This window comes from Chiloscyllium punctatum, chromosome 49 (genome assembly GCF_047496795.1).
Source record: "Chiloscyllium punctatum isolate Juve2018m chromosome 49, sChiPun1.3, whole genome shotgun sequence".
Lineage (NCBI taxonomy): Eukaryota > Metazoa > Chordata > Chondrichthyes > Orectolobiformes > Hemiscylliidae > Chiloscyllium > Chiloscyllium punctatum.
Window position 1 is genome coordinate 11044489 of NC_092787.1, and position 144179 is coordinate 11188667.

At 41.0% G+C, this 144179-nt stretch overlaps 1 long non-coding RNA gene across 5 annotated transcripts; it reads left to right on the forward strand.

Moving 5' to 3' along the window:
• Positions 1-18363: 18363 nt before the first annotated feature.
• LOC140469673 (uncharacterized) lies at positions 18364-111256 on the forward strand. Of its 5 annotated transcripts, XR_011956197.1 has the most exons (11): positions 26874-27124; positions 33272-33449; positions 36475-36567; positions 60036-60236; positions 62822-62979; positions 65260-65323; positions 74033-74223; positions 75023-75072; positions 107528-107585; positions 109163-109287; positions 110725-111256. It is a non-coding gene; the product is annotated as an uncharacterized lncRNA (long non-coding RNA). The 5 variants fall into 5 exon arrangements; XR_011956198.1 differs by lacking the exons at positions 26874-27124; positions 65260-65323 and adding an exon at positions 18364-18554; XR_011956196.1 differs by lacking the exon at positions 65260-65323.
• The last annotated feature ends 32923 nt before the right edge of the window (positions 111257-144179 follow it).

The window sequence follows — 144179 nt, forward strand, 5'->3', positions numbered from 1 at the left end:
GGCCTTCAGAGTCTGAGGTTTGCGCTGCCTCCCAATTGCAGATCTGCCTGTAGAGGATGGCACATGGAGGAGTTGGCATCCCTAGTCATGTGAAGACATTACCAGTGCTGTCTTTCACTCATTTTCAGTGACCTGCAATGCCTTCTGTTCATCCCCTATGAGTACATTGCTTGAAGACTCTGGTTCCCTTCTTCAGACACTGTATGTTCATCCACAGCTCCAACCCTCTGATCCTCATGTCTCTGGTTCTGCTGGCGCTAGCCATTACTTCTTCTTTTCCTCTTCCTCTGTCTTGGCCTCAGCAGTGCTAATGCAAACATCTGGCATGAAAATACTGATCTGTAAATAAATATCAGGACCAGTGGAGTGCCACAAGGATCGGCGCTGAGTCCACGACTTTTCATCCTTTATAGAAATGATTTGGATGTGAGCATAAGAGGTATAGTTAGTAAGTTTGCAGTTGACACCAAAATTGGAGGTGTAGTGGACAGCGAAGAAGGTTACCTCAGATTACAATGGGATCTTGATCAAATGGGCCAATGGGCTGAGAAGTGGCAGGTGGAGTTTAATTTAGATAAATGCAAGGTGCTGCATTTTGGCAAAGCAAATCTTAGCAGGACTTATGCACTTAATGGTAAGGTCCTAGGAAGTCTTGCTGAATAAGAGACCTTAGAGTGCAGGTTCCTAGAAAGTAGAGACACAAGTAGAGAGGATAGTGAAGGAGGCATTTGGTATGCTTTCCTTTATTGGTCAGAGTATTGAGTACAGAAGTTGGGAGGTCATATTGTAGCTGTACACGACATTAGTTAGGCCACTTTTGGAATATTGCAGGCAATTCTGGTCTCCTTCCTATCGGAAGGATGTTGTGAAACTTGAAAGCGTTCAGAAAAGTTTTACAAGGATGTTGCCAGGGTTAGAGGATTTGAACTATAAGGAGAAGTTGAATAGGCTGTGGCTGTTTTCCTTGGAGTGTCGGAGTCTGAGGGGTGATCTTATAGAGGTTTATAAAGTCATGAGGGGCATGGATAGGATAAATTCATTAGAGTTTAGAAGGTTGAGGGGAGATCTATTAGAAACTTACAAGATAATGCTTGGCTTAGAAAGGGTGGACGCTGGGAAGTTGTTTCCGCTAGGCAGGGAGACTAGGACCCGTGGACACAGCCTTAGAATTAGAGGGAGTCAATTTAGAACGGAAATGAGGAGATATTTCTTCAGCTAGAGAGGGGTGGGCCTGTGGAATTCATTCCCATGGAGCATAGTGGAGGCCGGGATGTTGGGTGTCTTCTCGCAAGGAACTAAGGGCCAAAGTGAGAGGGTGGGTAAGTGGAATTGAATTGCCCATCAGCCATGATTAAATGGTGGAGTGGACTTGATGGGCCAAATTGCCTTGCTTCCACTCCTATGTCTTATGGTCTTATGGTCTTAAATAGACAAAGTCTTTTCCCTGCAGTGGGGGAGACCAGAACTAGAGGGCATAAGTTTAGGGTGAGAGGGGAAACATATAAAAGAGGCCCAAGGGGCAACTTTTTCATGCAGAGGCCGGTATGTGTATGGAATGAGCTGCCAGAGGAAGTGGTGGAGGCTGGTACAATTGCAACATTTAAAAGACATTTGGATGGGTATATGAATAGGAAGGGTTTGGAGGGATATGGGCCGGGTGCTGGCAGGTGGGACTAGATTGGGTTGGAATTTCTGGTCGGCATGGATGAGTTGGACCGAAGGGTCTGTTTCCGTGCTGTACATCTCTATGCCTCTATGACTCTTGAATGAGATTTTGTTTCCATCTGAGACCTTGACACAATAAAGCTACCTTTTGTGCCATTTCAGACTGCTCATGTGGTGGGTTAAACCCTGTCCTACAGTCAACTATACCTAAAGATGTGTCATCCATGCCTTGCTTTCCTCTTCCTCAAGCTGCAGGATATTTGTCATCTTGATCTTTACATTACTTTCCATGCACATGACACTTTGCTCAATCTGACTCTTGGTAACCTTTATTATCCCCTGTGATACAACCCTTCTACAGTCTGCAAAAAGATTTCATCCCCATAGCCCTAACATTCAGATACATGGGCCTGTGAGTGCTCCTGTACAGCTGAATGTGAAACAGACCCCATCATAGCCACGAGTGGTATCCTCATAGTCAAATGTTAGTGAATGACAGGACATGGTTGGCTTGTTGGTATTTGGAGCTGCAGGAGCTTGTGCTTCTTAATTCTGCAGTGAGTCCTTCCCTTCAGTGGAAAGCCCTTAACCGAGTACTTGCACAACAGTGTTTTTCATTGTCTGTTCCAATTTCTTCAGCTGGGGTGTTTGCACTTTGAGGGGACATGCATAAACAGATCTAAGGCCTCTCCCAATTGCACTGTGCATTCTTTGTGGGGCCTTGTTTTGAAGACCAATTTGGAAGAAGATGATGGCTGTAAACTTTTCCAGTGAATTATTCACCCTCTATCCTCTCACTCTATTACCCCCGAGCCAGATGGCCTGGGTTCAAGTCCCACCTGCTCCAGGGGTGTGTTATAACATCTCCGAACAGGCTGATTAGGAATGTATCTGGAATACATTTCTCCCTCCGATGGCAAATGGCCTTCTCCTTTCCTCCAGCAATTCTCTATCCTTCTTCAATTTCTCCCTTTGACATAATTTCCCTTTCTCTTCCTGCTTTTTCCACTGATCCCATTCCCATCCAGATCCCCGTGCCCAGCTCGAGCTTCACACCTGCCCCTTATTCAATTCACCTGCTCTCTCTCCCTCACCACATCTCATGACTCCATTGTGTTCTCTAGCCTAAATAAGTAAATCCCACTCTTCCTTGATCCCCTCATCCTGATCAGTTATTCTTTCCTCTGCATCTCAGGCTCCTTCCGCTCTACCTTTCAATTGTCCCCAACACACCATGTCTTCTGAGTTCCATTCATTCCTGTTTCTTTCCATCCAGCCCACTTTTATGTGAACCTGTTCTATCGAGCCCCTTTTTGAGTTGAACCCCACTTACCTACATGGTTTGGATTGCTGGTCTCGACCAGTTTGGTTGCCTTAGTTGGACAGGATAGTTGAGGCTATCAGGTCTTCCTCCTTACACTGTAAACATTTAACTACAGAGAAAAGGACTGAGATGTCTCCTGAGCTGGTTGACCTCGAGAACCTTCACCTCTCTAGACTATAAGCACATACACAAAGAGAAAGCTTGGTTACAAACTGAGGTCCACATCCCGCACCTCCGCCCTCAGACCACCCCTCCAACCGTAACAAGGACAGAACGCCCCTGGTGCTCACCTTCCACCCTACCAACCTTCGCATAAACCAAATCATCCGCTGACATTTCCGCCACCTCCAAAAAGGCCCCACCGCCAGGGATATATTTCCCTCCCCATCCCTTTCCGCCTTCCACAAAGACCGTTCCCTCCGTGACTACCTGGTCATGTCCACGCCCCCCTACAACCCACCCTCCCATCCTGGCACTTTCCCCTGCCACGGCAGGAACTGTAAAACCTGTGCCCACACCTCCTCCCTCACCTCCATCCAAGGCCCTAAAGGAGCCTTCCACATCCATCAAAGTTTTACTTGCACATCCACTAATATCATTTATTGTATCCGTTGCTCCCGATGCAGTTTCCTCTACATTGGGGAGACTGAGCGCCTCCCAGCAGAGCGCTTTAGGGAACATCTCCGGGACACCCGCACCAATCAACCACACCGCCCCGTGGCCCAACATTTCAACTCCCCTTCCCAATCTGCCGAGGACATGGAGGTCCTGGGCCTCCTTCACCGCCACTCCCTCACCACCAGACGCCTGGAGGAAGAACGCCTCATCTTCTGCCTCGGAACACTTCAACCCCAGGGCATCAATGTGGACCTCAACAGTTTCATTTTCCCTTCCCCCACCTCACCCTAGTTCTAAACTTCTAGCTCAGCACTGTCCCCATGACTTGTCCAGACTTGTCCTACCTGCCTATCTCCTTTTCCACCTATCCACTCCACCCTCTCCTCCTTGACCTTCATCTCCTCCCCCACTCACCCATTGTACTCTATGCTACTTTCTCCCCACCCCCACCCTCCTCTAGCTTATCTCTCCATGCTTCAGGCTCTCTGCCTTTATTCCTGATGAAGGGCTTTTGCCCGAAACGTCGACTTTGCTGCTCCTCAGATGCTGCCTGAACCGCTGTGCTCTTCCAGCACCACTAATCCAGAATCTGGTTTCCAGCATCTGCAGTCCTTGTTTTTACCTGTTATAGATGGTCAGGTTTGGGAAACATATGTTTCTTGTTTTTGGCTAACCAGGTTGTGCCTGTGATATAATTCCAGGAGGCTGGTGTATTAATGAGAATTCAAACCATTCTAGTGAACCCGAAAGAGGTTCAGTCATGAAAGCTGGTCTGCTTGATAGGTTCTGAGGACATAATCATCAAATTTAAACCCTACGTCGGGAAACTTGAAGTTTTGCTGCCTGTCTACCCTTCTAAAAACTCTGGTGGGCCTGGCAGGTTCCATCTCATGGACTTTCCTGAATTTGTCCAGGAAATAGATTATACAATCTTTTGCAATATTGATGAACAGACCACCATGCAGCATATAGCACTTTTAGGGCTATCCTTCTGTCACTGGCAGAGGTCAAATGCCAATCATTGAACTGCTCATTGAAACTGCCATTTCAGCATCTAGCCAACTCTCACTTTTGGTTCCACAGATTTTGGGATTACATAACGAAATTCCTTACATTTTCATTGATATTATGCTATCGGATTTGCTGGCAAATAGTTGCTGGTGATGAGATAGAAGCAGGTATTGAAGATATGGGTGGAGTCCCCAGAGATTGGGGTAGGGGGAGCATATAACACATTTGAACTCTCAAAACAACTCCGTTTCAACGACTACACACTGCTCATTTTTTAAAAATAAGATTTGCATGCATTAATATTTATAGGAGCGACAAAAATAGGCAACTGTTGCAAGGCTGTAGTCAACTAGAAGCTGCTGGTCTGTGCCGAATGCTCTGAATTAAAGTTTCGTTCATAGTTTTCCACCCACCATTGGCAATGATCTGGTGCAGGGAATGTGCTCTTGAATCCCTCAGTATAGGTGGCATTGAATCCGATGGTATTTGACCGCTGCTATGAGAAACTTCCGTTGTCAGGCAGGTTTATGAAACTGAGAAGAAAAAGCAAAACCTTGAGAATTCATAAAGAAAAAATACTTTCTGTTTTAAGCTGTGGGTTTTGTTGAACTTTTTTCCCACATTCTGTACATATCTAGCTTTCCTCTATAGAGTAGTCAGTTTCATGACTTGGAAGGTAACTTGTAGCATTCTTAAAATGCTGGTTGATACATTAACAGTTTTGGCTAGGTTGGTTATGATGGGGAATATTTTAACTCCAAAGGTCAAGTGAGGATTGAAAGTGCTAATAATTGGAGTCCTGATCCAAACCCACCTGAAGTTTGTTCCTTCCAGGTTTAAGAGAGGTGTGCTGAAGGTAGACAGTCAACATGCTGCAAGGCAGTGTGGTGGCACTTTATATGTTAAGTGAGTGCCCCCTCACTCCAATTCCAGATGGATAAAGCCCTTTAGCATCTTCCCCCTCCATGTTTTACCCTGTTGGATCTTGCTTGGGACCATGGTTGAGTTTCCAGTCCTTTGTTTATCTGCTGAAGATGATGAGAGAGAGGCAGCTCAGTCAGATCCCTTCTCACTCTCCAATTCTGGAACTAAATGACTGCTCTCCAGATTTATTTTCTTCCTTCCCTCCCTTTAAATTCTGTATTTACATGTCATGGCATAAGCACTATTTAAAGTCTGATTAGATAAGAAAGGCTGAATTAAACTGTAAACAAAATGTGCAAGGCAATGATACACACAATGCAAGGGAAGTAGAACCCTCTCTCTTTCTGCAATGACCTTAGGACGGCTTTGATGGACAGGATACATCAATGGAATTGACAGGACTGGGAAAGTGTGTCTGAGTAAGATTGGTGATGAATGCTATCAGGTCCATAGACAAATCTGCTCCATTGTATAACTGGACTGAACCTTGCAACTGCTCAATATCAGAATGATTTCCAGTTCAAACATGTAGCCAGCAATAAAGGTGCTAAAATGTCTCTTGGGGCCTGGATTAGCTCTTGTCTAGATGGCAGAGTGCATGTCATCCATTTCAGTCGAGATGGCAAATTAAATAGATACCATTTGAGACTGATTTCTGAAAGTCTGCCAAATCTCTCCTTTTGACCATCCAGTGAATGGACGGCTAGCATACTGGGCTGGCTATTTAAAAGTAGCAATAATGAGGCATTTTCCTGATGCAAGGGTGCATGTGAATGCACGTGAATGTACGACAACAATATCTATTAGGCAAACTCTGACGTGCTGTATTTATCTGATTACCCTGTTTTGAGTTTTTGTGACATCCAAATACAGAAGTACTGCAGTATTTTGGAGACCAGATCCTGGCCAGGATACAGCAGAGAGAAAGACTTCTGATGCGCTGGACAGAAAAAAAAACACAAGTAATGTGTGTACTGTTCCTGATCTATTTGCTCCTGCACTATTCTTGGCCACTTCAATGGTTCAACAGCTCCACCATTCTCCTTGAAGTAATGTAATTCTGAACATTCAGATCTAGTTGGTTAGCCTTCGGGGGCGTACACATAAACAACAAGTGCTGCTCAATCCTGACATTGATCATTTTCATCGTTATTTTCTCTGATGTCCGCATGTTGGTGTTTGTTACATCAGTTCCTCCTGCTTTACAACCATTACTCCTTTGGCATCTGAGCCATTCTTCTTGTTAATTATCATAGGGGTGGGCATGTTGTCTGTGAGACCAGTAGTTGTCACCCATCCTTCATTGCCCTTGAGAAGACAATGGTGAGATGCCTGTAAACTGTGGATAGTGAACTCCCAGCCACATTACCTTGGATCTGGAGGCCACATTTCCTCCTGAACAGCATTAGTGAAACAGATGGGGGTTTAATCACAAAACAGTTAGTTTTAATGGGACTATCATTTTATTCGAGATATATTAATTCATTAATTGAAATTAAATTACCCCACCTTCTGTGGTGCTACTTGCTGCTTTGCCTCCAGAATACTGAGTTAGGGACCTGGATCAGAAACATTAACACCATGCCACCATCCCGTCTCTCCTTGTTTTGGAAGTGGTAGGACAGTGTTTACTCCATATTGTTTGTTCCCTGCATGATTTCAAGCTGAAAATCTCCCTCCTAATCATTATCATAGCTGCTGTTTAATCAGCCAGCTTGACTTCGTCTTGGTCTCAGTGCAGCTTCTTCCCCCTTGCTTAAAGTACTTTAGTTTTATAGCCTCGTTTGCACCTAATAAATAAATACACAATTGTATAATAGTGACCAGTGTGCACATGGTATTACCACAGCATTTACTCTCAGAGGAAAAGTCGGACATTCATACCATGGTGAGAACCAATAATTAGTGAGGAAGTGAAGATTCATCTAGGTGGACATTAATTTTATTTTGGTTTAATTAGAGTTCAAATCCTGAGGAAATCTCTTAAGGCAAATTTTCCTTTACATAATCCTTTCCTCCGTCAGATATAAAAAAGATCTCGAGAGAGCTCCCATTAATTAGTCATAATGGAATTAAATTATGTCCCATGCTTTCACACCTTCAATTATACAGCAGCTCTCTCAAGGCTGTGATTCGACAACATGTACTTTTAGTCTTTCATGAATTTGCACATCTTCCGCATGAGTTGAGATTGAAAGATAAGCAAAATCATCTGCGGCCAAGGTAAGTACATACCTCTGTGATTTTTTTCTTTTACAGCTGCAATCTCATTTCAACGCTTCATGTCCGGTGTGACCCCAGAATGAAAGCTGGTGGGGGGGGGGTAAAATTATTGTAAGGGTTTCATCCTGCAGGAATATAGGCACAAAAAAAACCAAGACACGTTTCATTTGTTGTTGATGCCAGAGTCATAAGGTTCATGTTTTGTGTTTTTTCTTAACTCAGTTGTGGTTTTTGATGTAACAAGTATTCTAAGATTTCTTGGACCAGCCTTTATTTAATCATGACCTGACTTCCTAGATCCCCATTTACTGAGCTGTTATACTGATTACCTCTTCTTGGGTTTGTGCTACTTTCACAAAAACAGATGACCTGGTCATTAACACATTGAAGTTTATGGGAGCTTGCTGTGCAAATTGGCTGCCATGTTTTCCATGTTATAAACTCAATTCATTGGCTGGAAAACTCTGAGCAATATCTAGTGGTCATGAAAGGCACTCTATAAACACACCTGTGGAAATAAATATTGCTTAAATGGAATGATTTATTAACCTATGAGTCTTTCGAGGCTGCATTAAACTGAAGTTCCTAGTCCTTGTATTTGGTCACCAAAAAGCATACAAAGGAATTACCCTACATCCAAATTACTGACAACTAAGTGGTGCAAGAGAGCAGTCTGGGGTGGTGTCACTTTGAGATGGTACTACCTCTGCCTCTGTGGGAGCAGAGCCTGATCTCTGCCAATTAAGGTTTCTCAGTGCCACTATCGGTATCAGACTCCCTACAATACAGAATATTAAGCTGCATTTCACTATTCCTTGGCACTACTGTTCAAATCAATAAGAACCCTTTCAACAGGTTAGCTCTAATCCAGTGGAAATCTGTGTCATTAAGCTAATAGCAATAGGGTGAATGCAAAGTCAAATAATGTTACAAGCTGCGTACTGCTTTAATGATATTGAAATTGACTTAATTATTGAAAATACTTTCATTGTTTAAAATAATTTCTTGAGAGGCATACCTGCAATTCATTTGGCCATTGAAGGAAATAAACTGGAGGGTTACAGAGATCATCTGGGAAATGGGACTGACCCTATTGCTCTCTGAAGAGGTAGCATAGATCCCATGGAGCAGATAACCTCCTTTTATGCCATGATGATGCTGCGAGATGGTATCCAGCATCCCAACTCAAAATTGCCAGGCTAGAATTTTGAATTTGTTCCTTTGGCTTGAGATGCTCCGCTGTCTTTGCATGCTGTCTGTACATCCAAAAGGAGATACTCAGCTGGATTCCTGTTGGAACGAACTGTAGTGAGCCACCTGCTTTTTGAGAAAGAAATCTCAGGTGTCTTCCTGAACTGGACGTGATTTTTCACAGAGCTTCTTTCACATTGGTTTGGAGCACATTGAAGAGCACAGTCCAGCTTGCATAGGAAAACCCTGCGGAAACACGTGGCAAGACTGAGTTGCTCAGCTCACCCTATCTCCCTGACGTACACCACGTGCAATGTAAATCCTACCTCTGTCCTCACATCATCCTGCCAATCCTTGCCCAAGTACAATGCAACAACCACTGGATTCAATGCCAAACACCTTTCTGTGCTCTGCTGGCAGTGAAGGGCTGCTGCTAACTCTCAGCCTACAAACCCCAACTTCAAACTGATGGCAAAATGCACTAGTGAGAAACAAATGAGAGACCCTACCATTGAATGAATTCTATGTTAGCTCCAGACCATGCCATACCCATTACCCATCCTGAGATTCCCTTGAGTGCATCAAACATATAAATTATCGAAGACGGGATAGTAAATTTCTCTATTTCTGTCTACCATTAGACAAAAATCAACCATTAAACAGCAGAAAATATTGGCAATTCATGCAAGGGAGGGAGAAAGGAACATGTGCAACTATCTTCAGGCTGAAATGTTGTGTGGGGTGATCCATCTCAACCTCCTTCTAAGAAACTGGTCTTCAGCATATTCGATGCACTCCACATGCTATTGAGAAATGACTGAGTGCATTGCTCACAACAAATGATCTGTATATTGGTAACACACCACTGTAGTGCTGAAGGCCTGAGCTTCAGAATCAGCCACACCCCTAATCAAACTGTTGCAGTGCAGCTACAATACTGGCACCTACCTGACAAATGCAGAACAATGCCCAGGCATGTTCTGCCCACAAAATACATTTAATTATTAGCGAACTGATGGAAGGTGTGGTCAAGTTACTCCCCAATAACCTGCTCACCATTTTGAAGAAGGATCACTGGACTCAAAACTGTTTCTCTCTCCACAGATGCTGCCCGACCTGCTGAGCTTTTCGAGCAATTTCTGTTCTTAGTTCTGCTCACTGACACTGAGTTTGTGTTCCTCCAGCGCCCTTGGCTCATTACAACCTCATTGTGGTGGAAGATCAAGACAATCCAGGACCAAGCAGCCCACTTGGCCATGACCCAATGACCAAGTTAAACATCCACTCTCTCCACCACAAGAGGCAGCAGCGTGCACCATTCACAAGATGCACTACAGCAATTCACCCAACTGCCTTTGAGAGCACCATCCAACCCATGACTTTTAACACTCAGAAGGAGAAGGTAGCGGATGTCCAGGAACTCGATGGCCTGTAAGGCCTCCTCCAAGTAACACACCATCCTGAACATGAAATACATCACCGTTCCTTTATTGTCACTGGATCAAACTTCTGCAACTGCCTACCTAACAGCACCACAGATTTGTCTTCACCACACTTTCTTAAGGGCTATTCCAAATAGGCTATTACAAAAACGCTGGTCATGCCAGGTATGGTACCTACCGTGAATGGATAAGAAATGAAAACTACTCTCTTCATCTGAGCTGTTTATAAGCAAATCCAATGATTGGATGTCAGGACCTAATGTGATATTTCCATGTTTGACAATGACTAGGTGGATTGTGTGTTGTGAGGATGACAAGGAGGCTTCAAGAAATTTTGGAACAAAGTAGACAAGAATATGGCAGATGGAATGTCATATTTTGATATGAGGAACAAAGGTGTAGAGTATTTCTTAAATGGTGAAATATTGGAAGCATTATGGTCCAGACGGATCAGATGTGCTGATTCATCAGTCACTGAGAGCTAATATGCAAGTATAGCAAGCAATTAGGAAGGGAACTGGTATTGGATGGGGATGGGTGTACAGGAGTAAAGATATCATGATTCATTTGATTAGACTCTTGGTGAGACTGCACCTGGAGTACTGTGCACAGTTTTGGACCAGCGACAAAAGGAATGATGTACTTGTCATAGAGGGAGTGGAAAAGAAGTTCATTAGACTAACTCTCGGATGGCACGATTAAGAAGCCTAATTGGATGTTATCCTTTATTACAACAGCAATTCAACATAAAAGTAAGCATGCCATGCTTCAGTTATACAAGGAAGGTGAGGCCATATCTTAATCTGGATGTATAATATTAATACGCTCGACAGCAGTGGAGTAGCAGTGCAGCATACAGGCTCCTGCCCACAGCTCATCTGCTGGTACTTTGTTTTTCTTCTTTCGCTGCTCTTTTTTTCTTAGTTTAACTTATTTACCTTCCGTGGAAGTGAGTTGGTACAGCGCAGAGGAGATTGAGCCAGCGTGGCAGTGAGAGAGGACAACCAGCATCTGCAGTGGTGAGAACAGGCAGCCCGAGGGGGCAGTGAAAGCAGGCAGCCCGAGGGGGGGGGGTGGTGAGAACAGGCAGCCCGAGGGAGCAGTGAGAACAGGCAGCCCGAGGGGGCAGTGAGAACAGGCGGTGAGAACAGGCAGACTGAGGGGGCAGTGAGAACAGGCAGCCCAAGGGGGAGGTGAGAACAAGCAGCCCAAGGGGGCGGTGAGAACAGGCAGCCTGAGGAGGGCAATGAAAACAGGCAGCCTGAGGGGGAAGTGAGAACAGGCAGCCTGAGGGGGGAGCAGTGAGAACAGGCTGCTCAAGGGTGGAGCAGTGAGCACAGGCAGCCCGAGGGGCGGTGAGAACAGGCAGTCTGAGGGGGCGGTGAGAACAGGCAGTCTGAAGGGGCAGTGAGAACAGGCGGCCTGAGGGGGCGGTGAGAACAGGCAGTCTGAAGGGGCAGTGAGAACAGGCGGCCTGAGGGGGCGGTGAGAACAAGCGGCCCAAGGGGGCGGTGAGAACAGGCAGCCTGAGGGGGCAGTGAGAACAGACAGCCCGAGGGGGGAGCGGTGAGAACAGACAGCTCGAGGGGGGAGCGGTGAGAACAGACAGCTCGAGGGGGACGGTGAGAACAGGCAGTCTGAGAGGGCAGTGAGAACAGGCAGCCCGAGGGGGGGCGGTGAGAACAGGCAGCTCGAGGGGGGGCGGTGAGAACAGGCAGCTCGAGGGGGCGGTGAGAACAGGCAGCTCGAGGGGGCGGTGAGAACAGGCAGCCTGAGGGGGGAGCAGTGAGAACACGCAGCCTGAGGGGGTGGTGAGAACAGGCAGCCCGAGGGGGTGGTGAGAACAGGCAGCCCGAGGGGGTGGTGAGAACAGGCAGCCCGAGGGGACAGCAAGAACAGGTGGCCCGAGGGGGCAGTGTGAACAGGCAGACTGAGAGGGGTCACAGTGAGAACAGGCAGCCCGAGGGGGCCGTGAGAACAGGCAGCCTGAGGGGGGAGCAGTGAGAACAGGCAGCCGGAGAGGGGAGGGGTGAGACAGGAAACCCAAGGGGGGAGCGGTGAGAACAGGCAGCCTGAGGGGGGTGTGGTGAGAACAGGCAGCCCGAGGGGGGTGCGGTGAGAACAGGCAACTCAAGGGGGTGGTGAGAACAGGCTGCCCGAGGAGGTGGTGAGAACAAGCAGCCCAAGGTGTACCAGTGGGGGAGATCAAGCCAATGCAGAGAGAGGTAGCCCATTGCAGTAGAGGAGGCCAGTGCAGGGGAGATCGAATCCTTGTGTGGATTGAGAGGTCAACGTGGCTGAGCACATAAGAAGGACTGTAATGTTGATCTTTTAACTTTTTTTCTACTTTGTCCCTCAGATTTTGTTCCCAGTACCTTTATACCTAAGATGGCCAGGGATTGGTGACTTTGTACATTTTTGCTGTACCCCTGTACTTGATTACATCTGACAAAAAAACTTAGTTCTAACTTGAATTAGCATTGTGTACAGTTTTTGTCTCTTGGTTTAGGGAGGATTGTAAATTTATTGGAGGTGGTTCAGAGGATATTTACTAGATTAATAGATGGAATAAGCTGGTTGTTTTATGAGGAAAGATCAGACAGCCTGACCTTGTCTTCACTGGAGCTTTGAGTGAGGAGTGGCTGTATTGAACTATTAATGATCCTGAGTGGTTTTAATGGGGTGAATGTGTAAACTATTGGCAGAATGACACAGGCCATGGTGAGAAATGTGGGAGAATCACACAGGAAGTCTAGCGAGGCCTATCTCAACATTGGGAACAATTTGCTGCATCTTTTAACTGAGTTCTGTGTGAAGTAAGATTTTTGCCAGGCAGCAGAATGTCCAGTATTAAGGAGGATTAGTTCATATTTATGACATCATTGATTGTACATCTCGTCTCATTAATATGCAGCATTCCCTAGTACCATCCACCATGGAAACTAAATGCTGCGAATTCTTGGAGTAGGTACCTGTTGACTCCATCTTGTCACTTGCTCCAAAGGACTTCCAGGTTAGATATGGTGCACCAAGATCTCAGGACATGTTCCATGAGCCTATGCAGCCTATGTCCATGGACATTGGCATTTGACATGTGCCAGCTCTAAGAACCCTCATGGCACGTCTCCAAATTATTTGCAGTATGCTTCTGAACACTAATGCTGCATCTCAGGGTGCAATAGCAACTCTCATTGCAATGTTGCAGCAAGGACCCTGTGAGGTTATGATGGACAGGCATCCAGCTCCATGACTGGACCAGGTTACACCTCAGAGCTCTTTGCCTGTTCTCTTATGCTTCACTCATTTTGAATCTGCCTGCAGGCTTACTAAATCCGTGACATTCCTTGCTTTTCCTTTTTGCACCTTTCACCTCAGCCAGACAAATGGGACTCAAAGTACGGCTGTGTTGCCTTGCTTTTTAGTACAGTCACAAAACTAGGAAGTATGTCATGGCTGTAAGCAGTCCTCAGTCAAGTCGAGGGAGATTGCCTTTGGTCAGGGACTTGCAGTACAGTAAGTCAGGGGCAGTCTCCGGTAACAGGCCAGGGGCTTGGACACAATCAGGCAGCTCAGGGAGGTCAGAGTCAAGGCCTTCTATTCATTAGGGTTGAAAAGCCAAATGTCAGGAGGCCCGCCATCCGTCTTGACTCTACCTGCCATTTTGGGGGCTGATTTCCTTCTGTAATGAAGCAGAGGTAGTTGTGAAGGGAAATGAAAATGGGTGACGTTGCTGTTACTGTTGGTTTAGATGAGAGGTGTCCTGAGTAAGTGAATAGGCATGGCAGAGGACCCACAGGGTTTGTCGTGCCAGGGGTTGGGGTGCATGACAGCAAGTGAGGGAAGTCATGTCAGTGATAGAGCATGGACTTGGTGGGAGGTGGATGCAGCACCAGAGATGAAGTAAATGTGTTGTATCACAGAGAAGATGCTGGCACTTACACTGGCAGAGTGGAGATGGTGATTGACCTTTCTCCTATGATGTTGAGTGTCCCTCCAGACAGCTGAGACTGCACAGACCCAGATGGCAGACTCAGAGCAGGCTGGTGTGGTCTCGTGTCATGGCCTCCTCTGGTGGATCTGGGCGGAAAGAGGATGTCCAACTTCTGTAATATCCCCAATCTCCACACAGGACCACCAGGTTCCTGTCTGCAACACAAAGCACCAACTTGCCCCATCTGCCACGTCGGGGGCAAATGTGCAGAACGTTGCAGGGTAGGCCTGGACTGACAGCTTTTGTCCAATTGCACAATAACCTTTTAAATACGGTTCCAACCGCAGGGATACCAGTCAATTGCAGAACATCCCAGCAGTGCTGTGTTTTTCTGGTATGGTGAGTGCTAGAATGGGACTAGAATTAGGCAAAATGGGTGCTGTAGGGATGGGGTAAATAGTTACTGAGGTGGATTAGAGTGGTGCTGGAAAAGCACTGCAGGTCAGGCAGCATCCGAGGAGCAGGAAACGTCAATTTTCCTGCTCCTCGGATGCTGCCTGACCTGCTGTATTTTTCCAGCACCACTCTAATCTTGATTCTGATTTCCAGCATCTGTAGTCCTCATTTTTGCCCAGTTACTGAGATGGGTTTGATAAGATACAGTGCGAGGTCTTGCGAGATCTCATGAAGAGAAATCTTCCATGAAACTCAATGAAACTAACAATTAGTTAAAAGAAAGCTTAAGATTCAGCCCTCTGTTTCCAGGAATGAACAACTAGGGAGAACAGTTTTAAATTAGGAATCACCCTTTTAGGTTGGAGCTGAGATTAATTTATTTCTCTCTGAGGCTTGTGTGACTTTGGAACTCTGCCTCAGAACACAGTGAAAGTGCAGTCATTGAATACTCTTAAGGCAGTGACAAATAGATTTTTATTAAGCAAAGATAAGCAAGGTAATGTGGAATTCTGAGGACAATCAGATCAGCCATAATCTTATTGAATGGTGGAGCAGGTTGGAGTGGTTTGGTAGCTTCCTCCGATTCGTAATTTCTATGTTCTGGAGATTCTGGAGACTGAGCCTGTAGTCTCTGGGATTCAGAGAATGAAAAGTTATCGCATTGAAACTTACAAAATTCTTAAACAGCATGACAGCCTAGATGCAGAAAGGATGTTTCTATTGGCTGGGGCCTAGATCAGGAGACATTGTCTAAGAATGAGGGCAAGTCATTTAGTATGAGGTGAGTGGGATTGGTGACTCTTTGGGATTCTCTATTACAGAAGGATGAACAGTAGGACCCTCAGGAGCACTGAGAATCAGCAGGACCTTTGTGTACATGCACACTAGTGCCTTAAGGCATCAGGATAGGTGGATAAAGTGGTTAAGAAGGCATATGGGATACTTGCCTTTATTAGCCAAGGTATAGACTGTAAGAATAGGAACTGTTTAAAATGTTTTAGCCGATTGCTAAAATATATTGTGCAGTTCTGGAATCCACACTATAGGAGGGATGTGATAGCATCACTAGAGAGGACACAAAGGAGATTTACCAGGATGTAGGCTGGCCTGGAGAGTTTCAGTTATGAACAGAGATTGGACAGACTGTGCTTGTTTCTCTTAGATGAGAGGAGGTTGAGATGGGGCATGACTTTTTTTCTAATTCACTTGTGGGATGTGGGCACCGCTGGTTGGCCAGTATTTATTGCCCATCCCTAGTTGCCCTTGAGAAGGTAGTAGTGAGATGTACAAAATTATGAGGGGCATAGGCAGGGCAGACAGGAAAACACTTTTCCCCTTGATAGAGGGATCACTGGCCAGGGGCAGCGTTTTAAGGTAAGGGGCAGAAGATTTAGAGGAGAGGTAAGGAAAAGCTTTTTCACTTAAAGGGTTGTGGGAATCTGGACTCACTGCTGTAAGGGTGGGAAAAGCAGAAACCCTCATGACAAAGAAGAAGTATTTAGATATACACTTGCAATGCTACAACATACAAGGCTATGGGTCAAGTGTTGGAAGATGGGATCAGCATAGTTAGGTGGTTGTTTTTGACCAGTGTTGATATGATGAACCAAAAGGCTTTTCTCTACGCTGTATATGTCTATGACTCCAGGGCTGTGGTAACTCAATCATTGATTCAGTACAAAACAGAGATTGATAGATTCCTGGACATTAATCACATCAAAGGATATGGGAATAGAATAGGAAAATAAATTTGAGATGGATGATCACTAGGATCTATAATAACAGCAGGTTCAAGGGGCTGAAAGGCTTATTTTTGCTCCTGTGTTTCCCCAATTTCAGAAAGAGTGGCCAATTAAAGCAGCATGCAAGTTATAATGTAACTCAAGTAAGCAAACTATTTTACATTAAATGTATTCTTAGAATTTAGTTATAAAATATTGTTAGTTATTGAAGATAGAACAAAATTAATTCTAATCAGCCATTCAGTACTACAGAACATAAGCTGAACAAATACATATTTTGTCGAAGTTTTTTTTATTTTGCACTCATCAGGACATCCACAAGAATACCAATGTCAAGGGAAAAACCAACATTTATACTGCATTAGAAACAAGTGCTGATTGATTGGCAAGTGGACTTTGATTGGTGGAGGGATAGCACTGGAGAAAGTATCTATAAATGCTGACTGACAGTTAACTGCCAGACTTTGTTAAATTTTAAATCAGGCGGTTGAGTCTGATTGGTTAGGCCATTACCCTGCAAAATAAATTAGCAAATGGCTGTTACCAATTGTTTTGAGTTGTAGTGGGTGCAGTATTTGAATGTGTTTTTTCTATCTGCAAATAACAGGGCCCTATTTATAATATGTGTAGATTCCAGTATGTGCAAGTATACCTCATTGTGAGTCTGACTGACAATGCAACATTGGTTGTTTCTCACACATTTCAGATTATCCAGCAAAGGTAATGTAATTTTCATTTTCTGTCGTCTATTGCTGGGAACAGCTTACTCAGGCTGAGTCATGGATACCTTGGATTATTTCAGAATTCAGCGGCAGGGGTACATGTAGTCAAACAGTCTGGCTCTATTAAAATGAAAGGAATGAAAGTTTTATTATTCATAGTTGAGAAGATACTACAGTTACTACAATCCCAAACTAATATAACCTGCAAATTTAATGGTGGCAAGTCTGATTTCCCCACAGGGCAAAAAGCTAAGATTCATATTGTGGAATGCAATCAATGGCCAAAATTTGGGAGTGGGGGGGGGGGGGGGGCGGCGGTGAATGTTGAGAAGAAATTCACTTCCATGTTACCCACTTAGAAGCTAAGTCACCCTCGGCTACTCCAGTGCACCTTCCAGTGACAAGTTACAGATGAATGCCAGCAGTTTCCTGGGAGCTGGAGGCCCTGTTTATAATTGGAAAGATGGGAATGGGGAAAACCTATGCAATGGGAGAAGGGAGATAATAGAACAATGTAAGAACAAATGATGGTCAGAGTTTTCTGATAATTCATACTTTCTGGCTTCAAACATCCCAAGGCTGGCATAACACAAAAGAAATCAGAACAAAGCTGCCTAAATTCGGCTTTATTGTTCACCTGATCTTCAGCTTTAGTCTCTTGTGCATTCTTTCTCTCAGATTTGTTATACTATTAGAATATTGAAGGGACTACAATTTTTAAAATGTTACATTTCACGTTGCTTAAAGCATGGCAGATCTGATAACAATGCAGATAACAGCAATTCAGATCATTGGCATTTGCAACAGATGCTTCAGAATTTGTACTATATTCTGTAAACACAAATACGCTGGCTTCCAATAAGTGAGCTGCTTCCAATTATTTGTCCGATAAGATGAGCCCTTGGGTGCAGCACAAATCCATTATGCCTCACTGCAAGCTGCAGAAAATAAATTCAGGGGACCCGAATGGTTAAACAAGCCATAGGTTTTTAATAACATTGATCAGATGAAATGAAAAAAGCCACAACACTAGGAGACAACAGCAGCTCACAGATGCTGACATTCTATCACGGCAGACACATATTGACTTGAGGTCTGAACAAGTCACTCGCTCATCAGTGGCTGGCCTGATTGAGTTGCCTGCAGCCAGTAAATGAGTCGTCTGCTGCGGGTGGAAATGAACTGCAATCTTTTCAGACCTTGTTGTTGGCCAAAAACAGAGATTTAAAACCCTGGAGGACTACAAATGAATTTACTCAGCAAGCCACAGTAACTAGCTAACCTATCATACATCAGAGTCTGTTGGTACAGTATGTTTAAATTGCTGTTCCTTTCTCTTGCTCAGATTTTTTGTCATTGAATAATCATTGCTGTATTAGGCATGTTTCGATGCACGGAATTATTGTGGCGTTGGTTGTAGAGGGGGGAGGTGGGTTGGTGGATGTTAGAGAAATCTAATCACTTGACCTTTTGCCCTCAAAATGAGGGGAAAATGTGTTCAAGTATCGTTTTAGTTAGATGTGAAGCTATTTGGTGGCGTGCAAGCAATGCTCAAGTTTGACCGGGGCTCAGCGAAGAAAATAAAAATGTGATTTAATTTTGTTGTGTTTGCCAGAAATCAATAACACTTTGCATTTACGTGCCTTTGTGCGAAAAAGAAACACAAAACAGATGCAAGATTGCTCTGACTGAATAGAAATGATCAATAAGTTCAACTCCTTTCCCCCACCAACACCTCCACTCAGGTCTCTGCAGCTGTATCAAGGGACCAGAGTCAAGGCTCCAGAATAACCACAAGTGGTTGGTGGTAAAACCTGTTCTACTCTTCTTTTACTCATTGTACCTTAAACAGAAGATGCGCCCATAGTTAGCTACGGGCAAGTGGAGTTGAGGCAACACTCAGATCAGCTTAATCTCACTGAATGATGGGGCAGGCTCGAGGTACCAAATTCTCCTATCAGTTTTATCACATGGATGTGACTTTCTTTCCTATTTAAAAATGGAAACTTGACTAAAAATTCAGCACAATCAAACTTTGTTGGGAAGGCAGAAATTTCACAAGTAGTAACCAGGTCTGAGTAGATTGTGGGCAATGCTCAGTTTCAGCCAGGTCCTGGTGGGTGAGTGAATGAGCTAGTGAGGGAGGGAGAGAGTGAGTAAGTGAAAGAATGCATGAACACACGGGAAAGCCAAGCATCTTATTTTCAACTGAGTGCCTTCAAACTGAAAATTTGAATACGTGCAACGTTTACACATCTACAGTATTTTGCTTTTGCAACTATCAATGGAACTGGCTTTTAAAAACCATTAGCTTTTTGGAGATTTTTTTCAAAGCTTGCTTTGCGGGTTATAAAGTATATTTAAATGGTATATATTTTGCGCTGACAGAAAGATAGCAGCGAGGATGAGCACTCAGATTTGGATTTCCCCCAATATTCCAATTATCTAAATCTAAAACCAGAGAGAAAAAATATTACTGGTGAGCTTTCAACTCATTTACAGGTAATTATTTCATACAATAGGCACTCTCATCATAGACTGTGAAGCTGATGGATTATGGCATGATGCAGAACAAAGGGTTTAAGATTTATTTGTGACGTTAGATCTGAAAGTTAAAAGCGATTCTAAATTTAGCATTTTACAGCCTCATATATGACTTAATGTGGCTGGCACTGTGATCAGATATAATGTTTCTTTATGAATATACATGCCTGTATGGGTGACTTCAGCGATCTTAGTGAACAAATGTTCAATGACTTATCTCAGATCCATCTGTGTTAATCTCTTCATGTCTTTGCTTCAGCTGTAAATACACTAATATATTACTATTCACGAAATATATTGGTCCAGAATTTACTGGGATAGGGCATTGTCATCCTGCTCCAAATACTTTTATGCAACAAATTATCAGAAGCATGAGCTAAGGAAGGTATGGGACAAGGGGGCAACCTGATGAACGAGTCGACCAACAGCTTATTTCTTTAATCATCTGAATCTAATAGAGAAAGAAACAGAGGAAGAATGGAGAAGGACTCATGGTGAATTTCGGTTGTATTAAATACAGAAGGTGAAAGAATCAAGGTTGAATTGAGAAAGTTAAATAAAAAGAATCAGAAAGGCAATTTAAAATATAATGAACTTCCACTCATAATTTATAGCTTGTGCACATGAGACTTGACAGACTCAACTATTCCTTTTCTGGGACTCCAACGTTTCGTGAATTGTTCAGAGCATTAATCACCCCCATTGACTGATCCTTACGCTGTGAAATAGCAGACATAACTTTTTGCCCCTAATTCAGTTTGTGTTCACAGAAGAATTAAGCAATGTTTTGACAGTCTTTCATTGTCAATGCCATTGCCCAGTGGCGCAGTGACCATGACTATACAGAAACATAGCCTTGCAGCTAAACACCTGAATGCTGGCTCGCCGAAATCAACGGACATTATAATACACTTGTCAGTGTGTGCTTTTATGAAACTTGCAGCATTGCATTTCTAAGGCATCCATGAAAGAGGTACCTCTCAAATCAATTAAAAAACCATTGATTGAGAGGTGCGGTCAGAAAGAGGTCCCAGAGCCTCACTCGCCACCCACTGCCTGGGTGAAGTGATGAGCCATGCAGTGAGGTATATAGCCAGCAGCGAGGTGTGGGTGATAGTGGTTTGAGGTGAGTGCCCAATGAGCCCTGGGGGTTCTGTTGCAAATTGAACAATCAACTTCCGCAAATCTCAGTCATGGCACTGTGATGTCATTGCTGCCATGCATGCATGTGCAGCCAGCCTGTGGCTGCCATTGTCAGCCATGATAACATTGACAGCTCATACTCTGCCTCTTGACACTCATGGGGTGTGTGACAATGAGCATCAGATTCTGCTAACCTGAGAGGCGGAGTTTTGCAAATTGCCAAGGAAGTTCTATGATTTGTAACTTGCACTGTACAGGTGGAAAGAGGCCATTTGGCCCATCAAGTTTGCATTGGCCCTCTGAAGAGCATCCTACCCAGACCGAGCATCAGCCATTCGCCCTAACCCCATATTTGACATGGGTAATAGGCTGGTACAATTGCAACATTTAAGAGGCATTTGGATGGGTATATGAATAGGAAGGGTTTGGAGGGATATGGTCCAGGTGCTGGCAGATGGGACTAGATTGGATTGGGATATCTGGTCGGCATGGACAGGTTGGACCGAAGGGTCTGTTTCCATGCTGTACATCTCTATAACTCTATGTCTCTAGTCTGCACATCCCTGGACACTACGTGACAATTTAGCACGGCCAATCTGCCTAACGAGCACACCTTTGGACTGTGGGAGGAACCTGGAGCACCCAGAGCAAACCCACTCAGACACGAGTATGTGCAAACTCCACAGAGACAGTCACCCAAGGGTGGAATCAATCCCAGGTCCCTGGCACTGTGAGGCAGCAGTGCTAACCACTGAGTCACCTTGCCATCTTAGTTTGTCAAAACTGCTGTTCATTTTGCACGTTAATAATAACAAATTTCACCGACTTATCCTTATTTTTGAAGCAAATGCTCAGCCATAATATCAGTGGTTAGCACTGCTACCTCGCAGAGACCTGGGTTCGATTCCAGCCTCGGGTGACTGTCTGCATGGATTTTGCACACTCCCCTCGTGTCTGCGTGGGTTTCCTCCGGGTGCTCTGGTTTCCTCCCACAGTCCAAAGATACGCAGGTCAGGTGAATTGGCCATGCTAAATTGCCCATAGTGATAGGTGCATTAGTAGGAGAATGGGTCTGGGTGGGTTACTCTTCGGAGGGTCAGTGTGGATTTGTTGGGCCGAAGAGCCTGTTTCCACACTGTAGGGAATCTAATCTAACCTAATCTAATCTAATCTAATCCCACTAGCAAAGTTTGATTTGTTTTGTCATGTGAGAGAGATGGACAAAGTGGGACTGGAATTATAATTTACCCAGGTCTTAACTACATCACGTGTCTTAACTGCACTGCACTTGCGAATCATCAGCCAGAGTTTTGGGTGGATGGTTAGTCCTTCAGAGTTAAACCAGTGATGCTAGTTTAGATTATTTGAAACAGAAAACTGAAGCTTGTCTTTCGATGCAAGCTTCACATTAAAATAATAAGGGAAATGCCAGCATCAGAGAAAGGTCAAAACCTAAAGGATTAAACATAGTAATGATCTGCTGAAAGCAGTCAGACACCAGTGAAGTGGAAGAGGACATTGTTCACAACAACTGGAGGAAATTTTGAGAAGCAGACAATAACTGCTTCATTCTATCTGATCTATCACTGTGCATTTCTGACATGCCACAATGAAACATGCAGGCGATAGCAGCAACAGAATGTTCAACTGCATTACAGGCCATGACTATACAAAGTCAGTTTCAATTTTCCCACATTGATGGTTTCTTGGGGTTATGTGCACATGCAGACCAAAGATGTGTGGCCGTGTTGCATTATAAATTACAACCGTTGGAAAACAAGCTTTTATTTGTAATGTCATTCTGCATTTTCAAATGAAATCCTCGCCCTTAATCATGAGTTCCTGTTGTCTTGTTCCAGGAGCATCCATTGGTTGTCTCATTGTACCAGACCATACCATTAGATACTAAATTCCCTTATCTGCCCAGCACTGGAGGATGAATATTGTAAGTTCAAAAGTACCATTGTATGGCTTTCTGCTGACAGAAATCATCAAAGGAAATAAGGGAATGCAAGACAGGAGAAAGGTCAGGATTTGACAGTTATTCAACAAGTAGGCTGAATAGTGCAAATACTGCACAAGATTCGATGACAACTAGCCTGCCTGTTGGATAAATGTCATATGCAATGAAAGCTCGATGTGGGTCCTTTCAGGGCAGAGAAATAACTAGCAAGCTGTGCTGTAAAAAAGTACAGATTTTCTGAAGTATAATTTAACCATTATTGTGCTGCTTCCTCTAAAGAATCAGAGTCTTATAAAGTCAGCTATGCTTCTTTCAATCCATTTCACCTCAAAACCTTTGTGAGAATCAAAAATGAGACTAAGCTGTTAGTGGTAGCTTACTAATGCAATGATAATACATACCCTAAGTTCCTAGATTGAAAATATTTGGAATAATGACCATAATTCCACCTAAATATGAATTTTCTACTTCGATTATAGTTTTTTAAAATTCATTTGTAGGATGTGAGTGTCGCTGGCTGGCTCGCATTTATTACCTGTCGAGAAAAAAAAGCAGAAGTTGCTGGAAAAGCTCAGCAAGTCTGGCAGCATCTGTGAAGAGAAATTAGAGTTAATGTTTCGGGTCCGGTGACCCTTCCATTTATTGCCCGTCCGAAGTTGCCCTTGAGAAGGTGATGGTGAGCTGCCTTCTTGAACCGCTGCAGTCCATGTGCTGTGGGTTGAACCCAATGTCATTAGGGAGGGAATATATTTCCCATATCTTTGTTTGTAATTTATTTTATATTCATTTAGGCATTCTATCTGCTGAGTGTGAAGGATCCCATTATTTTTCTACTGCCATTGACTTAATGTTAGCTGAGTTGTACTAAATCTCTGTGCCTGATTGGTTGAAAAATTAATTCACCAGTCAATTTCTCATGGCCAATGTCCCTTATTTAAGTTAAACTTAATCATGTCAGATATGCAACAGATTTTTGAGGGAACCAATGAGGAATTAGAATCCCTCAGTAAAATGTCATTATTAGAGTCTTTGGAGCATGCCTTTTGTAAAATAGGATAACCTTTTGGTACTCTGAGGGTTAAGTAACAAAGTGATGAATTTGCTGCTCATTGCCAGCAATAATAAATTCTAAATAATCCAATGAAAATGACATCTGATGAATTGGACATTTAAAAAAATAGGGATGTTTGTTGTATACCAACTCCAATAAAACTGTGTTTTGGGAATCAGAAAAAAAAATCCTTGCAATAAGGGTTGTCCATGCAGTGCCTGCTTTTTTCTCAGCCTATCTAATAGTGAGAAAACCACAAATAAAATGTGTTATATCAGAGACAGCGTTATTAACAGGTAGGGAAGGATTGCTATGCAGAAACAAGAAATGAAGGATGAACTGCAGTCAATAAAATTCACTGGAATATCTACAGTGAAGCAGAAGGGAAAATGACAGCCTGCATCCTGCAATATTCATGGAATGAGCAAAACTCCAGATGTTCAGTTTTATGGCCGAGTTTTGTTAAATGTTTAAAAGGTTAATTTTAATGCAAACTAACCTTGGGTAGATTGTTCCATTGAATGTGTGACAGCATTTTCAAGAATATTAAGCTAGCAAGCTTTAAGGAGTTGGGTTTATTTGCCTTACCACTGCCAATGGGATCTTTCTACAATATGATTATGCTATCAGTGCAGAACTGTACTACTTTTAAAGTGTTTTGTGCATTTCTTTTTTCCAACCTGTCAAAATGACTTTTATTTGGTCTTTCTCACTTTTGGAGTTTCATGTTAACTGCGGGAGTGTTCCTCCATTATTTTTAACTGCTTCAGTAGATGGGAAGATTCTGTACTGCGATTGGATCACTGTTGCTGTGTTTTCAAAAGCCCATGAATAGCAGAATGTCAGTTCATATCCACAATCTTGTCTCAATATGCATCCATCAAGTGCTGCCTATGAAGGCATAAAGAAAATAATTGGTGATGGGAGTTGTCCCAATTCTTCTCCAGAATATTCTGCCACTTGGAAACAGTGGGACAATGAATGTGGTTGGGGAACAGGTTCCATAGATTTGGGAAATGATGCGTGACGCAGCCTGAAGAAATATGGTTTATTCGGAAACTTGAAATAACACCATCTGTTGGCAGTGTTGCTGTGATCATTGTACAATCCAGTGATCACAGATGTATGATTTGCACTTGACTCTGATGATCTCCGTGATGTGGGCCTTTGAAGTTCCTTGGCGGTTTTTTAAATAGAGGGCAGCAATATGTTGCATCTTGATTCTGCAGCCATAGTGGGTAGCACAGAGAACAGCAAATGTCTCAAAGGAAGTGTTGGCCTGGTTGTAATGTGTATACTCCATTTACTGTGGCCAACCTGAAATATTCATGAATATATAGAAGCCCAAGCCTGTTGTATATGTAGAAAACTGAATTAGTGTGGTCATAAAGGCAGCAGTAGCACTTTGCAGAATATGTTTCTTCCCTTTATGATTTGCCTTTTGGTCTTTCTGAGTGACATAATAAGTTAACCACAGATGGAGTGGAGCCAATGGACACTGGCTATTGCTATTGATTCAGGTCTACCTGAAGATAAACCCATTTTAAGTAAAATTCTCTTCAGGGTCATCTGACCAGGAATCTATATACACTTTGCTGACTCGGTCCTAATTTAGGTTTTTTGAGTTGACGGGTCAGAAATAGGGAGCTCTGTATGACCATTTAGCAAAGTGTGTGGATTTGACAATCCAAAAATCCACGGGCAGTTAAATAGACCCCACTAACTTTTGGCAGCGTTCCTTGCCTTTTATGTGGCTTCAGACACAGACGGGTCCAGTTTGGGGAAAACAAAAGAACTGCAGATGCTGAAAGTCAGAAACAAAACCAGAAGTTGCTGGAAAATCTCAGGAGGGTCTGATAGCATCTGTGGAGAGAAATCCGAATTAACGTTTAGGGTCCAGTGATCCATCTTCAGAACTGGAGTACATTTTGGGGACATTTTGACTCGGGTCTGACCTTTTACGCATTCAGCTTTTAAAAATGATATGCATTTGTTTTTATTAAAGCGTGTCAAGTTAAGTTAGTGTATGCGAGTTTATCTTTCATCATTGTTTTACTTCTGCTGTATTGATGATGCTCATGGAGGTTATCAAAGTCAATGATGTATCAGGGGTCACAGCTTATTTTGGGGGATCTAACTGGTGTGGGTACAGTGCAACGAGCTCGCTTCATCCCCATCCCAAAATGTTTTATTTGTCGATGTGCTTTTTTTTCCATTTAAACTGGTGAACCGGCCTCATTTTAATCAAATCTGGTCTGGTTCTCTTCAGACTCATAATTAGGACTCCAGTCCCTCTTTGTGAGGACTCTTTATGTTCTGCCTCTCCGTTGTTGCTCACTTCAAGCCGAGGTCCGTTTAAGGAACTCGTCAATAAATTCGGGGCAATTTGCGAACATGTTAATTATCACATCTTGCCTCCTCTTGAAACCCCTGTAAAATGTGTATGAGGATCTATAGGATCGTTATGGCATCAACGGTACACTGAGGTAGCGAGTGACAAATACTAATTAAAGCTGTAAAATAACCGGGTTGTTTCTTGTAAATTAGCCCTGTACTTATTACTCTGGGTTGCCTGACAGCCTCTTCTTCAGCGAACTTAGGCAGGACTCTGAAGCCATTTCTGAAAAATAACTTGTTATTTTTGCAGTTTCCCACCCCAACATTAAAATTCGCTTTAATCTCCCTCAGCGGTTTTGCTTTCTTGTCATGTTGTAATCAAGCCGCGTGTTTTTTAAAAAATAATTAACTATTATCTGACCCCCCTCCCTCCCCATACCAGATAGAATTCTCTACTGGATTTTAAAAATGTGGTGGAGATTGAATATGGGGGTTTCAAGCGCATGGCTTCAGCCTTCCACTGTGATAGTCTCATTGCGGTCATTCACAGGTTATTGTGAAAACGTGCGAATCCTTGGGAAAGGGGCGACTGGAGAGCGGTCAGCTCGCAGCGGGGAAACAGGGTCGCTTCAAGAATTCCCCGCACCTCACATTCCCAACACACACACACACACACACACACACACAGAGTCACTGACAAGACGACAAGAGGCTAGCTGACTTTTTCTTTGAGACCTGGAGTCACCTCTGCCGAGGAGCCCTCCTCACAGAAGAGAGAAAGCACACAGTGTGACCCGCAGTGCACTCCTGCTGGGGTCAGGCTGATGATATTGGCAGGTACTGTACATACTTGTGATGTTTGTCGTCTGCACTAGATTCGGACAGGTCGCGGCTTGGATTAAGGGAAGGGAACGTGTGTTTTTTTTTGTTTGTTGTATGTTTTGCTACTGAATTGTTTGGTGGTGTGGTGGGGGGGGGGGGGGGGGGGGGCGGAGGCGGTGGACGGAGATGGTTAGGGTGGTGTCCACCTCAGACTGCATTACACCGCCCCCGGCTGGCTGGACACAGAGCGGCATTAGCAGGTTTACCGGGGAGGGGGGACTTACCTTGGTAGTGCCTCATCTGCTCACTCGGCTGCACTCCAGGAGTCAACAAAGAGAAGGAACCCGCAATAAGAATACGTGTTGACGTTTCCCTTTATTTTGAAAAATTGCATCTTTCACTGTTGCGATCACCTCCTTTGATTGAATTAGAAAGGGATCCTGCGAAATAATCCTGCCTCTGACACTAAATGAACACAGATGATAAAACAAAATCAACTTTGGAGCGCATCTGTCATCAACATTTGGCACTGCATCCGCCGCTGGGTCTGTGGTATTTTGTGTAGGTAGACTTTAGCAGGTTTTTTTATATTAAAAAAATGTATATAACTTTTAATTCATCTTGGCATCTTCATCTGTTGGTGTCACGATTACACTGCCCAGCAGCAATGGCTTTCTCAGGTATCCTGTCTCTGTCATTAAACAACTCATATTTCTTGGAAGATGTGGAGTTTACTCTACCTCAGAGTATCCAAGGGTTAAATAGAATGGAAATATGTCAACTGGTATACTGAGGAATAAAATAACACACAAACACATATACATAGACATTTGTATCTGTAGAAATATATATTGGTATAAGCACATTAATAACTGCACTCCACAAACTTTGAACAAATGCCCACATTCCAGTAATGTCATCTGCAATGACGCAAAGCAAGACATGCTAGTGTGGAATGAAACTTGATGGAAAAGACAAAATTTGTCTTGGAAGCGCCGAGTTAGCCGACTTACCCAGAATAGATTTACCTGGTCCAGAACGTGGCAACAAAAAAAAATGAAACCCACCAAGCTCCTGTTCTCTGAAAGCTGGTGGGGTTACAGCCGAGTTTGCGCACCGGCCCACTGTACACTGTGCATCTTGGTAATTTTAAACGTGGTATCAGAGGGGTTGCTATGGAATTCCTTAGCCTGAATAAATATTTTATGCAAATTAAAATTTAATTCTTTGCTTAGTTTAAGCAATTTTCCCGTAAGTGGTGTGTATGAGAGAGATTACAACATTTGCCTGTTTGTTTATAATTTAATTTTTTATGTTGTGGCTGGCAGTAGAAAGACTGAACACCTGTGAGTATTTATAATGTCCCGTCTCCCTCACAGCTGCTCCTTTTCAAAACACCTCACTGGCGTAATAATTTCATAAAATTTCATGATTTACCATCTGCTAGACTGTGCTATAAGCACATGCAATAAGCGGCTGTGTGGCGCCAGTCCCAGAAAGGTACAATAACTGTATATTTTAACTTAATGGGTTTTTGGGGCCATGCAAATTTCTCAGCACAGCTTTTCGATGCTGTTTAAGACAAGTAGACTTGGATTTCATATCAAGCATTTCCTGTATCCCCCACCCCCCAATTTCACCTCAGCTTTCAAAAGGTTGACAGTGTCAGAATCTAGATACCAACATTGAGTATGAAAGACAAGGTAGGAGGCACAAAAGGATTATTTTCCTTTTAGCATTTGATGTCTGTGCATTTGGGTAATTAAAATGATTACTACAACAATTAAAGCAAGTAATTAGAAACTAATTACACCAGAATTTTTTGTGATTACAGGAGCAGATGAAAATAGTGTTCAAAATTAAATTCATTGCATATTCATGGGAATGAAATTAAATACTGCTGTGTGAATGAGATAATAGGAGCGGGGAAGGGGAAAAAATGGCAATTGGGGGATTCAGAGTACAGGCTGTTCCTAATGCACAAAACAGACATTTGGTTAAATCAGTGATAATCTTTTAATGGCTTTAAGAGGAGTAATATTTGGAAAGAAGTCAAAAACTACCAGGGTATGTGGTTTTTACACTCTGTGTGATAATGCATACCAGCTGTAGTACAATAGAAAACAGTTAATCATTATCCACTCAAATGGATGCACAGAAGAGAGATATTTTATGCCTTTTTTGTTGCTCTTCATGCAAGAGGATAAATTAAATTAAGGAATATTCTAAAGCCCTCTTTTTACTATTGAGTTCTTTCAAGCCTCTCTTATGCCATAATCATTTAATGAGATTCGGTAGATTAAATAGATTTTCTGTTAAGCCGAGCACCAGAGAGATAGCATGTCTGGAATGAATGGTTATTAACATTTAAATATTTCACAGAACAAAAGTCAGAATATGAATTTTTCATTGTTGCAGAGCTGGGATGGATTTTGCTCGACCTAATGAAACTAAAAGTAATTAGAATGAGACAAGAGGAGCACTTTCACAAGAGTGCAATTAAATTGAGCGCAGAGTAGTTATTTATATAGGTTGGTCAATCTACAGCTCTGGTGCTATTTTCTCAGTCTGCTCAAGCTGTAGATTATTACAAGAGATTAATAATGTAAATTTCACTGACTCCGCTGCTCCTGAAGGTTCGGCCTTCAGAAATTGATGTGACCGTAATCCATCAACTTGTTCCATACAGCCCTGTCCCTTTCCATTTCTCATCAACTTCCTCTTTTTTAAAAAAAAACACTCCTTCCCCCCCTCCCCCTTTCTTAAAGCGGTCTGTGTCAAACGCTGATCCCATTTGGCGCAAACGTCCAATGCGAGCTGACTGGCGTGAAGAGCTGCTCGGCTTTGTATTTCCAGTCACTTGTCAATTTCAGTGCTGGCGCTGATCAGTGATGGCTGCAAATCAATTCACAGCGATTCGACATTGAAAAGAAAGAGTTTCACCTGCACAGCGGCCGCAGCCGAATGAAATCAGACTAAATAAACAAGTCTGCTGGAACTAAAGGAGGTTGTGTGCGAAACAATTAGCACAAACATCTGCCTGAGTGCCCATGGTGTTTTTAATATAATTAAAAAGAGTTCTCCTTGATCCCACTGGATACACTGTAATCCATTGATAATCTGGTGCACACTGGCAGTGACGGTAAGGGTGAGAAGATTTAGAACAGTCTTGCTTCACTTACATGCCTCAAGCAGGAAATATTTGCTGTAGCCATGTTGTTCAAAATATGGTGCACGAAGATCGGGTACAAATTGAAATACACGGCTATATCGTGGGGTTGTTGCTGTAGAATGGAATCGTTTCCTGTGGTTAAATGTTCACTGTGCAGAATAGTCCTGAGCCAGATGTGATGCAGGCCAGATGTTGCACTAGAATGCAACATTGGCCCAAAAATCACTAAACTCCCTTCCCCCCGCTCCTCATCTTCAAGTCAGATTCTTAAGGTTTCTGATAGGATTATACGGACAGTGGGTAACTCTGACATTTTTTTATCACCATCCTCACCTCCTACCAGGATTTTAGCTCCTGTTTCACAGAATGTGGTTACCACTTCTTGAAAAGGCGCATATTGTTAAGACAATGTGGTTCCACACTGCCATGTTTCAGGCCAATGATTAGTCAATAAATATGTCTGACTTAAGTTAACCTCCTGTTCTGATAATAATCACTCATATTAGCATAATCCTCATCTTTATTTTTCTGCTCATCAAATGAATCACACTAAATGTTGTTGATAATAGGTCTTGCAAAGGCAAGTCCATTCTCAAAAAAAAAGTGTCAGAATGCATTAACTATGGTTGTTCAGAGTTAATGTTTGTATCAAGTTCAAAGGTGGGATTGGACTGATGGGGATCTGTAACTGGCTGTAAATAATTTGAAGCTGGTTATATGTAAGGCATTAGTTTCATTAGAAATTTCATTGGAAGTTTGATTTTACTGACCTTGTTTTAATAAATAATTGATAATGCAGGTTATGAAGGCAATGTGAAATATGCCAGTATAGACATCACTGCTTTTCTTATTTTTTATTATTTTAATAAGTTCACATTGAAAGTCAGCACTTTCAGCAGAGAAATCAAGACTCACGCTTCAATGCAGTACTGAGAGTGTGCTGCAGTGCAGGAGGTACCATCTTTCAGATGAGATGTTAGATCAAGCCGCAGCTGCTTGTTCCAGTGGACATAAAAAAATTCCCACTGTGGTATTTCAAAGCCGGACAGTGGTATTATCTCCACTGTATGACCAAGGTTTGTCTGCCAATCAACATTATAAAAACAGATTATTTTGTCATTTGCACATTACTGTTTGGGGGAATTTGCTGTGTGAAATAAGCTGCTGCATATTGTACGCTATGATGGTGAATACATTTCATAAGTATTTCAGTAACTGTAAAATACTTTGAAATATTGGGTGGTCATGAAAAACGCAATATAAATCCAAGTTTTTTTTAAAATTGAGTCATTAGGGAAGAGTGTAATTGCTTGGTGAATGTTAACATTTGTTTTCCACAAAAGGAATTTGCATGGCTATTTCTGTGGCAACTTCAAAAGGTGAGATTAAATAAACTACGAAGCAAAGTGGCAAGGTGTGTTGTGTTCATGCTAGTTTGTCTAAATTGGTATGTCAGCACATGCAGGTATTCTTCTTACACCTGGAAAAATATCAAGAAATTTTGGTGGAAGCCTTAAATTGATTGGCACATTTCAATCTTCATTGTTTCCTGACTAAACAATTAAATTCTCCGTGCCATAGCCCACGATTCATTTCAGAGCAATTAGACTTTGTCCCTTAAATGAATATATCTCAACCTTCATGCAATGCATGATACTAAATGTGTCATTCAACTTGCTGTGAACATTGATACCGGAAGTCTCAATATTACAAAAATACAAAACGTGCCATTTAAACAGTATTACACACTTCTCCTTATCTTCCATTTGGAATATCTGATGACGTCTAATTGGTTAGAACAGTAGCAAAAGTGTACTAATGTTGAAAGTGCCATGTCAACTAAGCATACATTCTTGCAAAACATTTTGAATTTATCACTATGGTGTTGTTGTAAAACAGTAGAAAACATGATTGCATTATGGAGTCACTCAAGGAATTAAAATAAGTTTGTTTTCAGAGATTTTTGGGATGATGACAGCTGCAGACTATTGTACTATCACAGGTAAGGTCATCACATTAGCTGACTCAACTTGCTGTGGAATTCACAACACTGCAGATATTTACCATGAGCTGATCTTGCTTCACATTTCCCACTAAAAAGAGATGCAAATATTCAGAAATTATAAAGAACTATCACAGTTTTGGTCAACTTTTAACATGTATGCAGAAAGTCATAGAGATGTACATCATGGAAACAGACCCTTCGGTCCAACCTGTCCATGCCGACCAGATATCCCAACCCAATCTAGTCCCACCTTCCAGCACCCGGCCCATATCCCTCCAAACCCTCCCTATTCATATTCCCATCCAAATGCCTCTTGAATGTTGCAATTGGACCAGCCTCCACCACATCCTCTGGCAGCTCATTCCATACACGTACCACCCTCTCTGTGAAAAAGTTGCCCCATAGGTCTCTTTTATATCTTTCCCCTCTCACCCTAAACCTATGCCCTCTAGTTCTGGACTCCCCAACCCCAGGGAAAAGACTTTGTCTATTTATCCTATCCATGCCCCTCATAATTTTGTAAACCTCTATAAGGTCACCCCTTAGCCTCCAACGCTCCAGGGAAAACAGCCCCAGCCTGTGCAGCCTCTCCCTATAGCTCAAATCTTCCAACCCTGGCAACATCTTTTCTGAACCCTTTCAAATTTCACAACATCTTTTCGATAGGTCATTCAATAATTAATTAATTTGTATTTTGGAATGAACACTTTACAGGTGATCATAGCTACAGTTTAGTGCTTGTCTAAATATAATTTCAAGCATCAAGGAAAAATCCAGTATTCATAAACATTTTCTTTTAAGCACACAAAACTCAAATAAGGACATCACAAAATTAGAATTGGTAAACCACAGAAGGAGGTCATTCATATCTGTAGCTTGTCTTTTATTAATGTGTCAGAAATAAAATACCAATTTATTGCTGCAATGCCAAGAAGTAGAGTATTACAATCTTCCAACTACTTTATGTCTGACTCTTTTCTCAAAGGTTGAACCCACAGAGTTTGATGAACAGACCTTTGATTTTCCAGGATTTGAGGTACAGCCAAATGGAGACATGTTGAGCAACAGTTGTGGAAATCCTGCTCCCGTGGTCAGTGCTAAGAAGTTTGCTAGATGTTACCATTCTGGTGTAGTTACTTAGGTGAACAGCAGCAAGGTAAAAGGTGAGATCTATGACAGTACCATAGGGCACACACCATCTTCAGAGAAGACTTTTGTGCTTTGATGCATTCTTTCACTTCAGCTTTGCCATGAGGAAAGCATCACAGTGGTCCGGGGTGACATGACTTGGGTAATCACAATTTTGAATATATTGGCAATCTTAACCCTTTATAATACCTTATTACAGTAACTGGCAAATTGCCTCCTTGCACCAAACACACTGTAGTGGCTTTTATTTTCATCAATGTCAATAATGACAGTAATTGCTAATTATCTCTCACATCTTCCAGTAGAATGCATACATTTCCTCACTAATCATGAAACATAATTTTCAACAAGGGAGATAGTCTTAGTGTCCCAGCCAATATATATCTCCCAGCCAACACCCAAAGTCAGGCCATCCAGGCATTATTCCATTGCTGTTTGAGTGACCTTGCTGGGTGTGGATTGAATGCTGTGTTTTCTGTATTGCAAAGTGACCAAACTTCAAAAGCACTTAAAAAGAATTAAGTGTTTTTGGGAATCTCAAGGATGAATAAATCTCTATAAAGGTGCAAGTCTTTTTAACACTATACCTATTTGGTTCCCAATGTCAGTGTTGTTTAGGGAACCCTTTGTCCTTTGCATCCTAATTTCATTGAGCAGTGAAATAGTTGATCACTGGAAGTATATAATAACTGAATCTTTTAAAGTTCCAATTGAAGAAATGTTTCACAACTAAAACATCCTGAACGCCAAAGCATACAATTAAAAATACTGTGTATACTGTGTGTTTACAGGGAATGATGCCCAGAGCTTGTCCATCATACTTGAATATATTAGATTTGATATGTCTCTGCAGATTCATTCGGATTGGCATAAATAAGTGCTGTCTATTCAGTTAGCCACGCTGATTTGCTCACATACTTGATTGTCAACTGACAGGTTGGAAAAACAATGACCACAGATAAATAAAAGCATCCATGACAAAATTAACCCAAAACATTGCTCAACTATTTTAAGCTGTCAATCAATAACCAGTAATTATTAAAAATATTAACTTAACAAAACAAATTTTGCTAAGTCCTTCTAAATGTTAATGTTGGTTCTCAAAGCACTCAGTTTGAAGAGGAACATTTATTTTGAGTAAATGCATCATAACTTGCATTCTGAAGCAAATGCTAACGATAGTTTTAAAGTCAACAATTATACATTACAAATGCATCCAAATAATTCCCATTATATAGGTCACTTTGAATGCTATTGACCGCTTGAGTTCTGCTACATTGTGTAACTCGCATAATGCACCTGTGGCTTATTTGAATGCAGAAGCTAAATAAAGTAGCAGGGTGCTTGTGAATGGTGGTAGTGTCACTACATTTGAGCTAGGAAGCCTGGGTACAAGTCCTGTCTGCTCCAAAGATGTGTAATAACCTCTCTATAAAGACTGATGAGAAACTATTTTCAGTCAAGTAACAGGGAGTAATATTTAATTAGTGTCACTCTGTGTATGCTCCTCTGAAGTTCCAAAGCTTTCCTGCTGCTTATACCTTGTGTTACTGATCCTTCTGTCAATCATGGAACAGGTCCTGAAGCTTTATGGGCATACACTGATTGGATAAACATTTGTTTTCTCCTGAAATGACCGACTGACATTTTCCTCACAATAACTGCCATCATAGATCTTCAGGTCCATGTTATTTGATCAGGTAAATTCATACTTTTCTCAGGATGCCAAAATTTCAATTTTAATTCTTTTATTACTTTCCTCAATGGGAGCCATTTTCTGCAAATGTCCCTCCAGTCCTTGTGCTGTTCATTGGTTTTCCTATTTAATTCCATTTTCCTATTGAAAATTGAACTACGTAAAACGTAATAACAAAATTCAGGCTTTGTCTGAAACATACCACAGGACACTTCTTTCTCTGTCTAGTGGCAGACAAAGCAGATGCTTGTGTCTGCTTCCATAACTATTTTCTTCTGGAGTTCTGAAAAAGATTCAAACAGGACTTAACATTAATTCAAATTTTCTCTCTGCACAGAACTTGCTGAGGAGACTGCAGCATTTTCCACTTTTATTTCAGATCTCCAGCACCAGTCCAATCTTGACTCTAATCTCCAGCATCTGCAATACCCACCTCTGCCTACCTGCATAGGCAAGGCACTTGTGTGGGAAGGTTATACAAATTGATAATCAACTTGTTTTCCACATTATGATTTTTTCTTTTGTGGCCATCAAGTCCTGCAGTTGGATTTGAACCCAGAACTCTGGCTCAGGGGTATAGATGATATCCACTATGGCACCAGACCACCTAAGAGTTTGACTCATTGAAAATTTGCTTTGATCAGTAATGTTATAATTAGGCAAGTGCAGGATGTTTAATGTTAAAACTGAAAATGCTGGAAATACTCAGCATCTGTGGACAGAAACAGAGTTGCTACTTTTTTGTGACCTTTCATCAGAACTGGTAAAATAAGAGAATTTTGAACAAGGGGTGGCAAAGCAAGGAGATATTGAATGGCACAAGGATTAGTCTGCCAGAGCCAGAGGGAATGGAAGTGGGTCAAGAAAAGAAATAAAAGCTGTTCCTGGAGGAGGTGAGTTATCAGCTGAATAAATAAAAAGAATAAACGCAAAGTAGAGGAAAAAGCAACCAGGGTTTATAGCCTCAAATTGTTGAACTCAATGTTGAGTCTAGAAGACTATTAAGTGTTTGGTTGACAGATGAAGTGCTGTGCTTAGCACTGGCATTGAGTTTCACTGGAAACATGTAGTAGCTGAGGATAGAAATGTCAGCATAAGACAAGGTGCAGAATTAATGTGACAAGCCACCAACAGCTTGGGGTCATGCTTGCAGTCTGACCCTTGACATTTTTTTGAGAGGATGCTCTTTTTGTTAATATATAACCAAGCAAAGTAGCTTTTAAAGGAAAGTTATATTGATGATGACAAGTACATCATGGAGCTAGAGTGCCTGTTTATTCACAATGACGAACCCACTTGGCTCATTCCCCTAAAAAGTTGTGTTTTTATATTGTCACATGTAGGTCACACTGAGCTTGCAACAGGTGCCAGCCATGCAGCCTTTCTAAAAGGAGACTGATAATTGGAAACAACGTATGGTTAAAAGCGAACAACTGGTGAGAGAAGGCTTCAAACTATGGATCTTACATTCACGTTTTTGTTTGTCATAATGAAAATTTCTGTTCTCCTTCTGGCTGGGATATATTCAGAAAGATGCATTGTGTCAATATAGTCCAGCCTTTTAGAAATATGTGTACATCCACTTTAATTTTGCAAAGCAAAACCTTTGGGTGCACAGGGCAGCGATAATTTGGTCAACGCTACTGCCGCTGATCATTTGCCAAGAGTCTGCGTGGATAGGGAAGATTTACCACAAACAGATTTGGTTGGTGCTTATGAATAAGTATGGTGTTTTATAATGTGCTTGCTTTAATGAACTGAATACATTTATTTAGACTGAAATAAAAGTCTCTGTAAAATAAAATTAAACTTGATGCTGCATTGCCCAGCCCAGTTGGCACATTTGTTCCTCTGATATCGACACTTTAAAGGTGCTGAAAGGCTCTCGACACAATAGCCTTAATTGTAATTCAAGTACTTGTGATATTTTGGTAACAATTACTATTGATTTTACAATTTGTTTACAGAGATGTTGTTTTATTACTAATATATTTAATGTACAAATCAATAGGAACACTTGTTTGGCTCACTCCCTAGAAGGTAATAAAATCAAATATCTCAAGAGTAAAATGTTATCTGATCCATAAATGGCAGCAGCAGATGCTTAATGTAATAGTTAAAGACTATGAAGCATTCTTGGCAGGAGACTATATTCACACCAGTAATGACAAAACTTACAGAATATACAGGCAGGAAAAATTTAAACTGCAATTTACAGCCTAAATTACTAAAGATTTATTTATTTGAAATGACTGCAAGCTATGAACACTACACTCCATTTAAAAGCTCTTTATTTTGCTCAGCCCCGGGGCATTCAGCGCATCTAATCTCGCCCGCAACTATAATTCTCAGCCAAACAGCCCTCACTTTCCACTGATTTCATTTTTGCACACGGTAATTTCACTACTTTATATTTCCCTGGATAAAACAACTGCTTGGGTTAGTAGAAAAAGTTGTAAGTGAGCAAACTTTTTTACTGGTTGGAAATGCCTTTTCATTTGCTGGATCCTTGGCACACATTCATGTGATGAAGGCTCCCAGCATTTGTTTGCTTTGGTTTTAGCCTCCATCTGTTTGCTGATGTTGTTTGAAGAATAATCAGACATCTATGTGGAACCTTTAAAGTGATGGCATTTGCCAGATTTTGCAGAGGAGAAAGAAATCAGATGAGATATTTTGCATCACTTCATATTTGTGAGCCAAGACTTTAACCTTTTCCAGACTGAAGTTTGCATTATGCCTCCAATATCAGAGCCCCCTGAAGCATCCTTTACTGGGTGTTCAGTGAACTCAGTCACATCACTTGTTTAATATGAGTGAACATGCTCCCTACTTGGACACAACTGGCTCCAATGGATTGCTGCGACCCTCAGACAGTGAAGTTGGAGGCAGGAAATACGCTAAATTAGTGTGATGAAGTTAAAAATCACACAACACCAGATTTTTTACTTTGTCCACCCCAGTCCAACACTGGCACCTCCAAGTCCTAGTGTGATGAGGTGCTCTAGTTTAGGTATTACAATGATGACCATAACATATAGGAGCTGAATTAGGCCATTCAGTCCATTGAGTCCATTCAATCATGGCTGATAATGTTTCTCAAGCTCATTATCTCTTCTTCTCTTCATAATCCTTAATCTCCTTATCAATCAAGAACCTACCCATCTCTGTCTTAAAAACTTAATGACTTTGCCTCCACAGATGATTTCCATAGATTCACCACCCTCTGGCTAAAGAAATTCCTCCACATCTCATTTGTGAAGGGTCATCCCTTCACTCTAAGGGTATGCCCTGGGGTTCTAGTCTCTCCTATTAGTGGAAAGATCTTCTCTACATCTGCTCCGTCTAGGCCTGACAGTACCCTGTAAGTTTTAATCAGATTCCACCCCCCCACACCCTCACCCTCCCCTTTCTGAACTCCATCAAGTACAGATCCAGAGTCCTCAACTGCTCCTCATACAGCAAGCCTTTTATTGCCAAATCATTCTTGTAAACCTCCTCTGGACCTCCTCCGGTTCCTGCACATCCTTCCTTAGATATGGGGCCCAAAACTGCTCTCAATATTCCAAATGCAGTCTCACCAGAGCCATGTATAACCTCAGCTGTGCATCTCTGCTTTTGTATTCTAGCCCTCTTGAAATTAATGCTAGCATTGCATTTACCTTCCTAACTGCCAACTGAACCTACATGTTAACCTGAAGAGAATCCTGAACAAAGACCCTAAACCTCTTTGTGCTTCAGATTTCCAAAGCCTTTCCCCATTTAGAAAATAGTCTACACCTCTAGTCTTCCTACCAATGTGCATAACCTTACATTTTTCCACACTGTATTTTATCTGGCACACTTTGCCCAATCTCTTAGCCTGTCCAAGTCCTTTTGCAGCCTCCCACTTCCTCAAAACTACCTGTCCTTCAAATTGACAGGCATCCTCTTGCAGCAAGTTTTGTGATATCCACAATATCATACCTGCCGAGTTTGGTCTACGCTAGAAGCTCATTTCCCTTGTTTCTTGAACAATATGCATTCAAGGGCAACACCCTCAATCCTGTATTGACTGCCTCCCGTCTCATAGTTGTCCCCATATCTGCTTGGCGTCGTACCTCTTTAACCTTGTTGATCTTGTGCCAATTTGTTCATCCCGACTGAATGCTAATTTGTATCTTGCTTCTGGAAATAAATTTTCGCTGCTGTTCCTTTTCATGAGATAAACATAACAATTGAAAATCCCAAAGCAACATGCCCTCATGTGAAATAAACAGACAAGATGTTTTTAAGGAAAGGCCACACTTTCTGTAAAATTGAATGATTCGGAGATGCCAGTGTTGGACAAGGGTGTACAAAGTTAAAAATCACCCAACACCAGGTTGTAGTCCAACAGGTTTAATTGGAAGCACTAGCTTTTGGAGTGTCGCTCCTCCATCAGGTGTAGTGCTCCGAAAGCTAGTGCTTCCAAATAAACCTGTTGAACTATAACTTCATGTTGTGGGATTTTTAACTTTGTAAAATTGAAAGTTGCAATTTTTACAAGATTATATTAACATACAGTGGATTGGAACTTTGAGGTTCAGAAAAAGACAAAGCCATGTGCACTTTGAAACCTGTGTCTAACCGTTGGGTCCAGGTCTTTGAATAGTGCAGTCACCCATCAAATAGCTTCCTGTGTAGAGCGGAATCCTATAATTAAAGACTATTCTGAGAAGACCAAATCTCTGTGTGTGCAAAATGTTTTTGACTCATTGCAATGTAAAACTTTTAGCCCTAAAATGAAATCTGTGGAAAGATATCCCAATTAAACCTTTTTGTTTGCCACAGTGCATGGCAATTTAAGGCAAAGTTTGTCACCTAATTATCCTATCACAAATTGCAGTGTCAATAGGTGCCCTGTGGAAAATCAAAGGTTTCTTTTTCCCATTGACGAACAGCAGTACATTTTCTGTGGGCCTCGGGCAAAGAATATAGCATTGGTAATTTCTCCTACTTTCACTGATGCATCTGAGCCACTTCAATTAAATAATATTTATGTTAATAGGAACTGTGACAAGTGCAGGAATTGTTAAGGATTCTGCAAGAACTAACAGCCAGCCCAAACAGCCACTCTCTCAACTATCCATATAAATCACCCTTAATTTATTCCCTTGCTATTACACTCTGGCTACCTGTCTGAGCAGTCATACCTTCAGCAGGCCTGGTGTAAGGTGGTGTCATGGAACATACAGTTCAAACTGGCAAGTCCATCACATGACCTCTCCTATTTCATTCACTTCGTTCTCTAAATGCAGTGATACTACCCACCTCAGCCATCTCTATGTCTAATGTTCTGGTCTTCCCTGGATTTAAAGAAACACTTCTGAATTTCCTGTTTGATCTCTTGATAACTATATCTGTGTTACTGATAACTATGGAATTCTTTATCATAGGGGACTGTCATGGCTGGGTTGTTATGTGTGTTGAAGTCTCCAGTACACTGATTGTTAATCAGTAAATGAATCAAGAGTTACAGGGAAAAGGCATCAAAGTGGAGTTCAGGATTATCAGATCAGTGATATCATTAAGTGCAGAGCAAAGTTGATGGGCTGAGTAGCCTACATCCACTGCTATGTCTTGTGATTAGTGTTATGTCTAATCTCTTGTTTTGCTCTTGTATACGTTATATATTTTTATATATCATGATAATCTCTGGTTTTACTTTCACCTACTGCGGAAACATTCCCTTTGTGTCTATTCTTTTCCCAAATTTTACAAAATCCTCCATAATTTTAAAGACTACTATAAGGTCATTCCCACCTGCAGTCTGCTCTTTTTGAGGAGAGATAACTTGTGTTCGTCCCTTTTTTTCCGTAAAAATTATGTTATTCAAAAAATTTAAACAGGTAAGTGATGTAGTAGTTCAAATTTGACAGTACACTGTGAAATATATGTTCAATAATTTTCATTATGTGGTACTCTACAAGTGTAGTTGGGTACCTCAATTGTACCTGATATTTACAAGATAGTGTTACATGTCAAACATACAGCTGGAGGGATTTCACAAATCCCAACCCATTGGTGGAGGGAGCTTAGTAAATGGGCTTTCCCCATTGAGCTTTTGCTGTGTTTGGCTCAAGTTTTAGTGCATCCCTTAGCATGGCATCTTGGACTTTGCTGTGTGCCATCTGCCGCTGTGGACATCTCCTGGTCCTGGAAGACCAATGTATTTTGTGGAGAGCAGAGAATCTTTCACAGAGTTGGTCACCCTCCAGCAGTTGACTGTATGTTTGCCCTTGGTTGATATGTCTAGTCACATCCTTGTACTCCCAGATTTCTTCACATCTTCTCCCCATTTGGATTCTGAATTGTTAAAAGGAATACAATAAATGTAATAGCCCGTACTTTTCTCTGTTGATATTCATTATTTTAGGTCCATTCTGCACATTTTTCCTATCATCTTGTAATTTGTCGAGAGAGTGCTTTTTTTGGTGTGATGAACCAATGTATTTCTTTCTATTTCTGATGTGTACTGCAATTATAATTTATATTGCAGTCTAGGAGACATCCTTTTTATAGAGTTATATGGCTGATTTTCAGTTTTTTGGCTTGAGTGTCAGTTGTGTCAAGTTTTTCAGAGGGCTTTTTGCTGCAAGGCATAGCGAGTTTTTTGTGCTGTATCGTATCGAGTTTGCGCGTTTAACTACTCCCTCAAACTTCTTGATTGATTCTATCCAGTTTTAACACGTGCCATTCCCAGAACAATTCACGCTGTCTGGATATCCTCAAATTGACAGTCATCCCTCACATGGGCGCCATCTTTAAAAGCCTGTTGAACACTGTCAGTCAGGACCTGCCCTGCACAGCTCCTGATATTTGCCCTGACAGCAGTCAGGAGGAAGTTGGTGCCCTTACTGTTGGCAGGGATCTGGAGGCCTGTTAGATGGAGCCCTGTGGAGGTGAGATGTCTTCATTTCCCCCTCCACATCTAGCAAAGGAGACCTCAATACCAGACAACATCCAGCCTGGATTCAAGTAGCCTCAGCCATCTGAAGGAATATCCAGCATTGTAGGAGAAAGGTCAATGACCTTCTCCACTGGCCTGTATAAGCCACCACCTTGTCTCTAGCACCACACTGCTGCTATATCCATGTCGCACTAAAGCTCATGCTCTAAGAACTCTCACTACTGTTGACAACATCTTCCCTGACTCACTGTAGCCCACCCCAACTCCCAACACAACTAACCCTGCATGTCCTGACTCTGCTACCTCACTCATTGGAGAAAGTGAGGACTGCAGATGCTGGAGATCAGAGTCAAAGAGTGTGTTGCTGGAAAAGCACAGCAGGTCAGGCAGCATCCGAGGAGCAGGAGAATCGACGTTTCAGGCATAAGCCCTTCATCAAGAACTTCACTCTTTGGGACAGCTCTTCACCTGCATAAACTCTAACAGCAGTGCCACCCACTTCCATCTTCCTGGATACCTGCCTTTGTCTCATTCCTGGAAGAAAAAAAGCCAGAACAGAGCAGAAAGAATCAAGAGGGGTTGTGGGCCATCTGACATTTGGCTCCTCAAGCCTTGTGTGCAGAGCATCCTGACCCTGATTCCTCCCACATCTGACTGACTGTGTCCAATCCCTGAACTTGTATTTGAGACTGTCCTGGACCAACTGAGTCAGGGTCCCCTGAGCAAAGGCAATCACCCCTTGAGGGGAGACTGAAGATGTAAAAAGACAAGACAAGACAAGTTGATGTCAGGCAAGTTGATGTAAGTTGATGTTTGTTATAAAGCACCTGTGAGCATCCAGATAGTGCTCTCATACTCTAGACCTATAATAATGAGTGAAGAGCCTGGTCCAGTCCATGGGCTGTATACAAGTCCCTGAGCACACAATGTCCTTATTGCAGCATTACAGTGATCTAGCATTGATGCACATTTGCATACTGATAGTGGATCAGGGCTATGCAATGTTCCCACTAATTTTCGTTTCAGCTGCACCAAAAATAAAAACATGCTTGGTGTATTGACACCGATCACCATGCATGGAGGCTCAGAGAAGCTGGGCAGCTTAGGGGCAACATTGCTTACCAGCCTGACTATATTGTTCTGTAATCGAAGGCTTCCTTACTCACTATTTAGCACTTCAGCAATTTTCCGGAGAAGCGTTGGTCATATCCCCCATGTTTATGCCTGGGTCATTAATGACACTGCAAACAGCAGGGAACCCAGCACGGAGCCCTCTGGCGCACCACTGAACATGGGGGCTTCCAGTCACAAAACCAAGCTTCATCGGTTAACCTCTGCCCCTTGGCATGAAGCAAATATTGGGATCCAGTGGACAGAGGGAGCATTTGTCCTGCTTTGAGGAAGAGCATAGCTAGATAGTCACCAGGAAATCAAATAGGGCATTAAAAGAAACTTCTTTATACATAGAGAATTCCACATTGTCACCACTATCAGAGATAATGGTTGCAGCAGATGAGTGATGGGGATGAAACTGGACAGGTGTTTGAGGGCAAAGGAAGTTAGATGGGTGCAATGGAGGATTTAGATTGGAGGAGGCTTGAGAGAAGCATTAATACTAACATGGTTCAGTTGAGCCAAATGGCCTGTTTCTGTGCCAAGTATCCTATGTAATGCTAAATTTAATAGCTTAAGACTTGATTTCATTTTTATATGTCATCAATTCAAGTACAAAGATGGGTAGTTTGTTATAAAGCATCTGCAACATGCTTTTTACCCTCAACTATACTCAAGGCCACTGTTTACTGTTTTCAGGAAACTTGACAGAATTGTGAATGGATTCCATAAAACATTGTTTTTAAAAAAATCCCAGAACTTCAAGTAATAAAAATAGGGCTTGATTTATTCTCTGTGATTCAACCTGTGGCCTTGATGATAGAAGGAAATACAGAATTCATTCCCCAAAGCCACTGATAAAATTCCATGGATTTCAACTTACTCAGTCACACAAAACATGAGGCGTTGTTTATTGCCGTTTCTGCATTGTGCTGCCTCCATCAGAAAATGGCAGCCGCGGCACAGCTCAGTGATGGTTGAGTGGTGCTGATGGAGAGAAAATTCCTGTGGCAAAGAATCAAACTGAAACCTTACTACAAATTAAGCATTTCCCTGAATAACTGCAATTTACAAAATTATTTATTTTGTTTTGAGTTCAGAAGAAGCCTGTGACAAACACACACCAAGTGAACATTAATGAAGTGGTCAGGGATATTGACAATAAAAAGGACTACAAACTGGATAAAGTCATATTAATCATATTAAATGGTAAAGTCACCATAATCTTACCAGACCATAGGGCTGCTCTCTCATTAGACAACGTGAAGGAGAGAGAGATATCTAAAGGTGTTTTAACCTGAGGGTGACCAGTTGAGGGGCAGAGGTTGAGAAGGAGAGTCTTTCATGGTCACCCCAGCCAATGCAGGAATTAAACCCACATTGTTGGCATCACAAATCAGCCATCCAGCCAACTGAGCTAACCATGTTCTGCTTTGACAGTTGGATTCTACAATTCTCCTTTTTAAGTTTAGAAATTCTCCAGTAGAGACAGAGAACTTTGTTTCAATATTTTTGATCTCTGTTCACAACAGTCAGACTGACATAATGGTAAATCTATTTGCTGTTTTTAGATTTTCTGAAATCTCTCTGATGTAAGCCGTAAAATTTTACTTATTTTTATAACAAACATCATGATCAAATTTTGGTTTAATTGGAAAACAACCCAATACAAAGATAAACGATTTTTATAAAAACATGAGTGTGTCCAAGATTATTGGTCATTTACAACTGCCTGTGTGTCCAAATGAATGGTAGATAACGGGACTTTTTGGATTAAAAGCATTTAATAGATATGGCAGCATGATTGCCTAAAAAAAGTTTGAATTGATTTTGGTATGTATTTCAGGGTTTTAATATTCCCTTAGCTGTTGTTTCACAGTATTCAACAGCAATGCAAAAAATGTAAATACAAATTAGAAGCAAAAACTGCATTGTAAACCACAGCAACACTAACTGTTTTTTATTCGCTGTCACAGTCTGAAAGCCATTGAACCTGATGCTAGGTTAATTGGACGAATTTTCTTTCACAAGTGCATTCAGATTTCAGAATTATTCCTTTTAAAGCCTCCTGCTAAAGATGTTTGCATTTCAAAAGGTACTAATACCATTGTCCTGTATATGATAGGATACAGCTACATTTCAAAAGCAGCCATAGTTTTCTAATGTGATCTACATTTTATTTATTATTTAAATCTGCAAAAAAGAAAGGAAGCTGTAATTGTTAGTAACCTTTGTTTATTTGGTGTTTTTAACCCTCTGAGTCCCAGTCAAATGAAACTGTTTCAAACAAAGCCCAGAAATGCAGGAACTATGCATAGGAGAGACACTGACTGTTAAGTGTTATAAATGCATTGAATTTTTATTCAGCAGATCAATTTTGTAATCATGCCATTTTGGTGCTCCTTTTCCATTTACTCTTTCGTTGAATGGAATAGATTGAAACCAGACATTCACTTCTTGTTATTATTATCTTTCAATGACCATGAATGGGTTACAACAGACTGATTATTTACACACTCCTCCATTTCGTTAGATCAAGCTGCACTGTACCTTTTTATTATGGAGCAGAAAGAGTGCTCTTGCACATTTTACAGGGTGTTGGTTTTGCTTCTTGTCTTTTTAATCCAGCTTTATAATAACAGCTTTACAACATATTGCAGAGTTGTTTGGTGATAAAACTCCCTTGAGTGCTGCAAAGTGGTCATTACGAAGCAACCAGTATCCAGTTTGCAACCCTGAGTTAGCTTCATTTCATTACGATCAGATATCAGCATTTTCTTAGAGCTTATGCTTTTTGATATTTTCCAATGCACTTTAATCAAAGAACTTCCCTATGTCCATTACGTTATTGTTAATAGGTTCTCCCAGAATATTCAATACCAGCTGGTTAACGCTTTGAGGACTGCAATAACACTATATTCATGCAAAAATGATATTTTTGCAATCATCAATATATTTGTAAATAATTAGACAGAAGAGATCTTAGTATATTTCTCAATAAAAAACTGAAAGAATTGCAGGTGCTGTAAATCAGAAACAAAAACAGGAATTTCTGGAAAAGTTCAGCAGGTCTGGCAGCATCTGTGAAGCAAAATCAGAGTTAATGTTTCAGGTCAAGTGACCCTTCCTGGTATATTTCTCATTGTCTTATCATTCAAATGCATACACTGGGAGTGATTTGTGAGATAGATTTATAGTGGAAAACGTGTATGATTTTTAAGCTACAGATGGTGACATTAAATGCATTCCATTAAAGTTGGACAACATGAACGATAATTTGGGAAGTATTTAGCACTAATTACTAAACTATTATCCTGCAGGTAAGTGAAAAATACTTCCTTATCCACATGAGAGCTGAGCAGACCCGTTAAGAAAATGCAAAAGGTTACATCATGTCATGCCTTAAAAAAAATCTAATACTGAATGTAAAAGCTTTCAGAGAGCTAGGAAGCAGAATTTAATTCTTATAATGAATTATCATTGTAATCTTTGGAATTTTAGAAGTTTTGATTTTAAAAATATTACCTTGATTCTCAATAGGTTAGAGTTAATTTTGTGTTGGCATGTTATTCATACTTGAACAGGAAGTGAATAGCTGTAACAAGAATGATATTCCTTAGGGCGGGTGTCTCCAATACAGGGGTATGCAGAGAACTAACATTACCACTCAATTAATGCCCCAAGGCAGGTCCCCATTAGTATTCCCATTTGTGAGTTCAGTTCATAAGACTAATGGAGTTGCTACCTGGGGACATTAATTGTGAGTGACACTATTGCTGGCTCCTTGTAAACTCTCACTAATATTGCTGTGTGGTAAAGACAGAAAAGCCTATGAAGATTATAAAGAAAACTGCAAAGCTGCCAATATCTTGCCTTTATTTGACAGCAATCTGCACGTTTAGTTCGAAAGCTCACAATAAAGCAGAAGCCTTAAACTCACAGGAGTGGTATGTTTCTCAGAGTGCAATGCTTCACAAGTCTTTTAAAAAGCTCAAAATTACCTTTGGAATCCATTTAAGCTTTTTAGTTACTTGAAATCTGTCATACTTATCAGTTGTGTTTAGAAATTTGAATAAAATACGTATTGTACTCTATCAAGTTATGTGCTTCTGTGAAAAAACTGGGGGTGGGGTGGGGGCTATGTAGTGACTTACCTGTATGTACGTTTAGCAGGCTTACAGTCCATCTATAAATGGACACATCATTTGGCTGACAAGTTGAATTGCTTAAATACACAACTTAGCAGAAGGTAATGTGGTGCCTGAAATTCTGGGACATTCTTTAATTTTACCAGTCATTGCTTTAGTTGCCAGGTGGCACCCACCTTCTTCAGCAAGGTGAATTATGGGGTGTTTTATCTCAACAAGGTGATGAAAACAGATTAAATTATCAACAGAGTGACACTGAAAAGCCAGTTGCCAAGTGCATACTTCACAGGAAGATCCAGTATAGACTTCTATTTCTGATTTAGGCTTTATATCAAATCCCAGATGAATGCTGTTTCACTGTAATAGAAACTAAATGAAACCATGAATAGGATATATGAATGTGTTCTTAACAAATCAGAGCAAACAGTCCACGTTTGACAGACTGAGAGCCACTTGCAACATTTTTTTTAATCACTTTACATTTATATTACAGGCCCCTGTGTGAACATGAAAGGATGGGTAGCCGTGACAGTACAATCAGATAATTACACCACCTTATCAGTAACTATCACGGCAACAACAATAACAACAGAATAATGATGTATATTAGCCATGATCTGTGGGAAGAAGTGATATAAATAACAGATATTACTATTACATATCATCTTAAAAAAAAATCATCACTCTGTATTGCGAATGATGGGCCATTTCATTTCAACGCATAAGACATGCCAGGCAGGAAAGTCTAACCATCTAAACTATTTGATAAATAGAGGATTTTATTTCATTCTAGGAAAAAGGAGAAAGAAAATATTGCACGCTATAAATTTTTATGGCCTAAATTTTCTGATGCTTGCTGAGTAAAACTACAGTGATATATGGTCAGTGAAATTTTTTTGGTCTTCAGGGCTACTGGTATGGACTTAAGGGCAAACAGTAAACGGTCTAATGGACTCTCACATCAGCACATTAAAACCAAACAGCAGCTCTCCAATGCCATAGCTCTTGTGTCAAATACAGCTGAAATTAAACAAAATAAAAAAAACGTATTAAAAAATTATTAGCTTCTACAAGCCATTAGTCTACATCGTGCCTGTCATATCGTGATGGATTTCTCATTTAGTTAAATGAGAGGTTCTAACGACAGTGATAGAAACCTATAGAATAAAAAAAATTTGGAAAAGATTTAACCCCCTAGAAACTCCACACTCTCTCTGAGACACTCTGCAGTGGCTGAAGTTGGTAGCACTCTATGTTGGATGTTTTATTTACATTTTTATCAAATATTCAAGATCAAAAGCAATATATTTTGCACATTTCATAGGATTTCAACATTTGCAAGGAAATTGCAACAGTAGCAACAAATTTACATTATTGTTTGATTGCTATGTGCATGATATCCACTTGATAGTAACCTCTTTTCTGCAAAGGCATTTCAGCAGAGTACAACCAGTAATTTGGTTGTGGCAAAAGTGATAACTCTTTAGGGGCCAATTACAAATGTAGTTTCGGATACAGCTGAAGTCCGTATCAGCCAATACCAAACAATAAAGCTGAACTCAAGTACTTTAAAACTATAGTTTGGATTTATTTTTAGGTTATATAATATTGATAGCTGTATGGTTAAAAAAGTCTTTAAAATACTGTAAATTATGATGGGCAGATACAAAATATGCTATGTGGCACATGATCAAGGGCACAAATTGAATATGCTGTGTTTGTTTTCAGTGTTAAAGACTTTCATTGTGTGTGTGGACTAGCTAGAAGGGTATCTGTAGTTTTACCATGTCTGAATTCATTTTACTCCTCCACAATCTATAACAAATCTAAATGGCCTGGATGATGAGGCTTATAAAACAGACACTAAAACCAGAGGCAGAGAAGGAAAGGGTAGCAGATAGTCATCTTTATTAACTGTGCAAGAGCAGTGCAGAATCAGCTACTACTAACTGAAGGTTGCATTTATACTGGAAGTTCCATTTAGCTCGGAATACTGTAATTGTAATGACTTGAGTCCAGACATGTTTCCTGACCTGATGCTGCAAGTATAGCTCAAGATGACTCTGGACTTAATTCAGCCTCATTTTTGAGTGAGTGTACTCCTTAGGACACAAAGACTTCTGTTTGAGTGAATGGGGCACTAAGAATATCTACATCCGTCCCCTCTGACACAATGCCAATCAAACCAATTAATGCAAACCACCCCCCTCTCTCCTAATGACAGCGTGCTGTGACAATTTTATCTATGTGCTGTGCATAAACAAACTCATCCATGACTTTACTGCCCGTATCCTAACTTTAATACCAACCATTACCTTATTTATTTATTTTTCAACTTATGCTATGAAGTAATGCTGAATGTTTTAACACTGTTACAACTTTGTACCCAGGCTTTTTGTACCGAGCTAGCTTGTTACCTGAGATGGTACCCTTTATACACTTTTCACTGTACTCCTATACTTCTGTACTTGACAATAAAATCCAAATCTAAACCTAACACTCACCAAGCCCATTTCTGAGGAATGGTGTGATCATATGATAAACTGAGTTGTGCAGAACAGCCACTGGTCTTGAAACATTAACTCTGTTTTCTCTCCGTGGATGCTACCAGAGCTGATGAGTTTTTCTAACAATTTCTGTTTTTATTCAGATTACCAGTGTCTGCAGTTCTCTGTATTATGTAAGTCCTATTCACTCATCGCTACCACGTGTTTTCATTAAGGGTGATTTTTTCTTAATAAAGAGGAAGGGAGAGCCTTTCAAAAAGAAGAGATTGCTGTGGAATGGTCTGACAGCTGGTATCCCATCACCAGGTTGCCCTCTATTGACACTTGAAGAGTCCTTGCCACTGATCCAGCTGCCTCAGAGCCAACTCGCCAGATTAACAGTCCAGTCAGGGAACTTATCTTCTATGAGATTCACTTGGCTGACCTCATTACAATCTCTACATCCCTCCGCTGACTCTGGGCACATAGATCAGCTCTTTGTTTTTGTAGCACTCTTGGGACATTCCAACTCTGCCTCGGATATGGGCAGGGTGTAATGTACAATAGTTCACCTCTTACATCCGGAGCATCTTGGAGGAAATTTATACTCTTCTTCAGGTGGCAAAGGCAGTGACATCAGCTGTTTCCTTCTCAGATTCTGAGATCTGTTGAATGCTTGGCAGAGAGAGAGAACCTGCAGGTTCTGCCAGCTTTTCCAACTGTTCTAAAGAGCGACACATTTTGCTCCCATTTGCAAGTTTGCAGCTTTCATATGATCCTTGTGTTTGTTCTGGGCCCATCGCACTGAGCCGAGTTTTATACATCTTTAGACCTGACCTCGTGTCAACCATGCCACTTTCCCATCCAGGGCCAATCCTATGGTTCCTACACTAAACCTCATCCCCTGAAGTAAAGTGTCTCTCTCACTTAGCAGAGTCTTGTGTCTGGCATTAGCGTTGCTGATGCAGTTTCACCTCTGCCCTCGATTTACCCTGTACAGCATCTCCTCCTGCTTAGCGACCCTGCTGGAGCTATCACTGTACTCGTATGAGGGGTGGGCCTGTAATTAAATAGGAAATGGGTCAGTCTGGTATCTAGTGAAGCTGTTTCTTTAAGCATCCCATCAAAGCTTGGACTGCTCTTTCTGCCAGATCATTGGATGATACATGATATGGAGCTGTCCTTACATGTCTGATGCCACTTGACTTTAGGAAATGCTCAAATTCCCTGCTGGTAAACAATGGCTCATTATCTTTGATCAACACTTCTGGGACACTGTGTATTGGAAAAGATGTGTGCGGTTCTCCTATTGTTGGCCCCATGATTGACAAATGAACTCTGTGCAAATCCAGCCACTTTGAATGGGTGTCCACAATGACTAAGAACATTGAGTCCATGAAAGGACCTGCACAGTCAAAGTGTAACCAAGTCTAGGGTTGATCCAGCCATTCCCACAAATGAGGGGGAGCACTCTGGGTACTGCTCCACTCAGGTGGCTATGTCTGCAACCAATCCTGCTACAAGACATAACTTCTCGTCAACACTTTCAGTTTGGAAACCCCTGGGTGACCCTGGTGGAGTTCAGCCAATATTTGCTCGGGGCAGTTACTCTCGCTCCCTCTAATAATACGCCGTGGTCTACTGTGATCTGGTCTCTTCACATTCTAAAAGGTTTCAATTCTGGTTGTGATGTCCTTTTGCTTTCTTCCATCAGCACCAGCTGTTTCAGTTTTGCCAGGACTGTATCTTTCTGCGTCCAAAGTCTGATATCGTCAGCTGTGACTGGAAGTGTGTCCAGAAAATTTAAAACCATTATGGACTCTTCCAGTGGTGCTACCAGCAGTAGTGCATCTGCCAGCGGGAGATGACTCAATGCATCTGCTACTTAGCCTCCTGATGATGTTCCAATTTCGAATTATACATACAAAGTATTAGAGCCCACTGCTGAATTCAGCCTGAAGCTATGGCTGGCACTAGCTTGACTTCATTAAGCACACCTAGGATGGGGTTTTGGTCCATTATTATCACAAATTTGCATTTGTAGCTATATTGGTAGAATTCCTTGACTCCAAATATGACTGTAAATCTTCCTTCTCTTTCTGGGTGTATTTACACTCTACATTAACCAAAGTCCTGGATGTGTATACTTTTGATGTTCCTCTCCATTGGACCACCTTAGAACTAATGCTACCCTGATGCCATACAGGGAGGTATCACACCTGAATACCAGGTCTCACTTGGGATCATGGTGTGCTAACACCTTAGAAGGTGCGAACTGTTTCTTCACTTCCCTGAAAGCTTTGGCTTGGCTCTGCAACCATTTCCAAGGCTGACCCTTTTCGTAAAAGTTGATAAAGTGGTGCCAGGCTGGAGGCCAGCTTATATATGAACTTTTCATAATAATTTACCATTTCCAAGGAAAAACCTATGCTCTGGTACAGACGAGGAGCTGAGGTACTTTTGATCACCCTCATCTTATATTCGGACGGTGTAACCTGGTCTTGTCAAATCTGTCGCCCAAGTAAATCATTTGGGGTGCCTGGAACATTCATTTTTCCCTTCTAAGGTGTACGCCCTCCTGGGAGAACCATCTAAAGACTGTGTCCAAGGTCTCTAAGTGCTCCTTATCGGTTTTCCCTATTACTAGCACATCATCGAGATAAATGGCGACTTGGGGTAGACCTTGTAAAATGTTCTCCATTGTCTACTGAAAAATTACACAGGTTGATGATACCCCAAATGGCAGTCTCATATATTGGTAAAAACCCTTATGGATATTAATTGTAGCATACTTCTGAGAATCCTCATCTAACTGCAGTTGCAAGTACGCATGACTCATAACCCAACTTTGTGAAAGACAGGCCCCCTGTCAGCTTTGTGTATGAATCCACCAAGCGAGCGATTGTGTATTTATCCAGCTGAGAAAGGTGGTTTACTGATTGTTTGAGATCCCCACAAATGCAAACTGCCTGTTGGGTTCAAAATCGGTATGACCGTGATGCCCATTCCACAAACTGGACTGGTTTGATGATTCCTTCACTTTCCAGCCTTCTAATCTCTGCTTCTACTTTTGTAGTAGATGTCAATGTTTCAGGTGTAACCCTTTTCCACCTCCTGTTGCTGCCTGGCTTGCTGTGTTCTTCCAGCCTCTTGCTTGTCTACTTTGGATTCCAGCAAATGCAGTTACTTTTGTCTCTACTTTTGTAGTGCCTGTTTGAAGTCCATTTGGGCTTCAGCTATTCGGCGCTTTTGCGTGGTTACCATCATTAATCTTGCATTCCAAATGATCTCTCAGCATCTCATTAAGGGCTAAACTAAAGTCACATACCCTGGTCAGTCATCTTAACCTAGCCAAAAATCCCAATACAGATTTCCCTGTTCTCGAATTGGCGAGTAAAAGTGATAGCATCTCAGAATTAGAGGAGACGTAGGGTTATGATATTCCTTAACTAAATCTATCACCTCTTGAAAGATTTTAGTATCTGGTGCCTCAGGGAAAGTCAAGCTCCTAATAACTGAAGAAGCTGTGGGTCCACAAGCAATCAGGAGAATTACTCATTGCTTTACAGCTGCCCCAATGTCTCTGGTCCAGAAAAAAACAGAATATTCTTTACATATACTGGGCCAGTCTTTGGCCTGATTGAACAAGTCAAGCTTCCCAAATAATGGCATGATGCCAGAAATGCTTACCCCAACTCAAAAAATGACAGTTGCGAGCAAGTTTCTTTAGGAACATGCTTTATTCTTGTCACCACTGAAATGCCTCCACAGAGGCCGGTATCCCATCACCAACATGCCCTTTATTTAGACATGGAATGTCCTTGACAATGGTCCATCTCCTGTAGAGCTAGCTCTGAGTGTCAGGATGTCTGACACTCCTTATCTGTCAGCCAGGGCCCCCTGATTGGGACCGTTAGTCTGGTCCGATCAGGGAGCTCATATTCTGTGAGGTCCACCAAGCTGACCTTGTTACAATCACTACATGCTCATTGAGCACAGACAGAATCTAAAAATTACAATACTGACATTTAGAGGACAGGAAAGCCAGGAAAAATATAGGTAGCCGACGGAACCGAATACAATTAACAAAGCTAAGTTTTGGATCTCAAGCCCAAAGTTGTCCATCATCAAGAACAAAGTAATCAGCACTTATTGCACAACATAACCATTAGTCAAGTACTCCAAATTGCCCATTGTTTTATGTCATTATGGCCTTTGAATTTCAAAATGCTTGAATAGTTAAGGTATGAGCAGGCACCAATCCCAAATTCTTTGGAGTGTATAAACACTGCATATTTTTAACTAGTTGCATAAATTCAGTTATACCCAGACCAACTCTCAAGTATAATCATCCTGTACCCACCTCACATCACCTGGAATGTAAATATACAGGAGTGCCAGCTCTGGTTTTCGATACTTTACAAATATATCTCAGCATGTTATAAATGTTCAAAGCATCTGTGCTTCCTGCCCCAGTGCCTGAGATTTTACTTGGTGAGAGAAACCGCAACTCTCACAGTTCTTTCACAAGGAAGTCAGTGTGAGCTCCAGCCAGGTATGAGTCAAGTAATGTGAGTGTGGTTCTGCTTGGCTGGAACCCCACCTACAGCCATCAGTCTCACACCAGTAGCTGCACTGCAAATGGCCTCTTAGGAAAGCAACCAAATGCCTGAAGTCATTTGTCATTGGGTAAATTTACAACAAAGGTTCGGTCTTATTTTCAGACAGGAAGTAATTCTTTATACATTGTTAATCTATTTCACCATCGAAAGTGTGCAGCTGCTTCTCCTCCAATTGAGTGTTACACTACAGAAAATGGAACTCTCCCATTGTTATACCAATCAGCAAAAATCACTGGGGTTTTGTACCTAACCGGGAAGTCAAGGCTTCCCTCTCTGGAGGCAAAATTAACAATAGAATGCAAAGGAAAGACTGATTTCTTACTATTGTTTCACCAATGCACTTTTATTAAAATAGCTAAGTTTTGGTCTTCTATCACCACTTCAGTAAGAAAGAGACCAATCTCACATTTTCATGGCGATTTGTGGGGTTTGCCGTATTACTAATTGTGAGTTTTGTCATTCAGTTTGAGCTATTTTCTAGCACTGAATCTGATGTTGTCTGCATTTAACCAACTGAACCTGCTGAAGAATGTTAATGCTAAACTCATGACTTTAATTTCAGTAAAAAGAATAGCTTTGTTTCATCAAAGTGAGCTAATAACATTTGTCAAAGATATGCCAGCAGCCTAACTGTTTAAGTAAATACTTCTGTTGCTTAGCCATATCTTTGTTATCTCCTGAAATTATGACTCCACCATTCCCTTTGTCAGACTCTGACAATTTGAACTTTTCAAACTGCAACTTGTCCAGAATTTTACCTGTTTCCAGTTCTGCCTTGATCTTATTCTCCTTTCACCCTCTGTCTTCGGTAACTTTGACTTCATATTTGTTTATGTTTTAACTTCAAAGCCATTGTCCTTCACTTCAACTCTCTCTGTGAGTCCTCACCTCTGCAAAACTTATGTTCTTGTTTATACACCAACGGATTAGACTCTCGTTTAGTATAAATATTAATTTTCCTTTGAATTGGAATTTCCTGCAAGTTGTCCTGATGAGTGAAAGATAAAAAGATAGGATGTCTTTTTTCAGCAATACTCAAATTCTGACCTTCTTTATGTTATTCATGGAATATTTAGCTGCAGAACTTTCAGCGATGTTCAAACTATCTTTTGCAACCTCCTTCCTTAGCCATTACTTTTCTGATTGGCCATTACACCTCCAAAACCTTCTCATCCATCTAGTTTGCAGTCATCAATTCAAACCTCTTCCCCTCTTCCTCAGTGCCCAGTTATTTCCACTTTCTTTGAATATTTTATGGTATTACGTTGTCTTAATTTGTTCACATAAAGTGAAATATCTTTTTTAAAAAAATGTTTTTAACTGTAACCTTTTTGAGATGTTTTCAGATTATTTATTACAAACAATTTGTGACGCAGGAGAGGTATCCAGAACTAAAAAGATATTTTTGTCCAATGTTCCTCTTCTCCCTTCCTGCCCCATGTTTACTTTAACTTTGCATAGAGTATTGTTCAAGTGTCTTCATACTTCCAAAAGTAGAGTTACATCTTCAGTCTTTAACTTTATAAACCAAACCTTTAGCTTGTGATTCATTTGAATATAGTTTCAGTCTAACGTTTTTCTGAAAGAAATATTTTCTTTCAAACGTCAATGTATGGTAGAGGGTGCTGTAGAGGCCTGTGGCTGAGACTGAGACAAGACCATAAGATGTAACCATGGAAGTAGGCCAACCAGCCCATCAAATCATAAAGTTTTTACAGCATAGCAGTAGGCCTTTCAACCCATTGTGTCCTTACTGGTCAGTAAACAACCATCACGACTTGCAGCCTTGTGTGCGTGGGTGTTTCAAGTGTTCACCTAAAATGTTCTTAAATATCTCCACAGCTCCTGCCTTGAGGTGGTGAGTTCCAGATATCTACAAACTATTAGGTGACTTTCTTTTCCTCTCAAATCCCATCTAAACCTACTGGCCCTTACCTTGAAACTGTGTCTCCTGGTTATTGACTGCTGTACTAAAGGGAAACATTGCCCTCTACTTCCCCTGTCTATTCCTCTCCAAACGTTGTACACCTCAGTCAGACCCTCCCTCAGTCTGGTGTGTGGAAAACTACCCCAGTCTATCTAGTCTCTCTTGATAGCTGAAACACTCCAGCCCAGCCAACACCCTGATGATACAAAAACAGAAATTGATGGAAAGTTCAGCAGGTCTGGCAAAGAAGTCAAGAGTTAAAATTTCAGAACTGAGGAAGGGTCACTGGACCTGAATTATTAACTCTGATTTTTCTTCACAGATGCTGCCAGACCTGCTGAGCTTTCCCAGAAATGTCTGTTTTTGTTTATGATTTGCACCATCCACAGTTCCTTCCGTTTTTAACACCCTGATGATTTTCCTCTATACTCTCTCAAGTCAAAGGCATCAGTAATCACTTGCTAACAAGTATGATTGTCAACTCTCTTGTGTAATCACCTACAGCCTCTGCCATTCAATGAGATCGTGGTTCATCTTCAACTCCACTTTTATGCCTCATTCCTAAAACCCTCAATTCCTTCCTGATTAAATATCTATTCATCTCAGCCTTGAATAAACATAATGAACCAATCTCTGCAGCCCTGCTGCAGTAAAGCATTCCACAGATTGAGAGAAAAAATATCCTTCAAATCTTTGTTTTAAATAAGTGACACCACAACCTGAGATAATGCCCTCTGATTCTGAATTCTCTCACAAGGGGAAACAACTTTTCCACATCCTCCTTGTCAAGTCCCCTAAGTCATCACATCTGTTTCAATAAGGTCATTTCTCATTCTTCTAAGCTCCAATCTACCCAATCTCTTCCCATCTCCCCTGGGATCAGCGTTGTGAACTTTCTCTGGACTGCCTCCAATGACAATATACCCTTCCTTGGATAAGGGATGCAAAACTGCTCACAGTATTCCAGCTGTGATCTGACTAGTGCCTTACATAGTTTCCACTCAGCCTCCTCTCTTTTTATTCTATTCACGTTGAAATGAAGACCAACATTCCATTTGTCTTGTTTTACTCACTGAACTTGGTTGCTAGCGTTTTGCACTGGGACCCCCAAACGTCTGCAGTTTCGGAGGTCTCTCTCCATTTAAATAATATGCAGACTTCTGTTCTTCCTGGAAAAGTGCACAACCTCACATTGTCCCGCGTTGTATTCACTCTGCTAAGTTTTTGGCCGTTCAAAATTATCGACACTTTGTGTCATCAATTATGTCGACACCTGGGGCCATCCTCATTTTTTTGGCTTCCCATCTACTCCCCCCTCATCCATGGACATGCTGATATCTGAATCCTTTTCCCACAAACCGAACAGACAAAGCCTTTTCCTTTAATGGACAAAGTCGAAAAGTATGGCGCTGGAAAAGCTTCTAAGGAGCAGGAGAGTCGATGTTTGGGGCATAAGCCCTTCATCATTCACATTCCTGAAACGTCGACTCTCCTGCTCCTCAGAAGCCGTCTGACCCTCTGTGCTTTTCCCGCGCCACACTCTCCAATCCTGACTCTCCAGCATCTGCAGTCCTCACTTTCTCTCAGTCGCTTTCATGGTCAAAAGCCCTGTGATGTTCCGATGTGTTAAAGTCGACGTGGAGAGAGCAGGTTTAGAAGCTGATGGTTTCTTGCTGTGATTTGGTGAGTTGGCCTTTCAATGGTACTTCTTAATCCAGCTCCCGGGTAGTGTCAGAAACAGTCATTCCATGAGGAAGGTCAGTACATCCCCCTCCTACCCCAAGGAGCTTGCCACATCAAAAAGAAATCTCAACAGATTTAGGACGAGATAAAGGACGTCCAAGTTCAATAAAAACAGAACATGCTGAAACTACTCAGCCAGTCAGGCAGCATCTGTGGGGAGAGAGAGAGAGAGAGACAAAGGGAACAGTCCTTTCACCAGCCCTGGAACATTGACTCTGCAAATTCTCTCTCCTCAGATGCAACTTTTCCACAAATGTTCTTTTTTTAAATTTCTATCCGATTTCCCGTAGAATCCTGCAAGGGCAGTACCGGTGGTTTGCTTTGTAAAAAGGCATCTTATAGAGGGGGAGCGAGTCTGGTCTTTTCCGCTGTTGTGATGGCCAGCTTCAGAGTTGACCAGCCGAGGGGAAGCGAGTTCAGCTCCTGAGCTGGGTGAAAGCCCTCATTCCTCGAGCTGAAACCCGCAATAACAACAGCAAAATGTCCTTGTGATGTGGAATTATTTCAAGCAGCTTTTTTTTTTACCCGAGGGGAAAGCTTTCTGAAAGACATGCATCCTAATCTTCAAATTAGTTGGAAAATAAATACTCCAGCTGTAGACTGTAAATCAGTTGGACTTAACGCTGCATATTTTCTACCATAAACGCATTTATCGATTGGTGTGACCGTTGATTGAAGTTTGGCCTGGCAAGTTGATATTTAAATTACCCCACTTGCTTATTCAGTTTTACACGGGGGCTGTAATGATTTCTTTATAATTAAATTACGCAATTACAGACAGCCATTGCCCCAAGTATGTGGTAAGGAACTGGTTAACGCACTGCAGTAACAGCTATGCATTATTTACACATAGCCTAATGAATAAAACATTTAAGTAGTTGGCTAATAAATTTTCGAACACAAAGCAAACCCAGGTATGATTTAAATATATGTCTGTGATGAATATTACTTGAATTATAGCTGAGGCACGGTGGGAGACCTGCCTTTTGCTAAGACGCCATCTCAAACAAAGAGGTATCTGTTGACTTGCAGAAGAAAACATAGAGTAAAAAGAAAAAAAAGGGGAGAAATGTGAGGCTGTCAATTTTCTAACATCGCTATCAGAAAAATTACATTTCAGGCAGACGAGTGACTAATCAACGCAACAGAAACGTTCCTGCAATAAATTACTCTGCAGTGAAATAAACCACACAAACAGACTGATGATAATAAATGTAAATTATTTCTCTGAAGAAATTTTCTTGGTACATGAGTAATAAGAACCATCAGGAAGGAGTCTTCCTTAACATTAATTACAGAAAATGACAAGTGAGCTGACAACTGCAAAGTCTCATTATCTGGAAACATATTCACAACTTCGCAATTTGCGTGAGATGGACTTGAGCTAAATTAATCTCCGCTCTTTGCATGAGGCTGTTCTAATTTTCATGTTATTAACAGGTTTGCAGTATCACTCAGTGCTGTCACTCTAATCAGGTTTCAGCGTGTTCTCAAACCTTGTGTCATTTAAAAGGATAAGCCCTCATAATGTGCTCTCTTTCATGTAAGGAATTCTACATCGTATCTGTAATAAGGTTCTTTAATCATCTTCCAGCGCTCAACTTTGGCACTGCTGGTGTGTGTGTGTGTGTGTTTTTGAACAATCATGAAAGGACTTTGAACTTTATGAAAGTATATTTATATATTTTTAAAAGTCCCGTTTTCTGCAGACCGTGAGCAAAATAATTGTAATGGAAATAATTGGTTTTAAATTTATGTTTTAAGTTTAACAAACATTGTATTTCTCAGTTTTTAATATTATTGTTTAGTAATCATCTAAAGTTTGTTAGATCTGCTATTTATTTTACTCAAAACAAGCAAGTTGTGGGAGCTTTTATTGCCGTGTTAACATATTCTGTTTGGTTTAATTGTAATGAATCTACTTTTTCACCCAGGCAAGCAGAACTCCACTCTATTGTACGGCAGCTGGAGACTTCCTGATTGTCATCTGGAAAGCACGCCGAGACTGCAGTTGATACCTTTCTGTCTCATGTCTGTTAGTACAAGTGTACACAACATCACACTCCAAGTCACCATCTGATTACAAACACAAAGCAGTTGTGTTGCAGCAACTCCACTTGGATGTAGTGCAAAAGGTAATAAACTGGTCAATGTGAGTGTGACAAGTAGATCTTGATGTTTCATTGGCGATGAATGCAAGCTCAAAATACTGATTTCACAATATTGCCCCGCATGAGAGATCTCATTCTGAAGGAAGTCAGATGCCCAGGCATTCCTACACACTCTGAACAAGCAGTTAAAAGAGAAAGGGGCAGGTCAGGAGGTAGTTTCTTCTCACAATTAACCCTTATCCTGGAATGCTATGTGGGACCCCCAAAGAGAAAATCTAGTTTTTTAACAAAAACGTTCCTGTAAATTACAAGAGAAGTTTTTATAACTTGGGGGTGCCCTGCCCTATTTGGGAAAGTCCCTGTTATTAAGGGGGTGTGAAATATAAGCAAAATTCTCAAGATACTCAGATGGTCAGGCAGATTTGTGGAGAGAAAATTAACGTTAATGTTTCAAGCCTGTGACTTTCCAAAAACATTCAAAATTATTTTGCCATTGTGTTCCTTTGAGGATGTATCCACAAAGAGGTGTCGCTGGTTATCTGGTGATGTTAGTGAGTACAGAGGATTAAATTGTTCTTTGCTCTTCTCCTTGAGAAATAAATTTGCCCACAACAACATCATCTCATTGATTTTAGATGTTTTCTTTGCTGCAAATGGATGGAAGTTTCACTTCTGACTAGAGTTGAAACCGAGTGTATTCATTATCCAATTTTCTCGTTACTGTCTCTAATTCGCTTCTTCTGAGAGAGCACTAATTCTTTCCACAATTTCAGTGTCAATAGTATTGTGTCCCAGCAAATAGGAGTACTTCTTTTTGCAGGATAAACTTCAGCGTGGCACTTTGTCAACACACATTTTTGAAAGCATGTAAGTTTTCCATTCAAAAGCTAACAACACACTTTTCAACACATCTGTCCCTTTCAGTTTTGAGAAACCAAACCATAAGTGCAAGTTTGTAAAGTGAGCATGATATCTGTTGCACTCTCACGTTATCAAAGTTGCACAGTGTTGCCAGGCCACAATACTGACCGACTGATATTAGCAGCTATTATTGACAAATTGTTGCCTCCCCAGCAAGTACTTTGATTGATTTATTCAATATGTCCACTGTGACAAGTTTTGGAAGATTTCTCCATTTTACTAAATACTAGCTTGTTCTATATTTTTGTTTTGAAGGTGGTAGGAGTTTCTTTCTTTGAACGTAATGGACTAATGACTGATGATGAAGAGTTCCGGAAAATCACACTGGACTCAAAATGTTGTTAATTCTGTCCACAGAACCCAGATCTACTGGGTGTTTCTTGCCTTCTCTGTTTTCATTTCAGATTTTCAGCATCTGCACTATTTTCCTTTTAGTATATTGATGATGAAAAGTTCCTTGGTTACAAGATTTAATAGAGAAATCTCTTGTCAATTTAAAATATGTACAAAATTTCTAAATTGTTAACCTATAATGTGCTGCATTGTGCTGGATTCTTTTTCCATTCATTCATGAGATGTGGGTGTCGCTAATCAGGCCAGCAGTTATTGTTCATCCTGAGTTGCCCTTGAGAAGGTAGTGGTGAGCTGTCTTCTTGAACTCCATTTGGTGGAGGTAGACCCATAATGCCACGAGGGAGGGGATTCCATTGTTTTGACCCAATGACACCAAAAGAATGGTATTGAGTGGCTTGGAGGGGAGCTTGCATATATCTGTGGCCCTTGCCCTTCTAGATGGAAGAGTTTTGTGCTTGGAAGGTACTGTCGAAGGAACCTTGGTGAATATTTGCAGTACATCTTGCAGATTGTACACACTGCTGCTGAGTGTCAGTGGCGAGGGGAGTGTATGTTTACAGATGTGGTGCCAATCAAGTGAGCTGCTTTGACCAGGATGGTATCCAGCTTGTTGAGTGTTGTTGGGGCTGCACCCATTATGCAAGTGGGGAGTATTCCATCTCCCTCAGAGCAGCAGCCACACAAGATTTGCCAATCTGAACATGGACTGAACCCACTTGTAAGCACGGTTGAGGCAGGATTCCAGGTGGCTCATGGTTCAGTGACAACTCTTGAATAGGTAACATGAAAGCAACAAGAAAATGTTGATGCTCAAGAAATAGAAGTAAGAAAAAATAATTGTGGTTTTTCAAGTTAAACAAGTCCATATCTTGACAAGTAAAAACATAAAAGATACTTGGGCTCTGCTCCATATTCTCAGGGAGTAAAAGACTATTCACCAGTGCACTTGTGGGCAAGGAACACCAGTATGAATCGGGTTGTGAGATCTCCAGTTTTTGCTATATCCTGCACCAGGATATAAGTTCAGTCACTTACTGGTTATACTGGAAATTACTTAAAACATTGTATTTTTATATTAGTTACATATTGGCAGTATTCTAAGTTATAGAAGGAGAAGCAGGAAGTAAGTCAAATAGAATTTGGGTTAAGCACTGAGAAATTACATTGCCGAATTGTGTGTTTGTGGGATTGTGCAGAACTGCGCATGGATTAGAATTTAAAATTGAATTCAAAATTAGCAGGAATTGTTCACAGTGTGCTGGTTGTCCTGATGTATATCTGTAGATGTCTATGAATATTTATGTGCTGACAAATGTTGCACAATTTCTTTCCAGTGCAATTTGCTCAGAATCAGTCAAACCACGTGAAAGTTTACTGAAGATCGAACACAGATGACATTAAATGCAAATCAATTGTCTGCAATCTTTTGGGCTAGATTCAACAATATTGAATGTGAAACCAATACAACCTACAAAGTTGGCTAAACCCTGAGGTAGGACATGTAATTTTCCATTTGCAAGCTTTTGAGGATGCTTCTAAAATTAAGCTTTTTTAAGATTGAATGCACTTGCATTTTAAAGTCATTTATTTAAAAGAAAATTAACGCTCTGACTTCTCTGCACCAGTGTAACTTGTGAATTGTTCTGTGCACTTTTCAAAGGAGTCTTTCTCAATTATTTAACATCAGGTGTTTCACAAGTAGTGGGCCAGACATTGATTAACATAGTTAGTTGTTGTGATAAATTTGCTTTCAGCTGTATTAATAAAATTGAGGCAGGTTGTCATTCCTCAATATATCGAATAATGCCTTTGTTGCAAAATTTATTAAAAGATGTCCTAAAAGGCTGCTCAACTGTACTAGTTCAAAGGAGATTTTATATTTGCTGATTTGCAAATGTGTGTGCGAGCTAACTTGAGCGAAGTGATCTTACCTGAGGAACTATTGAATAGGCTGGAATTCTTTCAGTTGGAAGGAAGGGAAGACACCATTTGAACAGAAAGAGCCCATTCCTCCTGGTTATAGGTTTATAATGGATAATGGGAAAATTTAGTTTCATCCAGAGTGTAGTGGGAATCTGGAACTCACTGCCTGAAAAGGTGGCAGAGGCAGAAACCTGTATAATGATAAATAAGTTACCCATTTTTGGTAGTTACTAAGTTACCAATCTTACCAATTTTTATAGATGCCCCAATCTGTCCGGATGCATCACAGTTAGATTTGGCAACTGCTCATCTCAAGACCACAAGAAGCTACAGAGAGTTGTGTACACAGCCCAGTCCATCACACAAACCAGCCTTCCACCCACTGACTCCATCTATACTTCCCAATGCCTCGGGAAAACATAATCAAAGACCCCTCTCACCCCAATTACCATCTCTTCCAAGAAGATTTAAAAGTCTGAATACTCGTGTAAATAGTTTCAAGAATAGCTTTCCCCCTCTGTTATCGGACTTTTGATCAGACCTCTCAAATACTAGTCCTGATCTCTCCCTCTCTCTCTCTCTCTCTGTCTGCACATTCTCTGCAGCTGTAACATTGTATTCTGCACACTGTTCAGCTACTCTGATGCATTTTCTACGGTATAGCATGCAAAACAACACTTTTCACTGAATCTCAGTACATGTGAAACAATAAATCAAGAAATCAATCAATCAAAGTGCTTGGTTGTACACTTGAAGCATTAGAATCTGCAGGGCTGTGGTGTAAGAGCGGGAAAGTAGGACTAGGCTGAATGGCCACCTGTTGGTCAATGCAAGCCTGATGGGCTGAATGGCCTCCTCTGTACTGTACATTTCTATTATTATGCAAACTATGATTCTACACCTGAACTTTTAATTGCACTAAAAAGGTAGATTCATGACTTCTTTTTAGAACGCAAACAATATCCTATTTAATTTATCTCCAGCATTATCTCTCTGCTCTCTTTCTTGTGTTCTACCCTGTGTGTTTTTTCCTGGCAATCGTAAGATCCCCAATAAAATATAACTCTTCAGACCATGTGTTTTTTCCATTACTTGTGTTGCCTTGCTGTGACAAGCAGAATGAAATGTAATTTAAGTGATGGAAACCGAGTGAGTGGTCTTTTTGATTCCACATCCTTCCCCGGCTTAGCTTGCTAGCACACAGTGTTCAACTTCTTCACATGGAATATTTTATAATCACATTGTCCTAACCATGTACTGAGGAGCTTTGCTGACATTTTGATGTAACAGTCATATACCTGGGGAGAACTACTCTGCAGTTTTGCCACCACTTTGCCACCCACCTGGGTGCGTGTGTGTGTGTATGTGTTTGTGTGTGTACACATATTTGTGTGTGTATGTGAGTGAGTGTGTGTGTACGTGTGTAAGTGTGTGTGCTCGTGTGTGTCTGTGAGTGAATGTGTGAGTGTGTGCATGTGTGTGTGTTTGAGTGAGTGTGCGTGTGTGGATGGTCATTGCACCTTTTCTGTTACACTTTGGGTTCTTATGTGACTTTTATCAAGTGGCAGTATCCCTTTAAGAATGTGTATGAACCTTTTTATATCACATTGGATTACATTGTAGTTCAGCTTCACATGAGTGATGTGACAAGACTCGGGGGCTGAAATGTAATTGTGCAGTCCCAGACAGATATCCTCATCTTCGATTAAGATGTTATTCCCACATACAGTGTAAAACTTATGTGAAGCCAAGAAATCAGTGGAGAAAACCTATTACAGTTTAAATAACACATTGAATTAGTAATTGTACCTATTATAAGTCTGATTTATGATGCATTGGATTATTACAGCACACTGGAGCAAATTTACATAAAAACAGGGAGGAATGGCAGCTGTCAGTAATTCCTCAATAAGGTATGTGCTTGAATCACTATGGAGAATGAATACTTGCTGCCTAGACAGGTGTTTTGAGATGACAAGAAAAGCACAAAACACTCGTTTAACCTGTTTGTTCCTTAGGTTCGACAACAAGATCAATATCTAATTTTTTTTAAGGGTGGGCAATTACTTTTTGTTGGATTTTAAATCTTGTTTGGTTTTGGGTAAGGTTAAATGGAAACACAAAGTAAGCTTTCGCTCTGTAAGTGTGTGTGCGTGCACCAAATTGGGTGGTAATTTGAGAGATGGCTTCCATTAAATACACACAAATGTTGCCATGAATCAACAATTATCTATTTTTCACTTTATAAGAGATATCATTTCCCTGAAAGTGTTCAGTTCATTTGGGCCAAGTTCTGATGGCATTGAAAGGCTAAGCTAATGCAATAATAATGACTTGTGCTTTGGCTAGCATCTAAGCAATCAGCCTGAGAAACTGCTTACTGAGAGAGCCAAAGAAATAATCTGGGACAAAAAAAAAGCTTCCCTTTCAGTAAATCACAATCTCTTTTTTGGATTTGATTTTTTTTCTTTTTCAGTGGCCTCGATGTATAAAGACAAAACACTATGGAAGTGTGTCATCTCCTGCCTGAACTTCTATAATTATTACATCTTTGTCTTACTTTCTTTAAATTTTAAAAAAATTGTATTGCAGTCAACAGCTGAGTGATGAAGCTCACCTCTGATTCAACCCCAGCACACAGCAGAATGGTTGGTTGATTTAAAATTTATGAAATTGACCTAAAACAAGAAACCGAGGCTTTTTGCTGTCAGACTGCACTAGTGGAGAATGCGTGGCAATATGTCAAGAGTGGCTTTAAAAAAACTTTCAGGATTATATTTGTGTAAAACACACAGAGACAGTATGAAATTTTTCATTTTAAGCTGGACTGTAAAACAGAGGACAGCCAGGCACAACCCCGTGTTACATCTCGCTGATTTCAGTCTGCAGTTGGCTGTGACACCAAAGTCCTCCTGACACACGCTGCATTTCGTTCACTCCGTCTGCAGCTCCCACAGCCAATGCGCAATTAAGTGGGTCTTCTATGGGATGCACTGCCAGGTTTTAATTCTGTTAGACTGTTTAAACAAGGTGCAATCTTTTGCCAACCTGTAGGGGTGAAGGAAACCTCCATGGCTTCAGATGAGGCGTTAAACTACAAACCAAGCAGTCTGTGCAGGAGGGCGTGAAGGCACTGTTTGAGAATGAGCAGGGAGTTCCCTCACTGACTTGGAACAACATTCCTCCCTAAATTAATGCCACCAACTCCTGATCCATTCATCTCCTTTATTCTTTGTGAAATCGTGTTGTGCACGGATTGGCTCCTGTGTTTGCCTACCTCACAAAGGTACTTCAAAAACAATTGCAAAATTCTGATGTCCGCGAAAAGATGCCGAGTCTACGGAAATTCTTTTTTTCTCTAGCGATAAGACGATACTGAAACAATCTCGATTTATTTGCAGATATTCATTTAATGTCAAACCTATGATACATTAATGATGGTGTTTTATTTTGAGGGCAGTAATTTAATCGTTCCAGGCTTAATACTGTTCACCTGCCTAAAAGAAAATTGGACATTAACACTTTGTTCAAGATCAAGTTGCCCCCATGGCAAGTCATTGCTTGCTCAAGTGCTCCCGTCACACCTTCCCGAACCTGAGCTGCCACTTATACAATCGACCTTCTGTTGCTGAGCTGTCCAGCACTTATACACCAGAGAAACCTGCCACACAAGCTTTCCGTGTTTAAAAAGAGCTGTATTGTACGGTGATAAATGGCTCGGTGACAAATACCTCCTACGTGTTGGGGAATGAGCCGTGTATGTTCTGATAGGGAAAGGAGACCGTGAGGACTGCAGATGCTGGAGTCGAGAGCGCGGCGCTGGAAAAGCACAGCAGGTCAGGCAGCTTCCGAGGAGCAGGAGAATCGACGTTTCAGGCATCAGCCCTTCATCAGGAATTATTCAACTTCTCATGAAATGTAGATCTATTGCCAGAATTAAATCTTGGTGGTCAGAACTATGATTTCTACCCTATGGTCTCTTTTAATGTTACAATCTTCTCCAAGTGAATAAGCCAATTGGATTTTTGGCAAATCTGGTCAACTTTTAGTAGAATGACAGAATTGCAAGAGACCTCAGCAATGGCCAACACAGGTGACAGTGAGTTACAACATTATCTTTTACAAATAAGAAAGGTCCATATTCCATTGATGTCTCTGGTGAACATAACTTACAGGGGTCATTAATGCAACCAAAGGTACATGGCCAAAGGTACATTCCCCCCCTTAAGGGCCACTGAATTTTCCTACTTTTCTTTGAGTCCATATGACTCAATGCAACATTCCCGATGAAAGGTTTATGCCTGAAACATCGATTCTCCTGCTCCTCGGATGTTGCCTGACCTGCTGGGCTTTTCCGGCTATGTTCTGATGAAAGGCTATCAATCTGACACATAAATTCTGTTTCTCCCTCCAGAGATGCTGGCTGCTCTGTTGAGCATCTTCAGCGTTTTCTGGGTTTTTTCCCCCCTGAGTTTAAGTCAGGCTGTGCTTAATTAGCTGATCTTAATGGGAGCAGATTGATTTCTGTCTAATTAGCTTCTGCGTTCCTGAGCTAGTGAGGAGAACATTTTGATCAGGACCCTGTTCCTGGTTTGCACTGCTGGACAGCAGTCATGTGAATCTTTGATAAAGAGAAGATCAGATTTGGCTGTCATTTCCTGCCCTCTCCTGTATTGAATCAACTTGTTTACACTTGGCTAGGGTCCCACATGATGTGCAGCCAATTGTGGAAGTGCAATTGAATTTCCAAAAAGGAGCAATTAGAAAAGAGGGCAATAAGAGAACTGCTTAATATTGCATTGGGTGAAAAAGGGCTCCAAGAGAAGTAGGAAAATTCAGTGGCGAGTTCAGGGGACAATGGATGGGAATGTACCTTTGGTTATGTATCTTTGCTTGCATTAATGACCCCTGTAAGTTATGTTCACCAGACACCTCAATGGAATAGGGATCTTTCTTATTTGTAAAAGAAAATGTTGTAACTCACTGTCACCTGTGTTGGCCATTGCTGAGGTCTCTTGCAATTCTGTAATTCTACAAAACTAAGGTGGTAAACTGGGAGGTGTGTTGGGGAAGAGTGGTGATGGCTCAATACAGCAGCAATCCCCCCTTTTAATGGAGTCTGGGGAGGGCTCTTGTTCACTCTGACTCAGAGATATGGGGATCATCTTTGGCAGGCTCCTTTTTTAGCTTGGCTTCAATGGACAATGCACACGTTGCCACAACTTAAAATGGAGCTTAGATTCCCATCTATTCTAAGAAGCATCTATCATCTACACAGGCCAGTACTCAAGCCAGCAGCTTTCTAGCTAGGGGCAGATATTTGACCAACTGGAATGGAGCAAGTTTCCTCCTGATTTGAATTCAAGGCATCAGTACAATTTCTGCTGGGTGGGTTATGTCATAATTCAAAAATTGTTTATATGAATCTCTGAACACAGTTTTGGAAAGTAAATAAGTAAATGAAAGAGGGACAGACAGGATAACTTGGCCCACATAGAACATGAATGCTGCTGGAGACCAGTTGAACCACAGACCTATTTTTGTGCCATAATTACAGTTAGCTTCATTCTTTTTTATGTTCTGCCATGTTCAGTATCTTGCTTTAAATGGTCATGTCTGTATATTATTAGCTTTTAATAAATCAGACCTTGTAGCTTTAACATGTACACCCTGATCAGAAGTGGATATCATGTCCCATTGTCAGATTCCAAATGGTGGGCATCCCACACATTCTACTGCAGTTATTAGCTAATGGTTAAATATTTGTACAAAAACACAAGGTGGTGGTCACTCAGAGTCCAGGTTTCTGTGGCTACATATGGGTTTACATGCATGTTGTCGTCTGGAGCTATGGTTAGTGATGATAGAGGCTCCAGTTTTCTTTCTGTAACATATCAACCCAGAAATTTCTCTCACTTTCTGTTGCCATGAGTTGGAAGGTTGGAATGATTGGAGGGTGATATTCAACCAGCATGATGAACACACATTCCTTGGCTATCAAAAAATGGGATGGGATGGGTACCCCAAGTTTTTGACTCAGAGCCAGGGATGCTGTGCACTGTGCTGTAAGACTTCTTATATTCTGTGTAAAGCTGGGTGTATGATGATGGAGGCTTGTTCACTGGAGACACTTGTTAATTGTATTATCCCTGAGGTTAGTTATATTTAAGCTGGGCATTAATTGTAAACCCACCTGAGCTTATATACATACTCAAAGACTGAATTAGGTTGGAAGTGCATGATATATAAATAGAAGATTGGAAGTGTATAAAGACTCAGCACCTAACTATTGCACTACCTGGGCCTATTTGAATTTTAATGACACATATTGAAGCTTCTACCTGGTAGTGTAAACAAAAGTATCAAGGAAAATCCTAACTTGTGATATTGTTTAGTACTTAGAACAATGATGTTAGAATGGGAGATGGTATAATGAGTTATGAATAACACATAGGGTGGTGCAAGGTTATTTAGAAGCAGCTACATTGCTGTAGGCTAAATGATGGTATACATTGAGCTTTCCATTGTGAGGTTTACTTGAATGTAGATTTTTTCTAAGCAAATTCCTCTTTAAAATCTCTACTTCACTGAAATGCAATAATGAATCAGTAGAAGTTCATTTAATACTCCAGGACCACCTGGAAGTGGTAAATTGCAGGTGTACAACAGCTACAGTTTAAATCTCTTTTCATTCAGAATTCACTGGAATATGACTTCAATAGGGTCCCTATGCAACATCTATGCCAGCACGTTCAATGCACAGTGTCTTAATACAGAGTGTTGCAAACGCCTTACTGCTGTGTGGTTACTCAGCACTGAACTTGGTCATCTCATAAGGCAGTAACAAATACATTGGTCAGAAAAAACCCTACTGAATAGCTTTTATTTCTAACCCCACATTGCTCACAAAGGCCGTTCCTATGATGCAAGTGGAATTTGTTTCCAGGAATTGATACAAGCGAACTGGAAGGCAGGCACTTCAAATACACTTATATCTGCATACTATTAATCTATTTCATTAATAATGCATCATTTGTTTGAAATACAAAAAAAAAGTTGCATACAAATGTCTCTTAAGGAACTATGTGGGTTTCTTAAGTAAGATTTCAGGAAATTGAAGTGTAAATTTAGGAAGCAAAATTATGTGAACTTAAATAACCAATATATTTTTGTTTATGTTACAGTGGGGCATGTTCATATATTGAAGGTGATGAATGATATTTTTACATTTTTGAGGAAATTACAATTCTACACTTTATGGTTAAACTCAACATGTTCTAACAAAGCCACCGATGTCACGAATGTATCTTATAAGAAATACCTGTGCTAAACTTAAATAAGGCTAATTGTATAAGGATATGGGCTGAGTTGACTGAAGTGGATTTAAAAGGAGGTTGGTAGAAAAGATGTTTGAGGAACAATGGCAGATGTTTAAGAAAATAGTTCATTATCCACAGCAATGATATACCCCAATGAGGAAGGAGTCTGTGGAAGGGATAAACTGAATACAACAACCAAGAAAGTTAATGATAGTATCAAATTATAAGGAAAAAACATATAATGTGGCAAAGATGAGTTGTGAGCCAGAGGATTGGGAAAGTCTTAAAAACTAACAAAAGAGGAGCAAAATAAGAAAAGTAGGAGAAAATAAACTATATGGGCAACTTAACAAGTAATATTAAAAACAGGCAGTAAGATCTTCTTTAAATATACACAAAAAGTGCCAAAGTGAACATAGGTCTTTTAAAGAACCAGGTTAGGGAAATAATAATGGGGAACCAAGAAATGGCAAAGAATCCAATAAATACATTACATCAGTCTTTGTAATACATAACATCAATAGTATTCCCAAAATACTAAACAATAAAGGGGTTAAATGCAGCAGCGGAAATAAACAAAACAACTGCCACTTGAGAAAAACTACTGGGGAAACTGATGGGGCTAAACACCTTGGACCTCATGGGTTGCATTCTAGGATTTTAAAATAAGCAGCTATAGAGATGGTAGATGCACTGGTGGTAGTCTTACATGTATCCCTAGATTCTGGAAAAGTCTCAGAGGATTGGAAAACTCCAATGGAACACACTTCCTCAAAATATGAGGGAATCAAAAATCAGATGATTATAGGCCAGTCAGTTTAACATCTGCCATTTGGAAAATGTTAGAGTCTGTAGTAGAGGATATAATAACAGAGTATTGAGAAATGCGTAACATAATTGAGTGGAGTCAGCATGGCTTACCAAAGAGGAAATCATGCTTAACAGATGTAATACAGTTCTTTGAGGAGGTAACATAAGGAAATAAAAAATAAGAGTAGGCCCATCGAGCCTCTTCAGCCATTCAATAAGATCATGGCTGACCTTTCTGTGGACTCAGCACCACTTACCTGCCCACAGAGCATGACCCTTATTTCCTTTACTATTCAAAAATCTGTCTATCTTTGCCTTAAAAACATTCAATGAGGTAGCCTCAACTGCTTCACTGGGTGGGGAATTTGCAGCTTTGTAACCCTCTGGGTGAAGAACTTCCTCCTCAATTCAGTCCTAAACCTGCTCCCCCTTATTTTGAGGCTGTGCCCCCTAGTTCTAGTTTCACCCACCAATGGAAAAAACCTCCCCGCTCTTATCCTAGCTATTCCCTCCATAATTTTATATGTTTCTGTAAGATCCCCCTCATTCTTCTAAATTACAATGAGTACAATCCCAGTCTGCTTAATCTCTCCTCATATGGCAACCTCCTCCATTCTGGAATCAACCTAGTGAACCTCCTTCAATGCCAGCAATACTTTCTCAAGTAAGGAGACCAAAACTGTACACAGTACTCCAGGTGTGGCCTCACCAGCACCCTATACAGCTGCACCATAACTGCCCTATATTTAAACTCCATCCCTCCAGCCAAGAAGGACAATATGCCACTTGCCTTCTTAATTACCTGCTGCACCTGCAGAGCAAATTTTTGTGATTCATGCACAAGGCCACCCAGGTCCCTTGGCACAACAGCATGCTGCAATTTTTCACCATTTAAATAATAGTACATTTTGCTGTTACTCCTACCAAAATGGATGATCTCATATTTTTCAACTTTGTACTCCATCTACCAGACCCTTACCCACTCACTTAACCTATCTATATCCCTCTGCAGACTTTCAGAGTCCTCTGCATATTTGCTCTATCACTCATTTCAGTGTCATCTGCAAACCTTGACACATTGCACTTGGTCCCCAACTCTAAATCATCTTTGTAAATTGTGAACAATTGTGGTTCCAACCCTGATCCCTGAGGCACACCACTAGTTACTGATTGCCAAACAGAAAAACAACCATTCTTTGCTTGCTGTTAGTTAACCAATCTTCTATCCATGATGATGCATTACCCATAACATCATGCATCTTTATTTTATGCAGCAGCCTTTTGTGTGATACTTTGTCAAATGCCTTCTGGAAATCTATATACACCACATCCACTGGTTCCCTGTTGTTCACCATGCTCATAATGTCCTCAAAGAATTCCAGTAAATTAGTTAAATATGACCTGCCTTTCATGAACCAGTGGATGTAATGTATTTGAGGGGTGTCCTCATGCATGAATCACAAAAATCTATTGTTGCAGTTCTACTGGTAATGGGGAATTCAAATGTACTGTTGGCCTTTACTTAGAGTTATAGAGTCATAGAGGTGTACTGCATGGAAACAGACCCTTCGATCCAACCCGTCCATGCCAACCAGATAACCCAATCCAATCTAGTCCCACCTTCCAGCACCCGGCCCATATCCCTCCAAAGCCTTCCTATTCATATACCCATCCAGATGCCTTTTAAATGTTGCACTTGTACCAGCCTCCACCACTTCCTCTGGCGGCCCATTCCATACACGTACTACCCTCTGCATGGAAAAGTTGCTCCTTAGGTCTCTTTGATGTCTTTCCCCTCTCACCCTAAACCTATGCCCTCTAGTTCTGAATGTCCCCATCCCAGGGAAGGGGATTAAGTATAAAATGAGTGAGGTCTTGCTAAACTTATACAAGGTGCTAGTCAGATCACAGCTGGAATACTGTGAATAGTTTTGGTCACGTTATCGAAGAAAAGATCTCCGAGCATCGCAGGCAGTCCAGAGAAGTTTCATTAGATTGCTTTACAGGCATGTAGGGATATTCTTGTGAAGAGAGCTTGAGTAGGTTGGGCTTGTTTTCGCTGGAATTTAAAATAATGAGAAGAGAACTGATTAAAACACATGAAATATTTCGGGGGTTTGACATGATACAAGCAGAGAGATTGTTTCCCTTTCTGAGAAAGTCTCAGACCAGAGGGCATTATTTGAGTTCGGGAGTCACCCAGAGATGAGGTGGACAATTTTCTTTTTGAATGTAGTCAGTCTGTGTAACTCTTTTCCGCTGAGGGCCATTTTGTTAAGCTTATTCAAGGCTGAGATAGACAGATTTCTTAATCAGTAAGTGAATCAAGGATTATGTGGATAAGGGATAAAAGTGGAGTTGAGAGTTACAGACCAATCACGGTCTCATTGAATGATAGACCAGACTCAATCTTATTGTCTTATCAGAGCTCGGTTAGAGGATCCCAACTGGCTAACATCATATTTCTGTTATTGTTCTCTTTTCTGTTGATAGGTTATCATAAGAAAGATCCAGCAGTTTCATCAGACAGTCTGTTATCCACAAATTCTTGGTCTGTGTATGGTTCCAATGTGATGCAGATGAGGCAGCCCGAGCTCCCACCTGATTGAACCTACAGGAATAACCAGAATCTGCCTAATCTCAATAAATGTATTGTTTGGACCTCAAACAGAAAAGTGGCCAAGGTACGGGCATATTCACAGGAGACAACCACTTAGAAAATCAATTCAATTTTCACTCTCTGACATCATGTTACTTACTGGTCTGAAAATAGTGAATAAGCTAGAACAATGTGGTCCAATACATAACCAACTAGCCAGATGTGGCTAATTGCATTTCTGATTTATAAATATAAGATGATCAATTAACACTCTTATTAAATTTGTTATATATTCATACAGAATATAGTTTTAACCGTTTTTATTTATTTGATTTTAAGATGCACAGTAAAATATCAAACTTCTTTTTTTATAATGTGAGCCATTTAATTCCCTGCTAGATCAACAATGGCAGATAAAGGGCAGCACTGTGGCTCAGTGGTTAGCACTGCTGCCTCAGAGTGCCAGAGACCCAGGTTCGATTCTACCCTTGGGTGACTGCAAACTCCACGCACACATTCTTCCCATGTCTGTGTGGATTTCCTCGGGGTCCTCTGGTTTCCTCCCACAGTCCAAATATGTGGATTGACCAAGCAAAATGCAGGTTTACAGGGATAAGGTAGGGGGTGGGTCTGGATGGGATGCACTTTGGAGGGATAGTGTGGACTTGATTGGCTGAATGGCCTGCTTGTACACTGGTGGGACTGTATGATTTGTTCGGCAAATCCAACAGCTCAGTTGGCTGGTTTGCAATGCAGAGTGACACTAACAGTGTGGGTTCTGTTCAACATGCCTTCTCGACCCTCACGTTAAACTGCCAACAGTTGTCTTTTTTTCTCTCTCTCTCTCTCTCTCTCTCTCTCTCTCTCTCTCTCTCTCTGATCAGTAAAGTCGTCATGGTGCTACTGGACTCTGTAATGGACAAGAGTAAATCTGGTAAGGCTATGGCAACTTTACTTTTTTTTGACATGTATCATGTACTTGTGCATTCATGACTGAAATTATGTGGCTCAAACACTGTGCCCAGTTTCATACCTGTGGCTAGTCAGCAATTTCTTTTTAACCAGTCCTAATAACAGAAATGTGCTGCTCCCTGCATGTGAAAGCTTTCATCGGTTGACCAATATTTAGCAACTAGATAATACAGTAACATTCTCATTCTAAATCCTAGAACCGTGTTTGAGCTTAGAAATGCATAAAGTGTGATTCTGTTGAATATAAATGTTATGTAATGGAAATAAATGGTAAGAAATTGAGAACATTCGAATTTAGTAGAGAGCAATGAATATCAATGGTGTTTAATACTGGATCAATAAAATTTGGAATTGAATTATACAATCAATTTTTTTATTCATCAAACTGAGCCTCCATTCCAAATTTCTTCCATACCTCAACAGTGATAGTAAAGCTGTCATACTGGAGTCGGGTGAAATGAAACTTTTCTAATTTGCATATTTGTTTTTCCAATCGATATATAGCTTTAATTTATGGTTTCCATTTGTTGAATATTTAAGATTGCAGGAGTTCCTCTTTTGAGCAAAGATCTGTTTGGTATTTGCTGTAACATTCATCATAGAATATTTGACTACGGAAGGCAAAATAGGAGCAGTTTTAAACAGAGAGCAGGTCTCTGAGGGCATTGTTAACATGTAGTTTGGGTAATGATGTTTAGCTTCTAGTCTTGGCTGTGCCTCTATACTGCTCTAAATAGACTAAGTCAGGCAATTATTAGCTATTTATAAATTCCTATGATTAATCAGAGGATAGTTGCAATAAATTCAGATTTCAGACTGAAAGTTCTGTCTCTTTATTTGTTGGATTTGGTGCAACCTATATCTGGAGTATCATGACTACACAGTAATTGCAAGATTTTAACGAGTGTGTCTCTTTGTTGAGATAGACATATGTATCTTATGCATCATTTCTCTCAGTATTTTTTACAATAAGTCAGATGATATATTGTTTTCAAAGGACAGAGCATCATACGTAAAAGAAAATATATTGTTTTTACAAAATCAAGCCGCGGTCCTATTAGGGCCATAAATTTTAACTATTGTTTAATTAACACCTGCTTGGGTAAAGCAGGGTTTATTGTTATTTGACACTCAATAGAATCATGGAAATTTCCATCAAAGATGTAAGTTGTTTGGCCCATCATATCTGTGCTAGATATAAAAGTTTATCCAGTCTAATCTCACTTTCTGCTTCTTAATCAATAACTTTCTAAATTATAGCATGTTTTTTAAATGAGATGAGTGTTTCTGTTGTTATCACCTGAATCAGACACTGAATTCCAGATCCCTACTATCCTCTGGGTGAAAATATTTCTCCACAGTTCACCTTTAATCCTTCAACCAATTACTTTATATCCATTTCATCTCTTTATTAGACTTTGCTATCCATTCTAACGAAGACCGCCATACACTTGAATGAAAGCAAAACATTGTGAATGTTGGAAATCTGAAACAAAATAGAGAATTCTGGAGAAACACACCAGCAGGTCTAGGAGAGAAATCTGTGGAGAGAGAAACATGGTAAACATTTTGAGTTTAACATGACTCTTTTTCAGAACTTTTACAGCCTTTTCCTTTCCAACTTTTCCAACCTAATCTTTCTGCATAACCTAAATTCTCTAGTCCTGATCACTTCCTCAGAAATTTCTGCATTATCCTTTTTTGTGCAATTTATAGCTTTCCTACAACGTGGTGACCAGATCTGTGTGCAGTACTATAGCTGTGGCCTGCCTAGGATTTTACACAGTTGTAGAACAACCGTTGATATTCTATGGCTTGGCTAATAAGTATCCCTTCTGCCTTTTCAACCATCACATTTACTTGACTTATTACCTTCAGTGATCTGTTGAAATACAATCCATGATCACTCGTTTCTTCCACAATTTCAACATCCTGCCATTTATTGTATATTCCTTTGCCTTGTTTACTCATTTGACTATTTTTGCAGCTCAAAATGTCAGTTTAGGGCTGTGATAGCTATGATGAGGCAGAGGACGTTTTGGTTTTAGAACTTAGATATCAGGATAGAAATATAAGAAAAATGTGGATCTATAAGTCAACAGATCTGGAAAAGGCATTCTAATCTGTCTATGATAAAAGTAAAGTACTATGGATGCTGGAGACCTAAAATTTAAAAAAAAAATGATGCCAGACAAACACAGCAGGTCCTGCAGCATTTGAAGAAGAAAAGTCATGCTGGACTCAAATTGTTAACTGTTTCTCTTTCCACACAAGATGCCAGCATTTTCCGTCTCTCGGGCATCTACCTTGAAATGGTGAAGTAAGTCCTCTCTAGTACCTGAAGAATTATCATTTCCCTTTCTTACTGAAGCTACATACATCAGTTAGGATTTAAATACAGATTGTTTTTGAATTCTCATTATAAACATATTGAAACTCAGGCACGGCAACCATTTCCTGCAGCCTATCTGCCTGCTTCCTTCTCTTTCTCAAGGGACAGGTAATCATTTTCTTGAAAAAGTTTAACTTAAACATATTCTAAAATTCAACTTTTTGTTTTCTTTATCAAATCATTTTGGGGGAAACGTATGATATTATGGATGATGACTACATTATTTTCATGAAAAAAACTGCATTTTCATATAAACACATTAAAAATGAAAAGCTAGCCTTGCCTATGTTTCTCATGGTGTTAATCTCTCTGAGGTTAGAAATTAAGTGCTGCTAATGGTTTTCCTGCTCAATTTGACTTGTTGAGGCCGAGAGGGTCTTGAAATGTCATTTTGAGTGATTTGTTCTGTTCCCTTTCTGCTTCTATTATTGGTAAATGTTCTCAGTGCTCATTGTCATTGAGTTCTCATTTGTCACTGTTGTATAAGTATAAAATCTGAATGAAACAATTGAGGACGTAACCACAGATCCTTCCATACTTTAATGCCTGAGGTACAATGAGCAAAGTGGGTGCTAAATGTACCATTTTATAACAGCATTTCTTCATCTCTCTGAGTAGAGCTGACATTTGAAGTGCCACGGAAAAGTATTATCTCTAATATGTGAAAAAAATGTTCTGTCTTTATGCATTTCTCCTGTAAATTCTACTACCCATGGTGATAAGGGAAATTGCTAATGGAAATCTGTACTCCTGAAGTTTCACCTTTCTGCCAGTGATGGTGCTGTACATCATCACTCAGCTCTACATCTGCTGGGTCCTCAGCCAGTCACGAAAGAACCTCCCATGCTGCTGCTTCTCAACATCCCATCAACGTTGCCATTTAGCTATGGAGAATAAAGTAAAATTAATACACTTTTAGTTGAGGTAAAATATGTGAATTTACAATGGAGCATGTTTTGACCCACCAACGTGGCGTGCCTTAAATCGAGCCTCACTACTTCTGAAATCGTACCAAATGTTAAAGTTTTTTTAAGGTATGCACAGTTCCCCAATTTACTTGACTTTCAGATCAAGGTAGATAGGAAGCACAGACCAGATTTTTGTACTAAACAGGGATGATTTTTGTTATAGGTGATTAATATAACTACAGACAAACAGATATATACCACTGGCATGTAGCACTACTAATTATAAGTCTAGTCCTCTTACAAGCTCTCCCTTACACAAACTAACACAGACAAACAAATAAGGAAATAGATTATTGATGGGCATAGAAGAAAAACTGGAAAATCAGTTCAGTGGTCTTTGCCTCCTGATTCTTATGTTGAAATATCCTTCTTTGCCTAGCCTGGCCTTTAGTGTTCCATTGTTTTTCTCTGAAAATTTACGTTAGTTTCCAAGAAGTTCAGAGTGGCTGATTCATTTGGAAAATATCTCTGATTTATCAATTCAAAAGTCAAAATCACAGCAATTGCTGCAGAGAAGGTATATGGTTTTCTTCAACTTTAACTGATCCTTTTTACTGCAGAGAACAGGCAGCTTCTCTTGGGGACAACCGCAGTACACAGTTCTGTGTCTGTCTCTATATCTGTCTGAGTCTTTGTGCCTTATTTCCAGTTCCAACTTGCTCAGCTAACTGAGCATCAATCAGCTTCACTCATAAAGATTTCCTCAGCTCCTGATCGTCTGGATATTGTAGTAACATACAGCATCAAAAGCAGTTCCCAATAAGTATCAAATTCCTTGCTGTGAAAGTATGTATCTGACTGGTAAGTTCATGCTTTCAAAAGCAGTCCTTTCTTATTGTAGTCCATAGTTTTGGAAGGCACCAAAACAAAAGAAGATAGTCTTTACAAATTAGATAAAATTAATAAGCTTCGAGTCAATTTGCCTAATCATTGTAGAGGCCATAACCCACTACCTGCAACCACTAAGCCAATACTCTATCTTTGATATTAGCTTCTCCACACCCCTCTGAGTTTCGTATTGCATCAATGTCAACAAATGTTGCACAATGTCGATTTGCAATTGCCTCTGAGCTCTAGAGTATCCAAAGCCATTATATTTTCATTTGTTTCTTATTTGCCCTAAAGTTCAGGTCATGTTGTGCAGAATAAGGTTTTTGAAACTTAACTGAGTTGAGTTGTGTCAACCCTTTTCTAAATGTAATCTGCAGACCAAGTGCTCAGCAAATCTGAGCAGAACTGCTGTGTGTCTACTGTTAGATTATGATATACAATTCTAACAATAGGAATGCAATTCTTCTTCTCTATGTGATAATAAAATTCTTTGAAATAATACAGTTACTATGTTGCCAAAGATGCCAACCTCCCTAGATCTCTTTACTCTTTGGGCATACCTTCAGCAACTGAGGATCTGGGACAGGGCTTCCCAAAGTGGTTGTTGTGACCCCAAGAGTGCTCGTGAGCTGTATGGCTGCAGCAATGCTAGCCATGGAACTCCTTCTGAGTTGTTATAGCCGTGCCTCCACTTCAACGGTCCCGAAAGACCCCACTCTCTGTTCTCACTGAGAAGTGGTCACATTAATTTTCAAGCCTCAAGATTGGGATTGCAGTGGGAAGCACTGTGCTAGGAATTCCTTTCCTCATCTTCTTTGTATCGCCACCTTTTGCTCTACTTTTAAGACTCTTGTAAAACCCTCTGATCAAGTTTTGTTCTCCTGTGCCAATAGCTCCGAATGCAGCTTCCTTTCAGATATTCTGTGATGGTGCTCCTCTGATGTGCCTTAATTGGGACACTTCACAATGTTAAAGGTGCATGTGTACAGTAGCATGGTGGCACAGTGATTGGCACTGCCACCACACCGCACCAGGGACCTGGGCTTGATTCCAGGTTTGGGTGACTGTCTGCATTGAGTTTGCATTTTCTCCCTGTGTCTAGGTAGGTTTTCACTGGGTGCTCCAGTTTCCTCCCACAGTCCAAATATGTGTAAGTTAAGTGGATTGGCTGTGGTAAATTATCCCAGAGATGTGCAGGCTAGGTAGGTTAGCCATGTGAAATGCAGGATGATGGGGTTGGTCTGGATCGGGGTGCTGGTCGGAGAATTGGTGCAGCTCTGATGGACTGAATGCCCTCTATCTACACTGTAGGGATTATATAATTCTAAATTGGTTTTTAAACTTCAATAAGCTGTTCTGAAGATGGCACATATCCCTTTCAGGTTTTAAACATGTACATTCCCCTGAGGTTTCAAGGTTAACGGCATTGCTTAGGGCAGAGTTTTCAAGTCCTATGCCACCATTGTGCTAGTGCTAAAGGAACCAGATAGAGCCAGTAGTTGTGGTTTATTTGGTCTTTCAGAAGGACTTCGACAAATTCCCATGTAAGAGGTTAACATGTAAAATTAAATGCATGGATTGAGGGTAATGTATTGAAATGTTTAAAAATCAATGAGCAGACAGGAAGCAAAGAGTAGAAATAGTTGTGATAATTGTGTCCTTTTCTGAATGGCAGGCAACTGACTAGTGCGATACAAAGAACAAAGAACATTACAGCACAGGAACAGGCCCTTCGGCCCTCCAAGCCTGTGCTGATCCAGATCCTCTATCTAAACCTGTCGCTTATTTTCCAAGGATCTGTATCCCTCTGCTCCCTGCCCATTCATGTATCTGTCTAGATACATATTGAATGGATCATGCCCGCTTCTACCCCTTCCGCTGGCAACACATTCCAGGCACCCATCATCCTCTGCATAAAGAACTTTGCACACATATTTCCCTTAAACATTTCCCATCTCACCTTGAACTCGTGACCCCTAGTAATTGAGTCCCCCACTCTGGGAACAAGCTTCTTGCTATCCACCTGTCTCTAACTCTCATGATTTTGTGGACCTTAATCAGGTTCCCCCCCCCTCCCCCCCCGCTTAACCGTCATGTTTCTAATGAAATTAATCCTAACCTACTCACATCTCTTCATACCTAGTGCCCTCCATACCAGGCAACATCCTGGTGAATCTCCTCTGTACCCTCTCCAAAGCATCCTTCTGGTGATGTGGCGACCAGAACTGTACACAGTATTCCAAATGTGGCCGAACCAAAGTCTGATACAACTGTAACATAACCTGCCAATTCTTGTACTCAATATCCTACAGTCTGATGAAGGAAAGCATGCCGTATGCCTTCTTGACCACTCTAACAACCCGCATTGCCACCTTCAGAGTACAATGGACCTGAAGATCCTGATCTCTCCATACTCAATTTTCCCCAGGGCCTTTCTATTTATGTTATAGTTCGCTCTAGAATTGGATCTTCCAAAATGCATCAGCTCACATTTACCCAGTTTGAACTCCATCTGCCATTTCTCTGCCCGACTCTCCAATCCATCTATTTTCAGTTGCATTCTCTGACAGTCCCCTTCGCTATCTGCTACTCCACCAATCTTAGTGTCACCTGAAAACTTGCTAATCACACCACTAATACCTTCCTCCAGATCATTTATGTATATTACAAACAAAAGTGGTCCCACCACTGATCCCTGTGGAATACTACTGGTCACAGGTCTTCATTTTGAGAAACTCCCTTCCACTACTACTCTCTGTCTCCTATTGCTCAGCCATTTCTTTATCATCTAGCTAGTACACCCTGGGCCCCATACAACTTCACTTTCTCCATTAGCCTACCATTGGGAACCTTATCAAATGCCTTACTGAAGACCATGAATATGTCATCTACAGCTCTTCCCTCATGAATCAACTTTGTCACTTCCTCAAAGAATTCTACAAAGTTAGTAAGACATGACCTTCCCTGCACAAAACCATGCTGCCATCACTGATAAGCCCATTTTCTTCCAAATATAAAGAGATCCTATCCCTCAGTATCTTCTCCAGCAGCTTCTCTACCACTGATGCCAGGCTTACCAACCTATAACTACCTAGATTATCCTTACTACCCTTCTTAAACAAGGGGACAACATTAGCAATTCTCCAGTCGTCCGGGACCTCACCCATGTTCAAGGATGCTGAAAAGATATCTGTTAACACCCAGCTATTTCCTCTCTCACTTCCTTCATTAACATGGGATATATCCCATGCGGACCTGGGGACTTGTCCACCTTAATGCCTTTTAGAATATCCAACACTTCCTCCCTCCTTATGCCCGACTTGACCTAGAGTAATGAAACATCCATCCCTAACCTCAACATACGCCATGTCCCTCTCCTCGGTGAATACCGATGCGAAGTACTCATTAAGAATCTCATCCATTTTCTCTGACTCCATGCATAACTTTCCTCTGTTCTTGAGTGTGCCAACCCTCTCTCTAGTTAACTCTTGCTCCTTATATACGAATAATAGGCTTTGGGATTTTCCTTAACCCTATTTGCTAAAGATATTTCTTGGCCTGGTTTTGCCCTCTTAATTCCTCATTTCAGATTGGTCCTACTTTCCTGGTATTCTTCCAAAGGTTCACCTGTTTTCAGTCACCGAGCCCTTATGTATGCTTCCTTTTTCCTCTTAGCTGGTCTCACAATTTCACTTGTCATCCATGGTTCCCTAACTTCGCCATTTTCACATGGACATGTCTGTTCTGCACGCTTGGAGAAAGTGAGGACTGCAGATGCTGGAGATCAGAGCTGGAAAAGCGCAACAGGTCCTGAAGAAGGGCTTATGCCCGAAATGTCGATTCTCCTGCTCCTTGGATGCTGCCGGACCTGCTGCACTTTTCCAGCAACACATTTTTCTGTTCTACACTCTAATCAACCTCTCTTTAAAAGCCTTCCACATATCAAATGTGGATTTACCCTCAAACAGCTGCTCCTAACCCATATTCCCCAGCTCCTGCCGAATTTTGATATAGTTGGCCTTCCCCCAATTTAGCACTCTCCTTTCAGGACCACTCTCATCTTTATCCACATGTATTCTAAAACTCACAGAATTGTGATCACTATTCCAAAAGTAATCCCCTACTGAAACTTCAACCACCTGGCATGGCTCATTCCCCAACACCAGGTCCAGTATGGCCCCTTCCTGAGTTGAACTATTTACATGCTGCTCTCTAAAACCCTCCTGGATGCTCCTTACAAATTCCATTCCATCTAAACCTCTGACATTAAGCGAATCCCAGTCAACGTTGGAAAAATTAAACTCTCCCATCACCACCACCCTGTTGCTCCTACATCTTTCCATAACCTGTTTACATATTTGTACTTCTATCTCATGCTCGATGTTGGGAAGCCTGTAGTACAGCTCCAACATTGTTACGACACCCTTCCTATTTCTGAGCTCTGCCGATATTGCCTCACTGCTCGAGTCCTCCATAGTGGCCTCCTTCAGCACAGCTGTGATATCCTCTCTGATGAGAAATGCAACTTCTCCACCCCTTTTACCTCCCTCTCTATCCCACCTGAAGCATCGATATCCTGGAATATTTAGTTGCCAAACTTGCCCTTCCCTCAACCAAGTCTCAGTAATAGCGATAACATCATATTCCCAGGTACTAATCCAAGCCCTAAGTTCATCTGCCTTTCCTACCACACTTCTCGCACTAAAACAAATACACCTCAGGGCACCTGTCCCTATTCGTACATCATCTGCTCTCTGCCTACTCTTCCCCTTAGTCACGCTGACTTCATTATCTAGTTCCTTACAGGCTTTAGTTACTGCTTCTTTACTGTCCACTAACCCCTCATTTGGTTCCCTTCCCCTGTCACATTAGTTTAAACCCTCCCCAACAGCGTTAGCAAAAGCACCCCCTCGGACATTGGTTCCAGTCCTGCCCAGGTGTAGACCGTCCGATTTGTAATAGTCTCACTTCCCCCCAGAACATGAATCAATGTTCCAAAAATCTGAACCCCTCCATCCTGCACCATCTCTCAAGCCACTCATTCATCCTGCCAGTTCTTTAATTTCTATTCTGACTAGCATGTGGCACTGGTAGCAATCCTGAGATTACTATCTCTGAGGTCCTACTTTTTAACTTGACTCCCAACTCTCTAAATTCTGCTTGTAGGACTTCATCCCATTTTTTAACCTATATCATTGGTGCCAATATGCACCATGACAGCTGGCTGGGTAGCCACTGCCCAAATATTATCAGTTCACTCACCTTCCCAGAGCTTAATTCGACCACTCCCCCTCAGCTCCTCGCTCTCACCACACCCACTGCTGCTGCAAAATGGAGCAGGGGTTGGTATTAGGACCCCAGCTATTTACAATATATATTAATGATTTAGATGCGAAAATCAATACTAAATTATTCTCAAAACTTGCAGATAACAACAAAGCTACAGGGAAGGCTGAGCTGTGAAGGGGATGCAGAGATCTTGCAGTGTCTTTCAGATAGGTTGAGTGAATCGGCACATTTTTATAGTTGCATTAAAATATGGATAAAATGACATTATCCACTTTGATAACAAAAATAGGAAGGCAGGTTTTTGAAGGGAAGGTCGTTATAAGGTACTGCAGTGGGCAGTAAGGAAGGCAAACTGTATGATGGCCCTCATGACGAGAGGATTCGAGTACAGGATCAGAGATGTCTTGCTGCAATTATACAGGGTATTAGTGAGGCCTCAGTTGGAATATTGTGCAGTTTTGGTCTGTTTATTAGAGGAAAGATGTTCTTGCTGAGGAGGGAATGCAGCAAAGGTTTACCAAATTTATTCCTTGGATGGCACGACTGATGGCCTTGTTAACATCAGGAGTGATTGAGTCGGTTAGGATCATATTCACTGGAGTTTAGAAGAATTGTGGAGAATTTCATAGAATCCTACAAAATTCTAACAGGACTAGTCAGGGTTGATGCAGGTAGGATGTTCCCAATGGAACCAAGGGTGATAGTTTAAGGATAAGGGATAAACCTTTTAAGACTGACAGGAGGAGCAATTTCTTCATCCAGGGGGTGGTGAGCCTGTGGAATTGACTATCACAGGAAGTGTTTTAAAGAAGGAGGTAGATATAGCTGTTGTGGCTAAAGGGATCAAGGGATATGGAGGGAGGGGGAGATTAGGGTACTGAGCTCAATGATCAACTGTGATTATATTGAATGGTAGAGCAAACCCAAGGGCATCGAGGGACCTACTCCTGCTGCTATCTGCCATGTTTCTATGTAATTTCTGGTTTCAAAAGAGCAAGCTTTCTCTGAGCAAACACTGGAAGTGTCTGTCTATTTCTTCTTATAAATGTAATGTGTAGCAGGGTTTGGTAGCATTTTAAGCCTTCACATTTTGTTACGCACATCTCTACATAAGATCAGGCAAATATGAAATAATAAGGTTTATTACCAGGAAGGACATAATGCCTTGTTAACATCATTGTACAGGTGGGAGACAAATGGGAGTGCTATGCTTACCTTCAGCATATCTGCTTTAGAATTGGACCGATCAGCCAGGATACTCTGATCATGACCCAGTGATTGACTGTGTTTGCACATGTCTGTTCACTGAGGACAGGTATGGTGACCCTGCAGTTGAACAACCAATTGAGATTTATTACTAAGACTCACATCTGAATGATAACCATTGGGAGACATGCTGGAAGGCCGTCAGGATGCACTAAAAGGAAAACAGGAGCCAGCCATTAGGTTCCTTCTGCACCATCTTTCAATTAGATCGGGACATCTACATCCAATCCATTTATGAGGCCTTACTCCATATATTCCATGCTAAGACTCAAAGCAAATTGATCAATCTCAGTCTTGATAGCTCTGAAGGTCCCAGCATCTACTGCCTTCTGGATAAATGTGAGGTAATGCATTTTGCAAGAAGGAGCAAGGTAAGGAAGCACTCAACAAATAGCAAGATATTAGGTAGCGTACAGGGATCTTGGGGTGCTTGTCCACAGATCCCCAAAGGATGGTAGGACACATTCTTAGGGTAGTTAAGACATATTGAATGTTTGCCTTTACCAGTTGTGGCACAGATTATAAGAGCAGGAAGGACAAGTTGGAGCTGCATAGAACATTGGTTAGACCACAGTTGGAGGATTGTCTGCAGATGTGGGCACCACACTATAGGAAGGATGTGAATCACTGGAGGCAATGCAAAAGAGATTCAGCAGGAAGTTGCCTTTCCAGGAGTATTTCAGCGATGAAGACAGGCTGAATAAGCTGGGGCTGTTTACTTTAGACTAGAGAAGGTTGAAGGGGAATCTGATTGAGGTGTTATGAGATTATGAGAGGCCGTGGACAGGATGAATAGAAAGCAGCAATTCCCTGAAGGTTCAATGACAAGGGGGGCATAGTTTTAAAGTGAAAGGAAGGAAGTTTAGGGGAGTATTGAGGAAATATGTTTTTACCCAGAGGATGCTAGGAGTCTAGAATACAGTGCCTGGGAGGGTAGTTGAGGCAGAAATCCTCACAATCTTTAAAAACGCTTAAGCACTTGAAATGGCATAACACTCAAGGTTATGTGGATAGTATGGGGAAGTGGGACTGGTAGATAGTGGTTTATATTTGGTAATGCATACTTGATGGGCAGAAGGGCCTCCTCTGTTCTGTATGATTCTAACAGAGTTCCAACTTTCGATATCCTATTGTGTGGGAAAGGTGTTTACAGAATATTGTCCAAAATGGCCAGATTGTAATTTTTCAATTGCATCACTTCCTTCTTGGTCTCCTTCACCATCAAACTCTTTTAACATTTTAAAACTTTCAATCAGATCACCCTTCAATTTTCTGTACAGACTGGCCATTAGTCACATGAAATATTGTAACGGCGTCCTGCTATCAGAGTTACTTCTCTGACAAAACACAAAATGATCATAGGCCGTGTAATGCATTCTTAAAACAAATAAAGAGCAAGTTTTATAATTTGGAGGTACACTATTGCTCTTGCACCCTCCCAAAACAGCTATTATACTTGTAAATTTGATTGCTAGAGGATTAATTCCCTGTCAATGATAACCTTGAAAATATGTTCCTATTTCAGCCCTTTCAATGACCTGTTCTCGTCAAAGAATTGATGCTATTTGTGATCTACTGGTTTACCATAGTGAACAGAAGAGCAATTCAACTTCTGTCATGACTAAGTGGTAATAAAATTTTAATGCACAAGTTTCAATGATGGAAGACCAGAAATAATATTTTATTTGTGCTGACTTTGTGGTCAAGATGAACATATAGTAGGTTGCCGAGTAATTGGAAGGACACCCCTAATGTGAGGCCTTGTTAGCCTGTGGGTTCCAAATACACTTAATGTAAATCAACAGAAATGAACTAAGTCTCTGAATCATCCTGGGCAATCAATTTCAACCAGGGTTTTACATCGTAATTTTAAAGAACTGAATTGAAAATTGAACCAATTTCTCTGGTATCTGTTCCATTAAGACATCTTGTCTGTTGAATTTCTGAGGAGCTCTGCTTAAGTAGAAACTTTGCCTCAAAATTCAAGGTGCATTCTCACTTTCAAGCCCCAAAAACAGCACTTCAGCATCCAGTACAGCAGGTGGGGGATGTGGGGAAGGGGGTTGGGGGTTGTTGAGGGGGTTCATACACATGTTAATCACCAGAATTGGGCCACCCTCCATATTGGAAGTCTCTATAGGTGCAAAAACTACATGCCAGTACTCTTCAAATTGAACGGTTGTAGCACAGAAGGAGGCCACTAGGCCTGTCAGTTCCATGCCATCTCTCTGCAAGGGCAGTTCAGTTAATTCCATTCTCCCCAAACTTACTATTGAAGTGCTTATTCAATTCCCTTTGGCAAACCACCATTTTATACGTCACACTGTCTGGCAGTATATTCCGATTCACCAAATGTGTGGAATTGTTCATTAAGTAGTGTAAGACAGTGCTTCCTCAAAATGCTATTGGGTCTTTTGACACTCCTCTTTATAACCCTGTCCTCTGGTTCTTGACCTTTCCACCGATGAGGACAGTTTCCCTCTATTTACACTTTCTAAGCCCTTAGGATTTTGAACACGCCTACCAAATCTCTTCTTTAAGGATAACAATCACAACTTCTCCAAACTAGTTCTCATTCCTGGAACCACTCTTTGCCCGGTCTCATAAGAATCCCAAAAATAAGGTGCCTGGTAAATGTTTTAAGTAAGAGTTCTTTGGTTATTGTGGAACATCTCCATGGTACTGGGCTCCAATGACTTGCCACCTGATTAACTTTCTCGGCCTCATGTGGCACTGATCTGTTGCTGGATTGTTTCAATGGCATTCACATCCTTCTACAGGATGTGATCAGGATGTTAAATGTGATCAGGTGGACCTGGAAGATGGCAAGGTGACCAGGAGAAAGCAGGTACAGTGGGAAGGAGAAGGAGGAGAAGCAGAAGAACACTGCACAGCCCCATGTCCTCACCAGTTCTTCAGAGCATACTTCCCCTACTTCATCTTCACTGAGGAATACAGCCCAGAGTGCCAGGTGCTCACAGAAAACTCTTACTAAGCTACATCATCTGCTACAGCCATAACTGGAACATTGCATTAGAGCTTGAGGAACATTGCATGTAGCTGTGAGAATGACGGTGGGCCCTTAACCTTCATGTGACAGATTAGTTCCATCTTTAGCAGGAAGTATTGCATAGTTTTCAATCCACCCCTGTATCGGAGAAGTTACTGAGACACTCTCTACACCAAGCCGAGGACTTCCATTGTACTTCCCCAATCACAGTGTGAAACAGAACGAGAGAACACAAGCATTGACCAATTCATTCATGCCCTTTAGGGAAAGAAGCTGCTGTCCTAACCTGGTCCGGCCTACTTGTGACTCCAGACCCACATGAATATGGTTGACTCTTAACAGCCCTCTGGGCAATTAGGGATGGGCAATAAATGTTGCCTGGCCAGTGATGCCCTCATCCAGTGAACAAAGGAAGAAAAAGAAATTTGTAATTTCCCCAACCCAGGGCACCAGAGGTTGCACCTGCATCTTCTTGCATGCTCCCCATCAGAATCAGGTTCACTCAGTGGTCAGCTGGTTTCAGAAAACATGAAATGCAACAGCAGATCTATTGGCTGGAAACAGTCAAGACTGTTTCATCCTCAGCCAATTGTTTACATTATCGTTATTCCAACCAGGCTAGCTGCTTGTAACCTGACCACTAAACCAAGTTCTAACCCCTTTAGGTTTGTGTGTTCAGCAGGTGCCCCTACTGTGTGGGTGACGAAAGTTAGCATAATTGCTGCAGTTGTGGTTAGCTTGCTTCTCAATTTCTGTCCACGCCACTTGCCTGCAGTAATGTGTGGAAGAGAGTTAAATGTTTAAGCCTCTTGTCAGAACAGTCTGTCCATTGGCAATCCATCTTCTATGCTCTTTCATGGCAACACACAGAAGTTTGCCTGGGACCCTGGCTAATGCTTCAGGGGAACCCAGGGGTGGCCCTAAACAGGCAGCTTATACTGTCACTGGAATGTGGACATCCCCAGGCACTCACCAATCAAACAGGAGGAACAGTTCCATTGCTTTGTTGATGCCACTGGAGATTTGAAGGGCAAGGGAGTAAACCCTAACTAAATACCTGGAATGGAATCCAAAGGCCCACTGTTGCTAAATATATTATCTGTCAGACAACTTGCTGTAACAATATAGAACACTCTATTTCTGTGGACTTAACCAGGGTCTTCAAAAGGGGTACCCTGATATCTGGCCGTCCAGGGTCTTTAAACATGTGCACCAGAGGGACCATTCCAGTTTCACATAAAACAGGAGACAGCAGTTGCAAGTGACATCCAACTCCATTAGTGTAAAGAATGAGTGCCACATGCTGTCTCTGGTGTGGATAATTGGTCAGCCATTACCCAACTCAAGTCAAGCAGCTTTTGACTAGTAAGGTGCTGACATGCTGTGATACATCTACTCAATGGATGCTTCAAATGACACTTGATTTGCAGCTAATCAGTTTAGATAGATTACTTACAGTGTGTAAACAGGCCCTTTGGCCCAACAAGTCCACACCGACCCGCTGAAGCGCAACCCACCCAGACCCATTCCCCTACATTTACCCTGCTCCTAACACTACGGGCAATTTAGCATGGTCAGTTCACCTAACCTGCACATTTTTGGACTGTGGGAGGAAACCGGAGCACCCAAAGGAAACCCACAGACACGGGGAGAATATGCAAACTCCACACAGTCAGTCACCTGAGTGGGAAATGAACCCAGGTCTCTGGTGCTGTGAGGCAGCAGTGCTAACCACTGTGCCACCGTGCCGCCCAGTTATGTGCGAAAGATAGCTGTAATTTACATGGAAATTGCCAGATTGAGCATCTATAGAACATTCCTTCAAAAGACCCAGCTCAGTGGATCACTGAAATAAAAAAAATATTACACATTCATCTGTCAGGAGAAGACTTCTAAAGAAACCATGAAAACTGTGCAAACTTTACTATAAGGAACTCACTACTCTCATTGATAGAAACCCTCACATGGTTCAGAGCGTGTTCTCTCCATTTACCTCTCAACTTCAGCAAAGCCAGTTAATCTCCATTGCGTAGGTGAAAGATCAATTCTGTGAAGAGATTGACTTTGATATCAGCAGAATACCCAAATTATCTTGAACCTACTGAGTGACCTCAACAGAGGAGTGGATGTGGACCTTGAGTTCTGGCCCTCCTATTCTTAGAAAAGCTGGCTTTGGAAAGAAAATGAGTGTGGACAGAGACTGTGAACTTTACGGCTTCCATGAGCTGTGTAGACAAGCAGAAGGGCTGAAGAGGTCACGGCGCTGTGGCAGTGAGAGAGGGACCCCTGCTTGTCTACCTTGGATTCCAGCATCTGCTGGGGTTTATTTGTCTCTCTCCATTAGCTGTGTAACAAGTACCCTGTTTCAGAACAAACATACAATAAGGAGACATACTGGAGCTGCTCAGGATTCAGGCATTGGTGTCTCCTGAATCTGATCATCGTCAGTTGTTACTCATTGAACAGTATTTTCAATGCATGAAATTGCCACAGTACTGATGATGATGATGAAGATCACTAGTGTGCACTAGGGTGAAGGAACAACGCTTAAAGTTCTTTCATTGAAAGCAGAGAAGCTACTTTAGTATCAATGTCCATTTTACTGGTTACCCAATAAATCCAATTGTTTGTCACTTGATTGAATTGGCATTGTAGAGCATTCTATATGGAGTGCAGAAGCAAAATATGAAACATATGAGACATAATCCAGAATACCATATTCTCAATGAATGGAAAGAAAAAGGGCAAAATTGTTGATTGGTTCAAGGTTAACACCATTGTAATAAAACTTGTCAATGAAGCAATGTGATTTGTTTTCATGAATTACAAGAGAAGTCTGAGCAACAGAACTCTGAATGTACTCAAAGCCACTCACCATCAAGTCTATCAATTGCTAGATGGTGCACCAATTATATCTGTTACAACTCAGCCAGAACCTCCAGATATCCTCTGACACAGAGTATGCCAGGGACATGAATGAAGGGATAAAACAAACAACAGGTACATCCACAAAGAAAATGGCTCCTTTGAAAACAAAGGTATGGGAGGTCATCATCAACTGCAGTAAACAGTTGGAGTAGGTGGAAAACTATCTTCACTTGTACTCCATAGAGAATGCTGTCACTAAGAAAATTCCATGCACTTTAGAAAGAAATCATAGCAGAGCTGAACAGCTCGGCAGTGATGGAACTTAGCAAAACTATAATGTGTTCAAAACTGTAGGGGTTAATGCAATGTAGCCTTATCTCATCAAGAATGGGAAACCAGCACTGCTGTAGCACCAACACATCACAACCACCACTGTTCATGCTGGAGGGAAGGTGTGGTGCCCCAGGATTTAAACTCCAGAATGTAAAGACTTTGATCCTATGCAGCAATCACAAAGACTGTCAAGGCATCTCCCTTGATACCTGACCCTAAGAGGGAAACGATTTGCTTATGTGCTCGTATTAGACTCCAGATGCATCATCCAGAATCCCAATGTGACTGCAGAAGCAGAAGATCCACAAAAATTACATTCTTCCCGTCTGGCAGCTGCAAGACAAAGTTTGGGAACAGAGGGGTCCGCGTGGTATTGCCTTCATCCATCTCACTTTGGCATTTGCTCATCAGAGCAAGGGACAATCTATTTAAGCCACTGGACAAAATTAGCTCCCTGCTGAAGTTGATCCAGTTGGGCTCCTCTTTGCATGACATCATTAGGTAAGTTCGGCTGTGATGGAACGACATTGCAACACACTGAGATCCACAGTGGGACAAACAGGCACCTAAAATCTTTGGCATTACTTTCGCTCCACTTCAGGAGATCCCGAGAGGGTGCCTACATACATGCCAAAACTGAAGAAAAGCTGGACATGTCTGAGATTCAAAATGAAGGTGCACCAAATCCTCATCAAAGAGTTTCTATAGCTGATATTGAAAAACACCTACGGTGGAAAGTAGACAAACTCTTACATCTATAGATAGTTTGTTTTAACTATCAGCATCGGGAAGACAAATTTCATTGTCCAGGATGTTCGCATCCTGCCACCTATCAGCATTGACAATATGATGCTGGAAGATGTTGATAGTTTCACATACCTTGGCTCCCTAATCACCATCAATTTGTCACTTGATGCTAAGATCCACAAATGCATCTCAAAAGCTTCAGTTATTGTATCCAAGCTGCATAAGAGAATATGGAATGACTAATTGAGAGCATCAAACTGCGAGTCAATCCAGTCTGCACTTTCAGTGCACTCATTCACAGGGATGAAACCTGGACAGCATATGCTAGGCCGGTGATAAGGCTGAACCATTTTCATCTTCAGCATCTCAGATGTATCCTTGCCGTATTTGCAGGACCAGATCACCAGTTCAGAGGTTCTTGAACATGCTAGTCACATTAGCAGACACAACTAAGCTAATGATATCTGCACTGGTTCAGCTATGATCATTGAGTGGATGATAACCATATTCGAAAAAACTTTGTGTATAGTGAATTGGTAACTGGGTCATAACCTTACTGACATTCATACATCCATACAAACGACCTCTGCACTTAAATGGCAAACATTGACACTGACACGTGTATCCTTTGGAAACTGACAGGAAGGGCATTGGAAGAAGTGAGCATAAACACAAACATGTTGAGATGAGGGCCCAGAGAAAAGGCTGATGAATTGTCTACTTTGTTGGACCACTGTATTCCTCTGCAGAAAACAGAGCAGCGATAGCCAAGCTTGTCTGGGGCTTCTGAGCTACAACAGATTTGATACCAGAGTGCAAGCTATCGTCTATCAAGAAGGAAGTCTGCCACCTGGCAAGAACCCTCACATTGCTCTTGGACCTTCAACAGGAGACACCAGAATCATTATTGAATGGACTCTTTAGCTGTTCATGCAACATTTTTCTAGCTTGCACCAGGAATTATGAGCCCTGCCCTCTGGGAACAATTATTGTTCCTATGTTAGAGAAGAAGAGTTCCATTGCTGCTAAGTGCACCTGTTTAGAAGGCCCACAAAAATCTGGAGTTGATAAAATACAGATGAGCAGGAGCATTGTGCACTCCACCCAGTGTCAGCAACAGGTGTAGTACATTTCAGTGTCAGCATTAGGAGTAATACACCCAGTATCAGCATGAGGAGTAATACACCCAGTATCAGCATGAGGAGTCATCCACCCAGTGTCCGCATTAGGTGTAATAAACCTAGTGTCAGCATTAGGAGTAATACAACCAGTGTCAGCATTAGGAATAATAAACCCAGTGTCAGCATGAGGAGTAATACACCCAGTATCAGCATGAGGAGTAATACACCCAGTGTCAGCATGAGGAGTAATACACCCAGTGTCAGCATTAGGAGTAATACACCCAGTATCAGCATGAGGAGTAATACACCCAGTGTCAGCATTAGGAGTCATCCACCCAGTGTCCGCATTAGGTGTAATAAACCTAGTGTCAGCATTAGGAGTAATACAACCAGTGTCAGCATTAGGAATAATAAACCCAGTGTCAGCATGAGGAGTAATAAACCCAGTGTCAGCATGAGGAGTAATACACCCAGGGTCAACATTAGGAGTAATGCACCCAGTGTCAGCATTAGGAGTAATGCACCCAATGTGAACAACAGGCATAATACACCCAGCATTAGGAGTAATGCACCCAGTGTTAGCAACACGAGTAATACACCCAGTGTGAGTGGCAAGAGTAATTTACCCAGTGTCAGCAACAGGAGTGATACACCCAGTGTCAGCATTAGGAGTAATACACCCAATGTGAGCAATAGGAGTAATACACCCAGTGTCAGTCACAAGACGAAAGTTCCCAATGTCAGTAATAAGAATGACATACCTGTTGGCCTGGGAATGGCCACCCAGCTGTGTAAAATACAAAGTCCGGTTGAACCCTTTTGTAGACCATGGGTCTTCCTTTTGAGTTGACCTTTTCATGTAGGTGGATAAGATACTGCCCGAAATAGCAATTTTGATTCTCGCTGTTCTGGTGCCCTTTAACAGGATTGGCAGAATAAGAGTCTGAGAGTGCTGTGTTACAGTTTATGTCATCGCCTTATGGTGCTTGAAAGTGAAATAAATGGTTCCCATATTAGAAAAAGGAAAGAAAGTGCTATAGTGTACACAGAGCAGTATATCATTCCAAACTATCTCAAACTCATTTCATTGAAGGAGTGAGCAGTGCTCCTGACATGACTTTTCCAGATATCAATTTTAGTTTTAAAGTGTTTATTTTGTACCAGAGAGAAAAGTTCCATAAGGGCATCTATGGACAAATATTTAATTAATCTTTTGAACAAGTGCCTTGACTTTTACTTTTATATCTTGAAACAAGTTTTCTGAATTCTCCCAGATATGGTTAAAAGTAAAGGTCGAGGCACATGTTAACACTAAAATCTCATTTGGCTCTTGGGCTCCCGAAGGCCTTTTTACCATACAGCAGCTTGAGAGTAATGCTAAAGGTCACTCAGTAATGTGCAAACAGCCTGTAAACCAGACACTTGTGCAGACACCATTACATTCTATTCTAATCAACGCTGGTACCATCCTCAGCCAGCATCTCCCCATTCTTGCATGGATTAAATAACAAAACTAAGTGTTATTCAAACAAAATCTGTTAAACAGCATACTAGTTAATTTTGTCTGTTTGCTTAAATTTCTGATTTATTTCCCTGTTGGTTCTTAATACTGCCTCCTTGTGCTATTATTTTTGTCTTTCCACCAAGTGACTGGGATGATCTTGACCATTGAAGTCTCTACAGATCTCTCAAGCCCATTCCGATATTTTTTTGAGCAAGCACTTGCAGTATCCAGCATACACTTGACTTTTCAAAATCCGATGTGCAGTCTCCGAGCTGATCTTCAATTAACCATCAATATGTTTTCTTTCAAATTTCTTTCAAATTTATTTTTATGTGTTTGAGGAGCTGTTGACAATCCCTTTGTCAAAGTGAAGAAGGTTGGACAGATGGCCTGCTGGATGGCTCCACCCTTGTCATTAGTGATGATTCATCATCAACGCACATTATAAAATTCCTGGTGCCAGAATGGTTAGACATTTGTACTCTTTTAAAATAAGAAGTGCTGGTGTTGGTGTTGCATTTTATCAGCCTCTGGGGATGGGCTGGGATGGGGAAAGATGGCAAACTTGCAGGACAAAAGCATCTGGTAGCATGCCACCACTGACAAAATGGTATGGCAGCAAAAAGACATTGGGCCCAATGGAGCTACTTGTGTGTCCTACTAAGCATTTTACCAGCAATGGAGGGGGGAGTGGGCAGGTGGTGGTGGGTTGGCATTGCTGTCTGGGGAGACTGTTTGATGGGAGCTGGCAGACTTTTGAAGGCTCCAGTAGCGAGAGTTTTTCCTTCAGGCACTCTTTGGCTGATGGAGAGCCCAGCCCCCTCCCACAACCATCTTCACTGGGACTTGCCTATCTGGCTTTGGCAGCTGGAGATGGCGCTGGTATTGAATGTACACAACTGGCCATCAATGCAGCCTCATCTTCCAATTGCAACCCCAGCAGCAACACTCAGTTATGGTGATGCTGCTGAGACTGATAGGGTCTGTGCTCAGACCCAGCCACAGCTTTTTCTGGTCTTCTTTTGTTTAGTTGGAGGAAGTGAGTGGTGGATAAGATGAAAAACATGTTGACAAAGTGAAGCTAGTTGTCAGTAATGCACATGTAGAGGGCTAGTCGTGTCTGCAAATCATGTCACTCAAGCTCACAATGTGTCACTGAGGAAGAGGAGAGAACTGTGGGACAATGGTAGATTTTGAACAAATTCCTTGGATAACAAATGTAGTCTCAGAAGAAACTTGAAACTAGAGATGGTAAGCTCTGCTCAAAGGTGCTAATAGTGGAACCAGGTAAGGGCAGTTCCACTAAGGAGAGGATTGAGTGATGGTGTAGCCAACTGTATCAAAGGCTAAGGGGGATTTGACGATGATTAGGAGGAACAACATAACTATTGCCACACTCTCAGTCCCAAAGTGCCCAGGTTATGTGGATTGGTCATGTTAAAAAGCCTCAGCGTCCAGGGATGTGCAGGCCATGTGGGTTAGCCAGAGTAAAGATGGGGTTACAGGAATAGGATAGATTAGTCTTTGAAGGATCACTGCAGACTAATGGACCGAATGGACTCTATCTGCACGGTAAGGATTCTACGATTCAGAATGTTGTTTGCAGTTTTACTTTGAGCATTTTAGTACTGCCCTGAGGCACTAACATTGTTGGAGAAATTCAAGGAGAGTCATAGGAGCCAAAGGCACAGGTTTGGGAGTCAAGGAGTTTGGAGAAGGAGCAGATTTGAAGACAGGGTGTTAGTTGCTCAGGGCATGACAGCCAACAGAATTTGTTCTAAAGAAAATGTTGAAATTGGTATTCGAAGAGAACGAATCAATGAGACTCGTTAACTTATCTGCATGAAATATTTTAGTCTACTGTTTTGAAGGTGCTGAAATAAAGCAGTTAAAAATCACTTTATCTTTTAAAAAACAGACAAAGGAAATACAATTGAACATATTTGTGCGCTCATTATTATTATTCTTACAGCCAAATCCACCCCAAAGACTTGTGGAATTTCTGACATACATCCTGTCTGGTGGATAACAAGAGGCTATCTAGAAAGCTCTGTTTTCCATTTAGTGCAAAAAATATTTCTCATGTTTTCTGTCAATGGAGATATTGGATGCTTGATATGAGTGTGATTCCTTCCAAGAAACTTGGCTATACAGACCTGTCCAGGTAGTGCCATGAGTCATGTTCTAATACAGTGCTCACAAAATGATATTGTATAGTGAGATTGGACTTCATGTAGCGATACAGGACATTGTGGATGAGATGCTTCTTCTGAATATCTGGAAGATCCTCATAGTATGAAGCTGAAGGAAATGAATGTTCACTGACACCGATAGAGCAGTAAGAATGATTTGCTGTACTGACAGGCTATCATGGGTTGGTATAATACAAGGCTGACATACTTAGGTGGCTGACTCTGTTACAGTACATGTCCTGCCAGAGAAAGTATCAAATGCAATTTGTTCAGCTCCAATGACTTCTGAAATTTTGGTTTTCCTTGCACTCTTCCTTTTTTAAAGTGAAGTATCCTCTGAGAGCTGCTCTGTCTTTTTTCCACACAGAAAACTGCTGCATAGTATTTGCTTCTCTCACCGATGTTCCACAGTTTGAAATCTTTGCCTTGGTTGCACTTACTAACAGCATATCTGATCCATAGTAAAATACTCACACTCTGATTTGACCCCGGATCTGCGGAGTGTTTCAGGGGTTAATCACTAATGAGCTTAAAATGCCTTTGACCAGTTAAATTGGCCTTTTTCTTTCTCATCTGTTCCTTGGCTTTTTTTTGTTGGAAGCTAATAACTGCTTAGAGCTGCATTGAACACAGACAGACATTGAATATTACTTTCTCCCAGAAATGTCACTCTTCCTATCACATCCATTGTTTTACCAATGTTGTTAAATACATGACATTTACCTGAAGATGTGGTTTGTGTCCAAGGATCATAAACATAACAGCAAACTCCTGATCTCAAAGAATCATTCGATACCAGGGAGAGAACTCACAACCTCCCTCTGGGTAAGGACAGAGTGACAGTACCATAAATGATGGCGATATTTTTAATCAACCTTTTGAAACATGATATGACACACCTCTGGAGCAGGTGAGACTTGAATGTGGATCTTCTGACCCAGAGGTAGGGACATTACCACTATACCACAACAGCCCATGGTTTAATTTGGAACAATCCACAGTCATGTATGTTACATCACTTCAAGTGATCATCTCATGTGTTGTTATGGTTCCCACCTCTACCATCATTTCAGGCAGTGAGTTGCAGGTACACAACCAGCTTCTGGGTGAAAACATTATTCCTTTAATCCTCTCCAAACCTCCTACCCTTTATCATAAATCTTTGCCTCAAGGTTATTGATACCTCTACTAACAGGGAAAGTTTCTTTCGATCTAACCTACATATGCCTGTTATAATATTGTACACAAGATCTGTAATACCTGAAGTTTTCTACAGCTCTGAGGTTAACTGAGTACTATATTTTAGTTGCAGCATTCATTGACTGCGTTACTTCGTGGTCACTAACTGGAGGTTATCATCTGACACACTGCAGTCATCACCACATAATCATTCTTGCATCAACTCCATGTTGTCAAGCTTCAGACACGTAGGACTATTGATACACAGCAGGAGCACCCACTGACAGTGAAAGCAAGAGTGCCACAAGTTAAAATCAAGTCACTTCACAAACTGTGCAGGTCACCAATAATCACAGCAGAATGGAAATGAAGAAAAAGTTAAGGATTTGTTTTCAGGGAATCAGGTGTTGATTGGAAGCTGTTGTCTCATGGCTTATGTCATTTCATACCCTAACCTAGAGTGGGTTTTTGTAGTACAGTGGTAGTGTACCTATCTCTGAGCCAGTTCAAGTCTCACCTGCTCCAGAGGTGTGTAATGACCTATCTGAACAGGTTGATTAGGAAATATTATAGCTTACCCTCACAGAATTGTTACAGCACAGAAGGAGACCATTTGGCCAGGGTGCTGTACTGACTCCATTATCTATGCCAATCTCCTGCCCTTTTCTTGTATCCTTACACACTATTTCTATCCAAATAGTCATACAAAACCCTCTTGAATGCTTCAGTTGAGCCTGCCTCCACCACATTTCCAGGGAGTGCATTCCGTATCCCAACTACTCATTGTGTGAATACATTTTTTTTCACATCACCCTTGCTTCATTTTGTAGAGACCCTCTCTATTTGTCTTTCATTTTTCTCATATGTTTTGAAACTATGAGTTGAGGTTAACAGTTGAACTTTGAACAGTAGCATGTTTTAAAGTGGAAGGGAAAATAAACATGGAAACTGGCCTGAAAGATAATACAACTTAATTACTGTCCTAAGGACACTGTACTTGAGTCAGCACCAAGTTGTTGCCATGCTCAGGTCTGGCACGTGGTTGGATGTTGAATTGGTCACACAAGGGAAGACCAGCAATAGCCAGCCAATCTCAGACAATGTTGACTGAAAAGAGAAGAAAGAGAGAACAGTTTCTGACTGGGCTTTTAGCAAGAGGCAGTGTGATTTTTGAAGGCTTCTGGAAACTGCTGTAGTGTTTTATTCTCTCTGTCCAGTTATCTGATTGTTGAATGTTCTGGGAAAAGAATCCTAGACTGTAAGAAGTAAACAAATATTTTTTTAGGAGACTGCTGAAACTATATGCATTAACTGATGGCTTCAAATTTCAAGCAAGATGGACAAGTCTACCTGCCTGTGAACAGCCCAGCGTCCACAGATTTCATGAAGACCTTGTATTCATTCTTGGAAACTGTTTATTGAATTGGGAAATTACAATTCTTTCATTTTATTTTTAATTTTCCCTTAATTGTGTCTATCTGTCTGTTAGTGGGGGTTATGATAAAAAAGATTGAGCTTTAGTTTGTAGATATTAATTAATGACCTTATTGCTTATTGGTGTTCTGCTGAAATTACATTAATAATAAATTGATATTTTTTGTTTAAGTTACAAGCTTGATGTCCAAGATCTGTTCTTATTAAGTCTGGTTAGTAACAATTGAGGAGAAAGTGAGGACTGCAGATGCTGGAGATCAGAGCTGAAAATGTGTTGCTGGAAAAACGCAGCAGGTCAGGCAGCATCCAAGGAACAGGAGAATCGATGTTTCGGGCATAAGCCCTTCTTCAGGAATGAGGAAAGTGTGTCCAGCAGGCTAAGATAAAAGGTAGAGAGGACGGACTTGGGGGAGGGGCATTGGAAATGTGATAGGTGGAAGGAGATCAAGATGAGGGTGGTAGGCCGGAGTGGGGGTGGGGGCGGAGAGATAAGGAAGAAGATTGCAGGTTGGGAAGGCGGTGCTGAGTTCGAGGGATTTGACTGAGACAAGGTGGGGGGAGGGGAAATGAGGAAACTGGAGAAATCTGAGTTCATCCCTTGGGGTTGGAGGATTCCTAGGCGGAAGATGAGGCGCTCTTCCTCCAACCATCGTGTTGCTATGGTCTGGTGATGGAGGAGTCCAAGGACCTGCATGTCCTTGGTGGAGTGGGAGGGAGAGTTGAAGTGTTGAGCTACGGGGTAGTTGGGTTGGTTGGTCCGGGTGTCCCAGAGGTGTTCTCTGAAACGTTCCGCAAGTAGACGGCCTGTCTCCCCAATATAGAGGAGGCCACATCGGGTGCAGCGGATGCAATAGGTGATGTGTGTGGAGGTGCAGAAGTAACAATTGAGCAATTTGGAGCATCATTGAATGTTCTAATTTCGCTATGTCGTGAATCTAGTAAGAGTGAGGCTAATTTGGTTTGGCTGGATAGTTTTGTTTCAGAACAGCTTGGACATTACTTTAAGCCATACCCAACCATTGAAAATCCATGATTTTATTTTGTATTGTGCAAAACCTGATAGTCATTTGCAGGTCATTTCACCACATTCATGGCTCCTCTGGCTTGTTCATTTGGATGAATAAATTCAGAGCTGCTCCTCATTTAAGTTATTTGGCTGTGGTGACTGTGCTTGACTATCATGCCACCTCACTAATTAATAACACACAAACAGCATGACAGAACCACAAGACAGACTGGGGAGATATGGATCCTTTGTTGTGGAGTGTTAATTAGATAGTCAATGCCAGATTTAAATATATTGAAAAAGTGATTGACCTAGTGGTGGAAATTTAAGGTTGAACAATTGGTTTTAGCCATTACTGTACTTGCAAATCAGTGTGCCCACACTCTTCAATTTATCAAATGTTGAAATATGTCAAACACTTCATGCACAGACTATTGATCGTGGCTTCAAGGCATAGTTGACCAATAATGGCTAAAAACTTTTAACATTCTATTTTAGATTAATCTAGAATTTCCACCTGAATAATTGTAGAATTTATTTTGAAAAATATTCCTAAGGTGTTTGAGAATTGAAAGGATCCTGGTTTATTTACTGCAATCAATTTCAATCTGGGACATTGTTCCAAAAAAGTTTTTTTTGTTAAGAAAAGTGTTATAATGGAATAATTTATTGTTTTCCTCCCTTCCCCATGCTTTAGTGACCTACACTGGACTTACTGAGATTAACAAGGAACATGTGGTGCTGCTGAGCTCGACTGACTGTTTTTTCAGTTGCTACTAGCATTGAACAAGTGATATGCAGGGAGTATGCAGGGAATATGCAGTGAAAACTCTATAGGCATATGCGCAGGGTTGATCAGCCCCAAACATCAAATGAGCCACCCGTCACTTCATTAAGACCTGTCAAATTGATCACCAACAAACAAATAGAAGTCAAGTGTTTTGAGTACAGTATATTCAACTGCCTTATTATTGAAATAGAGAATTTGGGCAACTCACTGTCAGCAGATCAATGAGTTGAACAATCCGTTATTCGTAACCGACACATTCTTGTCTATGTGTGAACTTGCTTTGTCCCCTATTTTAACATTAATCTGTTCAAACTAATTAAAACCTGCAATACAATAATGGCAGTTTGTGAGTGACTCATGTGACATAGTGGTAGTGTCCCTATCTCTGAGCCAGGAAGTCCCAGGTTCAAGTCCCAGCTGCTCTAGAAACATGTAATAATATCTCTGGAAAAGATTACATCGAAAATGTGTTAAATTTTGATAGTGGGCTTTTGTATGAAGAGTTTCTCTGTTTGGCATTAACATTTCAGCTCATAGGCAAAAGTGAGGACTTGCAGATGCTGGAAACCAGAGTTTGGATTAGTGTGGTGAGGGGAAAAGCACAGCAGGTCAGGCAGCATCCGTGGAGCAAGAAAATCGATGGGCCTGGGCTTTTGCCCGAAATGTCGATTTTCGTGCTCCTTGGATGCTGCCTGACCTGCTGTGCTTTTCCAGCACCACTCTAATCTAAATTTCAGCTCATATATGTAACTTAGGCTGTCTTGGCTGCATCCCCACTCCTAAAACATTGTGCATTATTGGCTGAATTCAATTCAGGATGTCTTGATCCACACATCCTGTTCGTACATCAACAATAATCAGGAATAAGAATCCTTGTTGATCTTCTTCTCAGCTTAGATGAGCTAACTCAGCATCTACTATGAATCCTGCCCAAGCTCTTCTGCCCCAATACCACAAAAAGATACTATGTATTCTCACTGACTCTGTGTGCAACTTTAAACCACCGGATATTGTCCTGCAATGCTGTGCATTCCTGCAGTCTGATGATATAAAACTCATCCTCCGCCTGGATTTTTGAGCACTCATTTATTTTGCCTCTTAGTACATGGTCTACATGTCTGGGACCGTCAACAGTACAAACTTCAACCTGAGTGGACAGGGAGAAACTTGCATTTATCTAGCAATTTTCACCACTGCAGGATTTCTCACAAGCCCTTTGTCTCAAATGAAATGCTTTTGCTATAATGTAGGAAATGCAACTAACTTGTCTCTCAAAACAGCAATGTGATAATGACCAGACAATTTTTTTTGTATATGATGTTGGTAGAGAGATAAATATCAGCTCGAACAGCCTCTTATTGTGCCATGGGATTGTTTGCGTCCATCGGAAAAAGAAGAGTCTTGGCACTTGAAGTGTGACATTAAGTTTTGTTTCTCTCTCCACATATGCTGCCAGACCTGCTGAGTTTCTTGAGCATTTTCTGTTCTTATTATAGGCAGATTGGGACCTCCGTTTAAGGTCTTCACTCAAGAACTGCATCTTGGTCAGAGCAGCACTCTATAGATACTGCAATTTCGTGTCAGCATTAATTTTATGCTCCAGCCCTAGAACGTGACTTGAATCTTATGAAGTGGAGGCAACAATGCAACCAACTCAATGTTTCAGTTGTGGCATTAGTGAAGTAAATACTAGAGTAGGCCATGTGATACCATCATTGCAGCAAAATCTAAGACTGAAGATCACAGTTGGAACTTCGGTGAATGACAAACATCAAGTGGAGAAATAAATCAATGGAAACAAGTGTCACATTACTGTGATCAATTGGTGCTCATTTTTTGTTTACACTTTAGCATGTTGCAAACTATTGGTTGGTTGATATATGCCAATGACAGTCATCAAGTCACTGAAGCTCAGAGTTGTGCTACAGCTGGTGCTTTCTGAAATATTGCTTGTTTTACAAATGAAACTGGCTTTATTTTATCAGATGCACTGTATGTATAATTTCAGCACATGCAAAATACTTTAATTTATACTTTGCTGGCAATAATGTTTCCCAGCTCCTACACTATAAAGTAAGCTGGATTGTTGAAATCTCTGTTAAGTTTCTTTATTTGTAGCTTAACTATTTGTATCCTTATTTATCAGAAATAAAGACTTGTATTTTTCAAGTACCTCTCCTGACCACCAGACATCTTAAAGAGTTTTACAGCCAATGCACTTTCGAAGTGTAGTCAGTGTCAGAATGTGGGAAATGCAACATCAATTTGTATCCAATAATCTCCCACATTCGATGACTGATGGTGGGTTTAACCTGAGGGGCACAATGCCTCAGGCAAGGGGGCAAGGTTCAGGAGGCAGAACCTTCATGGTGACCTAATTGTTAATTGATTGAGGGATAAATATTGGCCACAACACAGGTGCAAACCTTACAAAAGTGTGCTATTAGATCTTTTACATCCACCTGAGAGCATAGAAGGACAAGAGCAGAACAGGCACCATGGGCTATGGTTCTATCCCAGACTCAAGCACATTGGGACCCCTGCAGCCCTGTGTCCTGGTTATAAGTTCCTGATGTACCATATTCCTCATTGTTGTCCCAGGCCCTGCCATTGGGACCTCAATTTTTACCATCTCATCAAAAAGACAGTTCCCATCTCTGCTAATGTAGCACTGTCTCTGTAATATATTGGCCGGTCACTTCTAATTCTTATGCATGAGTTCTGGACTGGGTCTTGAACTTTGTGAGTCAGAGGTGAGAGGGCAGATACTTGCTGCTTTTTACCTTGCATTTTTCTGATACAGTTTTGACTGTCAGAGTTTGTCAGATCTGGGCTACTTCTGAATATCTCTGTGTGTGGCTTTGGTTGGCAGGGGGTAAACTTGAAACAGGGAGAACCAGACTATGCCCCATTGACCCTCCAAAAAGATACAGCCAAGTTAATCAGGAGTGTAGCAACAAAGGGCTCAATCAAAACGTACTGTGGGGTGAGATTTGCTGTTAAACTGTGGTGCAGCAGCTCAAATGACAGGAACTTCTCAGATTCATATCCTTGAGCATACATAATCTTTCTTAAAAAGAATTGTTGTCACTATTTTAAAGAACGGTAAGGTTATTACCATTTTTTTAATGTTCTATGCCTAGCAGAAAATGAGTTAAGGGTTCTTATGCTTTCCACACTGAGATCCAGAGTTTTACGGGTTATTTTGAGAAAGTGTCTAGAAGGGGATTTTTTTTTTTTGTTTGCTGATCAATGGAAAAATTTAAATTGATATATAAATATTCAAGATGGTACAAACTTCATTACCACCAAATAACTGAGAAATCTGAACAGTGCTCAAGGGTTTATCCAGTGGTGTCAAGATGATGAAAGGACAATTAGTCCCGATGCCGTCTCTTCAAGTATTCATACGAATGATCTGTTTAGAATAATTTTCATTGGTTAAAATGCTGCAGCTAATGACTTAATGATTGTACCCTAAACAGAGAGCGGTTGAGGTTATTGTCCTTTAAGAATCCGTTCAAATGGGTTCAGATGAGCAGAAGATTGCAAGTTGCTGCTAGTTTACCACCATTAGGGATGGCTTCTTCTTGTGGACATACTTTGGATGAGTAAATTGGACATGCTGCCCTGATTACCCACAAGAAAAGAAATTAGGTCATTTTGAAGGAACCTTTTTTAAGCTGCCTCGAAGCATTAATATATTAAACATTGTGTTTTCTGTGAAGGAGGGAAAAAGGCATTCTACTACAATTTCACCCTGATGACTAATGTTGAAATACAAAATCATGATAGGGGAGGGGAAAAAATTCTACTGGAACAGTTACATTTGGTTAACCTAACCTCCTTAAGTTACCTGCTGTCTGGTGTACCTGCCCTGGTGCAGCTGAGCCAACCAGTCATGAGAAACACAAGATGCTGATTGCCTGAACTCCTGCGTTTCTATCAGCTGAACCTCATATTTGACACAAACCAGAAATCAATATGTGAAATCTGTGAATTAAAATTGCTGCACAGTGTTTTTCCATTAACATAACCTATATTCAAACCAAAGTTATTTTGAGCTGATTTACTTCAAAGCACATTGAATGCAGATGGTTGAAAGACTAGGGTTGATGTAGTAATGTTTTCAATATTGCACTTTTTTTTTTACAAAATTAAACTTTGAAATATTTTAAATAATACGAATGTTGGTTATCTACATTTTCAGGGATGCAAAGGTATATTGGGATCAAAATACAAAATTCTAATAGGGTCACAATTTGTATTACAGATCCGTCATTCCATAATTTATTTGGAATTTGTAAAATATCATTTCTATGGATGCAACACTAAAGAAACTGGTGTATGAAGAGTAAGGTGATATTAGAAGTTGGCTCTGAACAGGTTAATTAAAGCAATTGCTCCATTCCTGATGGAACATAAAGAAGGCTGCTTCTTGCTGGGAATGGGTATAAGCAGATCAATCTGACGCAGTTTCTGCTTCAAGTACACCGGGAGAAAACCAATAACAGATTTATGTGAACCAGTTTAAAAAGCCTAGTGTGAATAGCACCTAAATTAAATTAGGAAAGCAACAGCATTAGAAAGGCTCCTGTTGTCTCTTAGTTATATAGCCATTGGATTAAGGATGCTTTAAGCACACTGTGTAAGATGTGATTTTATTAGGTTGCTCAGATGCATGAGGCTGACATGTTTATTGTGCAAGGCTCTAGCAATGATGTTCCAAACTGCAAGTGCTCACTTGATATTACGAGTGCAGCCTCTACTGTTATTAAGAGGATTTGAAAAAATCAATTGCTCACAGTAGCAGCATAGTTAAACTATTTTTCACTTATTTTGCTTTGAACTACTAAATGTGCACCGTACCATATTTGTACTCATGGATTGTTGCTATTATTTATTTTGTAGAAGTCACTGTAACTTTGTGATATATTTGTATTCAGCTTTTCTGAATAATCGAGAGTAGCCACTTCTCCAAGTCCATTCCAGTATATCTTGTTTAAAGTGCTTGCTTCTAACACTGTCAAATCGTCAGTGGGGCATTGCAGTAAAACTGAACAACATTGAGCACAGAGTGGGTCACAATTCATAAGATATACAGTTATACCAGGTGTGGGGGCTGCAAACAATGCAATAAAGTTTTGTTACTCAACATATGTCGGATAACAAAAATTGATTCCACATTCGGAGCTGTCTGCAGTGATGATGTTACTAAATTATGCCACAATAACTGCTCCTGCAATCACTCTTTTTGATGTCACAATAATCTCTGCAATATCAGTGCAACTAGTTTGTGACATCATGAAACAGTTTAACTGCCTTTAGATTTTAACTGTTTCAGCGCTCAGATCTGTAACCTATAGAAATAAAGTGAGTTAGTGTTTTTAGTCCTGCCTGGATTCTAACTGCTGAGATGTAGAATTTATACATAAGTATGACAATGTGTGAGGCTCTTACTTTTCAATTTATGCAACTTTCATTCAGGACGTAGAGACAAGAAGATGGATGATAAGCAGCTGGATCAGACAATATGCCTGTACAGGTATTTATGTCCATACATTTACTTGCCTCACAACTCCAGCTATGTTTGCCTTCATGCATCTTTACCATTTGTGCCTGACTCTTTATGTACGTTTGTGCTTGTAATTCTTATTCTTCTGTCTGTAGTCATTCCACTATCTGTAATGATCCAATATTCATCCAGGCAATATTTATATGAATGCTCATGTTAAAATATAAATAAACTTCAGACATCAGTTCAATTTCTTATTATTTGATGCTTTAGAATAAAAGAAGTGAATAATTAGAGTTCTTATCAGGAAAGTGGGAACATTTCAGTGCTACTGTCATGGCTGTTCTGTCCATAATAATTGACCTTCTGTGGGTTCAGTCTTTGTATTTGTCTCGCCCACAGGAAAAATGTTTGAAACTAAAATGTTGCTCTGCATCCTGATAAAACACCACTGCCCTGCATACAGAGGCTGAAGGAATGTTTCTATTGTAGGCAGAGATTGGAGCGGTCTGAAGTCACATATGTGAGGAGTTTGTAAGGGCATCTGAATCTTATCCTATCTTTATAGGAAGGCTTTGATTCTAAACTGAGCATGTTAAAAAGATGAAACTCCTATTGCAAGTAGAAGTCAAATCAATTGGCAGAGATGCATTGAAGAAAAAGCAAGCTAATCACATGGGGGAGTAAGGAAGCAAAGGTCACTTGGAAAGGATGAGCTGAAGTGGGGTGGGAGGGCATACAGTATACACCAGCACTAGTCAGTTGAATGGCCTGTTTCCATGTTGTAAATTCTATGTATTAATTATGGGTTTGGTAACCTGACAGCTCTTACTCATACATGACCAGCAGGCTGAATTTGATCTCTTTTGATGACAAGCAATGTCCCATAGTTCTGAAGTGAAGCCACCACTGATACCACAATTTCAACCCAAGGCTAATGAGAGCCTAACATCCTGCCAGTCCCATCACTGAACAATGATTAAATTGCTTCTGGCTGAAGAATAAGAATTGTAGATGCAAATTAAGGAGTGAGAGGGAGAATTATTTATTTAACAATCAGCTATAACTCCTCTAATGAATCGGTCAGTCTTGTCTAAAGATCCCATTTGCTACTTTTTGTTTGTTTAGTACTTTTTGTCATTGCTTCTTTCAAAATTATTCATCTCAATTTCAGTCTACATTTAGTAAGAGAAAATCTTCTTGGACAGGCTTTGATGTCTGTTATGGTCCACATAGTCACTCTAAACTATAGTGAAATAGGAACCTCTGTAAAGGTGCCATGCCATTAATTTGAATGGGACCAGTTTGCATAATTGAATTAACTTCAACTGGCTCATTTCCAGTCACTTGACGTTTGCACTTTATCTTGTGGCTCATTTGTAAGGCTCACTGATCAGCCTTTGAAACTTGATGTTGTGAATTTCAGTATTTCAGACTGTGACAACCATTGGAATATACAGATTTATGACAGCAATGTTTTTACTTATTTTTTTCTTTTTCAATCTTCTTAGGAATCCTTTGGCAAGAGTCATGAAGTGTCTTATGCCCAGCAGCTTCAATGTATCGATAAATAATTATTTTCTTTCTTTCTCTTCTTTCCTCCTCAGTGTTACCTGGAACTCGGTATATGATAGATGACATCCCTACCATTTCACTGCATGACCTCATTGCTAGTGGCTTAAGATCTGATGATGCAACTTTATTCCAATAACATTTCGTGTTAATGAAAAATGTAAGCATATTAATTGTGAATCTGTCTTTAATCTCCAATGAGTTTCACATTAATTCCAAGTTCTGGAAAAGTAGTTAAATATTCTGCGAGGCTTCTGCTTTTATTGCTCAGTGACAGAGAGAAGGGGTCAGTCACAAGAGAGTCATTTAATATTTCATATCATTAAACATTGACCTTGTTCTACATTATTTGCAACATGGAAACTACTTGGTCCTTGAAGTACTTTGAATTCCTTGTGCAAATGGGTGACAGGTGCCCATTTGACTGTTTCTTAATCCTTAATGCAGTTTCTTTTAGCCCAACACACCCTATTTTGTTTAATGTGTAGCAGACATGTACAATAATAGGTCTATTATTTGAACTGCATCATTTTGAAAGTACTAACCTGATTGGCATCATTGGAAATGGTGACCTACCTATTTTATTTTGCCAAATCACTGGAGTGTAATGAGTTTAGACATCTAATTATGGATGTAACCTTGCCCTATCTTATATGACCAAGTTCAGATCCAAACCACTGAGCCACCACAATAGGGAAAGGAGGGAGATCCCCAAATCCATCCCAGCTGAAGTAGGAATTGAAGTCTGTGCTGTCGTCATCATTCTAATTCAGACCTATACCATGGGGTTGAAACTGCTGTGGTAGTGTTGTAGTCTGGCAGCTGTGGATAATGATGCTAGTAGTTCTTGCACGTGTTTTGTTGGTTTTATTCACTTGTCGGATGTGGACATTGCTAGCTCGGCTAATTGCCCTTGAGCAGGTGATGGTGAGCTGTGTTCTTGAACCATTGCATTCCTTATTGAAAGGATTGCAGAGTGATGTTCAAACAGGTTGACCACATTCTGAATGAACTTTCCCTGACCATCCAGTTCCAGACTGGGCTTCAAACCTGGAGCTCCTGGCTCAGAGGCAGGGATACATTCCCATTTGCCCCACAACCCCCTGTTACTTCAGATGTGCAATTTAGGTGGATTGACAATGGAAAATTGGCCATAGTATTCAGGTGCATGCAAGTTAGGTGGATTAGCCACAGGAAATGCAAGGTTATAGGGATTATGGTAGAGGGATGGGTCTGGGTGGGATGCTCTTGGGAGGGTCAGTGTAAACTTGTTTGACCAAATGGCCTGTTTCCACACTGTAGGGATTCTATCATCTATTCTATGTTCAGATACAAAACTGCAATTTTGCTGAACACTTTGTGCTGCTGAAGGCATCTCCCCGACTTTGTGAGAAATTAATTTTGAACAGAAACAGAGTTAGAGCTCAGTCACTTATGAACCCTGGTTAAAGTCTTTAAACTAAGAGGGGCACAAAGGCGGCAATGGTTGGAGAAACGCAGCATCTGTGGGGAGAAAGCAGTTGCTGAAACGTTAACGCTTCACAGATGCTGCCACACCTGCTAAGCTTATCCGGCGATTTCTCTGGTTTTGTTTCAGATTTCCAGCGTCCACCGTTCTTTGTTGAATTTTAAACTAAGAGTGGCCTTGGAGTGGGTAGATTTCCAAACCACTACCGCTCTCGTCTGTAAATTGAAAGCAAAGTCTCGGGCACGTTCTCTCCCGTCTCCACGTGGACTTTGGAGGTTAATTGTGAATGGTGGGTTTACTGGGGAACCGACTGTGCTGACTGCTGGGATCCAGGGGTCCACTGTCAACTACCTGATTCGAGCGCCTGTAATTTACCAACCCCTTCTCAGTCAGTCGCTCGGCGTGCATTTTTTTCTCTACAATTATAATATTACAGTGATACAAATCGGCAATGGCAGCTGCTCAGAGAGGATTTTAATTGAATGATTATTGTATTAAGTGGCGTTTTTTTTTAATGGAACAAGTGTCCCCAGGAATCCAAAGTGCATTCAATGCCGGGTGTCTTGTACAACTGGGAAAGAGATTGAGCAGGCAGGGTGTATTCAGTGAAATAGACAAATCATTAATAAAACAATGTGGTTTATGTGGGCTCCTTTACAACGTACAGATCAGACTGTTCCCTATGTAAGAGTTAATCTGAAGGGAATGATCGGGGGGAGGGGGGGTAAATCTGGAAATTAACAGGCAATGTATTAATCCTGGGGTTAGCTGTATTCGGAAATCTGAGTGAATACCTTACCGAGGGATATGCATTTTGCATTCACTATGGTGGAAAAGAACATTAACTACTGACAATATTATTACCTTCCCCCGACTCCCAGGTCAGACAAGAACCATTTCACTGTGTTTTATTTAATCATAAATCCCTGCTCCGTAAAATGAGAAACAAGAGCGATCACTCTTTCGAGCTCCTTCCGCATGTCTCCCTCAGTTCACCTTCCTGACAGATATGAGCTCGTACATCGCTGCCTGGGTCATGAGCCATCGCTGAGTGGGTCCAGATATTTGAACGCTTCACTGCAGAGAAAACCTGCAAGAAATTAAATTCTTCACTTGGATGGTTAGGGTGACTCGCTTGCTCTGTCGGCTTGTTCTTCATTATTTTTCGGCTGATAACTGACTTGCGAGGATGTCTTGTCTGTTTAATGCCATCGCGGCTGGTTCATAGGAGGAATAGGCTGTCAGTCTCTCTTTTTATTTCGCTCCCCCTTCCATCCAAACCCACCGACTTTCACTCTGCAAATTCTTTATATCACAGGAGCTGAAATTTAAAAAAAAACACACAAGGATGTCCTTATTCAGCAAATCATATAAAGTATTTGCAGCAACCCCCCCCCCCCCCCCCCCCAAATTATCTGCAGCACAGTCTTGTTAGAGATAATGGTGTATGTAGGCCAGTTAAAATGTACTGGGGAGAGGGGTTAAGGAATTAACCTTTCACAGCCACTATACTGGCGAGAATGAGAAGTGGTGTTTGGAATGATTGGAAATTATCGGTGTATGAGAATAAAAACATCTCGCTTCATAAAACAGTGTTAAATAATATAAATCGTTAGAATGGTTGGAAATTACAAATGAGCCACATTTCTGTTCCCGCATTTTCTCCAACATAAAGACGCAGAATCCTCAAACGAATCGCAAAGATTGAAAAAGCACCAAGTACATCCCATGAATAGGTTATGGCTGGTAATTAGCTTCTCCTTATAGACTCACCCTTTCAAAATTGAAAATCACATATTTAAATCCTACACATTTAATAATTGCCACCATTGATTGGCATTTAAGAATCAGCCTCCAAACAATAGGCAGTTGTCTCTTCCATAGATCTCTGAAATCAAGCATCATATTCTTTTTAGCTCTTAGGGGGGTTTTAAATACATTATTGATTTTTTTTGCAATGGAAGACTACTGCATTACGACCAGGTTGTTTTATTCTTTATCCATATGACATTTAGGTACTTGTGAAAAATTATAGCAATTATAAAATCAGCATTTGACTGGTAAAAAAGTGCAATCAGCTGTCACATTGGAAAGCACTTGTTCTGGAATACTATTAGCTCTGTGAGGCTGAGGCACAGTGCTGAGAGAGAGAAAAAGGTTTAACCAAAGGGCAAATGCATGAAATTTACTTGGAAATTGCTATTTATCACCCTGTGACTTCCTATTGTAAAACTGTGCAGACACTTTGTAGATACCATTGGTACTCCATCTACTCCAATCCTCACAGCCTGTCTTGCTTTGTAACACAATGTTGTTTTACAAATCTTCATAATGAGCACTGCTGATAAATGACGAATGTTTTAAGAGGGCCAGGACTGCAGTGACTTCCCTGATCATCACATTTTCATGCTTGTAATATTTTGAAGAAAGCGCAAACCTTTAACAGAATGCATGGCACACTGAGTTCCAAAAGATGTATTGGGGATGAGGGGGCGTTGGCTGGTGTTCTGGGTGCTGTACTTTCACTTAGAGATCTATTACTGGGGAAACTAAGTGGAATGAGCTTGGGCAGTCATTATCTACATCCCAATGGACTGGAATTTGTGGCACAAATGGCCCATTATGTGGCACTAATTGGGGTAGGATTGTTCAGAGGTTATAGGGATGGCTGCTGTGGGAAAAGGAAATGTCATAGTGGTACAGTAGCTTAAAAGGAAGCATGAATCTGACCCGGAAACACTTGATGCTTTCGAATATGCAAACTATGAGTTAGATTTACTATTGGAAAAATTAAGATCAGCTTCATGAGGGAAAGTATAATATGTCAACATTAAACATTGAGATTCAGGACAGAAACCAGCTATTCACAGTTTATCCAAGCCTTGTCACACCTTATGTCACTGACCCTGTTAACACACTTTTCTACTCCTGTCTACCTCATTCAATTGTCTAGTCTTCCTGAAATACATTTTCATTATTCATCTCAGCTACCATAGGTCAGGGTGTATAAATTAACCTCCTGCCTGTGAAAAAATGCTACACTCACTTTAGGAGTTAGCCTCAATTTTTCACTTCAGAAATCCATATTCACTCACCTTGCAAGTCGGTGTGTGGAATTAAGCAGGTAATACAGGCCATGTTGCCAAAAGGATATGTAGGAGTTTAAGACATGCCCACACAAAGCAGACTGTACATGGTGAATGATGAACAGAAATGGCTCCTCTGCCAAAAAGAATGAAGCATAAAGCTGGTTTTAAGCTAAACGTCGTAACAATTGCCAATTTGTCGAATAATTGTGCTGCAGCAAGGGAATTCAATGTTAGTGAGAAACTGGGGTGAGAATGGAGGAAGGAATATACCCTGATGACGGTGAGACCCAAGACCACATGCATCATGAGAACAGGCACCAGCCACTGACTTGACCTTGAGAAGCATGTGTTAGAATGGGTACCTGGAAAAGTATCAGCATGGACACACTGTCACCTCAAATGAAACGTGTATGTTATGAAGGTGTAGGTGTGTACTGTACTCAGAGGAAGCTGGCAAGGACTGACTGAAAGTACAGAGTGCGCTGAACAATTTAAAAATGTAACATTTGGTTGAGTATTGTCAAGGGGGAGGTAAAAGATGGGTTAAGAGAAAGGTGTTGTAAATAGTTGTTGTTTCAATGTTCTCTGTTGGACTTAAAGAATAAAATTGTTATTTTTTTTCTTTAAATAGTAAACTCTGGGGTGGTTCTTTGCCCCTCGAAATTTAACAGATTACAGCGCAAGGTGAGCTTCTCTGCGTGTTGGGTTTAAATTGGCAGAGGGGTTTACCCCGTGTCGGAGCACATATAAATGTGTAAGTTGGCCAAATCAATTCCAGATTCCAGTCAAGATTTCAGAATAATAGCTAGCTGATGAGGCCAATTCATGGAATGAAAATGTCTATTGTTACTACGGAATTGATGGGGCTGAAAGTTGACAAGTCCCTGGGACCTGATAATGTATATCTCAGAAAGTTAAAGGAGGTTGCTATAGAGATAGTTGATGCATTGAAGATAATCTTTCTGAAGTTTGGAAACTAGGCATTGTCACCCCACTATTTAAGAAGAGAAAAAAAACAGAGCTGCTAGCCATATCAGTAATAGGGAAAATGATAGAATCCATTATGCCAAATGTGTGAAATGGGCATTTGGATTGTAATGATCTGATTGGGCATAGTCAGCATGGCCTGAATGGGAAATCGTGTCGAACAAATATGTCAGAGCTTTTGAGGATGCTATTCACAAAATCGATACAACGAGTCAGTAGACATGGTATGGTCATCTGGACCAGGTGGGCTATACCCTAGATATCTGAAGACATAGCAGAAGAGATGGTGGAAACTTTAGTAGTGACCTTTCAGGAATCGCTAGAGACAGGGAGGACTAGAAAATTGCTAATGTAAAATCCCCTCCCCCCAATTTAAGGAGGGAGCAAGGCAAAAGACGGGAAATTATAGGACGATTAGCCTGACCTCAGTGATTGGTAAGATTTTGAAGTCCATTGTGCAGAATGAGATTTCTGAATACTTGGAAGTGCACTATAAAATAGGGCAAAGTCAGCATGATTTCATCAAGGGGAGATCCTGCCTGCCAAATCTGTGAAAGGAGAAGGTTAGACCAAGGAGAGCCAATGGATGTTATCTATCTGGACTTCCAGAAGGTCTTTGATAAGGAGTTGAGCAGGAAGCTGCTGAGTAAGATAAGGGCCCATGGTGTTAGAGGCCAGGTACTAGCATGGATAGAAGATTGGCTGTCTGGCAAGAGGCAGAGAGTGGGGATAAAAGGGTCCTTCTCAGGAAGGAGGCTGGTGACGAGTGGTGTTCCTCAAAGGGTCAATGTTGGGACCACAACATTTCATTTTATACATTAATGATCTGGATGAAGAAACTGAGGGCATTCTGGCTAGGTTTGCAGATGATACAAAGATAGGTGGAGGATGGGTAGTGGGGAGGTGGGAAGGCTGCAGAAATATTTAGAGTTGAAAAGGGTGGTGCTGGATATCCAGCATCCAGTTCTCCTATTCACAGAGGATTTGGGCAGGTTAGGAGAGTGGGCAAAGAAGTGGCAGATGAAATTACAATGTGGGAAAGTTTGAGGTCATGCACTTTGGTAGGAAGAACAGAGGCATGGATTATTTTCTGAATGGGGATGAAATTCAGAAATCTGAAGTGCAGCTGTGGAGTCCTAGTCCAGATTTCTCTTAAAAAAAACTTGCAGGATGAGCCAGTAGTTGTCATTCATCTTGAGAGGACTAGAATATAAAAGCAGGGATGTACTTCTGAGGCTTCATAAGGCTATGGTCAGACCACATTTCGAGTGTTGTGAGCAGTTTCAGGCCCCATAACTCAGGGAAGATGTATTGGCCCTGGACCGGGCCCAGAGGAGTTTCACGAGAATGATCCCAGGATTGAAAGGATTAACATATGAAGAATGTTTGCGTACTCTATGACTTACTCGATGGAGTTTAGAAAGATGAGAGGGGATCTGATTGAAACTTTCAGAATACAGAATGGCCTGGACGTTAGGAAGATGTTTCCATTGGCAGGAGAGACAAGGACCCAAAGGCACAGCCTTAGATTAAAGGGAAGACCTTTTACAAAGGAGATAAGGAGAAACTTCTTCAGCCAGAAAGTGGTGAATCTGTGGAATTCATTGCCACAGAAGGGTGTGGAGGCCAGGTCATTGAGTATATTTAAAATAGAAATAGGTAAGTTCTTGATTGCCAAGACGATCAAAGGTTATAGGGAGAAAGTGGGAAAATGGGATTGAAAAATCCATCAACCATGATTGAATGGCAGAACAGACTCGATGGGCCGAATGGCCTAATTTCTGCTCCTACGTCTTATGGTCTTATGGTATACTTGGAATTTCAGAAAACCTTTGATTATGTCACCCCAGGAAGTTGGTTAGCAAAATTAAAGCATATGGGATAGGAGGCAATGTCCTATCACGATTAATGATTGGCTAACAGATAGGGAGCAGAGAGTAGGAATAAGTGGGTCATTGGCAGGCTGTAACAAGAGGAGTACCAGAGAAATCTGTGCTTGGGCCCCAGCTGATCGCAATATATACCAATGATTTGGATGTGGGAATGAAATATAAAAGTTACAGATGTGTGAATGCTGCAAAGCTATGTGAGAAGGTTTGTTGTGAGAAAGCTGTAAAATGACTTCCCAAGGATTTATACAGGCTTATTGAGTAGGCAAGAACATGGCAGATGGAATATAAAGAGTTAAAAATGTGATATTATCCACTTTGGTAGGACGAATAGATGTGCAGTTTATTTCTTAAAGGTAAGAGATTGATAAGTGTAGATGTACAAAAGGACCTAGGTGCTATTCAGTCACTGAAAGCTAATATACAAGTGCAACAAGCTACAGAAGGTGAAGAGAATTTAAGTACGGGGTAGTGAAGTCTTGCTTCAATTGTATTGGAACTTAGACCGCACCTGGAGTACTTTTGGCCCAATTTTGGCCTTCTTACCTCAGGAGGGATATTACTGCCAGAAAGAAACTGCAACGAAAATTAACCAATAGCTGGATTGTGTTATAAAGACAGAATGGGGAAACTGTGCTTGTATTCTCTAGAGTTTTAAAGAAAAAGAAGTGATCTCATTTAAATCTATAAAATACTTCTGCGGACAGATAGACCGAGTAAATACAGGTAAGACTTTTCACCTGGTTGGGGAATCTAGAAGCAGGGACACAATTTCAAAATAAGAGGGGGATGTTTTAAAGACCAAGATGAGGAGAAATGTTTTTTCTCAGGTGGTTGTGAATCTTTGGAATTCTCTTCCCCGGAGGGTTGTTGATGCTTAGTGTTTGAGTAGAAATCTATCAGTAGATTTCTGATTAGCTATTGCGTATAGAGTTAAGTGGATAATGCGGGTAAAAAGCATTGAAGTGTTCAACCATCAATGATCGTATTAAATGGTAGAGCAGGCTAAATGGGTTGAATGGCCTACTCCTAGCCCTATGCATGACCATGACTACTCAGAGATGACCAAAAGACCACCAAAACCAAAATGACCAGTTTCCAGTGCTTCATCTTCAGAAACTGGCAAATATGAGTATCTGCTTATGTCACATTGACAACATGAAACACCCAAGAGTTTCAAAAAGCCCAGAAACTGAACTGCAGAGCAGGAAAGTTTGAAACATTTTTAGTGAAAACCATCGGACACAATATGATGAGATTCATGGTGGTACTTGGCTATATGGCCAAGGTAACAAAATTAAGGCCTGTGGTAACTTCCAAATGTAAAGCCATGCTGAAGACCAAGATATTTTATGCATGTGCATCATGACATTTGGATGGGAATGGAGTAAAATTGTGAATTGATAATATCTGGAATAGACATCTTGATGGCTTACTCAAAGAATGCAGCCTCCTCATGTGAAGCTTATTTAGATCCCACGCAACTGACAAGGTCAACAGGCGCCTGCAACAAAATAACATTAAATTGAAGGTATATGAGGGGGGCTAATGGAAGAGTGGATGTGTGCCTCAACGAGCTCTTCAAGGATCATGTTCACACTGATTGGAACAGCTTAATGGTTAATGGGTTAAAAACCTTCAGAAAGGTTGTAGGTTTGTATGCTGCCCTGCTTAATATTTTGTTTGGATCCGTCAGCAAATTGCAAGATACAATTAATGCACAGACTATTGTTTAAATCATTCAAAATGTGGAGTATTTAATTCAATAAATGGTAAACAAGATGATATGCTGTAAAAGAAACGAGACCAACAACTCCAAATCTGTTCTCGAGTGGGTCCCTTTATCATGATATAGGCCACAGCCAAAGTGACTAGCAATAAATTTAATGAATTCTATTCATCAGATGCAGAATATGATGAATTTAACAGATTTTAAAATGTTTTGATGGTGGTTAAAGGTATCCATTTGGAATTAATTCAGTCAATAAAATCTGTCACATTAATTTAATTTGAAATAGTTTTTTTTTCATCATATCAAAATGGTGACCACCTACACTAAGGCCATATTTCACATTTTATATTCAGTCCCAGTTTTGAGGCTTTCAAATGTTGAATCACATGCCATGAACTATGGTACTCAATGTGATAGCAAATTCAACATTATAACCACTCTCTGTTAATTGCGTTTTCAATGTGTATTTCTCTGGATGCTAAATTTGTAGTGTTGCACATAATATGCAAAGCTTTATAATGAGGCTGTGTTGCTGTGCAATAACAAATAATTTAGATTTAGGTTTTATTATCATCTACGCAAGTACAGGAGTACAGTGAAAAATGTACAATTCTTGTGCCATCTTAGGTACAAAGGGACCTAGGTCCAAAATCAAAGGTACAAAAATAGAAAAATAAAGAAATAAGTTAAAAAGTTCAACACCACATTCTTCTTAATATAAAGTGGAAAAATAAAGAAATAAAGTTAAAAGCTAAACATAACAAACCTTTCTTAAGCCATGGACCTAAAAATACTCCATGCTGGGCTTTCCCCCACCCTCCCCCACGCTGGGCACACTTTCACTCACTGGGCATGTTTCACCTACTGGGCACACTTTCACCCACACTGGATACACTTTCACCTACTGGGCACACTTTCACCCACACTGGATACACTTTCACCAGCTGGGCATGCTTTCACCCACCCTGGGTGAAGTCCCGCCCAGGCTTGCCAGTCGCTTCACCGCTAACCACGATCTGGGCTCACTAAATATGATCTAGCTCACATGAGGAAAGATCTTGTTAACTATCCTGGACTTGTGTAGGGGGGAAATAAAAATTATGACTGTTTGGAAAAAAGACTCATCCACGAGGTTCAACTTTTTATTAGAATTAAGGAATAAAATCAATGCTTCCTCAGTGCTACTGAGTTGATACAAAAACTGAAAATGATCAACATCTGGTTCTCTTTATTTTGAAATCTGTTTGCTCACACTGCTAAATGCAACTACATGGGAATCAGCCCATATCTGAGCTGCCTAGCTGTTTTAGCTTACTGCAGACTTCCAAAAGCTGTCAGTATTCTGGGTGATCTCCTGCTAAACCACCCCTAGGATTGGGGGAAGCATCGTGACCAAGCTGGCCCTCCCTTCACTGCACTGGGACCATAGACGTCTGGGAGCAACTGGGAGCCAAGGGTGGATTTGATCTCTGAATCGGTGACATTGGCACCAGCTGATCTTTCATTTAGTTCAAAGGTGGCAAATCACATGAATCTAAGGTGCTTCATCAGTTTAAAGCCTTTAAGTCCTGAGGACTGCCATGTTGTTATGGAGACAGCAATCACAGCAAAGTTAAACCTTTGTGCCAGAATGGATGGTAAAGCTGGAGACGATTATGTCAGAGGTGGGTGTGGGGAAATATGCCTAATCCATGGGGCCCCCACATAGCCCCTCAGGCATAGCTCTGATCTCTTCCAAAAGGTAAAAGAGAGCAACAGACCCCAGAAAGGAATTTTAAAAACTTCCAGTGCAAAGAGTACTAAGAAAAAGATGAGAATGGGAAAAGGGAAAATATTAAGTTCATACACTTATTCTCTGGATCACAAATCTTTATACAACTGCTACAACAGACAGCATTATAAATACCTTATCCATTAAGCTTTGTTACAATCAGCAAGTACTATAAGTAGTGCCATGACTGGGAGACATGATAAGGAACGTTACAACCAAGCAGTACAATAAGATGGGTCATAATTACCAGGCACAATAGCCAATGGTAGAACCAATAGGCAAAATAAGTAGGGATGTAACTGAGAGATACAGGAAACAGTGAGTTCACTGCTGTAGCAAGCAGGTACAAGAAGCACTATTATTACCAGAAGCTACAATAAGCAGTGTTATAAGTGGGAATAAAATAAGTAGCATTTGATAATGCAGGTAAAGCAATCAGTCACATAGCAAGTGTGTAGCGTTAAAAGACAGTCACTCTAAAAAATGTAATGAATGACATTTAATACCAGAGACTAGAACCAAACAAAGTATATCAAATATGTTGTTCAAATCAGAGGAAAAGTAGTATTGTTTCCCTGATTTAGTTCCCAGCAGCATTGTTTTTGAGGTATGATTAACAAGCAGTATCCCAGTACATTTTGTGAATGCCAGATATCTACTGGCAAGGAGCAAACCGGTGAGAACAGAATAAATCATCAAAGTCACTAATGTTCTTCAGGACCTTTTTTTTGCAGATATCTGTTTGAGAATATGGTGTACAGGTTCAAGAACACATTTCGTTCTTACATGTAAACTTTAAGAAAAGAAAATTTGTGTTCTTGATCTCTCACAAGAACAGAGACAAATTTTGTGTTCCAAGGGGAGAGACAGTGTAAAGGCTTGGCTAGAGATAGTTTATGTGTCCGAACTGTGAAAGGCTGCTCCATAGATCATTGATGCACTTCAACCTGGTGCACCATTCAGATTGATGTTGGTGTTACTTTGTTACCACATTCACAACCGGCAAATGCAAAATCAACACGCCTGCATCTCCACTGGGACTTGCCCAAATCATGTGACTTAGTAGTGGTAAGATCTAGGATCTGGACATGCAGGTCAGCTTCATAAGGAAATTTAGGCTCAACAGGGAGGTTTAAACCCAGTTTTCCAGCAGCTTCATAAAGACTTCCAGGGCCATTAGGGATATCTGCAAATGTGCTGTCAGTGAAGGTCACCAACTGTCCTCAATGCTTGCAAACAGAAACAGGAGCCAGTTTATAATGAAACAAAATGACTATAACAGACATGGAATGTTGGCATACTCATCCAACAAAGGCAGCAAAGGTATGTCCGGTTCTACTGCTCCACATTCTCCTTGCACATTGATCTGTCCCCACGACCTATGAGACCCCATTAAATCGTCCTCCCCACCGTTTACCATTCTGCCAGCAGATGGCCTCAGGCCACACGTTTAAACCAATTGGCTGCCAGCCAGCTGTCTCTTTCCATCTGTTTTGAGCAGGCAACTACTCAATGGAATGGAAATGCAGCCTGCCTGGGAGGAAGGGGTGAGAGCTCAGTGTGGGGGTGGGGGATGGCTAGCACATTGCAAGTTGCGGCACAATGAATTTTGCACTCCCCCAACAATGTCCTGGTCCATTCACCTGAAATCTATTCCTGGCTAAAGTGCATCTCTAAATGTTCCCTTATTTGAAGGATTAACACTAGTAAATGGCTACTTGCACAAATGGTGACTATGAGTAACAGAGACTCACGCAGATGGCTCTAACTCAATGCTAGAGTCTCTGATACTGGGGTTGGTGTGGGCTCATTAATGGATGAAAGGGATAAGGATAAGCATGGAGCTTCATTCTATTAAATCATTCAGATTCAGGCCCACACCCTTCTTCCAATTGGTGTGACAACATTGACATAGCAACAACTGAAAATAATAGACAAGGAAAGGTCCTTGTTGTGGTTCTGTTCGCCGAGCTGAGAATTTGTCTTGCAAACGTTTCGTCCCCTGTCTAGGTGACATCCTCAGTGCTTGGGAGCCTCCTGTGAAGCGCTTCTGTGATGTTTCCTCCGGCATTTATAGTGGCCTGTCTCTGCTGCTTCCGGTTGTCAGTTCGAGCTGTCCGCTGTAGTGGCCGATATATTGGGTCCAGGTCGATGTGTTTGTTGATAGAGTCTGTGGATGAGTGCCATGCCTCTAGGAATTCCCTGGCTGTTCTCCGTTTGGCTAGCCCTATAATGGTAGTGTTGTCCCAGTCGAATTCATGTTGCTTGTCGTCTGTGTGTGTGGCTACTAAGGATAGCTGGTCGTGTCGTTTCGTGGCTAGTTGGTGTTCGTGTATACGGATAGTTAACTGTCTTCCTGTTTGTCCGATGTAGTGTTTTGTGCAGTCGTTGCATGGAATTTTGTACACTACATTGGTTTTGCTCATGTTGGGTATCGGGTCCTTTGTTCAAAGGAAAGGTCCATTGAGGCTGCTCCAAATCACGATGACTGTGGCATCAGGACTATTCACTTCTTCCCTCTCTCCCTTGACCTGCCACATTTGTGTATTCACCTGGGATAGGACCAGGTGAAATTAAATACTCTTGAAAATTGAAGCAATAACAACTTACATTTATAAAGCACCCTCAATGTAGTAAAACTTCCAATAGCACTTCAGAGGATGATTTTGCAGCAAAATTTGATATGGAGCTGATGAGCAGATATTGGGGCAGATGACATAAAGTTTGGTCAATGCAGAGATCTCAATTGGGGAAATGCAGAGACCTTAGAGGGTTGTGCAGACTTGGGAGGGGAGAGGCCATGGAAGGGTTTGAAAAGAAGGATGGAAAATTGACACTAGTCCAAGACATCACAGAAGTTACCCAGATAGCAGCTCCCTGAACACAGAGTCAACAGCAACCATATCAGCAATGTATTCCAGAGGCTCAGCATTCATTGGGAAAATAAGGCACAAGAGAATCCTTATAGATTAGCTCCATTGCTCAGTCACAGAATCCATCTCGAAATAGAGCTGAGGGAGAAGATGTTCCTGTGTAAGTGAGTGCCCTTTACCTGGGTGAATAGTATTTGAGTAAAATGCAGGCTTCTGCTCGGCCAGGAGAACAGCAAGAGGTTTAGTTGAAGGCTTCAAATGTTTGCCCAGATATCCATTCGATCTCAAAAGACCAATTATGTCCAACTTCAAATTATGGTCCACCTCATCTTTGCATTTCTCACCTTCTAGAGTTCACTGTCCTGGCTATTGTCCTTTCCTGCAGCCTACTTAAAAGTGAGCTCATTACAGCCTCAGCCACAATATCTAAAGACTCATCATGCCTTAGTCGCACATTTACCTTCTAATCTGAGCTGGCTCCTCATCAAGCAACACACCGATTTTAAAATTTGCATCTTTGTTTTCAAATCTGTCCAAAGTCTTGCCCCTCCCTGTTTTCAACTTCATGAGCTCGATAAACTGTTTGGGTCATTGCATTGCTGAATTTCTGGCCACGTGTACATTTCTGGGACAAATCACTGAATCACTGGAGGCTGTGCTCAGTTTTCTAGGACTTAAGCTCTGCGATGCCTTCCTTACATTTTACATTCTCTCTCTCTCTCCTCTTTTAAGATGTTTTTAAAAACCTATTGAGGCAAGTATTTCTTCAGTTGTCCCAATACCTTCTTATGTGGCTTGGCATTGAGTTTTGTCTGATAATGCTTCTGTAAAGTGCCTTGGTACACTTAACCATGTTAATAGCTCTATATAAATGGAAGTTGTTGCTGTCTTATCAAATGTCATTTCTTTTGCCTTTGTGTGCAGTGCGATTTGAAAGCAAAAATCAGAACGGAAAAATTGTTGGAGGTAACCTGTGTAGTGATGTGTTACAAATGTAAAAATAAAATCCTTAAGGAACCAGTTTTAAGCTGTGAAAATGTGAGTTCAAGTCAAGAGAACAGCAAGCTTCATAAAGTATTGAGCAAAAAAAATCAAGCAGATTACTGTTTTTAAAAATTTTTGAACATGCAAACATTGACCATATAAATGCCCAGCTGTATGTGATAAAATTGTCAGCTTTATTTACTGAAACAAAAAAACCATTAAAACACTGCTATAAAGTGGTGCCTGCTTTTTGTGAGATTAGAATGCGAGGGGTTGAATTAAATGTTTATAACAGGCTGCATTTTACCGTGTCCTGCAATGATATAAAATCAGTCTGTAAATAATAGGCTATCATAGAGGAATCATCTTTTTATATTAACCAGTGTAGGGTACAGCTTTCATTACGCCTGAGCCAGAACAAAATAAAAGATTATATTTTGCTTGAACATGTTGACCTTCAGAGGGACCAGTCAATGTACATTAACGCAAATAACCTGTTCACCTGCCTATTTTGTTCAGTTATCAGAAATTGACACCAAATTTATTTACTTAACAGCTAGTTGTGTGTTAGCTTAGGTGGGATTAAGAGTGCATGGGTTGATTTAATACACTTAGATTGGATACCCAGTGGTTCTTAGGATTATCCAATGTGTTGTGATCAAACAACAATTCCAAAAAGCATTGGACTCTCTCTTGAAAGATGCAGTAATACTCTCTAACTTTTAGTTCCCCTGCCCCACCCCCAAGTATTAAATAAGCACATGCCTCTTTTGTAAGGTTTTATGATATTGGGAATCCCTGTTCATTCTGGTTAGATCCTTCTCTCCACCCCTACGCCGTGATCTTGTCTTTGTCGATTGAGTTAGTTCTCGGAGTGTTTCAGTAAAGTCCCTCAATTGGCTTTGAATCCCCAAAACAAAATAGCTTAAGAGCTGAAAGACAGGTGGCTAGCACTCCGAGTTTATAAAATGGTATTAACATTTTATTATTCCAAGGTAAGCTTTTCAAAACAGAATTTTAAATGTTAGCCTGCTGTTCCAGATCACAAAAACCTTTAATTTTATGCAAATGAACAGCAAGGATCCGAGAGCTAAATGTAAACGAACAGTGTCTTTGTAGTGGAGGTTCAGAATAGAAAAAATCCCAGGGAATCTTTAATTGCTGTCTGAAATTATGTAAATCCCTCTGCTAGGCAGAATGCAATTATCCTGCTCCCTTCTCTGCCAGCATTACCAATGTCTAACAAAATATCTCTGGGTGACATTTAGATGCGGTAATGCAAATGAGAATTAATTTTCTTCCAAGACAAAGGGCAGTGAAAAGATCACATCATTCTAATACAATAAAGCGGAAAAGATATTTCTGACAGAGTGCCTTACAAAAGGCGTTACCTAATGCCAGGAGAGGGGAGACAAAAAAAGCACATCTCTAAAATGAAGTAAAACTCACAAAGCTTCAAAGAATCATGATTTTTTTAAAAAAAAACCAGACGAAATCATTTCCTCTGATGGTTTTTTTTTGTTACCGTTTTGTCCGGGGAGCTGGCTGTAATTCATCATGCGCTGTTACTGATAACTGGCAATAATTTCATAAAAGGATCAGATAGCTGCCTACTGTGATCTCGCTCAGTTGTGTTTCATTAAGACGAAAATTGTTTTTTTATAAAAAAAAACACACACACAATGTATATAGGTTTGGCGTGCGTGCATCCTGCTATGTTGTTGTTGCTGCTTGTGCCTTGCCGGTCAATGTGACTTTCTGCGCCTGAAGTTACTCAGGTCGGTTGCTGTTTGTCAAGAGGAGCTGTAGTTTCCAGCCTGGAGCTAAACACTGATCAAAGCTGAGTACGCTCCAAACTGACCCAGGCATTTAGCCTTTCCCAATAAACATTTTACAAAAGGTCAACAAATGCCTTGTGACAAGATGCAAGCACCCCCCACCCACCATCCCAGCATCCTCCTCCGCCATACCGCTCACGTCTAATCTAAATTGACCAACAAGCTTTGGAGACATTTTCTCCCCGCCTGTGTGATCCATTGTTGCATCTTTGGCTTTTCATGCAAAGATTCGCATGCGGTAGCCTGCCAGGGCCCAGACCTCAATTACATCTCGCTGTTCTGTCCGATAGCATTGACAGAAACTGACGGGAGGTACAGAGCTGTACCAATGCTACCCCCTTGTGACCAGAAGAACTGACGATGGCAGAGCACCGCAAAGCTGACACCATCCTCCCAGTAAACAGACACACACCAGCACCGCTGTTAACTGATTCCATGCCAGCACCTCCAAACACAATCCTTCCCACAAGCGAGAGACTCGGGCAGCAGCCTTTGTTATTCTAGAATACATAGAGGATGATGAAAATAAGCCGAAACGTTCATAAAAATACATTTCCAAGCCAGAGGGGCCTGAATCGGAAGTTTTGGCGAATAATTGTAACAGCCACAGTTAAATGTTGGGGAGTGCGGTGCTGGAAAAGCACAGCAGGTCAGGCAACATCAGCTCTGTCCATATTTTTGCCCAGTATTAGGGACCAGCTGAAGGGATAGCCATGGTCCCAGCTTGGAATGAAATCTATTTGCATGGGGCTCATGTGGCCATTTGTTCACTCTGAATGGGAGTGGAAATGCCATTGGAAGATCCAGATCTCAATCTCCCATCTCTGTTATCTCCTGGAAGCTTTGTTTACACCAAATAAACATAAGGTCAGAAGTGGGGATATTCACTGATAATACCACAATGTTCAGCTCCATTCTTGACTCACCAGATACTGAAGCTGTCCAGCCCCAATGCAACTAGGAGAAAGTGAGGACTGCAGATGCTGGAGATCAGAGCTTAAAGCTGTGTTGCTGGAAAAGCGCAGCAGGTCAGGCAGCATCAAAGGAACAGGAAAATCGATGTTTCGGGCATAAGCCCTTCTTCAGGAATGAGGAGGGTGTGCCAAGCAGGCTAAGATAAAAGGTAGGGAGGAGGGACTTGGAGGAGGGGCGTTGGGAATACGATAGGTGGAAGGAGGTTAAGGTGAGGGTGATAGGCCGGAGAGGGGGTGGGGGCAGAGAGGTCAGGAAGAAGATTGCAGGTCAAGAAGGCGGTGCTGAGTCTGAGGGTTGGGATTGAGAAAAGGTAGGGGATGGGGAAATGAGAAAGCTGGAGAAATCTGCATTCATCCCGTGTAGTTGGAGGGTTCCTAGGTGGAAGATGAGGTGTTATTCCTCCAGGCGTCATGTTGCCAAGGTCTGGCGATGGAGGAGGCCAAGGACCAGCATGTCCTTGGCGGAGTGGGAGGGGGAGCTAAAGTGTTCAGCCACGGGGTGGTTGGGTTGGTTGGTGCGGGTGTCCCAGAGGTGTTCTCTGAAATGTTCTGCAAGTAGGCGGCCTGTCTCCTCAATGTATAGGAGGCCACATCGGGTGTAGCGGATGCAGTAAATGATGTGTGTGGAGGTGCAGGTGAATTTCTAACGGATATGGAAGGATCCCTTGGGGCCTTAGACGGAAGTGAGGGGGGAGGTGTGGGCGCAAGTTTTGCATTTCTTGCGGTTGCAGGGGAAGGTCCCAGGAGTGGAGGTTGGGTTGGGGGGGGGTGTGGATCTGACGAGTGAGTTGCGGAGGGAGTGGTCTCTCCGGAACGCTGATAGGGGTGGGGAGGAAAATATATCCTTGGTGGTGGGGTCTGTTTGGAGGTGGCGGAAATGGCGAAGGATGATATGATGTATCTGGAGGTTGGTGGGGTGGTAGGTGAGGACCAGTGGGGTTCTGTCCTGGTGGCGATTGGAGGGTCGAAGTTCAAGGACGGAGGAGCGGGAAGTGGAGGAGATGTGGTGGAGAGCATCGTCAACCACGTCTGAGGGGAAATTGCGGTCTTTGAAGAAGGAGGCCATCTGGGTTGTCAATGCAACACCACACAACTGCCAGGGAAAGACCATCTCCAATAAGAACGAATCTTATCATTAACCATTGACATTCAATGTTATTATCATCATTGAATACCCCACTATCAACATCCTGGGGATTACCATTGACCAAAAACTGAACTGGACTGGATCAGTCTTGACCCAATTGAATGACAGGAGCAGGGATCGAGGGGCTAATTGGCCTTCTCCTCTTCCAATATTTTATGGTCTTGTAAATACTGTGGCTACAAGAGCAGGTCAGCAAAGAATCTAGCAATGAGTCACTCAACCCCTAATTCCCCAAAGCCTGTCCACCATGTCAAGGCATATCAAGAGTGTGATGGTTTACTTCCCAAATACCTGGATGGGTGCGGCTCCAACAACATCAACAAACTTGACACCATCCAGGACAAAACAGACATTTGATTGACATCACATCCTCAAGAAATCGCTCCCTCTACCACCTACACTTAGCAGCAACAATGTGTACCATCTACTAGATGTACTGGAAAATTTCACCAAAGTTCCTTAAAAAAAACACCCTCCACACCCATGAAAGCTGTGATTTAGAAGGACAAGAGTCCTAAGTAGACACCATCACCTGCAAGTTTTCCAAGCCACATACCATCCCAATATTTGCTGTATGTATATTAACATTCCTTCAGTGTCAATGGATCAAAAACCTGGAACTTCTTCCCTAACTGTACTGTGGAGTCTATTTACAACAAATGCATGGCAGTGATTTAAGAAGGTAGCTCACAGTCACCTTTTCAAAGGAAACTAGGACAACAATGGGTAATAATCGCTGGCTTAACAAATGACTTGTACATTCCATGAATGAATATACCAAAAAATTCAGTGTTGATATGAGTTACAAACATATAAATTAGGAGCATGAATATGCCATTTGGTCTTTCTTCCAGCTTTCTCTGCCATACAATAAGCTCATGGCCGAGCCAATTGTGTCTCAACTCACTTTCTGTCTATCCCTTACTCTATGATTCCCTGGGTTAATTGAAAGTTAGATCATATGCTGCAAACTCAGTAGCACTTTACAAAAAAGCTGGAATGCCACTTTCTTCACTGGACGAGCTTTCTATTTGTGATCAGATTCCCATTGGGTATCTGCAGGTCCAAAACTCAGTTTATCCAGTGATGTGCTCTTCCTTTTTGTTGGCAAAGGGCAGAGATGTTAATCTTCTTTCTTTTTGGAAACGTAAAAGCCTCCCACTGCCCAGCCTCTTCTTGCCAAATGAGGTCCAAGCAGTCAGCTACAAGTAGAATGAACATGATGCAATTTCAGACTTAAGCAAGATGGTATGTTCAGCAAATTGCCTAAGGAATGTAAATGCAAAATATTGCAAATGATAGAAATCTGAAATAAAAACAGAAAATGCTGAAATTGATCAGCAAGAATGACAGGATTGGTAGGAGGAGGGGGTGGAGGTGGAAGTGGTGGGTGGTTTGCTAGAGAAGTAATGGTGCAGCAGTAATGTCACTGGACACATAATCCAGAGGTCCAGGTTAATGCCCTGGGGAAAGTAGCTCAAATCCCACCGCCGCAGCTGGTAGAACTTTAATTAAAAATCTGGAATATAAAGCCAGTCTCAGCAATAATGATCATGACAACCCATCTGTCATCCTTATCCAGTCTACATGTGGATCCAGACCCACAGCGATGTGGTTAATATGGCCGAGCAACACTCAGTTCATGGGCAATTGGGATGGACAAGAAATGCTGGTCTTGACTATGACACTTGCTTCACATGACAGATTGCAAAACAAAACGGTGGTGAGAGGAACCAAGTTAACGTTGCAAGTATATCGCCTTTCTGATGAACTCAACCCACTGCCTGGCCTCTGTGTAACCTTTCCAGCGAACTCTTGTTTTTCTCTCTCCTCAGCCACAACTAGATCTGCTGAATATTTACAGCACTTTCTGTTTTTACATAAAGAATCCTCCAATTTATTGCTACTCATAAATTTCTGTCATGTCCAAACAAAATTTTTATTTGCAATTGAAATTGTCACTGCTCCAGTCCCTTTGAAAAAGGATACAAAATGCTGCTTTCTTTTGCTTTTGTTTCTGTGCTGACACTAAGAGCTTCACTTCCACCCTGTATGTTGCTGAAGCTTTGTCAGTCTTTTTGAGAAATAAATGTATTTGATGACGTAAATTGTGACTTAATGTCACTTGAAAATTGTGTACCATTGTCTTGAGTGGAGCTCTGCTCAGAAACATAGTTATGAAATTCAGGGAGTGCTCTGAATGCTGCCAGGTCTAATAGTCCTGAAAGGACCCTTGAATTTTTCTGGTGAAAATTATCTCAGGTTGAAGTGATGGATTGTCTCTTTAAAGGTTGGTGTTTGTTGTTATAAATGGATGCAGATAATTATTTGTGTGCTAGAGTAAGCTAGCACAATAACAAAAGGAGTAATCCTCCTTAGAGATAAGAAAAATTCCCACTTCCTTCTGTAAGGTGAGCTGTAGAGGTTGTATAGCGATGTAAACATTCTCCACTAAGCCAGGAGAACCAAGCTGATCAACGTAGATGTGAGCATTATGATAGACCTATGAACCCTGTCTGATTTAGAGGCACTTTCATGTCAGCTTAAATTTTCTTGATGTTTTCTGTCAGCACCATTGCATCACATTTGTTGCATCTTCTCTCAAATTAGTTACTGAATAACCACCTAAATAAGCTTCTAAATAACTGCTGCTGGATTAGGTCAGGCATACGTTGCAGTACAAACATTCATCCAATGATATACAATACCTTGAAAACTTCAATCCCAAGAGACCTTATTATTGTGTAGCCTATTCATTGTTTGCAGTTGTATATTAAATCTGCATTTGCATATTTGAGACATATTTTACAATAGCCAGTGCCAAAACAACATCGACTGCAACAGTTTGTAACTGATTTGTTCTCAGAAACTGTGTGTTACTAGTAAGGTCACATTTATTGCACATTCTCAGGAGCCCTGAGAGACTGACAGTGAATCTTCTCATTGAACCATTACAGTCCTCCCACAGTGCTGTTAGTTAGTGAGTTCTGCAATACGGACCAACTGATGAGGGAGGGTTTATTATCATCCCGGGTTTATTATCATCCCGTCATATCAGTTTAATCTTATTTCTTACCTCTGGTGGCTTTTGGTCACAATATACTTTCAATGCAGAATTTCTCTTATATGGCTGCAAACATCCATCTTTATCCATTTCTTCATGGGTGGGGACATTGCTAGCAAGGGGAGTTTTTGTCACCAATTCCTAATTGCCCTGTAGAAATTGGGGAAGAGTTAATTTCTGGAACCATGGGTATCCACCCACAGTGCCATTAGGAAGGGAATTCCAGGATTTTAACCCAGCATCAAAGAAGGAAAACGGTATACTTTCAAGTCAGGATGTTGTGTGACATGAAAGGCCATTTGCAGCTGATGGTGTTCCCATGAATTTGCTGCCCTTGTCCTTCTAGATGGTAGACGTAATGAGTTTGGCAAGTGTTGTCAAATGGGCGGCACGGTGGCACAGTGGTTAGCACTGTTGCCTCACAGCGCCAAAGATCCGGGTTCAATTCCCGCCTCAGGCGACTAACTGTGTGGAGTTTGCACGTTCTCCCTGTGTCTGCGTGGGTTTCCTCCGGGTGCTCCGGTTTCCTCCCACAGTCCAAAGATGTGCAGGTCAGGTGAATTGGCCATGCTAAATTGCCCGTAGTGTTAGGTAAGGGGTAAATGTAGGAGTATGGGTGGGTTGTGCTTCGGCGGGGCGGTGTGAACTTGTTGGGCCGAAGGGCCTGTTTCCACACTGTAAGTAATCTAATCTAATCTAAGTCCTAGTGAGTTGCTACAGTGTATTGTGTCGATATTGCACATTGTTGTCATGGTGCACTTGAATAAACTAATATCCTAATGTTAGTTCAGGCTTATTAAAGTAGGATTTGTCCACTAATGTATGAAATAAGGCTCACCATTGCTTATTTTACAAGTGATGCAATACATTAGAAGCTGTGATTTGTAAACTGTGTTTTTAAGGTTGCTTTTAAGTATATGATCTTCTTGAGGTTATTCAAATAGGAAGTAGTGCAATTTTGTATTTTTTGCAATAAACCATCCCATGCATCATACACCCCACTGGTTGACTGACAGCTGCACGATCCGTTTTATTTTATTTCATTGCTTCAGTTGTCGTGAGAAATTTACAACTCTTGTCGAAGGGAGGAGGTGGGTTTTGCATGTCAAGCATTGCTTTCTCCATGGCGTTGTTCCCTAGTGATACTTCAGCAGTGAATAGATCAACAAGATTGTTTTGTAGCTTGAGCAGCTTTTCTTCGGAAGGTTGGTGTGGGCAGGCGAATGAGTTTGCAGAGTTTGTCACCCACTCTGGAAACAATGTCACCTGCCATTATTAGTTTAAATGCTCATATGTGTTGCATTAAACAATTCATGTTGGCTCGCTAATGGCTATCTCACCAAGCTCGCATACTGTTTAAATGACAGCGAATGCTAATACACTGCAGCACCTGAATAAAGAGGCTCTGTGGGATCCAAAGGCAGTGCATATTACTATATTGCACATATTTGTCAAATGAAGATATTAAAAGGTCATTAGTCTCTCCATAAGAGGCTTTTTAAAAAAGGCTTAATTCTTGGAACAGTCAGGGGCAGCCTTATTCAAATAATCTGTTCCCATACACCCATTAACTCAGTTGCTGTGGTAAACTGATGCATCCATTGCCTCTCCCATGGTGGAATGTGCACTCCTTCTCCTATGGTGGATATAGGCACTAACCTCTTATGGTGGGTATGGGCATTGACTCTCCTATGGTGGGTATGGGCATTGACTCTCCTATGGTGGATATAGGCACTAACCTCCTATAGTGAGTACAGGCATTGACTGTCTTATGGTGGATGTAGGCACTAAGCTCCTATAGTGGGTACAGGCATTGACTGCCCTATGGTGGATATAGGCACTAACCTGCTATGGTGGGTATTGGCATTGACTCTCCTATGGTGGATATAGGCACTAACCTCCTCTGGTGAGAATGGGCACTGACTCTTCTATAGTGGATACAGGCATTAGCTTTCTATAGTGGATGTGGGTACTAACTCTCCTAGTATGGATGCAGGCACTAGCCTCCTATGGCCGATATGGACACTGGCTCTCCTGTCATGGATATGGACACTGCTTCTCCTATAATTGATATTGGCACTGCCTCTCTGATGGTGGGTGTGTATACTGCCTGTCCTAAGTTTGATTTGGAAACTGCATCTTGTATTGTATGAACCAGGCTTTTGCTTAAATTCAAATTTGTTTTTAATTATGAGGGCATGTTGCATAGATATGGTTTATATTTCCTTGAAGGAAAAAGGCTGAAGGGTGATTTAATTGAAATGTAGAAATGATTTGATTGTAGTTGTCCAGGTGAGGAATAAAAGTGCAGGGAATGAAATGTTTATGTTTGTGCTTAGGAGTGCCTTTATCCTAACCCATTCAGTAAAACTGACTGAACAATTCAACAATTTGCAATATTTTGTTATTGACATCAGCTTTCTGCTGCTAGTTTAACTCAGACCATCTTAAACTTGCATGATAATCATTGAATCCCTACAATAGTGATCATCTGAAGAGCATCCTACCCAGATCCACTCCATCCATGTAACCCTATATTTCTCATGGGTAACCCACCTACCCTGCACATCCCAGAACACTATGAGCAATTTAGCATGGCCAATTCACACATCTTTGGACTGTGGAAGGAAACTGGAGCACCAATGAAAATCCACACAGACATGGGAAGAATGTGTAAATATCAGCCCAAGGATAGAATTGCACCCAGGTCCCTGGCACTGTGAGGCAGCAATGCTAACCACTGAGTCACCAATGTTTGAAGAGAGCAGTAAATTGATATATTTGAGGAAAGTTGCATTCCACAGTATGACACAGCATAAAATTGCTCAAGTGACATATATTGCAAATTGGTCTTGCTTTTCGAGGTAACAAAGTTTTCCAAAGCTAAAAATAGAAGCAGTCCAGAAGATCAATAGCATCAAAAAACTGTAAGTTGAATCAGGTACTACATCAAAGCAGTAATTAGACCCTCCTAGTGCTCAAATGCATGTAAGTTAATGGTGTGGGGTAACATGTCAGCATGGATAGAAAAATGCCTAGCTAATGGGAAACAGAAATTAGACATACTATAGACATACAAATAACACAAGTCAAAATTCAGGTGAATACAATGCAATGAGTGGTGTGCCTCAATGGCCAGTGTTGCAACCTCAACATTTTACAATTTATATAAATGGCTTGGATGAAGAGACTGAGGTATGGTTGTTACATTTTTTGATGATTCAATGAGAGGTAGGAAAGTTCGTTATGAGGAGAAGATGAGAAGGCTCTCAAGGGATGTTGATGGTTAGTAAGTGCACAAACATCTGACAAATGGAATTTAATGTGGGAAAATGTGAAATTGTCCATTTTTGCAAGAATAAAACAAAAAGAAAGCATGCTATCTAAATGGTGAGAGAATGCAGAACTCTAAGGTGCAGAGGAATCTGGGTTTCCTAGTGCATAAATTGCAAAAGGATTTTATACGTGTACAGCAAATATTTAGGCAAGCTATTAAAATGTTGTCACTTATTGCAAGGAGAATTAAATATGATAGTTGGGATGTTATACTTCAGTTGTTCAGGACATTTGTGAGAACACATTGGGCATTCCATGTACAGTATTGGTCTTCTTATTTAATTAAAGTTGTAAATGCATTGGAAGCGGTTCAGAGAAGGTTTACAAGGTCAAAACTGGAAGAAACTAGAACAGGTCATTGTTTAAAAATAAGGTGTCACCCATCTGGTACACAGCTGAAGAGAATCTTTTTTGAACAGTACCATGAATCTTTGGATCTCTCCTCCTCCAAAGGCAATGGAACTAGAATTTTTGTGTGTTTTTAAAGCTGAGGTAAATAGATTCTTGATAAGCAAGAGCAAGTCAAAGGTTTTTGAGGGAAGGTGGGATTGAGGAGAATTCTGATCAGCCATAATCTTATGGCAGAACAGGCTCAAGGATCCAGGATTATGTGCTGAGCGATGCACTAAAGCTTGGGGCAGCTGCTTTCAAGGCACAATAGGGAAATACCCTCGTCTGAGGTCCTTCTGCTGAAGCTGAATAGGGGTCAGCAGTAATTAGACCCTCCTAGTGCTCAAATGCATGTAAGTATAGTCATGATTCCTGATGAAGGGCTTTTGCCCGAAACGTCGATTTCGAAGCTACTTGGATGCTGCCTGAACTGCTGTGCTCTTCCAGCACCACTAATCCAGAATATGTGTAAAAGATGTCTGTTTTTGGATATGTTGGTTTGTTTCCTGTGCAGAACTGAACGACATTTGTCACTATGTACATGTATACAGATATTATTTATGAACTAAGTATATTTTTGAAATTTAAAAAAAAATCTTGCTCCCAATTTAAATATATTTTCATACTGGGCAACTTTTCATTTTTGAAACGTTGCAGTTCGTTTCTAATAGTTATTTTGGTGCTGACTAATATTTACACAATGTTGAGAAGAGAAAGAGTGAAATTCCGTGAACTCTCAGATTGGCTCAGTTCAGAAAGTGACCTTCCTTTCGGAATTCAAATTAATCTGAACAAAAAGCTGTTATTAAAGCCCGCTGGATACACTGCTGCAGCCTATACTGCAGTGATTTCAGTTGGCTCTTTCAAACACCTTCATCAGGATGCCCCATGTGTGTACAAAAGAATTTCAATCTGTGCTTCAAGGACCCCATTGTCCAAACATTTGAACAGTCCTGAGTGATGAATTTTTGAGTCTGTCCCATAAATTCAAAGCAAGCAGTGATATCTGCATGCTGGGTCTGATTTAAAAGCAGGTTGTCATTAAATATATTGTCCCACTGGCAATAAAATTCACCACCACCAACATCAGCATCAGCACTCCTCAGCATCCCAAACCCTCCCCAACTTGTTTAGCTCTTGTAGCATTGAGGAAAACCCAACAATCCACCTGCTTTGATCAATAAAGGCTCTGTGTAGTTGGGTGATTTAGCAAGCCTTCCCCAAGGGTTTGACCAAAAGACGATAAGAATGGTGCTGTGACACTAATCCAGTCATGCTACCAGAGTCGGTGACATCGAAAGTTTAGCTCTTCACTGTGTTTCTCAGCAGCTCTCTCCTGAACTGTTAAAATACTTCAAAAGGATCGTAAGTCTTCAGAACTACTTCAAAGAACCACAGTTCCTTGTATCAAATTTGGAGCCGCACCCTCATTGATTGTGAAGAAATCCACAGCCAGATTATCAAAGTCAGTATTGGCAATATTGAGGTAAAAACAATGACTGCAGATGCTGAAAATCAAATACTGGATTAGTGGTGCTGGAAGAGCACAGCAGTTCAGGCAGCATCCAACGAGCAGCGAAATCAACATTTCGGGCAAAAGCCCTTCATCAGGAATAAAAAGGGCTTTTGCCCGAAACGTTGATTTCGCTGCTCGTTGGATGCTGCCTGAACTGCTGTGCTCTTCCAGCACCACTAATCCAGTAATTGGCAATATTGAACCAGGCATGGTAATGTGTATATGGGATACTATCAGAGAATCGGTGAATCACTGAAAAGGAGATGGCTAGTGCAGGTTCACTACAGACAATCATGGTTTTCCAACTATCACCTATTTTTACAGTAGCTGAAGAGGTTATTGGCATTGGATTTGTATGGCTCAATCTGATGGCTAAAGGATATAGGACAGTTCTGGTGGTTTACTTTCTCCTCAACCATTTTAGCTCCAGCTCGCAGCCTATTTGTTCTCTTTGCTGTCTCAAACACCGGATTGTCACAAAATACTGAGTGGAAAGGATTGTGGACAACAGTGCTATAAGCAAATGTGTATTTACCTGGCAGAAAAGATGTTTAGTGTACTCTCATGATTGGAAATTATACAGATCATAGTATCAGAATCCTTGAAGTGGGGGATGAACGGTAAGGAAAGGTATATCCTGTGGATTCTTTATTACAGAGGAATGGACAAGCATGGCATGACATGGGAGAGACGTGGCAGAGCAGAGGGTACTGTTGTGTGAGAGAACTGTCCTTGACATAAATCTGTTTTCCTACCAAGTTTGTAAGATGAACTCTTAAAATTCGTGACAGCGTTAGGAGATATTTGTCACAATATGCCCCTTGGAATTAAAAGACCACATATATTTGTAGGATTATATTGACATTATATGAAAGGTAGAACACACAAGCTGTCAAAGTCACAAATCCTTCAAATGGTATCTCTTTGGCAGAGAACATGTGTGCGGTCCACAGTACATTGTTTTGATGTCAAGTTCTTTTTAAAAATTGCAATGTTGACCTCAGATTGATTTGATTTGTATGTAATCTTTGTGAAAAATGTTACATTCTTCAACTGATTTTAGTAAAGTAGAAGCAAATTATTGCCCAGTTTTTAATGATTTCACAAAGGTATGATACATGTTAACTAGGCATCAATGAAAAGGATTTGAACTTTCCAACAAAAATGAGGTATTTCAAGCTGTATGCTGCTAAAATGGGCATTTATCTTTCAGATACCAGAGAAGAAAATTTAAATATCACCTACAGTATGAATGACCAAAATCTAAAGCCAATTTTTTAATGTTGTTCTATGCTAAATAACAAACAATACCAATAATTCAAAGCAAGCAAAGTAAAATAAGACGCATTTCAACTGGCACAGGAAGATAAGGGAGCTTGAGAATCTGCTCTGTTCTGTTTTGATGTCCTTACCTGTTTGAATACTGAATAAAGTGACATTAAACACAGGCCAATGGAAAGCAACTGCTCTTTGTTTCTCATCTTGTGCAGAAAGCCAGAACTGTCATAAGTCAAGGAAAGTTAAATACCAGACACCTCCACTGGAAAGCACCTTAGCAACTGACTCCTAAGAAAGCACTTTGAAAAATAATATGACTGTCTTGGAAGCGGACAGACTCCTGTGGTTTTATACACTGCCTGGTACAGATGACAAGTAGCCTACTGAGAGAGTGTTAAGGGCACAATATCAGTTTCTTAGCAGTGCTGGAATGCGTGGCCAATGGAGTTAAGCTTCAAGGCCTACAACTAAATCTCTGACCTATTAACTGTACTGGAGCGGCCCTTTTTTAACCTTAAAAGCAGTTCTTTTGTGCGATGGCCTGCCATGGGTTTATGTGAGAGGTGATAGACAGTGTACTTCAAGCACTGTAATTGTATAAACCAAGAGCCAACAGGGGGCACTGAGCACAGCCCTCAAGGGAGCACAATGCAAGACAGCATGGGCAAGGCCATTTTCTGGAGACACTGTTGCCATGACAACAACACTTCTATCATATCACAGAGAGAAAAATGCAGCCTTTATTACCACCAGGACCTGCCATGGATTTTTTTTTTCACCTTTCAGCATCAGTCGGTTCTGTTAAAATGCCTGAATTCAAACTCTGGTAAATTCATTTGGGAAAACAAATTTAAAAGCTCCACATTACTGGACCTTCCCAGTTCATGCAAATCAAATATGATGTGGACAATGATAAGGCAAAGTGATGGGATCAATCCATCCTGTGCTAGCGATCGATTTTGCAGCAGTTGAGCTTGTAGTGGCAATTGATTCCTGGGCTGTGCAGCCCCTGAAATGCAAGGCGAATTTCTCCTTGCATCAAGTCCAGGTGAAATGATAGGCAGATGTAGTATATTGACACACAGTAACATGATTCACTTGGACAGTTAGTGACTGCACATGTAATCCATTTCCTACTCTGAGCGCCGACTTATTATCTGAAATGTATAAGTTGTCTTCAGGGTAAAATATGATCAGCCAGGGATGCTTTGACGAGCGAGAAAGCAATCAATAAGGAATTGTCTCTTGCAGTTTAGTGGGAAGCAGTGACACCAGTAAAATTAAATAGACAGAAATTAATACTAATGGAAATCAACACTGTGACTCTGTGATACAGTGCTGATTTGGCTCCAAGACCCACAGGTACTTGTCATTTTTATACTGGCCGACGAAAGCATGAATACTGCATTCAATGGAAATCTGTCTCTTGTCATTTTTACTCATTTGTTTCATTCGTATTTGCTTAACGTTTTGGCTGCACTGTGAAAGCACATAGAAAAGTTAGCAAATATTTTCTATTAACACTCCATTCTCTTCTAGGTTGCCGATATTTAACTTGGCTATTTAATGTACAGTATGAAGTATCGCAATGCCTGGCTGATTTCTTTGTGTAATTTCACCAGTTGTGTAAGGCACATACTGATTGTTTACTATACAAAGCAAGGAGAGATGTATTCACTTTCCAATGCGACGTTATCCTGAATAAATTGGGTAGCCAGTTAAAAAGCACTTATTGTGTTTCACATCTTAGAGATGGTATTGAGAAAAATGGACAACTGGGATTAAATAACAGAGGACATGCTTTAATTAAGGGACTCCCATCACTTTATAAGACATTAAAGTGCACCAGGAGCAGACTACGAACACAATTTGAAGCAGGAGATTAAGTGACATATTCTTTTCCATTTTCCTAGCCACCCATTGTCGAGGAAGGAGAAAGTGATTTCTGAAATGTTGGGCGTCTTCATAGGGATACACTACTGGAGATACTCACAAGAAGAGGCTGAAATGGTTTTTTTGTTAAAAAAAATGGCATTAGCATTGAATTTTTTCACTCCCAACGTTGTTTATAACAGTGTTCAATTTTTAAAAAATGGTGTTTTCTCATTTCAATGTATGCATATGATCATACACAAAACTTTGTGAGGAGCTAAACCAGACAGACCTTTTGAGTTCATGAAATTAAGTAGTTATGAGTAAATTATGTAACTTATTAAAAATGTAAAACCAGTCCAAATCTTGGAACATAGACACACATGCTGACATACAAAACAAAACAATTTTACCGTTCATACGCAAAAAGAATTCTTTGTTCCAAGTCTCAGTTAGTAATCTTATAGAGTCAATGAGATTGTGGCCAATGTAAACTTGTTGTCCTTCTGATCACAATCTCTTTTAAACAGCATTCTATCCTTTTCCAGATCAGGTGATTTCCCATTTAGAAGGTTCTTTTATTCTTATATTCTTTGCTTCTGTGACATATTCCAACTTGTCACAGAGAAAGAATCCGACCTTGAGAAAAAGCTGTTGACAAAGAGAGCTGTGATTATTGTTCTATCTTATGTTACTTTCCTTTGTAACAAACAGAGATGCTTATAGACATACATTTTCACAAGCAAGAGTTTAGACCATGTGGACACTGGCCAATGGCACACAATGGAACTTTGATTCCCCTTCACAGATGCTGCCAGACTTGCTGAGCTTTTCCAGCAACTTCTGTTTTTGTTAAAGAAAGGTGTATCAGTTTCCTATTGTCAAAGCTATCAAGATGCCATTGAAAATGAGTCTCTGCTGGATTTCCTTTGTCTCTGAAGATCACTTGGCCCTTGATTATTGCCTTAGGATTTTCTTTACGAGATAATTCAAGCAATGGCAAGCATGAATTCTGCAAGGGAACTACCCAGACACGTCTCTTGTTAATCAGCATCGGAGGTTTTTAGAAATTTGACCCTCTCGTAGCTCAGGTGACTTCTGAAGACATTTAAAACACAATATTCTGGCTCATTTAAATATGTTTTCTTTGAAACAAAGTCCCAGGTATTTAATCAGTCAATGGAATTGAAGATTAATAGTCTTGATGTTGCAATGCCGTGACATTCTGAAATATAATCAGCTCCTGCATTCACTGCACAAAATGACGAGGAATTGGTATTGAAAAACCAGTTTAGTGGCCCAGAATTTGTGGTTATAATTACGGCAGAACTGCACCATAATTGATCTGTGAAATGGACAACAATTTATGACACCTGTGCAGTTAATCATAGAAATCCAGCACTTGCTGTTGCTGATTCCCCAATCCTTCATTGGTTGCATTGTTGAAGTTTTTATAGATAAAAATACTGGAACTCATTCGACCTTTGCAATAATTGACTTGCACTTTTTACAGTGTTAGTTCCACTACAGCAATAGAGTATCATTAGTTCTGTAAAAACCCATGTAAGCATTATGTCTTGTTGAATGAGGTGCAACTGGATTTTTAACAGAGTCATACCTTCAGATCGACAGCCTCTCTGGTTGAAAACAAATCTTATTATTGTGGAAAACCAAATGCCTCAGTAATGGTTTCAATGCTCCATAAATTTTATGATAACTTGTTTTTAATGTTAATGGTATCGTACTTTTTAACCTTAATCCTTGTGAATATCACAATCTTTAGTTTGCTCTTTGTAAAATGATTTTGAAGTGGAGGATAATCAATGGATTTTTGAAAAAAACTCTGGATTTGCAGTTTGTAAGAATTCTCCAATGTGATTGGTTGCCTATTCTGCTTGATGATATCATATCTGCTAGTCCTTGGAGGTTCCCTATAGCTGATGCTAGCATGAAATGTTGACATTCATAAAGATAAGCTGTCTCTATCTTGTGGGCAGCTTTCTATAAGGTCAGCATTGATTTCAAAATCCACACCAATAATATGAAGTCAGTTTAGTAAATACAGTGTTAATACCCTCGGTCAAAATTCAGCACCTCTTCCACTCAAAAATAAAGATAAGGGTCTGGAATAAACAACTTTTCACCAAATTCATCTCCGAACGGTGATAACTGTTTTAATGTGCAGTATGTGTGCAGCTAATCTATGGTACAGCTGTAGATATCATTTTACTAAGAGCAGACATTGGGGAACTGGTTCATGAAGTGTGGAGGTCAGTGGGAGATCTTGTCCAATTCTGATGGACAGCCGTTGTATTGCGGCCTCAGATAGGCTGGTTCTGCTGTGGGTGGACGGACTCCATGCACAGCGCATTCCCCCCCAAAAGGAGGAGCAAAGGCTTACATTCACATATTGCCTTTTTTAACTTCAGGATGTCCCAGAACATTTTACTGCCACTTGAATGCATTCACCTTATTGAATCAAAGGGTGCAATTGCGTGTAAGCACCCATTCCATCCTATTTTTCTTTCATGGGAAATGCATATGTACACACCATTTATTCATCTAGCTTTCAACTATTGAAACTGTATAACTATAAATTATCTAATGCATTCTTCGCCATTTAATTTGCATGATCATGAAGTGAAATGTATCCCCACAGAATTTTCAATAATTTATAATTTAGATTGGATCGACACCTAATTATTTATTGCACTGTCACTCACAGCAAGGATAATAACAACATGCTATTTTTGACAATTGAAACAAGGACTGCCAGAGATTTAAATATTGAGAATACCCCAATTTCTTTAATTTATCCAGTTAATTGGGTCACCAGTTTGGAGGTTCAGATCTGTTTGTGCTGGAAACTATTTAGGTTTAGGCAAATTATCAAACTATCATACAGAGGGTTGCATTATTGGAAAGGTTGCCCTTCAGATGAGATGTTAAATCCATGTGCCACCTGCCTGTGCCGTCAATGGCCTCAGAGATTGAAGAGGTCACAATGAATGCAACCTCACCCACACGAGTCAAATGAAGCAAAGTGGTGAAAATCTCAGTTTGCCGTCCCTGAATCATCTGAGATTGGTTTTCTAATATATTTCTGATGATCGAACACTGAAATGCTCATGCCATGGAACTACAAAGGGAGGCCCAACAGAAGCATGCTCCAAAGTCAGGAAAAGCTATCTGACAAGACCTGGCGGAAGAAGCTAAGCAGAACTCAATTGTCATATCCCTCAGTAATAGTGGGCTTCTGGAAGTAAATTGGTTTGCACAGATTTCCAACAGGTCTTGGACAATTTCATGAGAAGAGTTAAATATCTTGGCGAAGTATTGGAGTTTTTATTACAAAGAATTATGTCGCAAAGCTAATCCCTTTTTTTTCTAAAAGCTATTCCTTGGCTCAAGGAGACTCAGTCCTTGATTTTTTTCAGACGGACAATAAACTGGGCAGGACTCCGATCAGTCTGGCTTGATACAGAGATAAAAAAAAAGGATTTTGAGAGGCCTTTTGTTTATATGTAAACAGAGAAGACATTAGGCCAAGGTGATCATGTTTTCGAAGTGACCTGTCTAATGAAAGGGCAGCAGTAAGCTCTCCAGCTGAGCTGAGCTGGGCAGTTTTAGTTCAGTCTTGAACTGAGAAGTGTGAATACTCTCTCTCTTTTCTGCCCTTCAACCTGTGAGCATGTGTTCCATTTATACTGAGTTTTAAAGGGAGTTTGTTTGTTGGGACTGGTGTGTGTATTCGGAACAGCATAATTAAATCCAGTTGGATAGGTTGAGTTGTGTAGGGGTTCTTTATTCTGTTCTTTGTGTTTCATTGTGTAATTTTGTGAATAAAGTTTTGTCTGTTTTAAAATCTGGTAGTCAACCTAGTTATCTTACTCCGGGTAATTTTCACTGTACACTTACCGAAACAAATTGCAAAGTTATGGCCTGGGGCTGCCTGCTTAAGAATGTTTTGAGTGGTCTGGCCTAGTCCATAACAATTAGCAGTTCACTAATAGGCCATTCAGTCTGACTGGTCTATAAAAGTGTTTATGCTACAGGTAAGGCTTTTCACAACTTTATAAATCAATCAAAGCAGCTTTGTATTCCTTTCTCCATGTTTTGTCCAGCTTCCCCTTAATTGTATCTAAGCTAACCACCTCATCTATTCCATGTACTAAGGAGATTGACATCCTGAAGTTTGTTCTTAAGGACCATTTCCATTATTTTGACAGTTATTGTTACAAATCTAATGGGTGTAGTAGTTACCTCAAGGGTGGTTTGTTGCTTTTTTCAGTTAAGTACTGTTACAATCCCCATAGAGACCAATTACCTAAGAAAAAAAGAAACCTCTAAAGACCCCAAATAAAAGGAACCAATGGACAAGATTTCACTTTTCAAAACTTTTACTGTAACAGTTAAACCAGTATAAAATGAAGTATGCATTGAGAGATAAATGTGTATCAGATGAAAATGAAGAATTTAATGTTAAATAGACAATTCACCAAAAATACAAATTAGAAATTACAAGCATTTGCATCATCTTGCCCAGAAATACGTGGCACTGTCAGAAATGTCATTTCTTCCACTTCACAGATTTGGTCATGATAGAATCTCTACAGAGCTGAAACAGGCCATTCGGCCCTACAAGTCCACACCGACTCTCTGAAGAGCATCCCATCCAGACCCACCCCGCTGCCCCATCCCTGTAACCTTGCATTATCCCATGGCTAATCCACCTAACCTACACATCCCTGGACCCTATGGACAATTTAGCATGACCACTCCAACTAACCTGCTCATCTTTTAACTGTGGGAAAAAAAATGGAGCCCCCGGAGGAAACCCACGC